Raw genomic sequence first — 144,179 nt, 5'->3', positions numbered from 1 at the left:
ACAAAGAGAAGAAAAGCACACAAACATAACCTCACATCCAAATATGAATATAACAGGAAGCAATAATCACTATTCCTTAATATCTCTCAACATTGATGGCCTCTACTCCCCAATGAAAAGACATAGATGAACAAACTGGATATGCAATGAGGACCCTGCATTCTGCTGCCTACAGGAAACACACCTCACAGACAAAGACAGACACTACCTCAGAGTGAAACGCTGGAAAACAACTTTCCAAGCAAATGGTCGGAAGAAGCAAGCTGGAGTAGCCATTCTAATATCAAATAAAATCAATTTCCAACTAAAAGTCATCAAAAAAGATAAGGAAAGACACTTCATATTCATCAAAGGAAAAATCCACCAAGATGAACTCTCAATCCTAAATATCTATGCCCCAAATACAAGGGCACCTACATATGTAAAAGAAACCTTACTAAAGCTCAAAACACACATTGCACCTCACACAATAATAGTAGATTTCAACACCCCACTCTCATCAATGGACAGATCATGGAAACAGAAATTAAACAGAGATGTAGACAGACTAAGAGAAGTCATGAGCCAAATGGACTTAACAGATATTTATAGAACATTCTATCCTAAAGCAAAAGGATATACCTTCTTCTCAGCTCCTCATGGTACTTTCTCTAAAATTGACCGTATAATTGGTCAGAAAACGTCCTCAGATCTTTTTAGCTCAGTTCTCCTTAGCTTAATTCAGCTCAGTTCTCTTTAGCTCAATTCAGCTCAGTTTTCCTTCATTCAGTCCTGACTCTTTAGCTCAATCCCCTTCAGCTCAGGCCTGACTCTTTGTTCTCAGCACTTAAACATCATTCAAAATACATGATCACATGTTACAAAGTTTATCACAAGTTCACATAAAAAGTCAAATCATAAATTGAAATAGAAGATTACAACAGAGTATGTTTGCATCCATATCCATTAGGCATAATTATCTGGCTAAACATCCATCTCCTGCCACAACTCCACAGGTTCACCAGAGGTTTAAAACCATAACTAATTTATTAGTGAAGTTTATATAGATAAACCCAGTCAATATTTTATCCTCTGTCCTAGCACCTGTAATAAATCATTAGTTCCCTTTTTATGACCTTTGGTTAATTTTTTTACAACCTCTTGGAATGTGCTCTGAGTAGGAGAAAGTTTGGTTACCATCTAAGAGCAATTAACTGGTGACACTTGCAAGACTGGCCGAGTTCTCACTGCAGTTTTGACTATCAGAAAAAGGCTTAATAACAGTCCCTCTATAAAAGAGCTTAATAATCAATGTTATGATTTTAGGAATTCTTATAGAATCATATTAATATTATCATATTTCCTTCTCTATGCAATAAAGATTGGAGCTCATCTTTCATCCCGAGTGAGTGAGTTCTTTCTGCACCTGTACTTGGTCTTTTGCTTCATATGCAAATGTAAGTATGGATGTGTGTGTAAGTATGTAATTGTGAGAATGTATACATGTGTTTGTGTAAGAAAGTAATTGTGAGAATGCATGTAAGTTGGGCCCAATTATTTTGAGTGTAAATGAATAAATATGCATTCATGAACTGTATATGAACTTATATAAGTTTATGTTGATTTGCTTATGTAGAAGTTTTTCCTTCTGCAAGCACAATTCACTTCTCTCGGTTCAATAGAAGTCTATTGCTCCAAACTTCCCCTTAGCCTGACAAGCAAGAGGCATAGGGACAAAAGGGAAAAGGCTTTGGCAATTAATCCTCTAGTTTATTTCTTGCTGTTTCAGAATGAGGTGCTAAATGCCAGAGACTATACAGTTTCTGGCCTCAGAGGAACAGAGGCCAGTCAGTTACAGTAACAGAGCATAGTGACTAGCATAGATAAGAAAATCAGCTACAGTAGCATAGTAACTTAGACTTAGATAAGTCAACTTATTATACAGCAACCCTAAACATCTCATAAGACAAAGTCTTACCTTCTCCTGATGATCTTCCCACTCCACTGTCTCAAGAACTAAGGAGAAAGAAGACTAATGTCATGGTTGGCCCCCCAGCAAGGGATAAAAGGTTTGACTCAGTGAGGGAGTCCCTCCAATTTGGCAGCTGTAGGTGTCATAACAATCACCTTAAAAGGGCCCTGCCATTTAGGATAGAAAAATGAGGGACAATGGTCTGGAGAGGATAGAAGAACCTATTCTCTAATGTTGATGGGCAGATGACAGGAAACAGTGTGTGGCCAAGGTAGATAGTGGTCAGCAAAGTTCTATGAAGGTAGCAAAGCAGTGAGGTGAGTAGATGGTCTAGAAGGGGAGAGCATTTAGGTTAAGGCCGAGGGTTAGGACCTGACATCCATACATGAGTTCAAATGGTCAGTCTTGGAGAGGTTGCATAGGGAGAGCTTGTAGACTGAAGAGAGCCAGAAGAGTTTTACCTAATCTAGATGGAGTTCCTGTGACAGCTTGACAAGAGTAGTTTTTAAAGAACAGTTAGTTCTTTCTATGTTTCCTGACGATTGAGGGTGGTATGGAATGTGGAAATGCCAGAAGATGTCTAGGCCTTAGCCAGAATTTGAGAGATTTGGGAGGCAAACTCAGGACCATTGTCTGACTGGAAGGAGGGTGGGACACCAAATCAGGGGATGAGGTGATCAAAGACTGTCTGAGCCCTTTTGTTAGTTGTGGGAAATGCCTCTACCCACCTGAGAAGGTGTCCACCAATACCAGGAGGTACTTGGCACATTTGATGGTGTGCATGTGGGAGAAGTCAAATTGCCAGTCAGTTCCAGGAAGGAAGCCTCTGGCCTGGTGGGTTGTGAAGGGGGCACAACAATACCTTGAGTTGGAGCCTGACATCTGACAGATTTTGCAAGAAGCAGTGACACATTTTAAGAAATTTAAGTCCTCAGGAGTAGGCTGTAGGTGAGTCCAGTAAGGAAGGTAAAGTTGTCCTCCTACTCCAATAATAGCAAAACAAGAGGGAGAATGGGGGTTCCCATAACTCTGTCAGGATTGAGTAAGTGGCTCGAATGTTTTGTTATAAAATTATATTATTTCTTTTATTTAAAACAGTCTTTTTACTTGCTGTAGGTCCGGCACCGCAGTGTCCCAAGGTATCTGCTAGATATCTTAGTCTCAGTCAGCAAAGCCTCTCACTTGCTCTGCTCCAACCCATATCACACTACTGAAGGCCTCTCTCTGAGCCATCAGCAATCTTTCTTCCTATCTAGTTCCCAAGGCAGGTTTCCATGCCAGAAACACACATCTCAACTCTGTGGTGGCCCATACACTCTTCATTTCTCTGAGTCTCCTTCTCTCTTCCATTCTAGTCTCCTACCCTTCCCTCAAACTTTTCTTCCGCCCATCCTTCCTTCTCATCCAATGACAGGCCTCGTTCTATCCTGTACCTGTCTTCACCTACATAATGAAATCGTCACACACAAGTGTCCAAGAGGTAGGAGAAGGGCCACTCACATACCATGGTGGCTTGTTAGGAGTGATGCCCTTGAAGCCCTCCATTATTGAAGTTAATATTATGGTTAGCATTAAGTGTGACTGAGATCATGGAAAATCCCCAGCCAGCTGCAGAAGACTAATACAAATCTGGTGGTCAGGATGAATAATGATATGATAAAGTTGTGACCTTGCTGAGAAATACATCTGATGTCAAGATACCCAATGCAATGACTTGTAACCTTTCTGAAAAATCAACATCCTTCTGACTAATAGATATGACAAACCTGTGCCCTTTCTGACATCCAGTTGACATCAGCTGACCACACGAATACTGTGTCCTTGGCCTGTGCAAATGTTTCACACTTCCCCCCTCCCTCTGTTACCCATGTTATGGTATAAATTCAGCCTTAGGAAAAAATAAAATTGTCGCCTTGATCAGACTCTTGTCTTGGCGTCCTTCTTTGCATCTCTTGTCCCCCATTCTCTCCCAGGTACCCTCAGCATCCTCATTGACAGTAGCTACGTGGCACCTGCTAGTGGTCTGGTCAAGAGAGTTAGGGCCCCTTCAGTCATTCATAGCCAAGCCTCGAAGATCCACTGGAGGGTTATCTAGACATGATGTCCCCTGTTCTTTGCAACATGAAGGCAATTGGGAGCACAGTGTCCCTCTTGATGGCACCTAGGACATAGCCTCTTTGACCTGAAGAAATTAGGGCAAGCCCTTATTTGCCTCATGACCTCTCTGACCACACTTGTAGCAGGAGCCTGGTGGTCTCTTAGCCTTAGAAGACCAGGAGTCTGGGGTAGTAGCTGGGGCTGGTCGGACAGTCTTTGCCAGCATATGGTATTTTTGTCTGCAGGTTTTCTCATCTTCCTTATGGTATACTTTGAAGGCCAGTGCCAAAACTTCTGCCTGTGGAGTTAGGGTCCCCCACCTCCAGCTTACTAGGTTTGTCTTTTATGCTGGAGTAGGTCTGAGAAAAGAAGTAGGTCATCAGAAGTGGTTTACCTTCTGTGTTTTCAGGGTCCAGATTAGTGTATTGTACTAGAGTCTTTGTAAGGCATTCTAAAAGTTGAGATGGTTTTTCCTGTTTGTCCTGGATTAACTCAGAGTTTTTCAAAATTTACTGGTTTTAAGGCTGCCTTACTAAGACCAGCCAGGAGGCAGCTTATGAATCTTTCTCTGTTTAAAATACCTGTGGAATTATAAATCCATGGAGAATCTTGGTCAAGTACTGTTTCAGTCTGATTGGATATGTTGCATCTGTTTGATGAGTATCATCTGCATGTGTTCTTGCCTGCTCCCAAACTTGCCTGCCTTTGTCAGGAAGTAAATTATTAGGATCACATGTACAGTGTGGAAAGTTAGGCTTTAAGACTGAATAATGTACTGAACCTCTTTAATAAAGGCAGAGGAGTTAGAGGTATAAGAACCCAATCTCCTTTCTACCTGGGAAAGTTTACTCGGAGAGAAAGGACCATGTACTCTGACAAGGTCATCTACCCCTGCAACTTCCCTTAAAGGAAAGACTAGTGCTGGGTCAGGTGTCCTGGGGGTGGAAGGACTTGGGGATTTGGCTGTGGCCTTGGAGCAGGTGATGGGGAGGGGTGAATGTAGGTGCCAATGCAGACCTGAAGCTGTCACAGGAGGAGGGGAGGGGTCTGGAGAGGTAGAACAAGGAGGCTTTTGGGTTGACTTGTGAGAAGGAGAAACTGAGACAGTGGTTGGGTTTTTGGAGGCATGGAAACAGGTCTGTAGCAGCAAGAAGGCAGTTTGTTAGCTGGATCAAAGGTCATAGCTTCATGTGGTGAAGGTTTCATGGCTAAGAGAAGTTGTATAGGGGAACAAGAAGAACAGTCAGAAAGGAGCAAAGATAGGTAAATGCTTGGGCTTAACCTCTTTTCATTTACCAGACTGCTGACAGTATGTATGAAGATCCTATAAAATAATTAGATGACCGTAGCAGCTGAAGAGAACCAGAGAGACAACGAACAAGATGAGGTGCCCACTACATACCGGGAGAGGCTCAACTTCCACAATCTCCTAAATTAATGCCATCTGGCCCCTGCTCTTTCACCCCTGGGCTCAAGTAAGAGGAATGAGAAGATGACCCATTGTAGCTATCCTCAGCAAAGGGGAACTTCCTCTGACCCTTGACCAATCTAAGACAATGGAACCTTGGGGGCGACAAGGTGATCCTATGACGGATAAGGCTGGGGTTCGAGAGGTCGATCCTAAGACAGAGGTGGCTACACCCCGTTTAAACATACGGGCCAGTCAAATGCTCCTCTGCCCAGTTTCTCCCCCAAATAACATACACGTATAGCCCAGAATGGTGTGTTATAGCATAAGTTCATTCCTAGCCATTGGGGTGCAGTCCTAACTGCAAGAGTGGCTCGCCATGGCCGAGCTGGGCACTCTGTGAGGCATGTTTGATCTCTCTCAGACCACTACTTCCACCTAATGGTCTTTTATAAAAGAAAAATGGGGGAGATGCAGGGAGTCATATTGGATTTGGACCTAGCCGCTTTGTGACTGTATGGCCACAGTTAAGATTATTTACGGCACAAAAAGATTACAATCACAGAATGCTTTCAGCCCAAACAAAATCCTTCTGAGTCTCTTGCAGGGTTTGACTCCTGCTGATCCCTGCTGAAGCCTTCTGTTCCTAACAAAGGAGCAGTCTTGCCTGGTACCTCACACCTGGGTGAATCTTTCCTGCCTTTTGTTTTCTCGGTCTTTGTCTTTAAGATTTAGGCTGGTCTTCCTGAATATTTCCCTACTTTATTCAGGCCGAAGTCTCCAGCCAGGGTTTCCCACTGTGCTTCCCAAATATTTTCTCCCTGGTGTACTTGGGGTATATAGTTGGTCAATAAAGTTATAGGAGAGCCTTTTCTCTTCTGGCTTGACACGAATAACCTCTGTGTGTGTGTGTGTTTCTTTAATCCCACAGGCTTTTGCCTGATTCTCGGTACTGTGTCAGTGCTGGCGCCGACAATTAGATGTGTAAGATTCAAACTTAAGGACAAAGGCTGCCTTAGGCAAACACCAGGTAGAATATAGGATAAGACCCTGTTCCAGAAAATGAGTTAACCACCCTTACCACCCCATCCGCATGAATGAGCTAACCACTGTAGGGGCAGGATCCTTCACTACCCCCTCTGAGTGCTGAAGATATTTTCCCACCAAGGGCCTCCAATAAACTCAAAGGACAATAGGTGACAATGAATTCAAAAGGTAATAGGCCCAACCAATGAGAAGTAACTTAAAGTCTATAATCCTGAAATAGTATAAAGGGTGTGTGCTTTTGTTCTTTGAGGTCACCTCTGTCCCGATTACAGGGCCACCTCAGTGCATTGGATCATTAAACCTATTGCTTATTGCATCGTTCTCCATCTCCATGTTTTTGTGACCTCCTAGATGTAAGGCTGTTCGGTCCTACAGATCTAGTGTTCCATACTGAAACCAGACCTTATTGCACAGGTATACTAGTTTTGATACCCTCAAGTCGGGTGTTAACTTCAAAGATTTGTTTTCTTTATCTTTACTATGTAGTGTCTTTTCATGTAAAGTTATTGGGGAACATACTGTTTTTTCATTAGTCATTCACTAGAAAAAAAAACTAGAATGTAATCACATTGTCATTCTATATTGATTGAAAGATTTTGCTGGGATATATAAGTTGTGGTAAAAGACCCCTGGAGTGATGACACCCTCATTCAAGTCTCAGGATGACACGACTCCCCAAGAACTCACACAAGACCATCCTTGTTGTAATCACATGAGGTTTATCGATAGCAACCAGTGCACTGGGGTCGAGACTTGTATCCCACGCAGGGGCAGTGGGGTTCGACCCCTAGAGGCTGGGAGAAGAGCTATTTAAAGGGAGAAACCACAACCCGAGGGGGCAGGGATGGTGTCATTGGAAAGTGTGTAGAATAACAGTGAAAAATCACAAGGAAAAACTCTCTGTCTCCCAAGATTGTCTCGTAGGAGGAGCCGTCTCCTGCTTCTCAGATTGTTTAACTTCATGGTCTGCTCGTTCCTAGGAGAAGTTGCTTCCTGCTTCTCAAGATTTTTCTCTAAGATTTATGGTCAGCTAGTTTCTGGGAGAAAGCTGTTGAGCTGGCCAATGTAATTACCCATTTTATAGCCCTAGGAGAGGCTTCTCGGAACATACAATTCTTATTGTTCTTATTTTTCTTCTGCTCTAAACTTTGTGTCTAGGGGGGCAACTTTAAAACTTTTACCTTTCAGTGGGAGAAAAAAAATAATTTGTTGAAGCCTACTCCATTTACTAAATGTGTATATGTGTAAAATGCTTAGAGTCTGTTTGTTTCAGCTTTGCTTTATCCATTCAGTCTGTGTATGTATTTGTATGTATGTGCATGTGTGAAGTTATTGTAGCCTGCTTTGCTTCATTCACTAAGTCTCTCTCTCTCTCTCTCTCTCTCTCTCTCTCTCTCTCTCTCTCTCTCTTTCTCTCTCTCTCTCTCTCTCCTGGTGTGTGTGTGTGTGTGTGTGTGTGTGTGTGTGTGTGTGTGTGTGTGTGTATGAATTTTCTCTTTCCTTTTCTTGTTGACCTCTAAGAGTTAAAGGAATTGAGAGTTTCTTCCTGGCCACTGGGAGTGTCTAGTCCCAATGAATCAAGGTTTGTTATCTCACAGAAAAGTCTGCTGAGTGATTTCTCTAATCATACCTGCCAGCAGGTTGCTAATCCAGTAGTGATTTCTCTAATCATTGGTTGCTATCAACACTTACTCCGAGCCAGTTGACCCAGCCAGGTCCAATCAGCACTGGCCATGATCACCAACCCCATACCTTGCTACCTGCCTCAGTTTATGCTGTGGTGTCAAAGCTAGTCTTTGACAACCTTAACAGATTTTATACCAGGAGGTTGGGAGTATGGGGGCTTAGAAAAACAGATAATTTTTCTAGGAGAACTGACCAGCATATATGAACAGCATTGGTTGGGACTTCCCTAACATTTACAATAGTCCAGGATGGGCAGTAAGGGTAAGCTGGTTGTTACCAGATCACACACTACATAAACAAACCTTCATTAATTTCTTAATTCCCTCATCAGACATGTTAGGCACTTTACTTTATGCCTGGAGGAACATATATTTCTAATATTTATCTTTCCTTTTACATCCTGGATCTTAGAAAGTGACCCAGAAACTGGTACATAACTTCAATGAACATCTATTGGTTGAATTAAAACCATAGGCAGGCTTTAATTAGTCCCTTAGGTGACTAGCGATTGTACAAGTTTGTATTTACTGACTGTGGTACATATTTCTTGATACCACTAGTTCCCTCTCTTGGGAAAAAGTCATTAGCTGAGTATATTTACTTCAGAAAAGAAGGCTTTCTGTGGATATAGAAGAAGCAGACTTTCAGTAGCTGGAAGGATTAAGTAGATGTACTATGTAATCTTCTTTTTTCTATGGACTAATACATGACAGCAGGTGACAAAAAAGGAAGCAATTATTTCACATCCTGGAATATGTTCCAATATAGAAGGACTCTATTTGAATATAGTCCTTCATGGTGGAGAAGTCTATGTGGTTAAAGAGAGATGTGAAGCTAAGGTTACTAATCTCAGCCTACCAGGGATCATAGTATTTTTATAATAGTCTATATTACAGGTACTGTAAAGTTTGAACAGGTGTGAGGTAGTATTAACATATTTAATAGGTTATTAATAATGAATATAAATTCTGAATTCCAGAAATGAGCCACAACTGGGAAGGTGGCTCACCTGTTGTTTACTAACACCCATTTTTTCTTTGACTTTCCTCCACTCTCAGTTTAATATCTGTGAAAGGTCTCATTCCTGCTATTTGCATTTCTTTTTCTTTTGTCAACAAGGTTTGCCTAGCTCTTTCTTGTTTTGGCTGATGATAATCTGTTGCAATAAAAGACATTGTTTGATAAATGATAAAAAAAAAAAAAAAACCTCTGATCTACTTGTACAAGTTGCAGTCCAAGGCGAATGTCCTTAACACCATCCCCATACATGGCCAGACAAGATTAATCCAATATAGTCCAATCAATCAGCAATGTCCCATTTCTGGAAGTGAGTTAAGAACCTTGCTTGGAATTTAAAGAGAGGTCTGGTAGAATGCTCCTATATCAAGTAAGGTAAACTTTTTAACCTTATATAATTCATTACATAAATAACCTTATAAAATATGATCTTTTTTTCTTTTTTTAACATCCAAAGCTTTTTTATTAATAGTAAGAGCTAGGGTTAGTTTTTGCAGCCTCAGCCGAGGCTGGCCCTTCAGCCTCTGGCACGCTCGAACTTCTGAAAGGAGAATTATACGAATTCTACGTTTAGAAATATAAAATTAAAAGAGTAAGCCCCAAAAGCCACAAACTCAGAGCTAAGCCCTGCCGCCAGGAATAGCAGGCCATGAAGATAAAAAAAAAGGAATACAAAAACCAGCTCAGGCTATCAAGGACTGACCCATAAACCATCCACAGACATCCCCCAGCTTACTCAGAATCATACTTTAACCAGATGTCCTCCAGACCCTGAGAAGCCCCTACTTGTGTTTTCCAGCCATTGTGTCCTGCAGAGAGCACTCCAGGAAACCGGGCAGCCCAAGCCTAACCAGAGGTGTTTCAAATACAAATGCTCCATCAATTTTGACAAACTTTTAAAAATAATGAGGACCTGAAGACCCGACCGTTCTCCTGATTTAGTAGCTCTGTTCCAGGAATCAGGGGGCAATAAAACCTTTTGGTTTTATTTTATTTTATTTTATTTATTTTATTTATTTATTTTATTTATTTATTTTATTTATTTTATTTTAATAAACCCCTTATCTCCTGGAGCCATAAAACAATCCTGTAACTTGTGGTGCCTTCCCCTTTGAAATCCCCCATCCCCTGGGCTCACAGCCTCTGCCTTTAAATATTCTTTCTCCCAGCCTCTCGGGGTCGACACCTCTGACTCCTGCGTGGGATATGTGTCGCCCAGGGATCTCCGTAATAGGTCTCTGTAATAAATCTCACCTTTGCTTATTACATCCAAAATGGTCTCTCTGTGTCTGGGGTCCGCGATTTCCCAAGACTTGAGTAAGGGTCTCTCTGTGTGGGATCTTTCAAACTTGGAGTATATATTCGGTGAATAAAGCTACAGGACCCTCTTCCTTTTCTTGCTTAACACTAATAAACCTGTGTGTGTTCTTTAATCCCACAAGCTTACGCCCAACTCTTGGTGCCGTGTCAGTGCGGGCATCGACACCTTTGTGCTTTATTTATTGCTTCTATTTTTATTTTTAAATCATGGATGGTTTTGTTCAATTCTTTCACCTGGTTGTGTTTTCCTGTCATTCTTTAAGTGATTTTTGTGTTTCCTCTTTAAGGGTTTCTACTTGTTTACTTGTGTTGTCCTGTAATTTTTTTAAGGGACTTATGTCCTTCTTAAAGTTCTCTATCTTCCTCATGAGATGTGATTTTAGATCTTGCTTTTCTGCTGTGTTTGGATGTTCAGTATTTGCTTTGTTGGGAGAACTGGGCTCTGATGATGCCAAGTAGTCTTGGTTTCTGTTGCTTTGGTTCCTGCACTTGCCTCTGGCCATCAGGTTGTCTCTGGTTTTGGCACTCAGAAATCTTGTTTTGGAAGAAGGAGTTAATCAATGGCTATGCTCCAGGAGAGTCTCCCAGAAAGGGTTTGTCAGCTTTTGGTCAGAATAGGAAGAACATTAGCAGAAAGCAAAGTCTGTTCTTCATGACATCAGCACTCCCTTGTCTGGACATTCTATTGTATCCTGGATAGCTCTTAGCATCCTCTGATGTCACCAGTGTTGTAACAACACCCAACTGTTCATTAGGGCTTTCAGCTAGTCCCTAGAGAATTGACCCCTATTATGTTTGCAAGACTGAGGAGTCTACATGAAAGAATCAGGAGCTTAGAGAGTAAAGAGAGAGGCAGAAGGAAGTTGGTTTTCCATCTTGGATAAACCAGAGTTATAAAGAGCTGACTGTTAAGAACTGGTTATCTGATACAGACAGATGCAGACAGCCACAGGTAAACAATGGATGGAGCTTAGGGACTCTTAAGGAAGAACAGAAGGAAGGATTATAGGCCAAAAGGGGATAGAAATTCTACAAGAAGACCAACAGAATCAATTAACCTGGACCCTTGGCTGGCTATAATTATATTTTTTTCATCAGAAACATCAGGTTCCACTTCTTTAATGATACTCCCCCCAGTATTTACACATTTCTATCCATTCTCTGGATACAGTAGGTTAAAGAGTTTCCAGACCTAACCTCATGAACTTGTTCAGTTGCAAAGGCTGCAAGACTGCCTTATGTTTAACTATAAAATGATGTGTACCACCAGTAACTCATCATGAGTAATATGTATATTGCTCATATGATATTGACTACTGTAGCTTATTTTACATAAAGATATCTGTTGTGACTTTTATTCATTGGGAGTATAAACAATGATTTCATTTAAAAGATTAGTGTTAACTTTCTTGTATTATTGAGTGTATGGGAGTTATCAGCCTGACAGTTGGTATGGCAGAACTTCACTAAGCCTATATCATAACTGTCATCATCTCTGAGGTCTGAGAGACTGCAGCATGAACTGGAATTTGTCCCAGCTAAGAAAGAGAACCTACTGCAGAAATAGATGTTATATCAGCAGCTTCATCCCCAGCAAATATAGAATTCCTTGGATGAGTTTCCTTCCTCATATTTTGTTTCCTTAGTCTGAATAGGCCCTAATTTTATATAGCCAATGAATCAGCCAGGTTGCTTCTATTCCCTTTCCTTCTCTGACAACACCCTTTGAGAGAACTGAGGTGACTGCCTTGCTACTAAGTCTCCAGACCAGTCATGGCCTGTAAGACTGTGCTGTTAAATCTGAAGTGAGAGAATAATGCTTAGCAACATTTTTCTGTTTGGCTATGGTTTGGGTTTTCACTTTTTTGTTTTGGGTTTTTAGTTTTTGTTTTTGTTTTTGTTTTATTCTTGGTGTTTTATATATTCTTGTTCTTGTTTTTCAAAGTGTGCTAAGCCTCATCATTCTTTATATTGACAGACCTTTTAAATGTATTTTTATGAATAAAAAATGGTCACTAACCTTTTATACTTAAGAACATCTTCTTTACTAAGTTGTCCTATCTCACTTCTGTAGCCTCAGATCTCAGAGGTAGTAATGAATTTCCAGGCACCCCAAGTCACATAGTGAGTTCCTAGCCAGACAGGGATACACAGAATGTTGGTGTCTTCTGTGTCTATAGTTTGGCTTACTCAGTGGATACACACTTTATGATGTAAGCAGTACCATACTACACCCATGTCATCATGTGTTCAACTATCCGTGAAATATAGTACTTTATATCCCACACTCATTGACTCTGTGGACTAATTTATTATAAATCACAGAAACATTGCTCTAGAGTTTCTGAGGAAATAAAAAAAAGAAATCAGGAGACCCAGGGCTATGCTCCTCATTTTTCTTGCAGTAAATCACCAGTGAGAACCATACAACAGGGATAATGACTTTCCAAGTCATGTAGAGAAATAACTTTTTATAGATGGTGTCAGCCTTCACCATGCATTTGGTGTTCCTCTTTTGGTTTTGTTGTTTACATTTATTTTCATTTATTTTGTGCTAACAAGTGTTTTTTGCCTACTTATGTCTGTGACTCCCACATGCCATTACCTTGAAGACCAGAGAATAAGATCCTCTGATATAGATGTTTGATAAGAACCAGTTGGATACTTTGAGAGATCAGCAAATGTTCATAATTTATGACCCATTACTACAACTCCTGGACTTGGTTTTTGCCTTTACAGCACATGTGCTGTTAGTTGACCTGGATAATCTCCAATTAAATGAAGAACTTTTGAGAGAAATGTAGGTGCAGGTGCATGGGGTTGGCATGCTAAGAGGTTGTCTATGCAGAGCTCGGTAATCACTATTGTTCCCTATGGGTTCAGAACCATAGCTCAGTATCACTTATTTTTAGTTTTGGAGAAGATCTCTGTGTCCTCTCTTCTAGGTACACCAATAAAGTACAGAATTGAGATTATCCTGGAGTCAATGATGGGATAATGAATCCTTTTTGATAACAACAAAAGTATCTTAAACTGAACAGTGTTGGTTGGAAACTTCAGAGTAGCACATTGCATGGAGTGCAGCACATGTAAAATGTTTTTGGAGGACAGCATGCCTGTATAAGCTTGGAACATATGAGGATCAGTATGCTTGCAAACCAGGGCTAATAAATTTCAGCATACAGAGAAGTCGGGTAGAGGTTTTTCTACTCTCTGCCATAGGTCATGTGGTCTTTAGTAACTGACCTTGACACAGAAGGAACCATATACAGACATACTGGAAACTGAGACAATGTTACGGACCCGCTACCAAGTAATTACTGTATTGAATGGGTTTAATTGTCCATGTTAGTACCTGTAAGTAGCCTGATCTTAGCTGTGTCTTACTAACCTTGTGTACTCAATATAGTATGTGGTTGCTTTGGTAAATGTTACTATATGGATAGATTAACCAGTTTCCTCTCCTGGCATATGTGCAGGTAGACAATAACCAAACCCTTCCTATACTACTGTCTGTCCTGCAGTGTGTTCTGAGGCATGTCTTTTCTCTATGAGATAACTAAACATTCCCAGTCATGGACCAGTTTTGGGATGGCAAAATGGACAGTTGAGAGTCTTCCTATAGCTTGCCCTGTAAGTGTTATAGAAAATAAATGGGGTTACAGACATGAAAGTTACAGACAGTGGTAGAGTATTTCTCTAGCATGAACAATGCCCTAGATATAATCCTATTCCTAAGGGGCATTCAGGGAAGAAAAATTAAGAACTCACTTACATCTGAGAGACTACAACAAAAGGCAATTATGTCATTCTAACCTGAAACCTCACCACAGCTCCCTTTGTTGTGTATTTTTATTAAGATCAACATACATTCTTGGGTGGAAAGAATCTGTACTTTATTAATAAGTCACAGATCTGTCAATCTATCTATCTATCTATCTATCTATCTATCTATCTATCATGTATCTTCTTTTGGGGGTGGTGACTTTTTTTCCTCCATCTTTATAAACTTGGGTATTTTTATTTACATTTCAATTGTTATTCCCTTTCCCGGTTTCCGGCAAACATCCCCCTAATCCCTCCCCCTCCCCTTCTTTTTGGCTGTTCCCCTCCCCATCCTCCCCCCATTGCCGCCCTCCCTCCAAAGTCTAGTTCACTGGGGGTTCAGTCTTAGCAGGACCCAGGGCTTCCCCTTCCACTGGGATCTTACTAGGATATTCATTGCTACCTATGAGGTCAGAGTCCAGGGTCAGTCCATGTATAGTCTTTAGGTAGTGGCTTAGTCCCTGGAAGCTCTGGTTGCTTGACATTGTTGTTCATATGGGGTCTCGAGCCCCTTCGAGCTCTTCCAGTCCTTTCTCTGATTCCTTCAACGGGGGACCTATTCTCAGTTCAGTGGTTTGCTGCTGGCATACGCTGATGTATTTGCTGTATTCTGGCTGTGTCTCTCAGGAGCGATCTACATCCGGCTCCTGTCAGTCTGCACTTCTTTGCTTCATCCATCTTGTCTAATTGGGTGGCTGTATATGTATGGGCCACATGTGGGGCAGGCTCTGAATGGGTGTTCCTTCAGTCTCTGTTTTAATCTTTGCCTCTCTCTTCCCTGCCAAGGGTATTCTTGTTCCCCTTTTAAAGAAGGAGTGAAGCATTCACATTTTGATCATCCGTCTTGAGTTTCATTTGTTCTAGGCATCTAGGGTAATTCACGCATTTGGGCTAATAGCCACTTATCAATGAGTGCACACCATGTGTGTTTTTCTGTAATTGTGTTACCTCACTCAGGATGATGTTTTCCAGTTCCAACCATTTGCCTATGAATTTCATAAAGTCATTGTTTTTGATAGCTGAGTAGTATTCCATTGTATAGATGTACCACATTTTCTGTATCCATTCCTGTGTTGAAGGGCATCTGGGTTCTTTCCAGCTTCTGGCTATTATAAATAAGGCTGCTATGAACATAGTGGAGCACGTGTCTTTTTTATATGTTGGGGCATCTTTTGGGTATATGCCCAAGAGAGGTATAGCTGGATCCTCAGGCAGTTCAATGTCCAATTTTCTGAGGAACCTCCAGACTGATTTCCAGAATGGTTGTACCAGTCTGCAATCCCACCAACAATGGAGGAGTGTTCCTCTTTCTCCACATCCTCGCCAGCATCTGCTGTCACCTGAGTTTTTGATCTTAGCCATTCTCACTGGTGTGAGGTGAAATCTCAGGGTTGTTTTGATTTGCATTACCCTTATGACTAAAGATCTGATGATTTTTGGAATTTCCTCTGAACCTGTAGTTATGTCTTCCTTTTCATTTCTGATTTTGTTAATTTGGACACACTCTCTGTGTCCTCTCATTAGTCTGGCTAAGTGTTTATCTATCTTGTTGATTTTCTCAAAGAACCAACTTTTGGTTCTGTTGATTCTTTCTATGGTCCTTTTTGTTTCTGGTTGATTTCTTGGTTGATGTCAGCTCTGAGTTTGATTATTTCCTATCTTCTACTCCTCCTGGGTGTATTTGCTTCTTTTTGTTCTACAGCTTTTAGGTGTGCTGTCAAGCTGCTGACATATGCTCTCTCCTGTTTCTTTCTGCAGGCACTCAGCGCTATGAGTTTTCCTCTTAGCACAGCTTTCATTGTGTCCCATAAGTTTGGGTATGTTGTACCTTCATTTTCATTAAATTCTAAGAAGTCTTTAAGTTCTTTCTTTACTTCTTCCTTGACCAGGTTATCATTGAGTAGAGCATTGTTCAATTTCCACGTATATGTGGGCATTCTTTCCTTATTGTTATTGAAGACCAGCTTTAGGCCCTGGTGGTCTGATAGCACGCATGGGATTATTTCTATCTTTCTGTACCTGTTGAGGCCCGTTTTTTGACCAATTATATGGTCAATTTTAGAGAAAGTACCATGAGGAGCTGAGAAGAAGGTATATCCTTTTGCTTTAGGATAGAATGTTCTATAAATATCTGTTAAATCCATTTGGCTCATGACTTCTCTTAGTCTGTCTACATCTCTGTTTAATTTCTGTTTCCATGATCTGTCCATTGATGAGAGTGGAGTGTTGAAATCTCATACTATTATTGTGTGAGGTGCAATGTGTGTTTTGAGCTTTAGTAAGGTTTCTTTTACATATGTAGGTGTCCTTGTATTTGGGGCATAGATATTTAGGATTGAGAGTTCATCTTGGTGGATTTTTCCTTTGATGAATATGAAGTGTCCTTCCTTATCTTTTTGATGACTTTTAGTTGAAAATTGATTTTATTTGATATTAGAATGGCTACTCCAGCTTGCTTCTTCCAACCATTTGCTTGGAAAGTTGTTTTCCAGCGTTTCACTCTGAGGTAGTGTCTGTCTTTGTCTGTGAGGTGTGTTTCCTGTAGGCAGCAGAATGCAGGGTCTTCATTGCATATCCAGTTTGTTAATCTATGTCTTTTCATTGGGGAGTTGAGGCCATCGATGTTGAGAGATATTAAGGAATAGTGATTATTGCTTCCCGTTATATTCATATTTGGATGTGAGGTTATGTTTGTGTGCTTTTCTTCTCTTTGTTTTGCTCCCAAGACGATTAGTTTCTTGCTTCTTCTAGGGTAATAGGTTGCCTCCTTATGTTGGGCTTTACCATTTATTATCCTTTGTAGTGCTGGATTTGTAGAAAGATATTGTGTAAATTTGGTTTTGTCATGGAATATCTTGGTTTCTCCATCTATGTTAATTGAGAGTTTTGCAGGAAACAGTAACTTGGGCTGGCATTTGTGTTCTCTTAGTGTCTGTATGATATCAGTCCAGGATCTTCTGGCTTTCATAGTCTCTGGCGAGAAGTCTGGTGTGATTCTGATAGGTCTCCATTTATATGTTACTTGACCTTTTTCCCTTACTGCTTTTAATATTCTTTCTTTATTTTGTGCGTTTGGTGTTTTGACTACTATGTGACGGGAGGTGTTTCTTTTCTGGTCCAATCTATTTGGAGTTCTGTAGGCTTCTTGTATGCCTATGGGTATCTCTTTTTTTAGGTTAGGGAAGTTTTCTTCTATGATTTTGTTGAAGATATTTACTGGTCCTTTGAGCTGGGAGTCTTCACTCTCTTCTATACCTATTATCCTTAGGTTTGATCTTCTCATTGAGTCCTGGATTTCCTGTATGTTTTGGACCAGTAGCTTTTTCCACTTTACATTATCTTTGACAGTTGAGTCAATGATTTCTATGGAATCTTCTGCTCCTGAGATTCTCTCTTCCATCTCTTGTATTCTGTTGGTGAAGCTTGTATCTACAGCTCCTTGTCTCTTCTTTTGGTTTTCTATATCCAGGGTTGTTTCCTTGTGTTCTTTCTTGATTGCTTCTTTTTCCATTTTTCATTCCTTCAACTGTTTGATTGTGTTTTCCTGGAATTCTTTCAGGCATTTTTGCGATTCCTCTCTGTAGGCTTCTACTTGTTTATTAATGTTTTCCTGTGTTTCTCTAAGGGAGTTCTTCACATCTTTCTTGAAGTCCTCCAGCATCATGATCAAATATGATTTTGAAACTAGATCTTGCTTTTCTGGTGTGTTTGGATATTCCATGTTTGTTTTGATTGGAGAATTGGGCTCCGATGGTGCCATGTAGTCTTGGTTTCTGTTGCTTGGGTTCCTGCGCTTGCCTCTCGCCATCAGATTATCTCTAGTGTTACTTTGTTCTGCTATTTCTGACAGTGGCTAGACTGTCCTATAAGCCTGTGTGTCAGGAGTGCTGTAGACCTGTTTTCCTCTCTTTCAGTCAGTTATGGGGACAGAGTGTTCTGCTTTCGGGCGTGTAGTTTTTCCTCTCTACAGGTCTTAAGCTGTTCCTGTGGGCCTGTGTCTTGAGTTCACCAGGCACGTCACTTGCAGCAGAAACGTTGGTCTTACCTGTGGTCCCGAGGCTCAAGTTTGCTCGCGGGGTGCTGCCCATGAGCTCTCTGCGGCGGCAGCAACCAGGCAGATCTGCGCCGCTGTTTCCGGGAGCCTCAGTGCACCAGGGTTCCAGATGGCGTTTGGTGTTTTCCTCTGGAGTCAGAGATGTGTGCAGAGTGCAGTCTCTTCTGGTTTCCCAGGCGTGTCTGCCTCTCTGAAGGTTTAGCTCTCCCTCCCACGGGATTTGGGTGCAGAGAACTGTTTATCCGGTCTGTTTCCTTCAGGTTCCGGCGTGTCTCAGGCGCAGCGGTCCTGCCGCTCCTGGGCCCTCCCCCACGGGAACCCAGAGGCCTTATACAGTTTCCTCTTGGGCCAGGGATGTGGGCAGGGGTGGGCAGTGTTGGTGGTCTCCTCCGCTCTGCAGCCTCAGGAGTGCCCACCTGATCAGGCGGTTGGGTCTCTCTCCCTCGGGGTCTGGGAGCAGAGAGCTGCTGCGGGCCGGGGTCCGCGGGTGTGGGACTCCTGGTAAACACAGGACGTGCCCGGTCCTAGAGGAATTCTGCCTCTGTGTGCCCAGAGTTCACCAGGCAGGTCTCTTGCAGCAGAAAAGTTGGTCTTACCTGTGGTCCCGAGGCTCAAGTTTGCTCGTGGGGTGCTGCCCACGGGCGCTCTGCGGCGGCAGCAACCAGGGGTCATGAGGGTTTTTCTCCTTCTGTCCTACTAATAGTGTCTTGCAGAAGTTTTGCACTTTTATTTTATTGGGGTTTTTTTTTGATTTTTAAATTTACATTTCAATGTTATTCCCTTTCTTGGTTTTCCATCCATATGCCCTCTCTCCCTTTCGCCCTTCCCCTTCTTCTATGAGGGTTTTCCCATTCCAAAACCACACGCTCCTTCCTGCCTCCCCTCCCTGACATTCCCCTACACTGGTGTGTCCAGGCTTGGCAGGCCCAAGGGCTTCTCCTCCCATTAGTGCCCAACAAGGTCATTCTCTGCTACATATGCAGCTGGAGCCATGGGTCTGTCCATGTGTTCATTTTGGATAGTGGTTTAATTCCTGGTTTAGTCTTAGCATGATAAGAATGGATCGATTTGCATTCCTCTATGTGCTGACCTGCAGTTGAACCAGCACCATTTGTTGAAAATGCTTTCTTTCTTCCATTTGATGGTTTTAGCTCCTTTGTCAAAAATCAAGTGCCCATAGGTGTGTGGGTTCATTTCTGAGTCTTCAATTAGAACTGAAGACTCCATTGATCTACCTGCCTGTCTCTGTGCCAATACCACACAATTTTCAATCACTATTGTTCTGTAATACAGTTTGAGGTCAGGTTGGTGATTCCCACAGAAGTTTTTTTTTCTTTTTTCTTTTTTTTTTTTTTTTATTGTTGAGGATATTTTTCACTATCATGACTTTTATGTTATTCCAAATGAATTTGAGAATTGCTTCTTCTAAACCTATGAAGAATTGAGTTAAAATTTTGTTGGGGATTGCATTGAATCTGTAGATTGCATTCAGTAAGATGACCATTTTTACTATATTAATTCTGCCATTCCATGAGCATAAGAAATCTTTCCATCTTCTGAGATCTTCTTCAGTTTCTTTCTTCAGACTTGAAGTTCTTGTTATAGAGATCTGCCACATGTTCAGTTAGAGACACACCCAGATATTTTATATTACTTTTCACTATTGTGAAGAGTGTTGTTTCCCTAATTTCTTTCTCAGACCTTTCATCATTGTAGTAGAGTAAGGCTACTGATTCTTTTTAGAGTTGATTTTATAGCCAGCCACTTTGCTACAGATGTTTTCAGCTGAAGGAGCTCTCTGGTAGAATTTTTGGGGTTACTTTTGTATACATGTGGTATGCATAAGTTTAGCTAGAAAGTGTTAGATACCCTGAAACTAGAGTTACAGATAACTGTGAGCCACCATGTGGGTGCTAGGAACTGAATCTAGACCCTCTACAAGAACAAGTGCTCTTAAGTACTGAGCCATCTCTCTAGCCACGTAATTGTTATACATTATGTGTATATGCGCAGAAATACCTACATGTGCGTACAGGTGCTCACCGAGCTATGAAGAGTTTATCAGATTTTCTACAGCTGGATCCTAGCCAATTATGATCAATTCAATGTAGGTTTTGGAGCCAAATTCCAATCTTCTACAATAGTACATGCTTTTAACTGCTAAGCCATATCATAGACCCTACACCCTCAAATCTTAACTCCTATTATAATTAATCTAAACAGTTACTCAACTTAGTTATCAAGCTTTATACACCTTGTTGATCCAGCATGACATTGCCCACTGGTCACTAACTGTCATCTACTATAATGATTCTATCAGGAATTATTAGAGGTTCTTTATTTATATGTCTTCAATTTAAATCACTAACTCCCCCAATAGTCAGCATCCTGGCTATTCATTCAAATATTGTAAAGAATGAAGTCAATTAAGCAAATATCATCTTATGAACGAATGTCTGCTAGGTACCTCTATCTTTTGTTAGGGATGACAGCATTATCACAAACTATCCCTAATGAATAGCAACTAATAAACTTCCCACAGAGGTATGTAGTAGAAGCGACTATATAAGACAGTCTTCTCAGCATTTTTTGATTGAATATGTCAGATTGACTATATTGCCTGCTGATCCTATGTGATTAGTGACAGACTAAAAGACAAGGTTCTGAATACAAATACATTATGACCCCATAATAGAAGGATTTTTTTTCTTGTATAAATAAACTTATCTAAATGACATTCAAAGCTGTGCCCTAGGTATTAGATCTGTGATCTATAGAAATTAAGCTAAGAAGAATTATTGATACAACATCAAGCAATGGAGACATGGGCAGAAAAAAGCCTTTTAATAGCTTGAAAGATTACTTATCTTTAAAGGTATAATATCTTGTGTTTGGATCCCTATAGTCTATTACATGCCTATAACCCAGAATTTGAGTGAACAAAACAAGTGAATTGCTGCAACTTTGAAGATGGCCAGGACACCAAAACAAGATCCTGTCTCAAAATCAAAATGACAGCTGGAGAGACAGCTGAGTAGTTAAGAGAACTTGTTCCTCTTTCAGAGGACTTGAATTTGATTCTCAGCACCCCCACACAGAAGGTCCCAACCACCTATTTAACTCCAGTTCCAGAGGACCTGACACAATTTTCTGGTCTCTGTAGGTACCAGGCATGCATACTCTACACAGATGTAAACTTTAACATTATTTGTTCTCCCTTGTTTGAACTCCAAAACCCCTATTATTCCTCTCATAAGAATCTTATTTGAGGGAAGAAATAATTCACTTTAAGAGGAAAAACACAACACAAAGAGAAATGAACTTTGAAAGAGAGGTCTGTTAGTTGGAAATCATTTATTGCCTCTATAAAACTTTAAGTAAAAAACCCTACAAAAATTCCATTACAACCTGATATGGTTTTAAGGAGATAATATGTTTTAGGGTAGTACTAGTAAAATAGGATGCAGGATTGCTAAAATGGATTACTCAGCAGGCTAATGCAAAATAAATTTCAATGAAGAACAAAATATATCCAGTATACAATTTAATGGAACAATCATAATTACTATCATAATTATCATTAGTATGAAAATACCTCTTTCTTCTCCCAGCACTTGGCAAATTGTTATTAATAAAGGTTTGTTTTTGTCAACTGTAGGTTCATAAGCTAGTAGCGTATTTCATGACAGCCTTACAAAGCTTGGCAAAGGGCATGGCACACTGCTGTCTGTCAAGGTTAACCAACTTCAAAAAGAAATCTAGTTACCACTTAGAAACAGTGGTGCATGCAACATTTCAAAGCACAAAACTTTTTTTTATTAATTGGGGGGATTTGATTAAAAATACATTTTATTAAAAGGTGTGATGGTTTGCATATGCTTGGAGTGGCACTATTAGAAGGTGTGGTCTTCTTAGAGGTAGTGTGTCACTGTGGGGTGGGCTTGGAGACCCTCCTAGCTGCCTGAGGAGGCTCAGTCTGTTCCTGGCTTCCAGTGAAGATGTAGAACTCAGCTACTCATGTACCATGCCTACCTTGTTGCATGCTTCCGTCTTGTACTCATGTTGCCATGCTTCTGCCTTCATGATAATGGAAATTAAGTCAGCCCCAATTAAATGTTGTCCTTTATAAAACTCGTGTTGGTCATGGTGTCTGTTTACAGCAATAAGATAAAAGGACACATTATTCCTGGTATTTCATCCTACCTCATGGATAAAAGGCATCAGTTAATTTTTTTTAGGATTTTGTTCCAGGGTTATTATAAACAATGATGCTTGGCTGAGCATTCCTACACAAAAAGAGTGACAAAGTCATTTTTGTTGGTCAGTGTCTGTTTTATATCTACCACTTAGTATTTCTCTTACAAACTGATAAGGGTCCCTAAAATAAGGGCTCTAAAATTAACTGTTTCTGTATTTGCAGAAATGAGCTCTTGGACATAATTTGAGGTCTGGATATTAACAAGATACTGAACACAGGATGTGCCTGGGCCACAGCATTTTATTCTCCAATACTAACAAACATTTCTAACACTGCTTATTGTTGCTGTATAAAAGTCCTGCTGAAAACCACTGAACTGAGAATAGGACCCCCATTGAAGGAATCAGAGAAAGGACTGGAAGAGCTTGAAGGTGCTCGAGACCCCAAAAGTACAACAATGTCAAGCAACCAGAGCTTCCAGGGACTAAGCCACTACCTAAAGACTATACATGGACTGACCCTGGACTCTGACCCCATAGGTAGCAATGAATATCCTAGTAAGAGCACCAGTGGAAGGGGAAGCCCTGGGTCCTGCTAAGACTGAACCCCCAGTGAACTAGACTATGGGGGGAGGGCGGCAATGGGGGGAGGATGGGGAGGGGAACACCCATAAAGAAGGGGAGGGAGGGATTAGGGGGATGTTTGCCCGGAAACCAGGAAGGGGAATAACACTCGAAATGTAAATAAGAAATACTCAAGTTAATAAAAAAATTTTTTTAAATAATTTCAATAGTCTATGCATATTTAAAGCCCTGAAGTAATAATAGCTGTATTATTTCTCAAAATTTTATGTCTTAACCTCACTTAATAAATATATCCTCTTGTCTATTTTACATTTTGAAATTGTGAGGCAGTTAAGTTATTACACACATATTCATCTGAGGTAAAACAATTTTCTGTTAACTACCTAGAATAAATATTAACACAGTTTAGTTTTGCTTTTGTACAGTCCACAGAAGCCTCACCATTTTAACAAGGAAAGACAGGCATGATATATATTAGTCATTTGAGTAAAAAAGTAATTCAATCAGGATGACGGGAATAAACCCGAAATCCACAAACAAAGCTATCTAGCACAGCATGCCCACAATTTCATGCATGTCCCTTAACTAGTCCCTGCCTTCTCTTTCTCTTACTTTTATTGACCTTTGATATTTTCCACACGTATCATTACTATAAACTGCTCCTAGATTTTTTTTTTAATTTTTTTTCTCCCCTGTGAGGTTGGTTTATGTTCCACAATGTTCTCTGTAAGCAGATGAATTACACCTTTACTACGAATAAAGACTAATAAAAAAAAGCTAGTATCTTGGACTCATGGAGAATATCCTCATTTTTAAGAGTATCTGCATACTCTCTCCTTTTTTATTAATTTGTTTTTATGTTTTAATCATTTCTCAAGGTAAAAGTGGTATGATACACTCCTGGTGAGAGTAATTCAAAGAAGTTTGGCCATATATCCTTTTGAAGGAAGAATAATTGAAAATTATAATGTAGTGTAACAGGATTTACCAGTATATTTGCTTATAAAATGTTTGTTTGACACATAAATAAAATTGTAGTTCAGCAAACAGGAGCAAATTTTTTAAACATGTCATATAGTTTTGAGCTCAGATTTTTTTTAAACAAAAGGAATATAGTCATGTTTTCACTAAAAGAATGTTACTATTATAAAGGGAGAAATCTGAATAATATTAAAGAATGTAAACAAAAACTCTTTGGCTGTGACTATAACTGAAAATTATTTATATTAAAAGGTTATTACAGGCAACATATTTAAATGAAATTCAAACACATGACAGGGTTCATAAAGTGGTACACAAAAAAACAATGTGTTTAAGAAAGTAGAACCATAGGGAGGCCTAGGACAGGACCCTTCTGGTCTCCATCTGCACCCAGTGCTGTCCCACAGTCCTTCAGACCCAAACCTGTCTTCAAAGAGCTGGTTTTCCAGGAGCACTCTCCCTTATAAGCCTACAGTCCATAGGTGGGACCCTATATTCCACTGACTATACCAAGGAGAGACCCACCATCTGCTCCCAGAGCTGGGGCTGTCCCACAGCTTCCTGACCCAAACCCTGCCCTGAGAGAGCTGGTATGCAAGGAGTCCTCTCATTCCTAAGATCACAGCTTGATACGCCCACTGGAGGGACAAGCTCCAGTAGGAGACAGCAAAACCAACTAACATTAGAGATAACCAGATGGTGAAAGGCAAGTGCAAGAACCCAAGCAACAGAAACCAAGACTACTTGGCATCATCAGAACCCAGTTCTCTCACCACAGCAAATATTGGATATCCCAACACACCAGAAAAGAAAGACATGCATTTAAAACCACATCTCATGATAATGAGAGAGGAATTTAAGGGCATAAATAACTCTCTAAACTGAGTACAGGAAAACAAAGTAGAAGCCCTTAAAGAGAAAACACAAAAACTCCATAAAGTATTACAGGGAAACATAATACAAACAGGTGAAGGAACTGAACAAAATCATTCAGGATATACAAATGGAAATAGAAACAATAAACAGCCCTGGAGATAGAAAACCTAGGAAAGAGATGAGAACTCATAGATACAAGCATCACCAACAGAATGCAAGAGATAGAAGAGAGGATCTCAGGTGCAGACGATTCTATAGAAAATAATGACACAATAGTGAAAGAAAATACACAAAGCAAAAAGCTCCAAACCCAAAATATCCAGGAAATCCAGGATAGAATGAGAAGTCCTAAGGAAAGGATGATAAGTATAGAAAGGAATGCAGATTACCAACGTGAAGGGCCGGTAAATATCTTCAAGAAAATTATAGAAGAAAACTTCCCTAACTTCAAGAGATACCCATGAACAGTTGAAATGTAAATACATAAAATAACCAAGAAAAATTTTTTAAAAAGCAGAACTATTGCAACCCAATCAAATTTGGATATTTTCTCATTTAGCCTAACTGTCCTGGTATTTCAAGATGGTTACTTTGTTGAGAATTTAAACAATATACCACTAAAATGCCAGGAATTTTTTGATTGATTTATTATGAATGCATTTCGTTGAAAAATGTTTGTAATAAGATTTTTCATTGTGAGGTTCTTTATGCAATATTATAATTTTTTTGACGTGCACAAATGAGGATGTGAACCATAACAATGATCAGCATGGCAGTATACCCTGTAGATTTCAATGTTGGTAAGCATAGCTTGGTGGTAACTATTCTAAAATTGGACTTAAGGCCCTCTCAATAAGAGGGAATCCATGAACAATTACAATCCTAGCCTGGCAAATACTGGGGAAAAAGGGGGGCGGTTATTAATCAATGAATTATCACTGATAATAAAAACCAGAGAAAACCAGTGTACTAGTATACGTTTGTAAAAGCAATGACAGAAAACAATGTCCGATAAAATAAGAAGTACATTTTGCTGAATATTTTATAAAACTAAGGGCCCACTACAAATAACTTTTGCCTGCAGGTTTTTGGTGTAGTAAGACATGATTTTGGTAGTGGTGACCTAAGAAGCCCGTCTATCTCATAGCAAATAGTGAAAAATAGAAGTGAAGTTACATGCCATTTTCAAATTTATATCACTTAGGTCCTCAAACCTTAAGTATGGTCTTTGCTCTTATACTTAAACATTTTTAGAAGCTTTCATCATGGAGCCCAAGCTAACACCACATTGGTGTTTGAGGTCTTCACAACTGTAAAATTGTATGGAATTATTTATGATCATCTAAAACATTTCATACGACTGTTTCAGAAGAGAAAATGTAACCAGAAGTACTCAGTCTGACTTTTAGCAATGCATTATCTCACAGAATCAGAAAAATAATGTAAGATGGGTTTGAAATGCATTTGTAAATTTTGAGAATATTTCCATCATCTCCAATTTTTTTTATTTGTCCCTATATGGCGAGAGAGTATTTGGATTCACACATCTGATAATGAAGACATTACTTTGTACAGTTTAATTCTAATTTCCAGTGGGTGCTGCTTCTTAATAGTGAACTTCAATACTCCTTTTCTTATTTCTTTATGATATCATGAATGTTTCTGTTTGTAGGTTTAATCTCTGGATGGAGCTACCTGTTCTAAAGGTGTAAGGAAATAGAGGTGTGTTTATCAGGTGCAGTCTTCATGGACCTTGTCACCACTTCTCTTGGGACATGTTTTATGAATATATAAAAGTTAAAAAGATACCCAACAGGGAGTTCAAAGATACCCTATGGTGAAATGATCCTTTCTACACTTGATCTTAGCCAAAAGGCCGAGAAGCGATGAAATGATCCTTTCTGTGAACCAAAAACATTAAAATAAAAATCAGGGAGTGGGGATTTAGCTCAGTGGTAGAGCGCTTCCCTAGCAAGTGCAAGGCCCTGAGTTCGGTCCCCAGCTCCGAAAAAAAGAAAAGAAAAAAAAACTGAAACAAAAAAAAAACCATAAAAATAAAAATCAAAACCAATCAGTTGGTTGATGTTAAAAGAAAAACATTTGTATTTCAGGGAAAACAGAGTAATAGACTTGAAAAATTGCCATAGCTCATTTCATTGTTCCCATTTATATCCATACCTTCCAGCTCTTTATTTATTGATTGGCTTTAATCACACATGCTATTTTATAGTTTAAGAACAACTTTTTGACTTACGGTGGTCTAGAGAACGATTCTAAATCAAAATAAATGCTAGAAACATTGTCCAATGGCATATGTGACTTATTATAGGTGTCATCTTTGCTTCTAGAAATAGTGGTGCACTGAGTTCAAGCTATTCAGTTAATCTTTGCAGTAAGCAATAGGACTTTATAGATTTTGAATATTAAATTAGGAAAATGTATCTGTTGAGTAACAGTCATTGGGCTGCGGGTGTCACATTTATTCCCACATTGCATCATGGCAGACAAAAAGATAAGTCAACATTACGGATCTGAAAATATTTTGTGGTTTTTGTATTTAACATCATCAATTTCATCGTAATCTTCTCCATAAACTAGAAATCTCACTTACCATAAGTAGAATATCAAGCATGTTCCAATATTGAACCACTGAACTGAGAATAGGACTTCCTTGGGGGGATTAGAGGAAGTATTGAAAGAGTTGAAGGAGCTTGCAACCCCATATAAACAACAACGCCAGCCAACCAGAGCTTCCACGGACTAAAACATTACCCAAAGACTACACATGGACTGACCCAGGGCTCCAACTGCATATGTGGCAGGGAATAGCCTTGTTGGGCACCAATGGGAGGAGAAGCACTTGCTCCTGCCAAGGTTGGACCTCCAGTGTAGGGGAATGTCAGGTCGGGGATTCAGGAAAGGGTGGGTTGTTGGCTGTGGGAACACCCTCATACAAAAATGGGGAAGAGTAATAGATGGGGGTTTATGGATAGGAAACTGGGAAGGGGGATAATATTTGAAATGTAAATAAAAACTATCCAATAATAACAAAAGAAATACATTCTAAGTTAAGTCTAAAATTTGATCCTATTTGTATGTGTGCGTGCTTGTGCATGTGTGTGTATGAGTGTTTGCTTGTGAGTGTGCATGTGTGTGTGCACGTGTGCATGTGCGTGTGTATTCTACAGCTATTTAAATCTATGATACTACTGGCATTGTGTTCAATACTATCACTGTATTTAAAAATTCATACTTTAAGTTCTTGAAAATGATCCTTTCTTCTTCTTCTTCTTCTTCTTCTTCTTCTTCTTCTTCTTCTTCTTCTTCTTCTTCTTCTTCTTCTTCTTCTCCTTCTCCTCCTCCTCCTCTTCCTCCTCCTCCTCCTCTTCCTCCTCCTCCTCTTCCTCCTCCTCTTCCTTCTTCTTCTTTAAATTTTGTTAGTTTTAAGGTAACTTTTCAGTTTATAGCCAAGACCGAACTCAAACTCACGGCAGTTCTACTACCTGAGCTTCCTTAGTTCTGGAGTGAGCGTGAGCTTCCATGCCTGTCTTATAAACATGTTTTCAATATTCCATGAAATGTGTATCATGTATAGTGAATCAGTTCATTTAACAGTAGCTCAGGCAACTAAAGGCTTTTGGATTGTGATGTCTATATATGGTCAGTGCCAAAAGAATAAAATTCATGAATCTGAATAAATAATATTCATGCTGGCTTTAGTCCTTTGTGGGGACTCTGATAGCTTAAATCTTGTGTTTCAATATAGCAGTTAAATATAGAAAGATCTCTTTCTTTGAAAGAAAGAAGAATTATGGGATGTTCACACATTACCAGGTTTCCTAGAGATGTCTCGGTGGATATGCATGCATAATCTTCTTTAGGTTTTTGCTTTGTTTTGTGGTATTTTGGAGGTGTATTTTATTTGAGTTCTTACTTTTGACTTTTTTTTATGAATAAAATCTTCTAAGATAGTTTAGTAAATTATAGTTACCTGCATTTCCTACTAATTACACATAACTTTTCTGATAAGGAATCAGTATGGTGATGTGTAACTCAGCAGCAAATTTCACATCATTTATTGTTAAATATAATATTTTGTACAGTCATAAATAGCCTTATTTTATATCATTTTACATTATTTATAGATAATAATGTTGTCTCAACAAAGACCTGAAGGCCAAAATTTGGAATTTGGAAGTATTATAAACAAACATCCATAGTAAAAAATAAAAAGCATTTCAGTTTTCCATGGGAGGACTCAAGCATTTTTACTTACATTGCAAAATGTGATACACTACAGTCACAAAGAATTTCATGAAGTAATTTCATTTACATTCAGAGTAAGAGATTTGAACATTTCAATGGAGATGATGGAGTATCTTTTAGGAACTTTGATCAGCAGAGTGACATGCAAGAGATAACTGACACACTCCAAAATATCAGTTAAGGAGCTACATGGTCAATTCTCTTAAATATTGTGTGTTGATCTGAAGCAGTTCCAAGAGCTCAGATCAAAATTAACAATATCGATAATTGACTAAATACTTATCACTCCCGAAATTGAGTCTATTAAAAGCACAGGATTGAAATATATATGTATATGTGTGTATATATGAGAGATTTAAACAACAATGTACTAGGGAATAATGAATGAAGAAACATAGAGGGAAAGTAAATTTATTTATTTATTTATTTATTTATTTATTTATTTATTTATTTATTTATTTGATGGTGGAAATTGAATGTTGTCCCGGCCCACAGGGCAGTCAGTGGAGGTTGGGAACCACCTAGGAGGGAATGGGGACAAGAGACACGAAGAAGGATGCCAAGACAAGAGTCTGATCAAGGTGACAAATTTATTCTTTTTATTTTTTCCCAAGGCTGAATTTATACTCTAGCAGAGGTAACAGAAGGAATGGGGAAGTGAGAAGCATCTACACAAGCCAGGGACACACTACTCTTGGGGTCAGCTGATGTCAACAGGATGTTGGTTTCTCAGAAAGGTCAAAACTTTGTCATATCACTGCGCATATTGACCACCAGATTTGTATTAGTCTTCTGCAGCAGACTGGGGATTTTCCATGAACTCAGTCATACTAAACTCTAACTATAATATTAACATCAATAATGGAGGGTTTTTAAGGGCCTTGCTCCCAACAGAATGTAGTATAGTGAGGTATGAGCAGCAAACTTGTCAAGAAGTGGAGTCCGTGAATTACCTTGATGAAAACTCAAAGGTACAGATTTATTGGCTTGAAATTATGTTATTTTGAGTAATCTGAATTGGAATGAAATATTAGATATTTATGCACATATATTGATCAGGTTGAAGATGTACACCTCTCGATTTCAAGAAAGTCTAGCTAGAGGAAATTTTGGACATCAGTAGCATACAGGTCGGTTTTAAATTATTGATCTGTATATAAGGAAAAACTAGAAAACCAGGAAAGATAAATGCCAGTGACTGAGAACTGAAGTACCAATGATTGAAAATTATAAAGAGAAGAACATATAGCAAAGTGGGCAAGAAGCAGTCAACGGTGCAGGAGGAAAATGAACAGAGATTTATTTTGTAGGCCGAATGAAGAAAAATACTTAAATTAACAGGGAGGTATAAAGTGCATCAAATGATAGTAGGTAGAAGTTAGAAACTATGTTTTTGCTGATGGGAATAATCCAGGAGGAGAAAAATAGATGATATTGAAAAGAGGAAGAAGAGTTCTGAACTGAGATGGTAAGTAATATAAAAGTGAGACTCAGAACGCAATGGTATGGAGTTAATAACACTCAGTTTTGCCAAGCATGAATTTATTCACTTAAATGGGAGTGACTGAAACACACACACACACACACACACACACACATACACACACATACACACTTTCACAATTCAAAGTCTCATGTTCTCATTCAAAGGTCTCACTGTTGCAGAACCATACTTCTAAAGCTTATTTTTCCTTGGATTTTAAACAGAGTTAGAGGGCATTATTGGCAATTCTTATTTGAAATCACTGCCAACCTCTGTGGCCTTTTTTGGTTTTTGTCCACACCAGATGATGACATAAATTGAAAGAACAGTTCACTGTTCTTCAGTAACACAGCACAACAGCTGTAGATGTAGAAGAGAGGAAGTGGTGCATTATATGTAGTGTGTTAGAAACCTCTCCAAGGTACTGAGCTAATTTTGCCACTGTAGCAACTTCTTTTGAAAGATCCCCGAAGAGAGACCTTTACTCAAGTCTTGGGAAATCGCAGACCCCAGACACAGAGAGACCATTTTGGATGTAATAAGGAAAGGCGAGATTTATTACAGAGACCTATTACGGAGATCTCCGGGCCGAAACGTATCCCAGGCAGGAAACAGAGGTGTCGACCCCGAATGACTGGGAGAAGTACTTTTTTTTTTTTTGTTCTGGAGCTGGGGACCCAACCCAGGGCCTTGCGCTTGCTAGGCAAGCGCTCTACCACTGAGCTAAACCTCCAACCCCGGGAGAAGGACTTTTTAAGGGAAGAAGTCACAAGCTCCAGGAGATGGGGGGATGTCAAAAGGAAATACCAAAAGTGTCACAAGTCACAAGTGTCAAAGTCACAGAATTGTTCTTAAGACTCTAGGGTTTGAATGAGGGGAAAGGTCAAGCATTCTCCTGAGAACAGATCCTGATTGTCCTTTAGGGTAAATGTTTGTCAGAGTTGATGAGGCATCTGCATCTGAAACACATCTGGTTAGGCTTGGCTGTAGGGTTTCCTGGAATACTCTCCGTAGGACACAATGGCTGGAGGGAACAGAGGGGACTTGAACAAACATCACAGCGGCAGAACAAAACCCATTACTCATTTACTCAGTCCGGTGATAAGCAGGAGGGTCAGTGTCTCTGAACCAGTTCTCCTGCATTTTTAACAATCTGTCTTCCTGAGTCAGATCCTGTTGCTGAGTTTTGAGCTATTTAAAACTCTATCTTTCACTTTCAAGCCTCTAAGTGTCAAAAGGTGGAATGACTTTTTTTTTAATTTAAGTATTAAAATGTTTTGCTGAGGGTTTAGATCCTCCTTTCAGTGTGTAACTTAATTTATCTGTTACATTACTAGAGCCAAAGATTAGCAGAGGCTTAAAGCACAAGGTGAAGATTACCGAAGCATTATTGTCACTGCAAATCTTACATTCTCGCGGGAGTCATTTAGTAATTGCTATGGCTAGAGTTGCATATTGGTGTGTGTTGTGTGTGTGTGTGCACTGCATGTGTGTGCGCGTGTGCCTGGATGTGTGTGTGTGCGCGAGTGTGTGCACGAGTATGTGCGCGAGTGTGTGCACGAGTATGCGCGCGCGCGCGTGTTTGTGTGCTTGTGTGTGTGTTTGTGTGTGTGCGTGTGCGCGCGCGCGCGTGTGTTTGTGTGTGTACGCGTGTATGTGCGCGCGCGCGCGTATTTGTGTGTTTGTGTGTGTGCGTTTGTGTGCGTGCGTGTGTGTGCGTGTGCGCGCGCGTGTGTGTGCGTGCGCGCGTGTATGTGTTTGTGTGTGTACGCGTGTATGTGTGCGCACGCGTGTGTTTGTGTGTGTGCCCGCGCGTCTGTGTGTGTGTGTGTGTGTGTTTGTGCGTGCGTGTCTGGTGCACTTGTTTGGGCACATGCAGTAGATTGTGAGTTTGTCAGTAATGTGAGGGCAACCCTCAGGAGCATCTGGAGTGAGACAAACCTAATAGAGTGGGAAGGCGGGGAGCACAGTTCTACTGAGTCCTTTCAAATGCATTATCTGCTGCCTCTAGCTTCTAAATGGCTAACTTGATTGAGTCTTAAAATCCTGCCCTGGTAGTATTTGTTACTAGGTACTGACATGGGCGTGGCGCAGTATGTAAGACACTCGTGTTTTGTTAGGCCCAGTAAGCTGGTCCTTGGGCAGAGTTAGGACTCCTGAAGGTCTCTGCAGAGTCCCTGAGTTACCGCATCCTATTTAGGAATCCTACTGCCAGCCACGCAGTTAGGTACTCTTAGGAGGACCTGCTGAGCATGCGTAAGGAGCACTGCGCATGCTCTGTGGCGTGGTCAGGTTTAGCCAGGACCAGCTCTTTGCTTGCCGACTGTTTGCCCGCCTACCCAGCGCAGAACGCCCCTCCCAGTCTTCCGGACCCTGGGAGTAGCGCTTCCTGCATGCCACATCGCTCCTCACCTCCTACCTCCACCCCCCACCCCTACTTCACTCCAGCACCACTCGGGGCTGGGAAACCTGCATTTACGAGAGTGTGATTCCACAGCGCCTCTGCGGCCGTGGGTTCCTTGCGCCGCACAGGTGACGTGTTGGCATCCGCCATATTGGCTGCGTAGGGAACTAGGAGGGGGCTGGGGAGGTGGAAGGATGGGGCATGGCGTGAGTGGAGCTGGCGGCAGAGGAGTGGCCCGGTAGAACTTGGTGGGGCCGGAGCAAGGGCTGTGTGGCTACCCCAGGTGAGGCAGCACTGAGTTTGTCTTCTCTTTCTGCACCCCAGCAGCGGTCGGGGACCACTGTGGTTTCTCTTTTGAGGTACCTGCTTTTGCCGAGGCCAGCAGAAGTCCAGCGGCAGTCCTGGTCCTACAAGAAGACCAAGCACGAGCCAGCTCACCAGACAAAATGCATGCTGGTGCTGGGGACAAGCAGCTTCTTTTCGAGTGCTCCTGAAGTGGAGGTGCTACCATTCGCTCCTACCGAGACCAAGAAATGGAGGTGGAGGCAGTGTCAGCTTGAGCTTTACCAAGGTTAGTGTGGTGGGCGGGACCGGCTGAAAATCTACAGCCCAGTGTTCAGGGAGATCCTGGACAGTCAGGCTGGAGAGCGGGGTGGCGGCTAGTATCCCACTCCCTTCCTGGGGGCCCAGAGCTAGCTGTGGTAGAATGAGACCAGGAAAGCTGTCAGGACAAGGAGCTCCAGTCTGCAGAGCTGCAGCCTGGCCTCCCGAGGAGCTGCAGCCATGCTAGAGCTTGTTTCTTCACTTGCAACCAGAAGGTGGACTAGGGGACGAGCTGGGTGCCTTGCTTGACTCTGCATTCCTCTTGCCTCTGCTCTCTGAGAATTGGAGTTGAGGACCAGAGCTTGCTGTTGAACTCCAGTGCTTTATGAACTCACCACACCAAAGTGACTAACTCTGGGGACTGTCACCATAGAGGACGACCATTCCTTCATACCAGCCTTCTCATTTCTTTGCAGTCTGCTATATTTCTTCCTCCCTGAAGGGGAGAACAAACAGCCTTTAATCCATGTGCAGGTGAGGGACTGCTGCCTGTTCTCAGTTCCCCTTACTCTCCCTCAGTTTTACTCAACCCTTTACCTTTCCCCAGTCTTCACACCTGACCAGAGACCAAGGGATGCCCAGAGCTTATGAGACCTGAGTTTAGTAAAAGCCTAGCCAAGGTGAACAAAAATACTTTCGTTCTCCTCTTTTCACACCATTGTTCATTCTATTTTTAAAATTTTCTTTTACTGGATATTTTATTTTCATTGCAAATGTTATCCCTTTTCCTGGTTTCCACTCCAGAAAGCCCCAGTCATATTTTCCCACCCCCAGATTCCATGAGGATGGACCCCTCCGCTGCCGCCCCCCCTACTCCCACACACCCATTCCCTTCCACCTCCCATTCCCCTACACTGGGGCATCAAACCTTCACAGGAACAAGGGCTTCTCCTCCCACTGATGCCTCACAGGACCATGGTCTACATATGTGGCTGGAGCCATGGGTTGCTCCATGATGCTCTTTAGTTGGCGGTTTAGTCCCTGGGAGCTCTGGGGTGTCTGGTTGGTTGATACTGTTGTTCTTCCTATGGGGTTGCAACTGTCTTCAGATACCTCAGTTCTTTCTCTAACTCCTCCATTGGTGACCCTGTGCTCAATTGGCTGCCAACCTCTGTATTTGTCAGGCTCTGGCAGAGCCTCTCAGTAGACAGCTATATTAAGCTCCTATAAATATGCACGTCTTGGCACCCCCAATAGTGTCTGGGTTTGGTGACTGCATATTTCATCGTGGGCATATTTTTTCCCTCCTTCTAAGAAGTACTGTTATCTCTCTTCTTCTTGAGCTTCATGTAGTCTGTAAATTGTATCTTGGGTATCCAAGCTTTTGGGCTAATATCCTCTTATCGGTGAGTGCATACCATGTGTGTTTTTCTGTGATTGGGTTAAAACGTCACTCAGGATGATGTTTTCTAGTTCCATCTATTTGCCTACGAATTTCATGAAGTCATTGTTTTTGATAGCTGAGTAGTACTCCATTGTGTAGATGTACCACATTTTCTGTATCCATTCCTCTGTTGAAGGGCATCTGGGTTCTTTCCAGCTTCTGGCTATTATAAATAAGGCTGCTATGAACATAGTGGAGCACGTGTCTTTGTTGTATGTTGGAGCATCTTTTGGGTATATGCCCAAGAGAGGTATAGCTGGGTCCTCAGGCAGTTCAATGTCCAATTGCCTGAGGAACCTCCAGACTGATTTCCAGAGTGGTTGTCTTAGCTAGCAATCCCATGAAGAATGCAGGAGTGTACCTATGTCCCAAAATTTTTGCCAGCATCTGCTGCCACCTGAGCTTTTTATTTTATCTTAGCCATTCTGACTGGTGTGAGGTGGAATCTCAGGGTTGTTTTGATTTGCATTTCCCGGATAACTAAGGATGTTGAATGGATGATTTCTTTAGTGCTTCTCAGACATTCGATATTCCTCAGCTGTGAATTCTTTGTTTACCTCTGTACCCCATTTTTTATAGGGTTATTTGGCTCTCTGGAGTCTAACTTCTTGAGTTCTTTGTATATTTTGGATACTAACCCTCTATCTGTTGTAAGATTGGTCAAGATCTTTTCCCAATCTGTTGGTTGCTGTCCTAATGATGGTGTCCTTGGCCTTACAGAAGCTTTGCAGTTTTATGAGGTCCCATTTGTTGATTCTTGATCTTAGAGCATAAGCCATTGGTGTTTTGTTAAGGAAATTTTCTCCAGTGCCCAAGAGTTCAAGGCTCTTCCCTACTTGCTCTTCAGTTACTCTCAGTGTATCTGGTTTATGTGGCAGTCTTCAATCCTCGTGGACTTGAGCTTCGTACAGGGAGATAAGAATGGATCGATTTGCATTCTTCTGCATGCAGACCTCTAGGTCAACCAGTACCATTTGTTGAAAATGCTGCCCTTTCTCTCCTCCCTACTCTCAACCCCCCACCCCTTTTCTCTTTCTCTCTCTCTCTCTCTCTTTTGTTGGATAGTTCTTTATTTACATTTCAAATGTTACCCCCTTTCCTGATTTCCTGCCCATAAATCCTGTATTCCATTCTTCCTCTCCATAATCACCCACCCCTTCCCTTATCCCTGCCCTGACATTCCCCTACACTGGTGGTCCAACCTTGGCAGGACCAAGGGCTTCTCCTTCTATCGGTGCCCAACACGGCCATCCTCTGCTACATATGCAGCTGGAGCCATGGGTCTGTTCATGTGTAGTCTTTGGATGGTGGTTTGGTCCCTGGGAGCTCTGGTTGGTTGGTATTCTTGTTCTTATGAGGTCACAAACCCCTTTAGTTCCTTCAATACTTTCTCTAACTCCTCCAATGTCTCTCTTTTCATTTCTGATTTTGTTAATTTGGATACTTTCTCTCTGCCCTATAGCTAGTCCAGAGAAGGGTTTATCTATCTTGTTGATTTTCTCAAAGAACCACCTCCTGGTTTACTGATTCTTGGTACAGTACTTTTTGTTTCTGCTTGGTTGATTTCAGCCCTGAGCTTATTTCCTGCCTTCTGCTCCTCTTGCGTGTTTTTGCTTCTTTTTGTTCCAGAGCTTTTAGGTGTCTGTTTAGGTGTGCTGATGTATGGTCTCTCCTGTTTCTTTTTGGAGGCACTCAGAGCTATGAGTTTTCCTCTGAGCACCGCTTTCATTGTGTTCCATAAATTTAGGTGTGTTGTGCCTTCATTTTCATTAAATTCCAAAGAGACTTTAATTTCTTTATTTCTTCCTTGACCAAGTTGTCATTGAATAGAGCATTGTTCAGCTTCCATGTGTATATTGGTTTTCTGCTTTTTTTGTTATTTTGAAGACCAGCTTTAGTCCATGCTGATCTGATAGGATGCGAGAATTATTTCAGTCTCCTTTTAACTATTGAGGTCTGTTTTGTTACCAATGATATGGTCAATTTTGAGAAGGTACCATGAGGTTCTTAGAAGAAGGTATATTCCTTTGTTTTAGGATGTAATGTCCTTTGGATATATGTTAAATCCATTTAGTTGATAACTTCTGTTAATTTCCCTGTGTCTCTGTTTAGTTTCTGTTTCCATGATCTGCTCATTGATGAGAGTGGTGTTGAACTCTCCTACTATTATTGTGTGAAGTGAAATGTATGCTTTGAGCTTCAGTAAAGTTTCTTTCTTTCTTTTTTTTTTTTTATGTCAACCATTTTATTATATCCAGCAAAACCATCTATCGTAGTGCAATGAAGAACATTTCTACAATTAAAACAAGCTAAAGGTCTACAATAGACACTTGAATGGATCCTTTGGATGAAAAGGAAGATAAACACATTCAGAAAAAAACTGAAGCCATCAAAACACTAGCTAAGCGCTTACCTAGGAAGCGTAAGGCCCTGGGTTCAGTCCCCAGCCCCGGAAAAAAAAAAAGAACCAAAACACTAGCTAAGCAAAGAAAGACTAGGAAACAACTCAGAGTAAAATGTCAGCAAAACCACAGGATCCAATACAGGCCTTTTAAAAATGGTCTCCATTCCCCAATCAAACAGTAAAAACCAGCAGCTTGATTTAAAAAGAGGACTTTTCTATTTGTTGCTTCTAAGAAACACAGCAGATATGGCCAGAGACAAGTGGATCTGAGGGTAAGGAATGGAAACTGTCCCCCATGGACATGAAGCTAGAGATCATACAGAGTTTGGTTCTTTGACAAAACACACTAGATATTAAAACTAAAGTCACCCCATATTGATTAAAGATATGATTGTGTATGTTGTGATTCTTAACCTGTACACACTGACCATAGGTTCTCAATTTTTTAAAAGAAATTTCTATTAAAAAAAACTTTTTTTGTCTGCTCAATTCTTTTTTTAATCTTTATTAACTTGAGTATTTCTTATTTACATTTCGATTGTTATTCCCCTTCCCGGTTTCCAGGCCAACATTCCCCTAACCCCCCCTCCCCTTCTCTATTGGTGTTCCCCTCCCCATCCTCCCCCCATTGCCACCCTCCCCCCATAGTCTAGTTCACTGGGGGTTCAGTCTTAGCAGGACCCAGGGCTTCCCCTTCCACTGGTGATCTTACTAGGATATTCATTGCTACCTATGAGGTCAGAGTCCAGGGTCAGTCCATGTATAGTCTTTAGGTAGTGGCTTAGTCCCTGGAAGCTCTGGTTGCTTGGCATTGTTGTTCATATGGGGTCTCGAGCCCCTTCAAGCTCTTCCAGTCCTTTCTCTGATTCCTTCAACGGGGGTCCTATTCTCAGTTCAGTGGTTTGCTGCTGGCATTCGCTTCTGTGTTTGCTGTATTCTGGCTGTGTCTCTCAGGAGCGATCTACATCCGGCTCCTGTCGGTCTGCACTTTTTCCTTCATCCAGCAACATATGGGCCACATGTGGGGCAGGCTCTGAATGGGTGTTCCTTCTGCCTCTGTTCTAAACTTTGCCTCCCTATTCCCTGCCAAGGGTATTCTTGTTCCCCTCTTAAAGAAGGAGTGAAGCACCCGCATTTTGGTCATCCTTCTTGAGTTTCATGTGTTCTGTGCATCTAGGGTAATTCAAGCATTTGGGCTAATAGCCTTCAGTAAAGTTTCTTTTATGAACTTGCATTTGGAGCATCGATGTTAACAAGTGAGAGTTCACTCTGGTAGATTTTTCCTTTGATGTATAAAGCATCTTTCCTTATCTGTTTTGATAACTTATTTGAAAGTCGAGTTTGTTCGATATTAGAATGGCTACTCCAGCTTGTTTCTTTGGACCATTTGTTTGGAAAATTGTTTTCCAGCCTTTTACTCTGAGGTAATGTCAGTCTTTGTCACTGAGGTGTGTTTCCTGTATGCAGCAAAATGCTGGGTCTTCTCTATGTATTCAGTCTTTTAGTCTGGATCTTTTTATTGGGGAATTGAGTCCATTGATGTTAAGGGATTTTTAAGGAATGGTGATTGTTTCCTGTCATTTTTGTTGTTAGAGGTGGAACTGTGTTTGTGTATCTCTTCTTTTGGATTTGTTACAGGAAGATTACTTCTTTGCTTCTCTCGGGTGTAGTTTTCTTCCTTGTGTTGGAGTTTTCTGTCTGTTCTCCTTTGTAGTGCTGGATTTGTAGAAAGATATTGTGTAAGTTTGGTTTTGTCATGGAATATCTTGTTTTTTCCATCTGTGTTAATTCAGAGTTTTGGTGGATACAGTAGGCTGGGCTGGCATTTGTGTTCTCTTAGGGTCTGTATGACATCTGTCCAGGATCTTCTGTCTTTCATAGTCTCTGGTGAGAAGTCTGGTGTGATTCTGATAGGTCTCCCTTTATATGTTACTTGACCCTTTTCCCTTACTGCTTTTAATATTCTTTCTTTGATTTGTGGGTTTGGTGTTTTGACTATTGTGTGACTGGAGGAATTTTATTTCTGGTCCAATGTCTTTGAAGTTCTCTAAGCTTCTTGTATCTTATGGGCATCTCTTTCTTTAGGTTAGGGAAGTTTTCTTGTATAATTTTGTTGAAGATATTTACTGGCCCCTTAAATTGTGATTCTTCATTCTCTTCTATACCTATTATCCTTAGGTTCTATCTTCTCATTGTGTCCTGGATTTCCTGGATGTTTTGGTTTAGAAGCTTTTTGCTTTTTGTATTTTCTTTGACTATTTTGTCAATGTTTTGTATGCTATCTTCTGTCCCTGGAATTCTCTCTTCAATCTCTTGCATTCTGTTGGTAATGTTTGTGTCTATGACTCCTCATCTCTTTCCTAGGTTTTCTGTCTCCAGGGTTTTCTCTCATTGTTTCTATTTCCATCTTTTTAGATCCTGAATCGTTTTGTTCATTTCCTTCACCTGTGTATATGTGTTTTCCTGTAATTCTTTATGGTATTTTTGTGTTGCCTCTTTAAGTGATTCTACTTGTTTACCTGTGTTGTCCTGTATTTCTTCAGGGGACTTATTATGTCCTCTTAAAGTCCTCTATTATCAGCATGAGATGTGATTTTAAATCCAAATCTTGCTTTTCTGGTGTGTTTGGATATCCAGTATTTGGGAAAACTGGGCTCTGATGATGCCAAGTAGTCTTGGTTTCTGTCTGTTGGGATCTTGTCCTTGCCTCTTGCTATCTGGTCATCTCTGATGTTAGTTGACTTTGCTGTGTCTGACTGGAGCTTGTCTTGCGGAACCTGTCCTGGGAGGCTGTGATCTTAGGAGTGAGAGGATTCCTTGCATACCAGCTCTCTCGGCAGGTTTTGGGTCAGAGAGCTATGGGACAGCCCCAGCTCTGGATCCTGATGGAGACTGGAAATGTCCTGTCCTAGATTGCCCTGAGCCTCCTGTCCCATGTGCTCTCTTGTTGTGTCTATCCTTGGACAGTCAGTGGTGAGTAGGTGGGGTCCCACCTGTGGGCCGTGGGCTCTGGGCTTTGGAAGTAGAGTGCTTCTGGCACACCAACTCTCTGAGAGCAGATTTTTTTTTTTTTTTTTTTTTTTTTTTTTTTTTGTCTGAGAGCAGTGGGACAGCCCCAGCTCTGGGCACAGTGGATACTGGAAGGCGAGATATGTTTAATAGACCTATATCATGGCCAATGTGTGATAGTCTCTTGGTGGAATGCACACTGATGGTGGTCCCTTTGTTATGAACACCGTGTGATGGGAACTCTCTTATGGTCACTGTATGAAGACAAGTTAGTGATGAAGACTTTGTGATAACCACCAATTGATATCCACTGTATGATGGACACTTTGTGATAGTCAGGGTTTGGTGGTCACTATATGCTGATGATTGTGGGTTGACAACTGAGTGATGGCTGTCATATGATTGTTACTGTGGGATGGTCGGTGTAATTTGCTCACTTTCTTATGTCCGGACTGTGATAATCCCTCAGTGCTCATCATTGGATGATGGTCACCATATAGAAATCTAAGGTGATAGATAGTACGTATATTGGGAACAATGATTGTCACTGTCAGATGGCCAATATTAGATAACCACTGAGTGATGGCCACCATGTAATGGACATTTCATAATAGTCAATTCTGATGGCCATTCTGTGATGGCTGAATGATGACAGACACTGTATGATGACTATCAAATGATTCCCATGCTGGGTTGAATATGTGTATAGAGGTCACTTTGGGATGGCCACGATGTAATTACTGCTAAATCATGGCCAACACTTTGATGATAACTGTGTAATGATCTGAGGGAGGACTATTGACTTATGCTAATTAAGATAATCTATGTTTGATGGCATCTATGAGATGGCAACTGTGTGATCATCACCGTATAATAATTACTCTGTGACTGCCCAAATTTCATGTGACTTCCCTCTGTATCGTAAGAAACCACTGTAGCATTTCATTTTTCTTAGGTACAAATGCATATTAGTCATACAATAAATAAAGTAGTAGAAGAAAACTGCTAATACCATGGGTTAAAGTACCAGTGGGCTATGGAATACAATAAGGTTTTAAATTTGGAATGAATGGATTAGTTTTCCATTTAATATTTAGAAGCAGACCTGGCCACCAAGTTTCCCCTGATATATGGCTCTCCAGATTGGCATAACCTGCCCCCTAACCTAAATTCTCCAGCCATAGACTTGGGGCTTCTCTTCTCCAACTGCATTTCCATATCTAATTGAAAAATTTGGTTACCTGGATTTTGTCCCGTTCTCTTTGTGCTTCCTAGCTGTTGGAATTGGTTACATTCTCTGCACTCTCCTGTGTTCTACTCTTTTCCCCGTGTGGCTTGGTTGGGTTTCATACCTACTTTATACCTTCTCTCCTGTCCCTGCTTTTGGATATACTCTCCCACATATGTACAACAAACTTTCTCCTTCACCAAACCTAGTACTATCATAGTCTGTTACATACTAAAGACCTCAAAATACATAGACATTATCAAACTAAGCACTTAAAATATTCTAGGTAGGAATAAGAAAACACAGGAGGCTGACTTAGATTGCAAGTTTAATATAAGTCTAAAGTATAAAATGAAACTCCGTCTCAGAGAAATGAGACAGTGTGCTTGAGAAGGCGGATCAGGTCTACGGCCATACCACCCTGAACGCGCCCGATCTCGTCTGATCTCGGAAGCTAAGCAGGGTCGGGCCTGGTTAGTACTTGGATGGGAGACCGCCTGGGAATACCGGAGAAGGTGGATCAGGAGTCTGGAGATTGTACAGATAGACACATGTCCTAATAAGTCACCTATACACACTAATACTTTGTAAAATATTGTTCAAACATAAAGAACAGCAAAAACAAAAACAAAACCCAACAACAAACCAACATTTTATAGAAAAGAGGTCAAAAATCAGAAAAAGTATAGAAATGTGAAGTATTTCATTTCACCATAAAAATAGAATAGTAAACAGTTAAGATCTTCATGGGGTTGTTAGACAGTGAAGGAGAGAAACACATTAGCCTGATAAATTAGCAAAGTTGTTTAGAGAAAATAAACAACTCTCTTTGAAATTAAGTAGTTTTCTCTTAATAACAATGGGCCTAGAAGAGTGCTGATACACCTGAGAGCAGAGGTAAGACCAATACTTATACTCTGAGGGACCTGCCTAGAGGCTACAGGACACACGAACCCAGGAGCCATCTGGGACAGGATTCTTCCGCTCTTTGCCTATACCCAAATCTGACTGGGTCCCACATTTCTCTATGCCAAAATCCTGTGGGGGAGAGAGCTGGACCCTCAGAGGTGCAGACAATCCTGAGAGCACAGGGGACACCCCCACTTCTGCTCACATTCCCGGTCCAAGAGGAATCCCCCAGAGCCCTCTGTACACAGGAACCTAGGAGCAGTCAGGGAGAGGAGGATCCTTCCAGTCTCTGCCTGTGCCTAGGTCGGAAAGCCAGTCCCCAGGCTCACTTACTCACTTGAAAGCAGAGGTAAGACCACCACTTCTGCTGCCAGGGACCTGCATGGAGCCTCAGGACACAACAACCCAGGAGCAGACTGGGATAGAACCCTTCCAGTTTCTGCCTGGGCCTGGAGCTGACCAGGTCCTACAGCTCTCTATACCTAGATCCCTCTGTGAGAAAGCTGGTCTCCAGGAGTGCTGACACACAGGCTTACAGGACTGTCAAACTACTGTCAGAGACAGCAAGACAAGCTAACACCAGGGACAACCAGATGTTAAGAGAAAAGTGCAGGAACCTAAGCAACAGAAACTAAATCTACTTGGCATCATCATAGCCCAGTTATCCCCCAAAGCAAATAGTGGATAACCAAATACTGGAAAAGCAAGATTAGGATTTGAAATCACACCTCATGATGATGGAGGACTTTAAGAAGGATATAAGTAACTAACTCCCTTAAAGAAATACAGGAGAACACAGGTAAACAAGTAGAAACCCTTAAAGAGGAAACACAAAAATTCCTTAAAGAATTACAGGAAATCACAACCAAACAGGTGAAGGAATTGAACAAAAGCATCAAGGATTTAAAAATGGAAATAGAAACAACAAAGAATGCACAAGGGGAGACAACCCTGAAGATAGAAACCCAGGGAAGAGACCAGGAGTCACAAATGTGAGCATCACCAACAGAATACAAGAGATAGACGGGAGAATCTCAGGGGCAGAATAACCATAGAAAACATTGACAAACTTCAAAAAAAAAAAAATGTAAAACCCAAAAGCTCCTAACCCAAAACATTCAGGAAATGCAGCACACAATGAGAAGATAAAACTAAGGATAATAAGTATAGGAGAGAATGAAGAATCCCTACTTAAAGGGCCAGTAAATATCATCAACAAAATTATACAAGAAAACTTCCCTGAGCTAAAGAAAGAGATGCCCATAAACATACAAGAAGTCTACAGAACTCCAAATAGATTGGACCAGAAGAGAAAGTCCTCCCATCACATAATAGTCAAAACAGCAAATGTATTAAAATTAAAATATTAAATATTAAAATATTTTAAATATTTATTAAATAGCAGTAATATTAAAATAGCAGAATATTAAAAGCAGTAAGGGAAAAAGGTCAAGTAACATATAAAGGCAGACCTATCAGAATTACACCAGACTTCTCACCAGAGAGTATGAAAGCCAGAAGATCCTGGACAGATGTCATACAGACCCTAAGAGAACACAAATGCCATCCCAGACAAAACACTCCATTAACATAAGTGGAGAAAACAACATATTCCACGACAAAACCAAATTTACACAATATCTTTCTACAAATCCAGCCCTACAAAGGATAATAGATGGAAAACTCCAACACAAGGAGGGAAACTACACCATAGAAAAAGCAAGAAAGTAATTGCCTTGCAAAGAAACCAGAAGAAGAGACACACAAACATAATTCCACCTCGAACCACAAAAATAACAGGAAGCAACAATCACTATTCCTTAATATCTCTGAACATCAATGGAGTCAGTTCCCAAATAAAAGGCATAGACTAACAGACTAGATAACTAAAGAGGACCTAGGATTTTGCTACATACAGGAAAAACACTTCAGGGACAAAGATAGACGCTACCTCAGAGGAAAAGGGTGTAAAACAGTTTTCCAACCAAACGGTCCCATGAAAGAAGCTGGGGTAGCCATTCTAATATCAAATAAAATTGACTTTCAACAAAAAGTTATCAAAAATGATAAGGAAGGACACTTCATATTCATCCATAGAAAAATTAATCAAGATGAACTCTGAATCCTGAATATCTATGCTCCAAGTGCATGGGCACCTGCATTCATAAAACAGTCCTTACTAAAGCTGAAAGCAAACATTGCACCTCACACAAAAATAGTGGGAGACTTCAACACCCACTCTGATCTTTGGATCATGGAAACAGAAAGTAAACAGAGAAATAAGGAAACTAACAGAAGTTATGAACCAAATGCATTTAACAGATATTTATATAACATTTCATCATAAATGAAAAAATTATTTATATATATTTTTTCCTTCTTCTTCTTAGCACTTCACGGTACCTTATCCAAAAGCGACAATATAATTGGTCACAAACAAGGCCTCAACAGATACAGGAAGAGTGAAATATTCCCATGCATCCTAGCAGATAATCATGGACTAACGGTAATCTATAAAAACAACAAAAACAACAGAAAGTCCACATACAAATGGAAGGTAAACAGCGCTCTATTCAATGATAACTTGGTCAAGGAACAACGAAAGAAATTAAAGACATTTTAAATTTTTGTGAAAATGAAGGCACACGTACCCAAACTTATGGAACACAATGAAAGCAGTACTAAGAGGAAAACTCATACCTTTGAGTGCCTCCAAAGGAGAGCATATACTAGCAGCTTGACAGCACAAAAGCTCTAGAACAAAAAGAAGCAAATACACTCAAGAGGAGTAGGCTCCAGGAAATAATCAAACTCAGGGCTGAAATCAACCAAGTAGAAACAAAAAGAACTCTACAGAGAATTAACCAAACCAGGAGCCTGTTCTTTGAGAAAATCAACAAGATCACTAGACTAATCAGAGGGCACTCAGTGCTTTGAGTTGTCCTTTTGGCACTGCTTTCATTGTGTCCCATAAGTTTTGGTATATTGTGGCTCCATTTTCATTAAATTTTAAAAAGTCAATTTCTTCCTTGAGCTAGTTATTTCTGAGCAGAGGATTGAACTTCCATGTGTATGTGGGATTTCTGTTGTTTTTGTTGTTATTGAAGACCACTCTTAGTCTGTGGTGATCTGATAGGATGCATGGGATTATTTCAGTCTGGTTGTATCTGTTGAGGCCTGTTTTATGACCGATTACATGGTCAGTTTTTGAGAAGTACCATGAGGTGCTGAGACAAATGTATACTCTTTTCTTGTGGGATAAAATGTTCTGTAGATTTTTGTTAAATCCATTTGGTTCATAACTTCTGTTAGTTTCATGGCATCTATTTAGTTTCTCTTTCCACGATCTGTCTATTGATGAGGGTGGAGTGTTGCAGTCTTCTACGATTATAGTACAAAATGCAATGTGTACTTTGAACTTTAGTAAAGTTTCTCTTATGAATGTGAGTGCATTTGCATTTGGAGCATAGATGTTCAGAATTGAGGTTTCATCTTGGTACAGTTTTTTTTTTTTTTTTGGATTTTTTGGTTGGTTGGTTGGTTTGTTTTTTTTTTTTTTTTTTTGATAACTTTTGGCTGAAAGTCAATTTTATTTGTGATTAGAATGGTTACTGAAGCTTGTTTCTTGGGACCATTTACTTGGAATAATTTTTCTTATCCTTTTACTCTTATCTAGTGTCTGTCTTTGTTTCTGAGGTGCGTTTCCTGTATGCTGCAAAATGCTGGGTCCTGTTTACCTATCCAATCAGTTAGTCTATGTCCATTTATGTTGTTAAGGGAGATTAAGGAAACGTAATTTTTGCTTCCTGTTTTGCTTCCTGTTATTTTGTTGTTAGAGGTGAAATTATGCTTTTGTGCCTATCTTCTTTTGGACTTCTTGTTGAAAGATTACTTTCTTGCTGTTTTTTATTCGGTGTTGTTTCCCCACTTTGTTGGAGTTTTCCATCTATTATCCTTTGGAGGGCTGGATTTGTGGAAACATACTGTGTGAATTTGTTTTTTTTTTGTTGTTGTTTTTTGGTTTTTTTTCATGGAATATCTGGTTTTACCAACTTTGGTATGAGAGTTTTGCTGGGTATAGTAGCCTGGGCTGGCATTTATGTCCTCTTAGGGTCTGTATGACATTCACCCAGGACTTCTTGCTTTCATAGTGTCTGTTGAGACATTTGGTATTATTCTGATGTTTGCCTTTATATGTCGCTTGACCTTTTTTCTCTTAGTCCCTTTAATATTGATGTTGTTGTTGTTGTTTGTACATTTGGTGTTTTGATTATTACGTGGTAGAAGGGTTTTCTTTTCTGATCCAGTCTATTTGGAGTTTTGTAGGCTTCTTATATGTTTATGGGCGTCGCTTTCTTTAGGTTATGGAAGTTTTCTTCTATAATTTTGTTGAAGATATTTACTGGCCCTTTAAGTTGGGAATCTTCACTTTCTTCTATACCTATCATCCTTAGGTTTTTGTCTTCTTGTGTCCTTGATTTCCTGAATGTTTTGGGTTACAAGTTTTTTGCTATTTGCATTTTCATTGACTGTTGTGTGAATATTTTCTATGGTATCTTTTGCACCTGAGATTCTCTCTTCTATGTCTTGTATTCTGTTGGTGATGCTTGCGTCTGTGATTCCTGATCTTTTTCTTAGGTTTTCTATCTCCAGGATTGTCTACCATTGTGATTTCCTTTTTTCTATTTCCATGTTTTAGAGCCTATATGGTTTTGTTCAATTCCTTAACCTGTTTGGTTGTGTTTTCCTGTAATTCTTTAAGGAATTTTTGTGTTTCCTCTTTAAGGGCTTCTACTTGTTTCCCTGTGTTGCCCTGTATTTCTTTAAGGGAGTTATTTTTGTGTTTCCTAAAGCTCTCTTTTATCATCTTGAGTTGTGATTTAAATCCAAAGTCTTGCAGTTCTGAGACTTTGCTAGTCTAGTGTGACAGCACTATTCAGGACATGCTGTAGTGGAAGAACTGGATTCTAATGAGGCCTTGGTATTTCTTGCTTGTGTTCTTGAATCTGGTTATCTCTAGTGCTAACTTTGTTCCCTCTGACTGGAGCCTGTCCCTCCTCCTGTGATCCTGGTTGTGTCAGAACTTCTCAGATTACAGCTCTCTGTATGATACTATGATTCTGCAATCCTGTGAATCTGATATGCTGGGTGTTTCAGAGCTCCTGTGAGTATAGCTGCCTCTGGCATCCTGGATTGCTGATGTGATCCAGCTCCTGTGAACCTGTACTGTTAGAACTTCTGGGAGTTGAGCTTTTTCAGGGTGTTGGACCAGTGGGTGGGGAGCCAGAACCCTGGGTTTACTCTGGGCATATGTGCAAGCTAGAAGGAACCATTGCTTCTGGTTGGTGGCGTTTGTTTCACTGATTCCTGTTGTGGTCCCAGTTACTCTGGGTGCTGGGAAAGATGTTGTGGCCTCTCCTGTGATCCTGGAAATTTCAGAGACCCTGGGAGTCAGACTTTCTCTGGGTGTTGTAGGAGTAGTTGCAGAGCCAGGGCCCAAAGTCTGCTCAGGGCACTAGTTCAGACAGGGAGGAACCTGTGCCACTGCCAAGGTGGAGATTCCTGCATCCCTGGATCCTGGGGTCCAAGTTACTCAGGTGTTGGTGCAGTTGTTGTGGCCTCTTCACATGCTCCTCACATCAGCCTATTAGGCTGGGCTTGTTAGAGTCCCTGGGAGTTGGGTTTCCTCTGAGTGTTGTGAGACTGGATGCAGAGCCAGCACCCAAGGTCTGTTCTGGGCACTGGTTCAGAACTAAAAGATGGGTCTTCAGTTATGTTCCATTGATCAATCTGTCTCTGTATCGATACCATGCAGTTTTTAATCACTATTGCTCTGTAGTATAGCTTGAGGTCATAGGTGGTGGTTCATCCAGAAGTTCTCTTATTGTTAACAGTTATTTTCACTATTCTGGGTTTATTGTTTTTCCAGATGAATTTGAGAATTACTCTTTCCAGATCTTTGAAGAATTATGTTGGGATTTTGATGGGGATTGCTTTTGGTAGGATTGCAATTTTTACACTGTGTTAATTCTGCCAAGCCATGAGCATGGAAAATCTGCCCATTTTCTGAGGTCTTTGTCAAGGTCTTTCTTGAGAGACTTGAAGTTCTTGTCATACAGATCTTTCACTGAGATTCCACCGTGAATCAGTCAAAATGGCTAAGATCAAAAACTCGGGTGACAGCACATGTTGGTGAGGATGTGGAGTAAGAGGAACGAACACTCCTACGTTCCTGGTGGGATTGGAAACTGGTACAACAACTCTGGAAATCAATCTAGAGTTTCTCAGAAAATTGGAAATTGTTCTAGGTGAAGTCCTAACTGCACCACTCTTGAGCATATACTCAAAGGATGTCCCAGCATTCCAGGGGAGCATGTGTTTCACTATGTTCATAAGTGGCCTTATTTGTCACAACCAGAAGCTCAAAACAACCCCAATGTCCCACAATGGAGGAATGGGGAAAATGTTGTTCATTTACACAGTGGAATATTATTTTACTATTACAAATGAGCGCCTCCTGAGTTTTGCAGGTAAATAGGTGGAATTAGAAAATATCATCCTGAGTGAGGTAACTCAGAAGCAAAGACATGCATGGTCACTAATAATAAGTGGATGTTAGCAAAAAAAAAAAAAGGAGAGTACCCAGGGCACAACCCAAGGGACTCATGAAGTTTAACAAGCTAAAGGACCCAATTGACAATGCCTCAATCCTACTTCGGGGGTGGGTGTGGGGAGAAGAAAGCTCGAATTACAGGGTTGGGGGTAGGGGTGGAGCTAAGAGGAAGGTAGGACCTGGGTGTGAGAGAAGACAGACAGGGGAGTGGGAGAACCTGATCATGTATTGGGAGGAAAAAGACTGAAGACCTGAGGGCCAGCCGAAAGAATGGAAACAGGCAACCTCAGGAGGTAGAAGGTGGGGGACCCTCCAGAATGTACCTGAGACCCAGTAGGTTAGAGACTCTCAGGACTCAGAGAGACCTTGCATGGAATGTTCTGAAGTGGGAAGGGGAACTTGTCAAGTCCACTTCCAGTGCAGGGAGGGATAGGACATCAAGAGGAGGGATGGGGTTGCTATCCCACTGTAAAAAGCTTTGATTCAGAATTGTTCCTGTTTGAAGGAACTGAAGGGAGAAAAATGGAGTAGAGCATGAGAGAATGGAGGTCCAGTGAGAAGTCCAAATTGGGATCCAACTCAAGGGGAGGCTGGAGGTCCTGAAAATGTTTACTGATGCTGTGGTGTACTTGGAGACAGAAGACTACCATGGCTGATCTCTGAGAGGCTCAACTAGCAACTGAAAGAGTCAGATGCAGATACCAGCACCCAACCAATGGTCTGAAGCTGGGGAGCCCTGTGGTCATCTTAGGGAAAATGTGGAAGAAGCTGTGGAGGAGGGTGGCTCCATGGGAAGACCAGCAGTCTCAACTGCCCTGGAATTCCTAGATCTCTCAGACACTAGCCATCAACCAGGCAGCATACATCAGCTGATAGGAGGCCCTCCAACACCTATATAGCAAAGGACTGCCTGGTCTGGCCTCAGTGAGAGAAGATGCACCTAACACTTGAAAGACTTGAATGCGTAGGAAGTAGGGAGGTCTGGTGGAGTGGGGGTAGGAATGGGCACATCCTCTTGGAGTCAGCGGAGAGAAAGTACATATGGGATGTAGAGCAATTTAGGGACAGACTGGGAGGGGGATGACATCTGGACTGTAAAAAATGATTAAAGAATAAAAAAGTAAAAAGAAAAAGAACTTCAGAGTGATTTCTTCTATGGTCATTGATGCAAAAATACTCAATAAGACTCACAAACTGAATCAAAAACACATCAAAAACATCATCCAACATAATTAATTAAGCAAGCAAGCAAGATGTTTTAATGTACAAAGGATTACCAATATGAACCAACATGTAAATAAAGTGTAAGAAAGAAATCATCTCATTTGATGCTGAAAAAGCCTTTGACAAAATCTAACACTCCTTAAAAGTATTTAGAAAGGTCAGGGATATAAGACTCATGACTAAACATAATCAAAGCAATACTACAGCAAGCCAATAGGTAACATCAAGCTAAATGGAGAGAAATATAAAACAATTCCACTAAAATCGGGGACAAGACAAGGCTGCACTCTCTCTTCCTTTCTACTTTATATAAGACTAAAAGTTCTGGCCAGAGCAATAAGAAAACTAGCCAAGATCAAGGGAATACAAATTGGAAAAGAAGTCAGAAAGTATCACTACTTACAAATGATATACTATACTTGAGTAATCCAGTTTTTTCTTTTTAGCAGAGAACTCCTGCAACTGATGAACACCTTCACCAAAGTGCAAATATGATGCAAAGCCTTTTCAGAAGTAGACTTAAGTAATTGGGTAAAAGAAAAAAAAATCAGTTGTCCTCCTTCATAAATATGATATATGGGATGAGAAATAAATTAGGGAAACAGCACACTTTACAATAGACACAAATAATTAAAAGCTATCTGGGAGTGAATCCAACCAAGCAAGTAAAAGATCTGTATGCTCCCAGAGAAAGAAACTGCAGAAGATATCAAGGAATAGTAGGATTAACATAGTGAAAATAGATGGATGTTTACTAAAAGGAATCTATAGAGTCAATTCAATCCCTGTAAAAAATCCCACAATTTTTTAACCTTAAAATTACAATTCTTAACTTCACATGGAAAAAAATTAAGGATAGCTGAAACAATCCTAAACAATAAAAGAATTTTGGGAGAAATTACTATCCATTACCTCAAGCTGTACTACAGAGAAATAGTGATAAAAACTGCATGACATTTATGCAAAAACAGAAACATTCATAAAGAATTGAATCTACCAAAAACAAAAATCCTACACATCTATCAAAATGTGAGCTGTGACAAAGAAGCCAGAGCCATACAATGGAGAAAAGGAAGCATCTTAAAACAAATGGTGCTGCTCTAACTGGATGTTTACATGTAGAAGAATGAAAATGTATCATAGTTATCACCTTGTACAAAAGTCAAGTCCAAGAGAATCAAGGACCTCAATATAAAATCAGATACTTTGAATCTCATTTAAGTGAAAGTGGGAAATACCCAGGAATTCCACTGATACAAGAGACTTTCCCAAACAGCACAAATGGCTAAGAGGCTAAAGTCAACAATTGTTAAATAGAACCTCATAAATTACAAATCTTCTGTAAGGCAAAAGACTGTTAATGGGACAAAATTGCAGCCTACTGATAAGAAAATGATCTTCATTAACCTTATATTTGACCTAGGGCTAATGTCCAAAAGGTAAAAAGAACTCAAGAATTGTTAGAGCCCAGCTCCAGTGGTTCTTTTTGCTTCTCTGTTAATGGAAGACAAAGGGGGAAAGTCTATCCTGTATTTTGGAGCTCTTTTTGTAGCCATTTAAACTTTACTAACAAATATAGGCTGCAGAATAAAATTATATCATGATCTCTTGATAGATAATGTAAAACATTTCAATTTGTTTTTCCTTTTTTTAAATTTAATTTTTGGTTATTTTATGTATTAAAATTCAAATGTTATCCCCATTACTCCCTCAGCCATGCCCCTTTCAGCCTCCCCCTGCTCCTATGAGGATGCTCGCACCCCTACCTACCCACTCCCACATCAGTGTCCAACATTCCCCTACATTGGGGATATGAGCCTTCAACAGGACCAAGCGTGTTTCCTCCTATTGATGCCTGACAATGCCATCTTCTGCTTCATATGTGGCTGGAGTCATGGGCTCCTCCATGTGTACTCATTAGTCTGTGGCTTATTTCCTGGGAGCAATGGTGGGCTCTGGTCGGTTGATATTGTTGTTCTTCCTATGGGGTTGCAAACCCCTTCAGCTCCTTCAGTCTTTTCTCTATCTCCACCGTTGGGGTCCCTTGTTCAATCCAATAGTTAGCTGGAACCCTCCTCATCTGTGTCAGGAGGCCTCTGGCACAGCCTCTCAGGAGAATCCATATCTGATTCCAGTCAGCAAGCACTTCTTGGCATCAGCAATAGTGACTGCGTTTGGTGGCTGCTTTGGGATGGATGTCAAGGTGGGGCAGTCTCTGGATGACCTTTTCTTCAGACTCTGCTCCACACTTTGTCCCTGTATTTCCTCTTGCATTTCAGAAAAGAAAATGTAACCAGAAGTACTCAGTCTGACTTTTAGCAATGCATTATCTCACAGAATCAGAAAAATAATGTAAGATGGGTTTGAAATGCATTTGTAAATTTTGAGAATATTTCCATCATCTCCAATTTTTTTTTATTTGTCCCTATATGGCGAGAGAGTATTTGGATTCATACATCTGATAATGAAGACATTACTTTGTACAGTTTAATTCTAATTTCCAGTGAGTGCTGCTTCTTAATAGTGAACTTCAATACTCCTTTTCTTATTTCTTTATGATATCATGAATGTTTCTGTTTGTAGGTTTAATCTCTGGATGGAGCTACCTGTTCTAAAGGTGTAAGGAAATAGAGGTGTGTTTATCAGGTGCAGTCTTCATGGACCTTGTCACCACTTCTCTTGGGACATGTTTTATGAATATATAAAAGTTAAAAAGATACCCAACAGGGAGTTCAAAGATACCCTATGGTGAAATGATCCTTTCTGTGAACCAAAAACATTAAAATAAAAATCAGGGAGTGGGGATTTAGCTCAGTGGTAGAGCGCTTGCCTAGCAAGCGCAAGGCCCTGAGTTCGGTCCCCAGCTCCGAAAAAAAGAAAAGAAAAAAAAAAAAAAAGAAACAAAAAAAAAAAACAAAAATAAAAATCAAAACCAATCAGTTGGTTGATGTTAAAAGAAAAACATTTGTATTTCAGGGAAAACAGAGTAATAGACTTGAAAAATTGCCATAGCTCATTTCATTGTTCCCATTTATATCCATACCTTCCAGCTCTTTATTTATTGATTGGCTTTAATCACACATGCTATTTTATAGTTTAAGAACAACTTTTTGACTTACGGTGGTCTAGAGAACGATTCTAAATCAAAATAAATGCTAGAAACATTGTCCAATGGCATATGTGACTTATTATAGGTGTCATCTTTGCTTCTAGAAATAGTGGTGCACTGAGTTCAAGCTATTCAGTTAATCTTTGCAGTAAGCAATAGGACTTTATAGATTTTGAATATTAAATTAGGAAAATGTATCTGTTGAGTAACAGTCATTGGGCTGCGGGTGTCACATTTATTCCCACATTGCATCATGGCAGACAAAAAGATAAGTCAACATTACTGATCTGAAAATATTTTGTGGTTTTTGTATTTAACATCATCAATTTCATCGTAATCTTCTCCATAAACTAGCAATCTCACTTACCATAAGTAGAATATCAAACATGTTCCAATATTGATCTTACTGAGCATCTACTGAAAACACTTAAATTATAGGGATGATGAATGATCATTGTCAATGATTCATGGTCACACAATGAGTATAAATGTGTTCTCACTACAGAGACTATCTGCACTTCTTGAAGTCTGCAGAAGCAGAAACAGAAGGGAGAAGATGAAAGCAATTTTGTCAGCTGCTACAGCCTGTTTGGTTTCTCCTTCTGGGAAGCCCTTAGACTTACCATCAGGATGCTGGCCCAACTTTGGGTGGTAGATGTATGGAAATTGGTCATGTCTACTTACTTCTGTTTGACTCGTAAGTACCTGTGTCTGAGAACATATACTAGCCATACTCAGTAGTTTTCATAATTTCCTGTTTTCACACATTAGTAGTGTTTATATTTTATGACTTGAAGACTCTTCTTTATATGACTTTTTATTTCTAACTTCTTTTTTTTTCCTTTTTTTCTGAGCTGGGGACCAAACCCAGGGCCTTGCGCTTGCTAGGCAAGTGCTCTACCACTGAGCTAAATCCCCAACCCTATTTTTAACTGCTTATTCATTACCGTAATATAGTTCACTCACATATTTGAAAATTAATACTAGTCTAAAATATAATTCACTATCCAAGAAGATTTCAGGTGCAACTTTTAGTAACTCCAACAAGAATTTTGCAATGACTATACACTTCTATATTTTTTTCAATTGTATAGAGACTTGAAAAGAACTATTATGTCTAGAAGTTTGAGGAATTGTTTCGCATAAGTGACTCGTATATTTGCAGCATACATACTGTTTTAGGATTGTTGTTAGCATTCTGTCTAAGTTGAGCCCCCCTCCCCCCCCAGTTACCTGGCAACAGCCAGGTATGCATGATACTATAAAAGGGGCTAATGGCCCCCTCCTCAATCTGTTGCTCTCTTGCTCTTACTCTCTTCCCCCTTTGTCCATCTCTCCACATTCCCCTCTCCCCTACTCTTCAAGTACTCATAGACAGCCTCTACTCTCGCCCCTCCTCTCCCCTCCCCCCTCTTCCCCTCCTCATGTCCCTTCCCCTCCTCTCGCCTCTCCTCCACCTCTCTTCCCCTAATGCCTTCTTAACTCCCCTCCCCGTGCGCTGAATAAACTATTCTATACTATACCTTTGTGTGATTCTTCACTCGGGGAGGGCGCACTAAGGCACCCTCTTCCCCCACATCTTCGTATAACGTATCCCCAGTCTCTTTATCTTTTTATACGTTGATTCAAAACTTCTCATACAATTACAAGAAGACCAAAAAGAGAATTAATGATGTAATAACAAATCAATATTTGAGTTTTATTAGTTGTATTATTGAGTAAATTTTTCTTTCGTTCTATGTTGAACGAAATGGCTAACAGCTTGGGGATTGGTTGCAGGTTGCCTTGGAAAGGGCCTCCCGCGGGTTCTCCTTCCGTTCTTCCTGGCAACTTCCGCTCTCCACCCAGCAACAAGGACGCAGCAACTCCCAGCCCGGCGGCCGCTGAGCAGTCGCTGAAGCTACCCCGTCCACCCCACCTCCACCCCTACCCCTTCCCCCTCAGTGGCCACTGGGCAGCCTCTCAGCCCTCTGGTTCCGCGCTCGCCCGCCCGGCACTACGTGGGTGCGGGTCTCCGCAGTCTGGGCTCAACTTCCTGATATGGGGGGCGGAGGAGCGGCCTGGCGCTAGGCGGCGGCCGCTCTGCCCGCGCTCACCTCTGTGAGGTCATTGAGTCCCGGAAGAGGCTCCAGGGCCGCATCTCAGGCGGTTACCCCGAGCCAGGCTGTGCGCCGCCATGGCTCCAGTGCAGCTGGACAACCACCAGCTCATCCCTCCTGGCCGCGGAGGTGGCAGAGGTGGCGGCGAAGGCAGCAGCAGGGACTTGGTGTCTGCCCCGGCTCCCCCATCGCCCGGAGCCATGGCGGTGGCAGCAGCCTCCGCGACTACCCCTGGATACCGGCTTAGCACACTCATCGAATTTTTGCTGCACAGGGCCTACTCAGAGCTTATGGTGTTGACGGACTTCTTGCCAAGGAAATCTGATGTGGAAAGGAAAATAGAAATTGTACAGTTTGCTAGCCGGACACGTCAACTCTTCGTTCGGTTATTAGCTTTAGTAAAATGGGCCAGTGATGCTGGCAAGGTAGAAAAGTGTGCGATGATCACAAGCTTTTTAGATCATCAAGCCATCTTATTTGTGGATACCGCTGACCGCTTGGCCTCCTTAGCTAGAGATGCCCTGGTCCATGCCTGCCTGCCTAGTTTTGCTATCCCATATGCCATTGATGTACTGACTACTGGCTCTTATCCAAGGCTTTCAACCTGCATCAGGGACAAAATTATTCCTCCAGACCCTATTACCAAGATTGAGAAACAAGCCGCACTTCATCAGCTTAATCAGATTCTTAGACATAGGCTTGTAACAGCAGATCTTCCTCCACAGCTAGCAAATCTTACAGTGGCGAATGGCCGTGTGAAGTTTCGAGTTGAAAGAGAATTTGAAGCAACCTTGACAGTGATGGGTGATGACCCAAAAGTCCCATGGTGTCTTCTCAAGCTAGAAATTCTAGTTGAGGATAAGCAAACGGGAGATGGGCGAGCTTTGGTTCATAGCATGCAAATTGACTTTATCCATCAGCTAGTCCAGTCCAGGCTCTTTGCTGATGAGAAACCTCTTCAGGACATGTACAACTGCCTGCATTTTTTCTGCTTATCGCTTCAATTAGAAGTATTACATTCCCAGACGCTAATGTTAATCAGAGAGAGGTGGGGAGACCTTGTACAGGTGGAAAGATACCGTGCTGGAAAGTGCCTCTCGGTTTGGAGCCAACAGGTTCTAGGGAAAAAAACAGGCACAGCATCTGTTCACAAAGTTACAATTAAAATCGATGAGAATGATGTCTCCAAGCCTTTACAGATTTTCCACGATCCTCCTTTACCAGCTTCTGATTCTAAATTAGTAGAAAGAGCCATGAAGATTGACCACTTATCAATAGAAAAGCTCCTGATTGACAGTGTACACTCACGAGCCCACCAGAAGCTGCAGGAACTGAAGGCCATTCTTAGAAGCTTCAATGCTAATGAAAACTCTTCCATAGAGACTGCACTTCCAGCTCTTATTGTACCCATCTTGGAGCCCTGTGGTAATTCGGAGTGCCTGCACATTTTTGTAGATTTGCATTCTGGAATGTTCCAATTGATGCTTTATGGACTTGACCAGGCCACTCTGGAGGACATGGAAAAATCGCTGAATGATGACATGAAGCGGATCATCCCTTGGATTCAACAACTTAAGTTTTGGCTGGGACAACAGCGTTGCAAACAATCTATAAAACATCTGCCTGCAATAACCACTGAAACGTTGCAGCTCGCCAACTATTCAACACATCCCATTGGTAGGCTTTCTAAGAACAAGTTGTTTATTAAACTTACTCGCCTTCCGCAGTACTACATTGTTGTGGAAATGCTTGAGGTTCCTAATAAGCCCACCCAGCTATCATACAAGTATTACTTTATGTCTGTGAGTACTGCAGATGGCGAGAACACACCTGTCATGGCACTGCTGCTGCAGCAATTCAAGGACAACATCCAGGACTTGATGTCCTATACAAAGATTGGAAAACAGACCATAATTGGTACCAAGCACAACTTATCTGATGACCCATGTCCTGTAGAATGCAAGAAAGCCAAACAATCAGGAGAAATGTGTGCCTTCAATAAAGTTCTAGCTCACTTTGTCGCTATGTGTGACACCAACATGCCATTTGTAGGACTTCGATTGGAGTTGTCCAACCTGGAGATACCACATCAGGGAGTACAAGTGGAAGGTGACGGCTTCAGCTATGCAATTCGCTTACTAAAAATTCCTCCCTGTAAGGGAATAAGTGAGGAAACGCAGAAGGCTCTGGACTGCTCTCTTCTTGATTGCACTTTCCGATTACAAGGTAGAAATAACCGCACATGGGTGGCAGAGTTAGTGTTTGCAAATTGTCCTCTTAATGGCACTTCTATCAGGGAGCAAGGACCATCCAGACATGTTTACCTGACATATGAAAATCTGTTGTCTGAACCTGTTGGTGGTAGAAGAGTAGTTGAAATGTTTCTTAATGACTGGAGTAGCATTTCCCGATTATATGAGTGTGTGTTGGAATTTGCACATTCTCTACCAGAAATACCTGCTCATCTGAATTTTTTCTCAGAAGTTTGTGTTTACAATTATCGAAAACTTATCTTGTGTTATGGAACCACCAGAGGAAGCTCAATCAGTATCCAGTGGAATTCCATTCATCAGAAATTTTACATTTCTTTGGGAACAGTTGGCCCAAACTCAGGTTGCAGTAATTGTCATATTACCATTCTCCATCACCTTCAAGAAATGTTCAACAAAACACCAAATGTGGTCCAGTTATTACAGGTTTTGTTTGATACTCAGGCACCATTAAATGCCATCAACAAACTCCCTACTGTTCCAGTGCTGGGCTTGACTCAGAGAAGTAACACCGCCTACCAGTGTTTCTCCATATTACCACATTCATCCACCCACATCAGATTGGCCTTCAGGAACATGTACTGCATTGATATATACTGCCTTAGTCACGGTGTCGTGGCAGTACGGGACGGTGCCTATAGTCTTTGTGATAACAGCAAGTTAGTTGAAGGCTTCTGTCCTGCACCAGGATTAAAGACTTTCCTGAACATGTTTGTTGATGCTCAGAAAAGAGCTTTAAAGGAGGATGATTACCCTCCTTCTCCTATAGGAGGAGATAGGACGGACTCTTTAATATCACGACTCCAGCCACCTCAGCAACAGCCATTTCCAAAGCAGCCAGGGATATCGGGCGCTTACCCTCTTACTTCATCTCCTACATCCTATCGCAGCCCAGTTAATCAGCCCCCCTCTATGATGCACACACAGCCTCCAGGAGCCCTTGACTCTAGTTCTCCATACACTCTTATGTCATCAAGTGGAGGGTCTCCTCCAGTGTTTGTGTCCAGACTCTCACCAGCAACCCCTTTGCCTGGAATGTCACCAGCTAACCCATCTCTGCATTCAACTGTCCCAGATGTTTTTCATTCCCCTCGAGCTGGCACAAGTTCCCAGACAATGCCAACCAACATGTCTCCACCTCGAAAACTACCTCAGCGCTCCTGTGCAGCATCTGTACCCACCATTCTCACTCACAGTGCCTTGAACATCTTACTGCTACCTTCTCCAATGCCAGGCCTTGTGCCTGGCCTGGCAGGTAGTTACCTTTGTTCCCCACTTGAGAGATTCCTTGGGTCTGTCATCATGAGACGACACCTTCAAAGAATTATCCAACAGGAGACATTGCAGCTGATCAGTTCCAATGAACCTGGTGTAATCATGTTCAAGACAGATGCCCTGAAATGCAGAGTAACCCTTAGTCCCCAAACCAACCAGACCCTTCAGCTAAAAGTGACACCTGAAAATGTAGGACAGTGGAAACCTGATGAGCTTCAAGTTTTGGAGAAATTCTTTGAAACAAGAGTTGCAGGACCACCATTTAAAGCCAACACACTTATAGCCTTCACCAAGCTGTTGGGAGCGCCAACACACATCCTCCGGGACTGTGTGCATATAATGCAGTTGGAGGTGTTCCCAGACCAAGCAACCCAGCTGAAATGGAACGTTCAATTTTGCCTCACCATCCCTCCTAGTGCACCACCAATTGCAGCTCCTGGGACACCAGCCGTGGTCCTGAAATCCAAAATGCTGTTTTTTCTTCAGCTAACCCAGAAAACATCAGTCCCTCCCCAAGAACCTGTTAGTATAATAGTTCCAATTATTTATGATATGGCTTCAGGTATCACCCAGCAGGCAGACATTCCCAGACAGCAGAACTCTTCTGTTGCTGCCCCAATGATGGTCAGCACCATTCTGAAGAGGTTTGCAGAGATGAACCCTCCACGGCAAGGTGAATGTACAATATTTGCAGCTGTTTGTGATTTAATGGCACATCTTACACTGCCCCCTGGTGGGTGTCCATAGACCCAATTGATTTTAAACCAGGAAGGCTGACAAATGAAACAAAACTACAGACACACACACACACACACACACACACACACACACACACACGAGGGAGGGGGAGAGAAACAGAGGCAGAGAGAGAAGGTGAATTCAGCAGTCCTAAAAAGGAAAAGGACCTTTGTTTTATTTTTTATTTTTATTTTTTAATCTTAAGAGCTAAATGTTCTAAACATTTAGCAACATTGGCAACATCTTCAGGGTGCACTTCATCAAAAGAACATCACTTTTTTTTGTTGTTGATGTGTGTATAATGATCTTGTATAGTATGTTTAAATGTGACACATTTCAAACTAGGTTAACAGATCAGTGTCCATGTGCCAGTAATAGAGTTAAATATCTGCTTTATTTTGTAAAGTAATGAAAATGCCAAACATGTTACTTAATTATTTTCCTATGTTTTGGGTGTAATGGTCCATGTTTATTTTTTTTAAGATGATCTGTCAGTTTTGAATATTGTAAAACTGTGACAAACTTTATATTGAAGCTGTATTTTAATATGGCCGCTTTGAATACTTACTCAGAAATGTTTTGGGGAGCTGTTAAACATATCATGGAAAAGCAATATTTAATAAAACTATGATATAAAAGAGAGACTCACTTGTGTGTGTATAAGCTCTTTAGAGTTGTTAGGGCCTCCCTTCATCTTAATCCTAGTGGGGCCCGTCATTTTTTTCATTATATATGTCTGAAATTTGACCAACAAAGATTTTTAAGGTTAGTTTCTTCAAGCATTCCTAACATGAGTGGTGATAACATTTATCATCTCAGTTGTTTTTCAGTGTAGGATTTAGATTAAATGAAACTATTTGTTCTTTGAAATGAGTCCATGATTCATAATAATCAGGGATCCCAAATGATGCAATTCTCATGTGTGAGAAAATGGGAACCCCTTAATAGGAAAACGTCTTTTTATTATAATTTTTTTCCTTTCTTATTGGATATTTTATGTATTTACATTTCAAATACTATCCCCTTTCCCTCCTCTCCCATATTTCCACCCCCCTGATTGTATGAGGATGCTCCCACTCCCACCCACCCACTCCCAACTCAACACCCTGGATTCTCCTACACTGGGAAATGAGCCTTCACAGAACCAAGTGCTTTTTCTCCTATTGATGCCAAAGAAGGCCAACCTCTGCTACATATGCTGCTGGAGCCATGGGTCCCTCCATGTGTACTCCTTGGTTGGTGGTTTAGTCCCTGGAAGCTGTGGCCAGGACTTTATTGAATAGATAAGGGAGAGAATCACCAGTCTTGTCTAGTCCCTGATTTTAGTGGGATTGCTTCAAGTTTCTTTCCATTTAATTTGATGTTGGCTATATGTCTTGTTTTGTGACCGGGTTTCTTCACTCAGGATGTTATTTTTTAGTTCCATTCATCTGCGTAAGAATTTCATGAAGTCATTGTTTTGATTCAGCTGAGTAGTATTCCATCATATAAATGAACCCATTCCTCTGTTGAAGGGCATCTGGTTTCTTTCCAGCTTCTGGCTATTATAAATAAGGCTGCTATGAACATAGTGGAGCACGTGTCTTTGTTATATGTTGGAGCATCTTTTGGGTGGATGGCCAGGTGTTGTAGAGCTGGGTCCCCAGATAGTACTATGTCCAGTTTTCTCAGGAACTGCCAGGCTGGTTTCCAGAGTAGCTGTATGGACTTGCAATCCCACCAACAATGTAGGAGTGTTCCTTTCTCCACATCCTCACCAACATCTCCTGTCCCTGAGGTTGAATCTTAGGGTTTTGATTTGCAATTCCCTAATGACTAAGTATGTAGAACATTTCTTTAGGTGCATCTCAACCATTCTGAATTCCTCAGTTGAGAATTCTTCGTTTAGCTCTGTACCCCATTTTTTATTAGTGCATAAATCTTTTATCTTTACTGTTTATTGGATATTTTTCATTTACAGTTAAAATGTTCTTCCATTTTCTAGATTCCAGTCCATAATACCCCTACACCATTCTTCCTTCACTTGCTTCTGTCCGTGTCTTCACTCACCCACCCACCCACCCATTCCTGCCTCTCTCCCTTGACATTTCCCTACACTGTGGTATCAGGCCTTGGCAGGACCAAAAACTTTTCCTTCCACTGATGCTACATACACAGCTGGAGCCATGGGTCAGTCCATGTATAGTCTTTGGGGAGTGGTTTAGTCCCTGTGATCCCTCGTTGGTTGGCATTTGTTATTCATATGGGGTTGCAAGCCTCTTCAGCTCTTTCAATCCTTTCTCTAACCTCTTCCATTGCGGACCCATTCTCAGTTCAGTGATTCACTGAGAGCATCTTCCTCTGTGTTTGTCATGCTCTGGTAAAGCCTGTCAGTATATAGTATACTAGGCTCCTGACAGCATGCACTATTTGGAATCAGCAATGTTTTCTAGTTTTCATGGCTATATATGTTCTGGGTCCCCAGGTTGTGCAGTTTGTGCATGGCACAGAAGGGAGTCTCAATGGCTGAGATACTTGGAATATCAAACAAATTGTTTCCTGGACAGAATTTTGTTTCCTTTCTTTTCCTCTTTTATTTTTCTTTTTTTTAATTTTCTTTACTTTTTTTTTCCCTAGTGCCATTGTTATCTCCCTCCCAGTCTGCCATCAAACAGTTCCTCATCCCATTCCTCCTTCCCTATCTCCAAGAGGATGTCCATATACCCCAACACCACCAGGCCTCCCCACTCCCTGGAGCCTCAAATCTCATGAAGGTTAGATGCATCTTCTCTCACTAAGGCCTGACTATGCGGTCCTCTGCTGTATATGAGTCGGGGCCACCATATCAGATAGTGTATGCTGCCTGGTTAGTGACTCAGTGTCTGAGAGGTCTCTGGGATCCAGGTTAGTTGAGACTGCTGGTTTTCCTATGGAGTCGCCTTCCTCCTCAGCTTCTTCCAGTCTTTCCCTAATTCAACCGCTTAGTTCCCTGGGTTCTGTCCATTGGGTTCATTTTACTTAATCATCTGCTTCTTGGGCTTCTTGGAGGGCAGCCATCCTACACTTCTGTCTCTAAACACACCATAGACTGAGTAATAGTGATAGGCCTTGGGACCTTCTCCTGAGCTGGATCTCAATTTGGGCCTGTCACTGCACCTTCTTTTCCTTAGATCCTTCTCCATTTCTGTCTCTGCAGTTCTTTCAGATAGGAACAATTCTGGGTGAAAGTTTTGACTGTGGGATGGCAACACCATCACTCCACTTGATGACCTCTCTTTCTACTGGAGGAAGACTGTACATGTTCCCTTTACACACTCCCGGGCTCTTATCTAAGGTCCCTCCCTCTGATTCCTGTGTTTTCCTCACCTACCAGTCTTTGGTATATTATAGAGAGTTCCCCCATTTCCTACCTCCCAAGGTTGCCTGTTTCCATTCATTCTGCTGGCCCTCAGAGCATCACTTCGTCCTCTCCCCAAATTCCTGACCATGTTCTCCTTTTCTCCTTGCTGTCCTCTCCCTAATCAGTGTCCCTTCTCCACCTCCTTGAATGCTTTCTTCTCTCTCACAGGAGCCTACTGTACCAACTCGACCTGAGTCTTAACTTCCAGGAAACTCTTGTGAATGAGACATGAGGGAGAGATCGATGCAAAAGCAAGAGGATAATTATTCCAGCAATTCGGGGTCGGCCTGCATCAGGAAGAGAGGTGACCCCAAACAATCTGTTAGTACAGTTTTATACATTTCGTAGAGGGCAGGTGGGTTACAGCAGTGGTGATTGGGCATACAAGCATTGGTGGGCTCAGTTGACCTTTAGGTTGCCTCAGACTAGGGCAGCAGTGTCAGGATCCTCAATCTATATGCAGGGAGGAAAGGGCTCCCTGACTTCCTGGAGACATCCCGGGAACTGAGCCAGATAAGATTGGGGCACTCCCTCCTGGATGGGAGTGAGAGGGCTGTTTGTCACCCTGAGGCTGTTGGAAAAGTAATAGCCCTTTTCTTTCATTTCCCCTTTTTCTTGTGAGTATTACAATCATGAAATCACCCAGTTTCTTCGGCCATGACACCCTGGTACTGGTGTCTAAGCACGATCACTTGCACTGTATTAACGAAGTCTTTAACAAAGGATTCAAGGCAATTTAAAATGCAGGGCCTGAAGGTCAAAAGCAAGAGTAAAACAATTGACAGGTTCCATCAGGGTAGTTAACCACGGGAGGAATTAAACCATGATTCAAACCAGCTCTGTGTCCCTCTCTTTCCAATGTAGGCGAACCCCAGCTAGCTGGAATAATTATCCTCTTGCTTTTAAATCAATGTTTGGTCTCACGTCTCATTCATGGAAGTTTTCTGGTAGTTGAGACTCAGATTGAGTCTTACACCGCAATGATTGCCCTCTGTAAGACCCAAAGAAGCAGCTGACTAAGGGAAAAGTAGATACTAACACTCAACCAAGTCAAGCACACTTGTGATTGTATCAGGGAAAGGCCGGAAGAAGTTTTTGAGGAGGAGGACCCTGTAGGAGGACCAGCAGTCTCAATTAACCTGGACCCCCGAGATCTCTCAGACCCTGGATCACCAATGAGGTGGTATACACCAGCCGAGATGAGACCTCCGACACATATGTGAGAGTCCTGGGTCTAGGTTCAGTCAGAGAAGATGACCCTCAAGAGACTGGAGGCCCCAGGAAATTTAGAGGTCTGGTGAGCTGGGTGGAATGGGGGTGTGTTGAGAGCCCTTGAGGCCCTCCATTGTTGATGTTATTATTATGGTTAGAATTAAGTATGACTGTGTTTATAGAAAATCCCTAGCCAGCTGCAGAAGACTAATACAAATCTGGTAGTCAAGATAAATAATAATATGATAAAGACATCCTGCTGACTAATAATATGACAAACCTGTGACCTTTCTGACATCCTGTCAACATAGCCTACTCCCTGACCACACGAATACTGTGTCCTTGGCCTGGATAAATGTTTCACACTTCCCCCCTCCCTCTGTTACCCATGTTATGGTATAAATTCAGCCTTGGGGAAAACTGAAGTTGTCGCCTTGGTCTGACTCTTGTCTTGGTGTCCTTCTTCGTGTCCCTTGTCCCCCATTCTCTCCCAGGTACCGTCAGCATCCTTCGCTTACAGGAGTGAGAGAGGTATGGGATGTGGAATAGTCAGGGGGGTGGCCTGGGAGGTAATAAAATCTGGAGTGTAAAAATAAATAAACAAACAAACAGACAAACAAAAGCTTTTTTAAAATTACTAAGAAAAAATGTTCTGGTTTGATAGACATCAGAAAATGTAATTCATAACAACTCTGAGTTTCCATCTTACACTCATAATAGCAAAGATCAAAAACTGTAAAGATAGGAGATGCTGGTGAGGATGTGGAGTAATGAACACTTCTTCATTCATGGTGGGAGTGTAATGTTGTTCAACTACTTTGGCAAACAATGTGGTGGTTTCTTAGAAAACTGGAAATAGTTGTGTCTCAAAACACAGCTATTCCACTCCTGGGCATATACCCAAAAGATGCTCCACTGTCCCACAAAGAACTTGCTCAGTTATGTTCATAACAGCTTTATTCATAATCGCAGAAACTGGAAACCTAAATGTCTCTTAACTAAAGAATGGTTAAAGAAGATGTTTTACATCTAAACAATCAAATTCTTTTCAGCTATTAAAAACAAAGCCATCGCCAATTATGCAGGTGAATGGATGGACCTATGAAGAGCATTCTGAGTAAGGTAACCCAGTCCCAAAATTACATGCATGGTATATACTCCCTTATATTGGATATTAGCCACAACATACAGGCACCATGCTTCACTTCATAGAACTAAAGAAGCTAAACATTTAGGAAGACTCTCACTTAGATGGGAAATTAAATTGTCATAAGAGATGGAGGGAGGGAGGAATGTGGGAGGGAATGAAGACGGTCATCAGGGTTTCAGGATAGCTGTGAGGAAGGACAGGAGAGATAGCTAGTGGTCCATGAAAATCTGCAACTGATGGGAATGAGGAAATGTGTACATTTCCAAGTCAAGACAGAGACCTGGAAATATGGGACACACCTAAGGAGGTAATCTTAGCTGTGATTCATAGCACTGGGAATGTGGAACCTGAAGAGGCCACCTCTTGTAGTCCAGCAGGAAACCCAGTGGAATGACAAAGATATCAAACACTCTCACAAAACTTTTAACCCAAATTTATCCTGTCTACAAGAAATGGGGGGTGGAACAGAGACTGAGGGAATGGCCAACCAATAACCACTTCAACTGGATACACATCTCATAGGCAAGCACCAATCCCTATCACTATTAATAATGTGGTATTATGCTTGAAGACAGGAGCATGCTGCCCTCTGAGAGGGTCCACCCAGCAAGTGACTGAAACAGACGCAGATCCCCATGGCCAAACATTGGTGGACCTTAGAGACTTTTATGGAAGAATAAAAGGAAGGATAGGAATTGCACAGAAAGACCAATGGAATCTACTAACTTGGACTCTTTAGGCTCTCAGAGACTGAAACACCAACCAAAGAACATATACAGGCTTGGTCTAGGCCTCCCTACACATATGCAGGGGATATGTAGGCAGCTTGACTTTCATGGAGGTCCTGAACAATTGGTGTGGGAGCTATCCCAAAAGCTGTTATTCTAGGAAGGCTGCCTTGTCTGGCCTCAGAGGGAAGAAGCACCTAGCCTCACAGAGATTTGAGATGACAGAGTTAGAGGATACCGAGGGGAGCCACAAACTTCTCAAACGAGAAGGGAATAGGGAATGGGGTAAGGATTGTGAGAGTGGGTGATCAGGAAGAGGGAAGTGAGATGTAAAGTGCATAAGTGAAAAACACTAAAATTAAATTTAAAAATAATCTGCTCCCAAACCGCGTGGGAGAGAGTCCTCACTGCCTGGACAGGTGGGCACTCCTGAGACTGCAGAGCGGAAGAGACCACCAACACAGCCCACCCCTGCCCACATCCCTGGCCCAAGAGGAAACTGTATACGGCTTCTGAGTTCCCTTGGATAAGGGCACAGCAGCAGCAGGTCCACTGAGTCTGAGACACGGCCAGAACCTGAAGGGACCGACCGGATAAACAGTTCTCTGCACCCAAATCCCGTGGGAGGGAGAGCTAAACCTTCAGAGAGGCAGACAAGCCTGGGAAACCAGAAGACACTGCTCCCTGCACACACATCTCGGATGCCAGAGGAAAATACCAAACGCCATCTGGAACTCTGGTGCACAGAAGCTCCTGGAAAGGGCAGCTCAGATCTTCCTGGTTGTTACTCCCGAGGAGAGCTCGTAGGCAGCACCCCACGAGCAAACATGAGCCTCAGGACCACAGGTAAGACCAACTTTTCTGCTCCAAGCGAACTGCCTGGAGATCTCAAGACACAGGCCCACAGGAAGAGCTGAAGACCTGTAGAGAGGAAAAACTACATGCCCGAAAGCAGAACACTCTGTTCCCATAACTGGCTGACAGAAAACAGGAAAACAGGTCTACAGCACCCCTGATACACGGGCTTATAGGACAGTCTAGCCACTGTCAGAAATAGCAGAACAAAGTAATCTGATGGCCAGAGGCAAGTGCAGGAACCCAAGCAACAGAAACCAAGACTACATGGCACCATCAGAGCCCAATTCTCCCACCAAAGCAAACATGGAATATCCAAACACACCAGAAAAGCAAGATCTAGTTTCAAAATCATATTTGATCATGATGCTGGAGGACTCCAAGAAAGACGAGAAGAACTCCCTTAGAGAAACACAGGAAAACATAAATAAACAAGTAGAAGCCTACAGAGAGGAATCGCAAAAATCCCTGAAAGAATTCCAGGAAAACATAAATAAACAAGTAGAAGCCCATAGAGAGGAGTCACAAAAATCCCTGAAAGAATTCCAGGAAAACACAATCAAACAGTTGAAGGAATTAAAAATGGAAATAGAAGCGATCAAGAAAGAACACATGTTAACAACCCTGGATATAGAAAACCAAAAGAAAGACAAGGAGCTGTAGATACGAGCTTCACCAACAAAATACAAGAGATGGAAGAGAGAATCTCAGGAGCAGAAGATTCCATAGAAATCATCGACTCAACTGTCAAAGATAATGTAAAGCAGAAAAAGCTACTGGTCCAAAACATACAGGAAATCCAGGACTCAATGAGAAGATCAAACCTAAGGATAATAGGTATAGAAGAGAGTGAAGACTCCCAGCTCAAAGGACCAGTAAATATCTTCAACAGAATTATAGAAGAAAACTTCCCTAACCTAAAGAAAGAGATACCCATAAGCATACAAGAAGCCTACAGAACTCCAAACAGATTGGACCAGAAAAGAAACTCCTCCCGTCACATAATAGTCAAAACACCAAACGCACAAAATAAAGAAAGAATATTAAAAGCAGTAAGGGAAAAAGGTCAAGTAACATATAAAGGCAGACCTATCAGAATCACACAAGACTTTTCGCCAGAGACTATGAAAGCCAGAAGATCCTGGACAGATATCATACAGACCCTAAGAGAACACAAATGCCAGCCCAGGTTACTGTATCCTGCAAAACTCTCAATTAACATAGATGGAGAAACCAAGATATTCCATGACAAAACCATATTTATACAATATCTTTATACAAATCCAGCACTACAAACGATAATAAATGATAAAGCCCAATATAAGGAGGCAAGCTATACCTTAGCAGAAGCAAGAAACTAATCGTCTTGGTAACAAAACAAAGAGAAGAAAAGCACACAAACATAACCTCACATCCAAATATGAGAAGAAATAATTACTATTCCTTATTATCTCTCAACATCAATGACCTCAACTCCCCAATAAAAAGAAATAGAATAACAAACTTGATACACAACAAGGACCCTGCATTCTGCTGCCTACAGGAAACACACCTCAGAGAGAAAGACAGACATTACCTCAGAGTGAAAGGCTGGAAAACAAATTTCCAAGCAAATGGTCGGAAGAAGCAAGCTGGAGTAGCGATTGTAATATCAGATAAAATCAATTTTCAACTAAAAGTCATCAAAAAAGATAAGGAAGGACACTTCATATTCATCAAAGGAAAAATCCACCAAGATGAACTCTCAATCCTAAATATCTATGCCCCAAATACAAGGGCACCTACATACGTAAAAGAAACCTTACTAAAGCTCAACACACACGTTGCACCTCACACAATAATAGTAGGAGATTTCAACACCCCACTCTCATCAATGGACAGATCATGGAACAGAAATTAAACAGAGACATAGACAGACAAAGAGAAGTCATGAGCCCAATGGACTTAGATATTTATAGGACATTCTATCCTAAAGCAAAAGGATATACCTTCTTCTAGGCACCTCATGGTACTTTCTCCAAAATTGACCATATAATTGGTCAAAAAACGGGCCTCAACAGGTACAGAAAGATAGAAATAATCCCATGCGTGCTATCAGACCACCACGGGATAAAGCTTGTCTTCAATGACAATAAGGGAAGAATGCCCACATATACGTGGAAATTGAACAATGCTCTCTACTCAATGATAACCTGGTCAAGGAAGAAATAAAGAAAGAAGTTAAAGACTTCTTAGAATTTAATGAAAATGAAGGTACAACATACCCAAACTTATGGGACACAATGAAAGCTGTGCTAAGAGGAAAACTCATAGTGCCGAGTGCCTGCAGAAAGAAACAGGAGAGAGCATATGTCAGCAGCTTGACAGCACACCTAAAAGCTCTAGAACAAAAAGAAGCAAATACACCCAGGAGGAGTAGAAGGCAGGAAATAATCAAACTCAGAGCTGAAATCAACCAGTAGAAACAAAAAGGACCATAGAAAGAATCAACAGAACCAAAAGTTGGTTCTTTGAGAAAATCAACAAGATAGATAAACCCTTAGCCAGACTAACGAGAGGACACAGAGAGTGTGTCCAAATTAACAAAATCAGAAATGAAAAGGGAGACATAACTACAGATTCAGAGGAAATACAAAAAATCATCAGATCTTACTATAAAAACCTATATTCAACAAAACTTGAAAATCTTCAGGAAATGGACAATTTCCTAGACAGATACCAGGTATCGAAGTTAAATCAGGAACAGATAAACCAGTTAAACAACCCCATAACTCCTAAGGAAATAGAAGCAGTCATTAAAGGTCTCCCAACCAAAAAGAGCCCAGGTCCAGACGGGTTTAGTGCAGAATTCTATCAAACCTTCATAGAAGACCTCATACCAATACTATCCAAACTATTCCACAAAATTGAAACAGATGGAGCACAATTCCTTCTATGAAGCCACAATTACTCTTATACCTAAACCACACAAAGACACAACAAAGAAAGAGAACTTCAGACCAATTTCCCTTATGAATATCGACGCAAAAATACTCAATAAAATTCTGGCAAACCGAATACAAGAGCACATCAAAACAATCATCCACCATGATCAAGTAGGCTTCATCCCAGGCATGCAGGGATGGTTTAATATAAGGAAAACCATCAACGTGATCCATTATATAAACAAACTGAAAGAACAAAACCACATAATCATTTCATTAGATGCTGAGAAAGCATTTGACAAAATTCAACACCCCTTCATGATAAAAGTCCTGGAAAGAATAGGAATTCAAGGCCCATACCTAAACATAGTAAAAGCCATATACAGCAAACCAGTTGCTAACATTAAACTAAATGGAGAGAAACTTGAAGCAATCCCACTAAAATCAGGGACTAGACAAGGCTGCCCACTCTCTCCCTACTTATTCAATATAGTTCTTGAAGTTCTAGCCAGAGCAATCAGACAACAAAAGGAGATCAAAGGGATACAGATCGGAAAAGAAGAGGTCAAAATATCACTATTTGCAGATGACATGATAGTATATTTAAGTGATCCCAAAAGTTCCACCAGAGAACTCCTAAAGCTGATAAACAACTTCAGCAAAGTGGCTGGGTATAAAATTAACTCAAATAAATCAGTAGCCTTCCTCTACACAAAAGAGAAACAAGCCGAGAAAGAAATTAGGGAAACGACACCCTTCATAATAGACCCAAATAATATAAAGTACCTCGGTGTGACTTTAACCAAGCAAGTAAAAGATCTGTACAATAAGAACTTCAACACTCTGAAGAAAGAAATTGAAGAAAACCTCAGAAGATGGAAAGATCTTCCATGCTCATGGATTGGCAGGATTAATATAGTAAAAATGTCCATTTTACCAAAAGCGATCTACAGATTCAATGCAATCCCCATGAAAATACCAATCCAATTCTTCAAAGAGTTAGACAGAACAATTTGCAAATTCATCTGGAATAACAAAAAACCCAGGATAGCTAAAACTATCCTCAACTATAAAAGGACTTCAGGGGGAATCACTATCCCTGAACTCAAGCAGTATTACAGAGCAATAGTGATAAAAACTGCATGGTATTGGTACAGAGACAGACAGATAGACCAATGGAACAGAATTGAAGACCCAGAAATGAACCCACACACCTATGGGCACTTGATTTTTGACAAAGGAGCCAAAACCATCCAATGGAAAAAAGATAGCATTTTCAGCAAATGGTGCTGGTTTAACAGGAGGTCAGCATGTAGAAGAATGCAGATCGATCCATCCTTATCACCCTGTACAAAGCTTAAGTCCAAGTGGATCAAGGACCTCCACATCAAACCAGACACACTCAAACTAATAGAAGAAAAACTAGGGAAGCATCTGGAACACATGGGCACTGGAAAAAATTTCCTGAACGAAACACCAATGGCTAATGCTCTAAGATCAAGAATTGACAAATGGGATCTCATAAAACTGGAAAGCTTCTGTAACTCAAAGGACACTGTTGTTAGGATAAATCGGCAACCAACAGATTGGGAAAAGATCTTTACCAATCCTACAACAGATAGAGGCCTTATATCCAAAATATACAAAGAACTCAAGAAGTTAGACCGCAGGGAAACAAATAACCCTATTAAAAAATGGGGTTCAGAGCTAAACAAAGAATTCACAGCTGAGGAATGCCGAATGGCTGAGAAACACCTAAAGAAATGTTCAACATCTTTAGTCATAAGGGAAATGCAAATCAAAACAACCCTGAGATTTCACCTCACACCAGTGAGAATGGCTAAGATCAAAAACTCAGGTGACAGCAGATGCTGGCGAGGATGTGGAGAAAGAGGAACACTCCTCCATTGTTGGTGGGATTGCAGACTGGTACAACCATTCTGGAAATCAGTCTGGAGGTTCCTCAGAAAATTGGACATTGTACTGCCTGAGGATGATCCAGCTATACCTCTCTTGGGCATATACCCAAAAGATGCCCCAACATATAACAAAGACACGTGCTCCACTATGTTCATAGCAGTCTTATTTATAATAGCCAGAAGCTGGAAAGAACCCAGATGCCCTTCAACAGAGGAATGGATACAGAAAATGTGGTACATCTACACAATGGAATACTACTCAGCTATCAAAAACAATGACTTTATGAAATTCGTAGGCAAATGGTCGGAACTGGAAAACATCATCCTGAGTGAGGTAACACAATTACAGAAAAACACACATGGTATGCACTCATTGATAAGTGGCTATTAGCCCAAATGCGTGAATTACCCTAGATGTCTAGAACAAATGAAACTCAAGATGGATGATCAAAATGTGAATGCTTCACTCCTTCTTTAAAAGGGGAACAAGAATACCCTTGGCAGGGAAGAGAGAGGCAAAGATTAAAACAGAGACTGAAGGAACACCCATTCAGAGCCTGCCCCACATGTGGCCCATACATATACAGCCACCCAATTAGACAAGATGGATGAAGCAAAGAAGTGCAGGCCGACAGGAGTCGGATGTAGATCGCTCCTGAGAGACACAGCCAGAATACAGCAAACACAGAAGCGAATGCCAGCAGCAAACCACTGAACTGAGAACGGGACCCCCGTTGTAGGAATCAGAGAAAGGACTGGAAGAGCTTGAAGGGGCTCGAGACCCCATATGAACAACAATGCCAAGCAACCAGAGCTTCCAGGGACTAAGCCACTACCTAAAGACTATACATGGACTGACCCTGGATCTGACCCCATAGGTAGCAATGAATATCCTAGTAAGATCACCAGTGGAAGGGGAAGCCCTGGGTCCTGCTATGACTGAACCCCCAGTGAATGTGATTGTTGGGTGGAGGGCGGCAATGGGGGGAGGATGGGGAGGGGAACAGACATAGAGAAGGGAGGGGGAGGGGTTAGTGGGTTGTTGGCTTGGAAACCTGGAAAGGGAATAACACTCGAAATGTATATAAGAAATACTCAAGTTAATAAAAAAAAAAGAAAGAAAGAAAGAAAAGAAAACCTCCAAACTAAAAAAAAGTCCAGGACCAGATGGATTTAGTTCAGAATTCCACCAGACCTTCAAAGAAGACCTAATACCAATATCTTCAAACTACTCCATAAAATAGAAACAGAAGGAACATTACCTAATTCATTCTATGAAGCCACAATTACTCTGACAACTAAACCACACTAGGACCCTACCGAAAAAGAGAACTTCAGACCAATCTCACTTATGAATGTCAGTGCAAAAATATTCAATAAAATTCTTGCAAACTGAATACAAGAGCACATTAAAACCATCATTCACCATGATCAAGTAGCCTTCATCCCAGGGAAGCAAGGTCGGTTTAATATACGGAAATCCATTAATATAATCCATATAAACAAACTCAAAGAAAAAAATCACATGGTCATCTTTTTAGATGCAGAAAAAGCATTTGACAAAGTACAACAACACTTCATGTTAAAAGTATTGGAAAGATCAGGAGTTCGAGGCCCATCCCTAAACATAATAAAAGCAATTTTCTGCGAACCAATAACCAATATCAAATTAAATGAAGAGATACTTGAAGCAATCCCACTAAAAATCTGGGACAAGACAAGGATGCCCACTCTCCTCATATCTATTCAATGTAGTACTAGAAGTGCTAGCTAGAAAAATAAGCCAACAAAAAGAAATTAAGGGGATATAAATTGGAAATGAAGAATTAAAGGTATGCCTATTTGCAGATGATATAATACTATACAAAAATGACCCCAAAAATTCTACCATAGAACTTCTCCAGCTGATAAACAACTTCTGCAAAGTGGCTGTATATAAAATTAACACAATTAAATCCGTATCCTTCCTTTATACAAAGGATAAACAGACTAAAAAAGAAATTAGGGAAACAATTCTCTTTTCAATAGCTACAGATAATATAAAATATCTTGGGGTAATTCTAACCAAACAAGTGAAAGACCTTTATGATAAAAACTTCAAGTCTATCAAGAAAGAAATCCAAGAAGATCTCAGAAAATGGAGAGATCTCCCATGCTCATGGATTAGCAGAATTAACAGTAAAAATGGCCATCCTACCGAAGGAAATCTACAGATTCAATGTAATCCCCATCGAAATTCCAACATAATTCTTCAAACATATAGAAAGAGCAAAAATCAAGTTCATCTGGAAAAACCCAGAATAGAGAAAACAATTCTAAACAATAAAAGAATGGCTAGGGGAATCACCTCAAAAATCACCTCAGAGCTTGACCTCAAGCTCTACTACAGAACAATAGTAGTAGATAGAAACTGCATGGTATTGGTACAGAAACAGACTGTTGGTCAATGGAATAGAATTGAAGACCCAAAAATAAAACCACACACTTTGCACACTTGGTCTTTGACAAAGAAGCCAAAAATATACAATGGAAAAAAGAAAGCATCTTCAATAAATGGTGCTGGTCTGACTGAGTGTGTATGTAGAAAAATGAAAATAGACCCATATTTGTCACCATGCACAAAGCTCAAGTCCAAGTGGATCAAGGACCTCAACATAAAACCAGATACAATGAATTTAATACAAGAGAAAGTGGGAAAGAGCCTTGAACTCATTGGCACAGGGGAAATTTCCTAAACAGAACTCCAATGGCTCATGCTCTACTATTAAGAATTGATAATGGAACCTCAGGAAACTGGAAAGCTTCTGTGGGGCAAAGACATAGTCAATAAGACAAATTGGCATCCTACAGATTGAGAAAAAAATCTTCACTAACCCCACATCTGATAGAGGGCTGATATCCAAAATATATAAAGAACTCAAGAAGCTTACTACCAATAAACCAATGACCCAATCAAAAAATGGGGTATAGAACTAAACAGAGTATTCAGAATAGAGGAATCTTAAATGGGTGAGAAGCACCTAAAGTTATGTTCAAAGCCCTTAGTGATCAGAGGAAGTCAAATCACAACAACCCTGAAATTCTACCTTTCAGAATGGCTAAGATCAAAGCCTCAGGTGACAACACATGTTGGCAAGGATGTGGAGCAAGGGGAACACTCCTCCATTGTTGGTGAGATTGCAAACTGATACAACATCTCTGGAAATCAGTCTAGAGGTTCCTCAGAAAATTGGAAGTAGACCTAATTAAGGACCCAGAAATAACACTCTTGGGAATATACCCCAAAGATGTACCACTGTGCCACAGGGGCAGATGTTCTATGTTCACAGCACCCTTATTTGTGATAGCCAGAAGCTGGAAACAATGCAGATGTCCTATGACAGAAAGGATAAAGAAAATGTGGTTCATTTACACAATGGAATACTACTCAGTTATTAAGAACGAGGACATCCTGAGTTTTGCAGGCAAATGGAGGGAACTATAAAATGTCATCCTGAGTGAGGTAACTCAGAACCAAACGGACATGCATAGCGTGGTCTCAATAATACATAGATGTGAACCCCCCACCCAAAAACGTACAGAATACCCAAGATACAATCTGTAGAACTCCAAAAGGTCAACAAGCTGAAGGGCCCAAGTGAGGACTCCTCAATCCCACTTGGGGGGGGGAGAAGAAAGCAACCACAAGGGGAAATGGAGGGAGCACAGTGGAGGGAAAGGAGATGAGGGGAAGGGGAGAGGGGAACATGATCTAATATCAGTGGGGGAAAAGGACTGAAACCCTGCAGAATGAAAGGAAACAGGCAACTTTGGGAAGGAGAAGTTTGGGAAGATCCTCTAGAATGTAGCAGAGACCTTGGAAGTGAGAGACTCTCAGGACTCAAAGGGAGGACCCCAGATGAAAGATTCTACAGTGGGGAGAGGAAACTTATTGAGCCCACCTCCAGCAAAAACACAGGGTACCAAGCGAGGGATGGGGTTACTACTCCATAGCCAAAAACTTTGACCCAATGCAGGGATGAAAATGGAGAAGAGCCTGAGGAAAAGAAGGTCTAGCGACAGGCCCAAAGTGGGCAACAGCTCAACAGGAGTTCCCAGGATCTGACACCATTACTGAAGCTATGTGGCATTAATAAAAAGAGACCTACCGTGACTGCTCTCCAAAGTACTCAACAAGCAGCTGAAAGAGTCAGATACAGATATGTGCACCCAACCAATGAACAGAAGCTGCTGACCCCTCTGGCTGAAATAGGGAAAAACTGGAGGAAGCTGAGGAAGAGGGGGACCCTGTAGCAGAACCAGCAGTCTCAATTAACCTGGACCCCTGTGATCTCTCAGACACTGGATCACCAACCAGGTAGAATACACCAGCTGAGATGAGGTCTCCAACACATATATAGCAGAGGACTCCCAGGACTCTCTGGGTTCAGCCAGAGAAGAAGCATCTAACCTTCAAGAGACTGGAGGCCTCAGGAATTTTAGAAGTTTGGTGAGGTGGGTGGGGCCGGGGAATAGAGACATCCTTGTGGGGATGGAGGGCAGGGGAGAGGAAGGAGAAAGAAAGGGGAGAGGGAAAGGGTAGGGAGGAGGTATGGGATGTGGATCACTTGGGATGGTGAACTGGAAGGGAATTAAATCTGGAGTATAAAAAGAAAGAAAGAAAGAAAGAAAGAAAGAAAGAAAGAAAGAAAGAAAGAAAGAAAGAAAGAAAGAAAGAAGGAAGGAAGGAAAGAATAAATTCAATAAACAAACCGCATTTCTGTTAAGATGTCCTTAGAAAGCAGTATTCAAAAGTCTACAGTGCATAGCTTTGAAGGTTTTAGAGTCTGCCCCTTCTGACTAGTGAAGACCGTTTATTATATTCCATAGTTCACAGCATCAGACTGCCCAATGAGTATATTCTGTTTCCCAGAACAAAAAGCTTCCCACAGACTCCATCTTCCAAGAACACATTGTAACCAGCTGTTTACAGACTACATATCCAAACTGTCCAGACTCAACAATACTCTAAACTGTTCAGTGTCTCTTACGTCTGACTTCCTTAAGCCAGAACATCTTTCTATCTACAGGCCACAGTTTGAGACTTTATAGCTTCCAAAGAATCACAGTGCTAAGATCCTGTGGGGTCTGATTACCTATATGTTCTGACTCTCCACAGTCCATAGATTCTGTCATGTGCTGGAAGCTTCAATCTTTCTGGAGCCTAGATGTTCCAAATGCCTGGAGCACACACTAGATAAGTATTCAAGCTCACACTTTTAAAATATTCAGAGTAATAGCACCCTAGCACCTTACTTTCCCTTGAGACTCTGCAGCTTCCAAAATGCCCACCACACCACTTCTGGTTATCCAGAGGCCACAACATAGTCTTGAACTGAGCAGAGCCCAAAGCATTCAATGTGTACAGACAGCAGAGACTGTCAGTTGAGAACTGAGTGCTTTACTATGCAGATTCCACAGTGTTTGACTGAATAGAGTCAGCAGTGTCTGACTTTTCTGAAACCACAGCATTAAATTGCTCCTAGGTCTACTATGTAGAAAGCATAAGGCTGTTCAGATCACAAGTCTTTGGAAGTTCAGAGATGACAGCTTTAGAGATAGCTCTGGGTTGCAGCCCAGAGGCAGCATCTTCAAAGATACCACAGATTCTAATATCCAGAACTTATAGTATCTGAGTTTCCAGAAGCAATGTCACATGACTCTCTAAAGCTTATATCTTCCCTCTGCCCATAGAAATAAGTGACTAGTGTCCATATACCATAAACATTTGACTTTCACTGTGCCACAATTCAAGTCTTTTCAGGATCTGCATTTCTATAAATTGTACTGATTACCAAAAATTTAGACAGCCTATCGCCTATTTGCATCTGACTATCAAAGTCCCACATAGGTAGATGGTGGTGTATAAAGGGGAAAAAGTTATAAAGTTAGAATGATGTAGGCAGAATGTTATTGTGCACTGTGTAGTTTACCCATCATATGATATTTCAACCAGATATGGCACTGTAATGGTTATTTCAAGAATATGCTGTCTCAAGGTTAAAAAAGAATTCTCAGCTGAGGAATATCAAATGGCTGAGAAGTACCTAAAGAAATGTTCAATATCCTTAGTCATTAGGGAAATGCAAATCAAAACAACCCTGAGATTCTACCTCATACCAGTGAGAATGGCTAAGATAAAAAACTCAGGGGACAGCAGATGCTGGCGAGGATGCGGAGAAAGAGGAACACTCCTCCATTGTTGGTGGGATTGCAGACTGGTACAACCATTCTGGAAATCAGTCTGGGGGTTCCTCAGAAAATTGGAATTCCACTACCTGAGGACCTCTCCTGAGCATATACCCAAAAGATGCTCCAACATACAACAAAGACACGTACTCCACTATGTTCATAGCAGCCTTATTTATAATAGCCAGAAGCTGGAAAGAACCCAGATGTCCTTCAACAGAGGAATGGATACAGAAAATGTGGTACATCTACACAATGGAATATTACTCAGCTATCAAAAACAATGACTTCATGAAATTAACAGGAAAATTAATGGAACTAGAAAATATCTTCCTGAGTGAGGTAACCCAATCAAAAAAACCCACACGTGGTATGCACTCACTGATAAGTGTATGTTAGTCCAAAAGCTCAATTACCCAAGATACTATCCACAGACCACATGTGCTAGAGTCCAGCCTCAACACAGGACTGGAGTTCTCAACTGGAAGCAGGGATATCTGTAAGGCGCATAATAAATATACACAGACTACTCTTTGGGTACAAACTGACAGGAAATTTCAAGACTTAAAGCTCCCCCCTCCCCCCCTCCTTCCCTCACTGCCTCCCTCCTTTGCAGCTTGAGGCTGCACACACTCTGCATTCTCTTGCACACTCTGCTTTTCTCCATTGTGCTTTTCTTTTCTCAAACTCCCACACTCATGCACACCTGTGTTCATTACTCTTTAATTCTCACATACTCGTCATACACACCTCACACATATGTCACACACACCACATGCACTCTCCTTTCTCTCACACACACAATCTTCATATATACCTCACATTCTCGCTTCACTCACTTTTCATACTCTCTTTACATGTTATTCTCATGCTCGCTCATTAGCTCTCACATTTGCTCTCACACTGGCTCTCTCATTTGCTCTTCATATTCTCTCTTCACTCACTCTTCACGTGCTCTCTCACCTTTCTCTTGCCCCAGTCTTTTATTGATATTTCAAAAGCATGTAGAAAAAAGACATTATATATAATCATTGCCAAATCAAATTCAGAAGAATAACCAATTAAGAATTACAGTTGTTCCCCAAAGTTTCAAGCTTTCCCTATTCTCAAGCCTGTGGCCAAAATAATAACAATTGCAAACTTATCATTATTTAAACTTTAGCTTTTAACTTATTATACTTCAGAGCTCAGAGCTCCGAGCTCAGCTTGTTGCATTTTCCTGGGAAGCTCTAATGATAAATGACAGACAAAACTGCCAGGCAGTAGTCAGAAAGAATCAAGTTAACCCTTAATTCAGTAGTTCTGCTAGCTTTCTGTTCCTTGCACACAATGACACTTGTAAGAGTGTCTCAGTATTTTGACTTAGTTTACTAGTATATAATTTTATATATTCCATACTTCCTTATCCAGGAACCACTCTCAAATGTTATAAAAAACTTAATTTCTAACTTTAATAACTTTTTCCTTTCTTAAGATCCCAATATCGGCTCTAATTCATTTTCTAATAATTTCTTTAAAGTTTCTTTGCAAGTCAAACATTAACCTGGAACTACTATTGTGCAGTTATTACATTGTTTCCAAGATGAGAACACATAGCACACACCTGGGCTTTTAGGGCTGTGCTGTACTGTGCCCCTAATGCCTCAATTTCCAATTGTTGAAGAATCATTACATCAAGGAACATCCAGTTTCACAGAAATCACTAGAGCAGAAGGAGAAAGAAGTAGGAAAGTCAGATATAATAGAATAATCATGCACAGCCAGGTCAACTGAAAGGCAGTCACACACAAATGAAATCTATACAGCCGTTGTCCAGGGCCAAGGTTAGGAGAAATAGGAAAAACCAGTTTTTACAAAGAGCTGCTGTGTGTGGGCTTCTGAGATATCTCTATCCCAGCCTTCTGCTGGCAGTCCCTGTCATCGTATGTTGTACCCAGCACACATGAACCTCAAGAAAAAGGATGACCTAAGTGCAGATGCTTCAGTCCTTCTTAAAAGGGGGAACAAAAATATTCATAGGAAAGGATATATAGACAAAGTTTGGACCAGAGATAGAAAGAATGGCCATTCAGAGTCTGCCCCACCTGGGAATACAACCCACATACATACCAGACAATATTTCTGAAATATTTCTGATGCCAAGAAGTGCATACTGACAGGAGCCTGATAGGCTCCTGAAAGGCTCTGCCAAATATCATGACAAATATGGAGGTGAACAACAATTGAACTGTGTTCCCATTGGATAAGTTAGAGAAAGGATTGAAGGAGCTGAAGGAGCTTGTAACCCCATGAGAAAAACAATACCGACCAACCAGAGCTCCCAGGCTAAACCACCATCCAAAGAATACACAAGGATAGACCCATAGTGCCAGCTGAACATTTAGCAGAGGATGGCCCTGTTGGGCACCAATTGAAGGAGAAGACCTTGGCCCTGCCAAGGCTGGATCCCCCATTGTAGGGAGATGTCAGGGCAGGGAGGTGGGAAGGATAGGTAGTTAGGTGGAAGAACAACATCATGGAAGGAGGGGGAGGGGATATAGGATAGACGGTTTGTGGACAGGAAACTGGGAAAGGGGATAACATTTAAAATGTAAATAAAAAGGAATTCAACAAAAAAATGAAATGGACTTATGTGCCAGTGAGAGGGAGGGGGAAGAATGGGCTGTTTCAAAGCCTATCTCCTGAGAGGTTCTGATGAACCCTACTGATACAGATGAGGAGAATTGAAACTAACCATCAGACCGAGAACAGGGACTGCAATGGAGGAGTTAGAGGAAAACCTGAAGGGGTTTGCAACCCCAAGGAAGACCAGAGCCTAGCCTCTGACATCCTAGATCCCACTACTTCTGGTTGTCCTAGGCTGACAGCATCTGGTGGTCCAGAGGAAACAGCGGCTTTCTTTCTGGAGCCCACCATGTAAGTAAGACGGTCAGACAAGTAACAAGTCTGAACAACTAAGTGTGAGGTCAGAGTATGTGACATTCAAGAACCCCAGCTTGCTTGTCTGCTTGTTTTTTCCCTTCCTTCCTTCCTTCCTTCCTTCCTTCCTTCCTTCCTTCCTTCCTTCTTTCCTTCCTTCCTTGCATTTCTTCTTTTCCTTTCTTCCCCCTCTCTCCCTCCCTCTCTCCTACCCTCCCTCCCACGCTCCTCTCTCTCTCTCTCTCTCTCTCTCTCTCTCTCTCTCTCTCTCTCTCTCTCTCTCTCTCTCTTCTAAATCTAGAGCCAGTAATGGTGGTTAAGAGCTCACAGCTTATGACTTTTAAGAGCTGACAAATGAGTTCTATAAAACACAGTGATTCTGCAGACTACATAGCTTCAGGTTTCCTGGCCTCTACCTCATCTTCCTGCTCACAGACCATTGTGTCCCACAGCTCACAGCTTCAGATATTCTGCAGGTCAGAGTTAATTACTATTTAGACTCCTCCCAGTGTCTAACAATGCTTCTCACCCCTACCTCTTATCCTCCCCTTCTCCACCCCACCACTGCACAAAGTTTGAGTACCTAGGTAGGGCCCAAAACAGACTTTCTAGCTTGCACAAGTAACTGACAATCTAGAGCCAATAAAATTTCTCGAAAGGCCATCCTTCTAAAATGCACACTGGTCCAGAGCTCACATCTTGACTCTCAAGTGCACCAGAAGCATCTGACTACCAAAGAGCTTACAAGTGTTTGCAGGGGCACTGTTTACAGGGCAGTGAACGAGGAGGAAGAATTCAGACAAGAGAAGCAAAGATTTTGTAGGACTGAGCAACGCAAGCAGAACTCTCTAGTAACTAGCTAAGCAATATATAAAACACAATGGGGGCACCCAAATTCCATGGGGAAGAGAGCAGACCACCTAGGAGACATCCCAAGACCTCAGGACAGACTGCCACCTCTGCCCACCTCGGCCCATATCCCTGGTCCAAGGGGAAAGTGCACAGTGCCTCTGGACACAGAGATATAGGAACAGATAGCCACTGGTACCCGTGGTTCTGGTCTGCAACCAGGACTGAACTGAACCGTCCAAACAGCTCCCTGCGCCAAAATCCAATGGGGGAGAGAGCTGGAACCTCAGAAGTGTGGATACTCCTGAGAAGTCAGAGGAGAATACCCTCTGCCCACAGTCCAGACCCAAGAGGGAATCGCATTGTGCCAACTGTGCTCACTGGGTGCAAGGAAGTACATAAGCAATCAGGGGCAGAACCTGGAATAGAGCTGGAAGACAGTCTCCAGGAGCACCAACACATCTGAAATCAGAGCACCTGGTATCAGAGACAACCCAATGGCTAGAGGCGAGCCCAAGAGCCTAAGCAACAAAAACCAAGACTACTTGGCATCATCAGAGCCCAGTTCTCTCACCAAAGAAAATACTGGATATCCAACACACCAGAAAAGCAAAATTTAGATTTAAAATCACATTTTTTGATAATGATGGAGGACTTTAAGAAAGACATAAAGAACTCCCTTAAAGAAATGCAGGGGCCTTGCTGATCCTGGCCCACAGCTCCCTGCTCCCAAACCCCATGGGAGAGAGAGCTCTTCGCCCAGACATGTGGGCACTCCCGAGACTGCAGGGCAGGAGAGACCACCAGTACTGCCCACCCTTGCCCACATCCCTGGCCCAAGAGGAAACTGTACAGGGCCTCTAGAAACAGGAAGATAGGGGCACTCAAGCTGCAGGAAAGCTGCGGTCCAGACTCTGCCTGGAACTGAAGGGACCTGGTCAAACAACTTCCTGCACCCAAATCCCGTGGGAGGGAGAGCTAGACCTTCAGAGGGGCAGACACGCAGTAGTCAGCTGATCTGGCTACTCTCTGCCCACATTTCTGACTCTAGAGGAAAATACCTGGTGCCATCTGGGCCCCCTGTGCACAGGGACCCAAGATAAGATGGGGCAGGCCCTTCTGGTTACTGCCCTCACTGAGAGCTGAAACCCAGACCCAAGGAGCGACTTCAGGCCCCAGACCAGAGGTAAGACCAACTTTTCTGCTCCAAGTGACCTGCCTGGTAGACTCAGGACACACTTCCACAGGAACACCTGAAGACCAGTAGACAGAAACAACTACAAGCCTGAAAGCAGAACACTCTGTTCCCATATCTGGCTGAAAGAAAACAGAAAAATAAGTCTACAGCGCTCCTGACACACAGGCCTATAGGACAGTCTAACCACGGTTGGAAATAGCAGAACAAAGTAACACTAGAGATAATCTGATGGCGAGAGGCAAGCGCAGGAACCCAAGCAACAGAAACCAAGACTGCATGGCATCATCAGAGCCCAATTCTTCCACCAAAGCACTGAATATCCAAACACAACAGAAAAGCAAGATTTAGATTTACAATCACATTTGATCATGATGATGGAGGACTTCAAGAAAGACATAAAGAACTCCCTCAGAGAAATGCAGGAAAACACAAATAAAAAAGCAGAAGCCAATAGAGAAGAAATAACAAAATCCCTGAAAGAATTACAGGACAACACAATCAAACAGGTGAAGGAATTAAAAATGGAAATAAAAGCAATAAAGAAAGCACAAAGGGAGACAACCTGGGATATACAAAACCAAAGGAAGAGATCAGGAGCAGTAGATACAAGCATCACCAACAGAATACAAGAGATAGAAGAGAGAATTTCAGGAGCAGAAGATTCCATAGAAATCATCGACTCAACTGTCAAAGATAATGGAAAACAGAAAAAGATACTGGCCCAAAACATACAGGAAATCCAGGACTCAATGAGAAGATCAAACCTAAGGATAATAGGTATAGAAGAGAGTGAAGACTCCCAGCTCAAAGGACCAGTAAATATCTTCAACAAATCATAGAAGAAAACTTCCCTAACCTAAAAAAAGAGATACCAATAGGCATACAAGAAGCCTACAGAACTCCAAATAGATTGGACCAGAAAAGAAACTCCTCCCATCACATAATAGTCAATACACCAAATACACAAGACAAAGAAAGAATATTAAAAGCAGTAAGGGAAAAAGGTCAAGTGACATTCAAAGGCAGACCTATCAGAATTACACCAGACTTCTCATCAGGGACTATGAAAGCCAGAAGATCCTGGACAGATGTCATACAGACCCTAAGAGAACACAAATGCCAGCCCAGGTTACTGTATCCTGCAAAACTCTCAATTAACATAGAAGGAGAAACCAAGATATTCCATGACAAAACCAAATTTACACAATATTTTTCTACAAATAAAGTCCTGAAAGGCATAATAAATGTTAAAGCCCAACACAAGGACACAAGCTACACGCTAGAAAAAGCAAGAAACTAATCATTTTGCAACAAAACAAAGAGAAGACAAGCACACAAACATAATCTCACTTCCAAACATAAATATAACAGGAAGCAACAATCACTATTCCTTAATATCTCTCAGTATCAATGGCCTCAACTCCCTCATAAAAAGACACAGATAACAAATTGGATATGCAATGAGGACCCTGCATTCTGCTGCCTACAGGAAACACACCTCAGAGACAAAGACAGACAGTACCTCTGAGTGACAGTATAAAAACAGCTTTCCAAGCATTGGTCTGAAGAAGCAAGCTGGAGTAGACATTCTAATATCGAATAAAATCGATTTTCAACTAAAATTCATCAAAAAAGATAAGGACACTTCATATTCATCAAAGGAAAAATCCACCAAGATGAACTCTCAATCCTAAATATCTATGCCCCAAATACAAGGGCACCTACATACATAAAAGAAACCTTACTAAAGCTCAAATCACATATGGCACATCACACAATGATAGTAGGAGATTTCAACACCCCACTCTCATCAATGTGTCGACAGATCATGGAAACAGAAATCAAGCTGAGACATAGACAGACTAAGAGAAGTCATGAACCAAATGGATTTAACAAATATTTATAGAACATTCTATCCTAAAACAAAAGGATATACCTTGTTCTCACCACCTCATGGTACTTTCTCCAAAACTGACCACATAATCGGTCATAAAACAGGCCTCAATAGATACAGAAAGATAGAAATAATCCCATGCATCCTATCAGATCACCACTGGGTAAAGCTGGTCTTCAAAAATAATAAGGAAAGAACGCCCACATATACATGGAAGTTGAACAATGCTCTACTCAATGATAACCTGGTCAAGGAAGAAATAAGGAAAGAAATTAAAGACTTCTTAGAATTTAATGAAAATGAAAGCACAACATACCCAAACTTATGGGACACAATGAAAGCTGTGCTAAGAGGAAAACTCATAGCTCTGAGTGCCTGCAGAAAGAAACAGGAAAGAGCATATGTCAGCAGCTTGAGAGCACACCTAAAAGCTCTAGAACAAAAAGAAGCAAATACACTCAGGAGGAGTAGAATGCAGGAAATAATCAAACTCAGAGCTGAAATCAACCAAGTAGAAACAAAAAGGACTATAGAAAGAATCAACAGAACCAAAAGTTGGTTCTTTGAGAAAATCAACAAGATAGATAAAGCTTTAGCCAGACTAACGAGAGGACACAGAGAGTGTGTACAAATTAACAAAATCAGAAATGAAAAGGGAGACATAACTACAGATTCAGAGAAAATTCAAAAAACCATCAGATACTACTACAAAAGCCTATATTCAACTAAACTTGAAAATCTGCAGGAAATGGACAATTTCCTAGACAGATACCAGGTACTGAAGTTAAGTCAGGAACAGATAAACCATTTATTTTTTTTTTTTTTTCTTTTCTTTTTTTTCGGAGCTGGGGACCGAACCCAGGGCCTTGTGCTTCCTAGGCAAGCGCTCTACCACTGAGCTAAATCCCCAACCCCAGATAAACCATTTAAACAAGCCCATAACTCCTAAAGAAATAGAAGCAGTCATTAAAAGTCTCTCAAACGCGCTTATCTAGGAAGCGCAAGGCCCTGGGTTCGGTCCCCGGCTCTGAAAAAAAGAACCAAAAAAAAAAAAAAAAAAGTCTCTCAAACAAAAAGAGCCCAGGTCCAGACGGGTTTAGTGCAGAATTCTATCACACATTCATAGAGGACCTCATACCAATACTATCCAAACTATTCCACAAAATTGAAACAGATGGAGCACTACCGTATTCCTTCTATGAAGCCACAATTACTCTTATACCTAAAACACACAAAGAACTAATAAAGAAAGAGAACATCAGACCAATTTCACTTATGAATATTGATGCAAAAATCCTCAATAAATTTTTGCAAACTGAATTCAAGAGCACATCAAAACAATCATCCACCATGATCAAGTAGGCTTCATTCCAATGATGCAAGGATGGTTTAATATATAGAATACAATCAACATAATCCATTATATAAACAAACTGAAAGATAAAAACCACATGATCATCCCACTAGATGCTGAGAAAGCATTTGAAGAAATTCAACACTCCTTCATGATAAAAATCCTGGAAAGAACAGGAATTCAAGGTCAATATCTGAACATAGTAAAAGCCATGTATGGCCAACAAGTAGGTAATAATAAACTAAATGGAGAGAAACTTGAAGCGATCCCACTAAAATCAGGGACTAGACAAGGCTGCCCATTCTCTCCCTATTTATTCAATATAGTTCTTGAAGTCCTAGCCAGAGCAATCAGACAACAAAAGGAGACAAAAAAGGGGATACAGCTTGGACAGGAAGAAGTCAAAATATCACTATTTGCAGATGATATGATTGTATATTTAAGTGATCCCAAAAGTTCCACCAGAGAACTACTAAAGCTGATAAACACCTTCAGTAACGTGACTCGGTATAAAATTAACTCAAATAAATCAGTTGCCTTCCTCTACACAAAAGAGAAACAAGCCGAGAAAGAAATTAGGGAAATGACACCCTTCATAATAGTCCCAAATAATATAAAGTACCTCGGTGTGACTTTAACCTAGCAAGTAAAAGATCTGTACAATAAGAACTTCAAGACTCTGAAGAAAGAAATTGAAGAAGACCTCAGAAGATGGAAAGATATTCCATGCTCATGGATTGGCAAGATTAATATAGTAAAAATGGCCATTTTACCAAAAGCAATCTACAGATTCAATGCAATCCCCATCAAAATACCGATCCCATTCTTCAAAGAGTTAGACAAAACAATTTGCAAATTCATCTGGAATAACAAAAAACCCAGGATAGCTAAAGTATCCTCAACAATAAAAGGACTTCAGGGGGAATCACTATCCCTGAACTCAAGCAGTATTACAGAGCAATAGTGATAAAAACTGCATGGTATTGGTACAGAGACAGACAGATAGACCAATGGAATAGAATTGAAGACCCAGAAATGAACCCACACACCTATGGTCACTTGATTTTTGACAAAGTAGCTAAACCATCAAATCAAAAAAGATAGCACTTTCAGCAAATGGTGCTGGTTCAATGGCATGCATTCTTATCACCCTGTACAAAGCTTAAGTCCAAGTGGATCAAGGACTTCCACATCAAACCAGATACACTCAAACTAATAGAAGAAAAAGTGGGGGAAAGTCTCAAACACATGGGTAATGGGGAAATTTTCCTGAACAAAACGCCAACGGCTTATGCTCTAAGATCAAGAATCGACAAATGGGATCTCATAAAACTGGAAAGCTTCTGTAAGGCAAAGGACACTATTGTCAGGACAAAACGGCAATCAACAGATTGGAAAACATCTTTACCAATCCTACAACTGAGAGAGAGCTAATATCCAAAATATACAAAGAACTCAAGAAGTTAGACCGCAGGGAGACAAATGACCCTATTAATAAATGGGGTTCAGAGCTAAACAAAGAATTCACTGCTGAATGGCTGAGAAGCACCTAAAGAAATGTTCAACATCCTTAGTCATAAGGGACATGCAAATCAAAACAACCCTGAGATTCTACTTCATACCAGTCAGAATGGCTAAAATCAAAAACTCAGGTGACAGCAGATGCTGGCGAGGATGTGGAGAAAGAGGAACACTCCTCCATTGTTGTTGGGATTGCAAACTGGTACAACCATTCTGGAAATCAGTCTGGAGTTTCCTCAGAAAATTAGGCATTGAACTACCTGAGGACCCACCTATACCTCTCTTGGGCATATACCCAAAAGATGCCCCAACATATAAAAAAGACACATACTCCACTATGTTCATAGCAGTCATAGCATAGTATTCATAATAGCCAGAAGCTGGAAAGAACCCAGATGCTCTTCAACAGAGGAATGGATACAGAAAATGTGGTACATCTACACAATGGAATATTACTCAGCTATCAAAAACAACGGCTTTATGAAATTCATAGGCAAATGGTTGGAACTGGAAAATATCATCCTGAGTGAGGTGACCCAATCACAGAAAAACACACATGGTGTGCACTCATTGATCAGTGAATATTAGTCTAAAAGCTCGAATTACCCAAGATAAAATCCACAGGCCACAGGAAGCTCAAGAAGGAACACCAAAATGCGGATGCTCCCACTCCTTTTTAAAAGTGGAAAAAATATCCATAGGAGGGGATATGGAAGCCACATTTAGAGCAGTGACTCAAGGAATGGTTATTCAGAACCTGACCCACATCTGGCCCATATATATATACAGCCACCAAACTAGTTAGGAATAATGAAGCTAAAGAGTGCATGCTGAAAGGGACCGGATATAGATCTCTCCTGAGCGACACATCCAAAGCATGTCCAATACAGAGGTCATTGCTAGCAGCAAATCATTGAACTGAGAACAGGACCCATTGGGGGAATTAAAGGAAGGATTGAAAGAGCCCAAGGGGCTCGCATCCCACTAAGAACAACAATGCAAACCTGAGTGTCCAGGGACTAAACTACTACTGAAAACCTATACATGAACTGACCCATAGCTCCAACAGCATATGTAGCAGAGAATAGACTTCTTGGGGCAAGGGTGGAATCTGAAGCCTTGGTCCTGCCAAGGTTGGAACCCAAGTGCAGGGGATATGGGGGGGTGTATAAGGGGAGTTTATAGGGGGAATACCCTTATGGGGGGGTCTTGTGGACAGGAAACAGGGAAGGGGATTAATGTTTAAAATGAAAGTAAAGAAATATATCTAATAAGAACATTTTAAAAATTAACATAAAATAGATCAGAATTTGAAAATGTAAAAAGCAAACAAACAAACAACCAAAAGAACCCCACTCGTCCATTGAAAACAGGATTGCAAACTTGTTCAACCACTCTGGAAATCAGTCTGGCAGTTCCCCCAGAAAACTGGAAATTGTTCTACCTGAAGATTCAGCTATACAACTCCTGGGCATATGCCCAAAAGATGCTCCACAATACCACAAGGACACATGCTCCATTATGTTCACAGCAGCCTTATTCATAATACCCAGAAACTGGAAGCAAATCAGATTGTCCCTTGACTGAAAAATGGATATCAGCCAAAATGTACAGAAGACTCATGATACATCCCACAGTCTGAAGAGTTAAACAAGAAGGAACTCCCAAGTGAGGGTGCTTCAATCTCACTTACAAGGGGGAACAAAATAATCATGGGAGGCAGAGGGAGGGAGGGACCTGAGTGGCAGAGGGGAGGGAGAAGGGAAAAGGGAGAACAGGATCAGACATTGGGGGGAAGACAGGAGAGAGAAGCCCAGAGGGCCAGGAGAATGAATAGAAACATGCTGTTCTCAGGGGTGGGTGATGGGAGTTGAGGCACTCGGGGAGAGGGGGGTATGCCATCATGGAAGGTGGTAACCCCTAGAAAGTCCTAGAGATCTGAGATGTGAGAGACCTTGGCCCAAATGCCCACCAGTGAGGAGATGGGACTGGAAGTGCTCACCTCTAGTAGTCAGACAGGGTCACCAGTGGAGGGATGGGGACACCAATCCACCTGCAGATTTTTGACCCACAATTGTTCCTGTGTAAAAGAAATGCAGAGACACAATGGAACACACAGTGAAGGAAAGGCGATCCCATGACTGGTCCAATGTGGATCCATCCCATGAGCAGGCACCAACTCTTACTGACACTGTTACTGATGCTCTGCTGTGCTCTCAGACAGGAGCCTAGCAAGGCTGTCTTCTGAGAGGCTCTGCCAGCAGCTGACTGAGACAGATGCAGATCCTTAAAGCCAACCACTCGACTGAGGTCGGTGGTGCAGTGTGGGAAAGTTAGGAGAAGAATTAAAAGAAGTGAAGGGAAGGGCAACCTCAGAGGAAGAACAACAGTACCAACTAACCTGGACCCCTGGTAGCTCCCAAAGACTCAGTCACCAACCAAAGAGCGTACGTGGGCTGGTTCAAGTGGACCAACTGCCTTGTCTGTCCCCAGTGGCAGAGGACTCAGCTAATCCTGTCAAGACTCGATGCCCCAGGGAAGGGGGATGCCCAGGGATGGGCGCACCATCTCAGAGGTGAAAGGATGGGGAATGGGGTGAAGAGCTCTGGGACGGGAGACTGGGAGGAGGCAACATTTGGGTGTAAATAAAGAAAATAACTAATTTTAAAACTGAAAAACAATAAAAGAAGAAGCTAAAATATTTACCAATGACCTGCTGGGGAAGGGTTTAGGGTTGATTAAAAATCATTAAAAGGGTTTAAAATATGTCTCTCGTGACCTCAGGTCTATTCACGCTAACAGAGATTGATTTAACAATATAAGTCTAGCCTTGCTCTGCTGGCATTACTACGATATAGCTATGTTTTATACACTAACCCATGCAGGAAACTGTTATGTTCTACACTACATAAAGATTAAAAAATTCCCCAGATTCTTTATGAATTATGTTTATAAGTTAAAAACTTATAGCTTCAATTTAAAATAGTTATGTTAAATCTAAACCCAAGAGAGGTTTAACGTAAAGTCCTAGTCTTACAAAAGCTATTAAGTTACTGTAGACGTTTAGCGACAATTTAAAAATGCATGTTCATAGTCACCTTATCAATGACCAAATTGTTGAATATGTTCAGATTGCAAACACACACACACACACACACACACACACACACACACACACACACACACACAAGGATCGCTTAACTGAGATATGCCATGGAGACCACAGGAGCCTGGGATGACTGGTCTGGGTTATGAACTATGGACGAATCTCTGTCTCTCTCTGTCTCTGTCTCTCTGTCTGTCTCTCTGTCTCTGTCTCTCTCTCTGTTTCTCTCTCTGTCTCTCTCTGTCTCTGTCTCTCTCTGTCTCTGTGTCTCTCTGTCTCTGTCTCTCTCTCTCCCTCTCTCTTCTCCTCCTGCTCCTCTTGTTTCTCCTTTACTTTCTTCTTCCTCTTTCTTTCTCTTTTCTCTCCACACACCCTTTCTCTTTTTCTCTTCTCTCTCCTGACTCAGCATGGCAACTCCCCTGACCTCAGACCTTGAGCTCAATGAATTCAACCCAAAGCAGCTTTCCAGAATTATTCCTTTTAATATAATCTAATTGGCTTGAACTGGCTCATTTCACCAGCAGAGAAATAAAGTATCAGTAATCTCTATTCATGTCTCTGATAAATGATTAGATAAAAAAATGTTCTAAGATATGTAGAGGTTTGAAGATAAGTTCTGAGTCTGAGGGTCTCAAAAACTATTAAAGGTGTGTGTGTGTGTGTGTGTGTGTGTTTGTGTGTGTGTGTGTGTGTGTGTGTGTGTGTAATATTTCAGATTTCTTGACCCTCCTATGCTGTTATTGCCCTGGGATCTTGAAGATGCAAGATTTGCTGGAGTAAGACTGCCCACTACTGGGCTGGGGATTTAGCTCAGTGGAAGAGCGCTTACCTAGGAAGCACAAGGCCCTGGGTTCGGTCCCCAGCTCCGAAAAAAAAAAAAAAAAAAAAAAAAAAAAGAACAAAGACTGCCCACTACTCAGTCACAAGCTCAGAATTCTGAGTTTTCTTTAGTTGTCTCCTGACTTACAAATGGTTTTCATTAGGCTAAAACATTTCTGTCCAACCTTTGTACCTAGCTCTCTGGACAAAACACCAAACCAAACCAAACATATCTTTTAATCTAAAGCTATCGTTTTTGCTAAGACTCAAAGGCATGAGTCTGCTCTTGCTATCATACAGACACATGTTAACTGCTTTTTTAAAATATGAATTTTAATATGGTATGCTTATATATCTCCATCTGTGAGCTAAATTTCATATAAACTTCAGGGAGTCAAAGAAATCTCAAGACCTTGATCTACCCGCCACATGTCAAATGACTCTAGATAAGTACATCCAAACTTTCTGCACATGTCTGTCCCTCAAAATGAGATTCCCCCTCTTTCTCCAGGAGATTCCTTACCTTCTCCAATTACTAGGAAATTATACCTTGTGCCCCTGGGAGTCTATGATATCTCAGCAGATTCTCAAGTGGCTGGCAAACTCCATCCAGGGATCACCAGAGGACTGCAAACTGCTGAGCTCTGTCTGCACTTGCTGAAAGTAAAACAGATCAGCTGTTGTGATTGTTTCCTATCTCTTCGACTGGATCAGCTAATCAGCTAATCTTCAAATAAATGCTTACTTGTGAAGAACCCTAGGGCCTTTGGCCAGCCTTACACCCCCTGTCTCCGGGGCAAGACTAGGCCAAGTTCTATTCTCCACCCACAGGAACATTTTTGAGTAGAAAATTCTCAGACTGTACTGACTGATGCTTGATGGCTTTAAAGGTTAATATTCTTAGCCGATAAGCAGTAACCTTGCTGAGGTAACCTGTTCCCATAAAAGGCATAAGAACTGCTTGTAATAGCCATTCGGAGTCACTTTCTAGTCACTCACCTTGAGGGACTAATTGAAGGTTGACCCTGAAGTGATGAAAAATAAACCTCTTGCTTTTCCATTGATCTGCATCTCGGTGTCTCACTCGGGGTTATCTCGAAGTAAGTACCACTGAAAGAGGGTTGTGGGGTGGGAGGGTCGTCCTGAATTTGGGTAGACACCCCTGCCCCCATCCCTGGAGACCTATCAGAGTGCAAAAGGACAAACTCAGCAACAGGCACCTACTGCTGTTTGTCTCTGGTCTTTTGCTTTCACTTTTGACTCCTGAGCATGGTGTTGGCTGGAAAGCCTCTACCCTGGTGTGGGTCAATTGCAGAGGGCAGATGTGGCTTAACTCTGTGACCCTGGGGATTCTGGAGGACACTTCAGGCCCCTGGAGGGAGTCAGGAGGACTCTGCACTATTGAAACTTGCTAAACTCCATACTGGTAGGATCCAAGGGAGTCGCCAGGTTACCTGGTTTCTACACTCACAGCAGGGCCAAAGTGTTTGTGTGTTGTCTTTCTCTGTGTTTGTTGGTGTTAGTTATCTCATTTTGTGTTCTTGGACTTGAAGTCACAATATTTTTGGACATGGGACAGACTGAATCTACCCCATTAAACATCCTAGTTAACCACTGGAGGGAAGGTAGGGAAAGAGGAGAAAACTTGTCAGTAGCGAAAGACCCCCGGAGTGATGACACCCTCACTCAAGTCTTGGGATAACTCGACCCCATAAGAACTCACACAAGACCATCCTTGCTGTAATCACATGAGGTTTATGGATAGCAACCAGTGCACTGGGGTCGAGACTTGTATCCCACGCAGGGGCAGTGGGGTTCGACCCCTAGAGGCTGGGAGAAGAGCTATTTAAAGGGAGAAACCACAACCCGAGGGGGCAGGGATGGTGTCATTGGAAAGTGTGTAGAGTAACAGTGAAAAATCACAAGGAAAAACTCTCTGTCTCCCAAGATTGTCTTGTAGGAGGAGCCATCTCCTGCTTCTCAGATTGTTTAACTTCATGGTCTGCTCGTTCCTAGGAGAAGTTGCTTCCTGCTTCTCAACATTGTTCTCTAAGATTTATGGTCAGCTAGTTTCTGGGAGAAAGCTGTTGAGCTGGCCAATGTAATTACCCATTTTATAGCCCTAGGAGAGGCTTCTTGGAACATACAATTCTGGGGCCTGAAACATATCCCTCCTGCAAGTTAAGCAGCCAGGCACTAATACTTACTACTGAATGCAGGACATAGGAGCGGTAAACCATCCAGTGGCTGACATCCGCCCTACTGTGCCTAACCCCTACACCCTGCTGAGCTTTTAGCCACCGTCCAGAATTTGGTACCTAGTCTCAGACTTGAAAGAAGCTTTCTTTTGCCTGCCTTTGTCACCCCGAAGTCAAGAATACTTCGCCTCTGAGTGGAAAGACCCAGAGGATGGGACCACCAGTCAGCTGACATGGGACTAGATTCTTTACCACTTGGGCTCAATCCAGCTACCTTACTGCCCGATCCCACCTCAAGCCACCACATCACAAATGTCAAGGAAAACTGCAGAATCCCATGGGTGGAGAAAAGAACTCTCCCACTGACCCCTGCTTGGAGACGAGGCTACCTGGTTTAAGGGCAGGAAGCAGGCGACATTTGATTTTAATGTACTGAAGAGAGAGGTGTTTTGGTTTGTTCTTCTTTGATTGGTTGTGGTTTGTTTTTTCCATTTATTTAAAATAGATCTCTTTCTCACTTCATATATCCTGATTATGGTATCTCCTCCTTCTACACTTCCCAATACCTGCATCCATCACTTCTGTCCCTTCTTGATCCCCTTCCTTTCTGTCTCTTATTGTAAAAAACAGGATTTTAATGTTTAATAATAAATTATAACAAGATAAAACATACTAAAAAAATAACAGAAAGAAAAGAAACAAAAAGTAGATACAAGAATCAGAGACCCACTCACAAATACCATACAAACACTAAACTGAAACCCATAATATATACACAGAGGACCTGGTGGAGACCTATGGAGGTCCTGTGCATCCAGCCTCAGTCTCTGTGAGTTCATATGAGCTTTGCTCAGTTAATTTAGAGAGCCTTGTCTTTTCTTTCTGTCCTCCATTCCCTTTGGCTCTTACAATCATTCCAGTTACTCTTTCATGAGGTTCCCTGAGTCCTGACAGGAGGATTTGATGAAGAAATCCCACTTAGGGCTGAGTGTACCAAAGCTTCTCCCTCCCCATGCCCTCTTTCTACCCCCCCCATTCTGTATTTTTTTCCCATCCGCTGCAGGAGGAAGCTTTGATGACTGAACAAAGCTGTATGAGTACAGCGAAATGCCCTTAACAGTAATTTGTTGGGATCTTTTAATTTTATTTTTCTATAGATTGGTAGTATTTGCTTTTAGGTCACTGGGCTCTTTAGTCTCAACTTCTTGGCCACCCAAGCAGTGTCAGATATAGGTCTGATGGAGGGAGCCGTAAGTCAAGTCAAATATTTACTAGTTAGCCCTCAAATATGTGACATAGATACCATAGCATGTCTTGGAGGTAGGATAGCATTATACATCAAAAGATTTGTGGTTGGTACCTTCTGCTGGCCTTCAGGAACAAATAAGCACACATGAGTGAGTGAGCACAGTCTCAGCTACATGAGGCTCACAATACCGCTCTTCCCAGCACATAATTGAACCACAGATGTGGAAATAGATGTAAACACTATTCATTAATGCTGAAACATCAAAATCTTAAGTTTGCTTAATCATCGTAGGAGGCGGAGTCCGATGTCAGAAGACAGAATGAGCCAAGTGAAATAGTTCAGAGAATCATGGGACCCATCCGTAATCAACCAAATTTTTCAGTGAAATATGAAGAGCAACGGTCCAGCAAAAGGGTAAGGAAGGAATCCCATGCACTTGAATCTAAAACACTGACCTTTCTACATCAGCTGCAAGAGCATTACAAGAGGCCAGGGTTAAAAATAGCTGTAAGTTCCCCATATGTGTGTATGTACATGTACCTGTCCTTCAGTCCTTTTGTAAGCATCCATGATTCCAAGAAGAATGATATCCAGATTCAAGTAGCATGTAAATGCAAGGAGTGTTTTATTCTGTAGAAGTTCTGCATGCTGGGGTCTCCCATTATCAAGATAGATACCCGAGTGAGCTTGCAGGTTTGATTTAAAGCACATTGGGGAATTCCCAGGTAGGTGACCTTATCCCGCTCTATCTCTTAGGGAATGTTATTGGAGCATGGAGCCTGGAATCTGTTGTTGAGTAATTCAGGGGTAGGTGGCCTGACCTTGTTCTATCTCTTAAGGACATTCAGAACTATTACCTGGGTGTGAAGGCTGGATACTGTTGCTGAGCCATTGTCCTTACTTTAGGCCAAGTGGTGGGGCAGTTTCTGACTAGTTGCATGAAGCCTCAGTTTTTAGTCCTAATCTCTTGAACTGCCAATTTGAGACCTGTCATGGAGTCAGCCTGTCTCATCATTTCACCCTCAGTTTGGGCCATCTCCAATCCTTGAGAGATTTTAATAAAACTGTTCTGAAACAAACCAAACTAAAGCACTGATTATGCAGAGACAGTAAGTCCAAGCTAACATCAGTAGAATCTGGCATGGATTCTTTGACCACCCCTGAGCAGCCAACATAGAAACATCATTCGTCATCTAAGGCTGCACAGAGTCCTCCCTACTAGAGGAACAGCAAGTCTAGGCCTCTTCTGTTCTCTCAGACCACTTCTGTCAGGGATGCACTATTTCATCTCCTATTTTCCTGTATCTATCTCTATCCGTAGGGCCTTGAAATTTTTATCTAGGAGTATTAGGACTGAGGCACCTACAATAGCAGCTCCAGCCAGCCCTATAGGCCAAGGAGAGAACCTAGAAACACAACAGAAGTGACCTGATTGTGTGGAGGTGCTAGCTGGCTGGAGACATCCTACCCAGAGTAGTAAGTCATTCTGGGTACAAGCTGTACTAGAACATAAAAATCCTCAGTTGCATTTATAGCCAGGCCATAAATGTATGTAGTAAGCCCTGAAGTACGCGTTACAGTGCAGTGGCAGAGGTGGGAATCAGTTGGGGATATCTTCTTTCCAATGCAGAGTCCCTGTCTGGTAACCAACGGTTCTTTGTTAAGTCCAGGGAGAGAGGAGTTAAGAACCAGCAATCTGATCTGCCTTCTTGCCAGCCACTGTGAACTTGATGACAAGGTTTGTAGCATCTCCATTGGGGGAATCCAGATAGTAATGGGGTAGTGGCTGGGGCAGCAAAATGTAGGCAGCAAGCAAGCAGGATCACTGGAGTACTGGAGTCACAGTTTCAGTATCAACAGGGTATGGAGTGACCTTCCATTGTTCCTGTTGCCTGGAAGTCTCCTGTGCTGGACCTTGACTGCTGGATCGTCTCTCCTCGTAGGGTTAACACGAGAGTGATGTATCCACATTCTGATCCTGTCCACCTTATCAGCCCTATGTGTGGTCAGGAACACGATGTAAGGCCCTTTCCAGCAAGGTTCCAGAGTCTTGTGGTTATATCTGTTAATCCAGATTTGTCACATGGTTCAAAGTAATGGGGGCTACGTAGAGGGACAAACTCATAAACCTGGCTGATGGAAGGCCAGAGTTGCGTGTAGATCCTATGGAGGGCTCCCAAGGATTTTTAAAACGTTTGCTGGTCATATTCAGCTAAGATACCGACTGGAGGTAGGGCAGCATGGGAGGGGGCCTCCCATATAGGATCTCAAAAAGCAGAGAAACCTAAAATATAGGCAGTGTTCCTAGCTGTAAATAAGGCATAAAGTAGGAGAGATTCCCAGTCGCTGCCAGTTTCAGGTGTAGATTTGGTAAAGGCCGCCTTCAGGGTCCGATTCATCCCTTCTACTTGCCCTGAACCATGGGGAAGGTATGCATAATATAATTTTCTATTGGTTCCCCAGAATCTCTACCTATGGTAGAGGTGGAGTTACCTAAGAGAGGAATGCTGGTTCATTGTCAGACCGAAGCAGGGTAGGCAAACCATATCTGGGTATGATGTCCTCCAGAAGCTTTTTTTCCCACTATTTTGGCAGACTCCCTCTCTGTGGGGTAGGCTTCAACCCATCCTGAAAAGGTATCCATAACAATTAGCAAATACTTGTGTCCATAAGTTCCTGGTTTTATTTCTGTAGTCTATTTCCCAATTAGCCCCTGGCTGTTGACCCCTGATTCTGGTTCCTGTAGTCTGAGGAGTTCACAGCCTGGCAGATGGCTCAGTCTGAGATTACCTGATCAACCACGTGTCCTAAGTCAAATATTTTGTACCTTGCCCCTCACAAAAATTACTTCAGTTTGCAGTGACCAACAGTGAAGTTTAATGGATCTGATGGATGACTGGCTTAGCAAACTTCTTAGGTAGGATGGTGCAGCCTTCAGAGGTCAGCAACCGTCAGTCTCTTCTGAAAACTCCTTGGCATTTCACCTGATGTCGTTTGTCTTCAGTAGTATACTCAGGGATGGTTAGGAGTGCATTGGGCAGCAAAGCTATCAGGAGTTGGCAGCTTGAGTAGCCTCCCTTTTGGCTTTATCAGCTAGCCTGTTCCCTCAGACAATTTCTGATGTCCCTGTCTGATTGATGCCCAGGGCAATGAACTATAGCCATTTTGAGAGTGTTTTGAATAAAGCAAGTATTCCTTCCTTATTTTTGATGGTTTTTCCTTGGGCAGATATTAGTCCTATCTGCTGTCAGTGTAAATGTTGGCTATGGCTCTTTTTGCCAGTCTTAAAGCCTGGGTAAGAGCCTTTTGCTCAGCTTTCTGAGCTGAAGTTCCCAGCAGCAAATCAGTGGTCCAAATAACAGGTCCAAGTCCACTACCACCACCCCTGCGTCCCTGACTCCATTCTGGATGAAGCTGCTCCTATCCCTGTGGTACATACGTTCCCCATCAGCCTGACACTCTGGATGTGCCCCAGAACTATACAGAGAGCAAACATGCTGCACATCTGTGGCTGGGTCAGAGAGGAGGATGGCTGGGTTTAGGGCAGAAGATGGGTTATATCTTATGTGAGGGGACTCAAAAGTAGAGCCTGAAAGTGCACCAACTGGGGTTCGACAGCCACTGGCTGGGTGGATTCTTGAGGGTCCCCTCAGTAGCATGGGGGAGGGGAGATAGTGATAACAAGTCCCTGACCCATGGTTACGTTGCCAGCATCTTTGACTAGAAGGACAGTGGCAGCTGTGGTCCAGAAGCAGGCTGGCCATTTTTGGCCCACCGGGTCCAGCTTCTTAGATAAATCAGACTCAGGTCTTTTCTATGATCCCAAAGTTTGGGTGAGCACCCCCTTTGCTGTCCCCTCTCTCTGATCCACATACAGGTGAAATGGTTTGTGACTCTCTAGGAGGGCCAATGCTGCCATCTCCAGTAAGGCTCTTCTTAGAGTCTTAAGAGCTACATTCCTCTTAAGGGTCCATCTACTTTGTTTTCTTGGTCCTGGAAGACCTCATAAGGCTTTGGCTAGCTCAAGACCTTTGCACCCAAAGTCTACAAAACCTGTGAGATCCCAGAAATTCCTGTACTTGCTTTAGGGTTGTTGCAACTGGGATGCTGAGGATGGTTTGCTTCCAGGTGTCCAACAGCATGTTGGCTGGCCCCCGTTGACTATGCATCCCAGATAGGGGACCTCAAGATGACAAAGCTGGGCCTGCCTTCTTAGCAGACACTGGGCAGCCAAGTTGTCTCAGTTCCTGTAGGAGTCTCATGAGGCCTCCTGGCATGTCTCCAAGCCGGGAGCCCTGCAATACACACAGGACCACAGTTATTTGGGGGTGGGCCCACAGGTGCTGACCCAAGTACTCAGGCAGTGCCTCCTCCAAGGTGATAGGTTCAGAGACCAGATCTTTTAAATCCAGACTCCATTTTAGAGAACCTGCCCTAAGTTTGAACTCAGGTTCAAACAGGCATTAGTTTCCAAGTTACGCCCCAGCCCCCACCCCCAACAAAACCTGGGCCTCTCTCCAGTCTCTAGGCTCACCCCAGTAAGATCTGCACTCCAGGTTACACCCCCAACAAGACCAGTGGCTCCAGGTTATTACCCCAAGAGATCTGCACCCCCAGGTTACAAGCCCCCAACTCCCTTCCCCATCTCCTCACCCCCACTGCCTAATGAGCACCAATGCAGAGAGAAATAGAAATTGAGTCTACAATTTGATCTCCAGCACCAGCCAGTTAAACTAAAGGCCTTAGTATCTTTCCAATTTAGATGCTTGCACACTTATCTGCTCCCCCCACCCCTTTGCTGCTTGCTGTAAAGCTTAATCCTGGATAGATGCTCAGGGCCCCTTATTCCAACAAAAGAAGTCCTGCCTGCCTGAGGTTAACTGAGGGGCTGAGCTAGCTTAACTAGAATAAACCCTGATGTGAGACTGCATTGGATCAGCTCCTGTCCAGTTTAATACTTTAGTGGCACTAACAGCCTGCAGTCCTGAATCCTTGATGCAGGTGTGTCCATGTCAGTTGTCCCTTGAAGCCTCTCTCCCAGTCTTGCCATTCAAAGACAAATAGAGGCTGGCTTTAGGCCACAAAGCTATTCAGTGTCTGAAGCTTTCAAAAGGATGTCAGGGGCAGTTTGGTTAACAAAAGCCATGTTCACAGCTGACTGTTACTCTCTGGCTTCTGGGTCAAAAGCAGTATAGGTCCTATAGGTTTAAAAAACTCTAGATATTCCCTGGGGTCCTCATTCTTTCCCTGCATAACCTGGCTAACCTTACATAAATTTGTGGGCTATCCGGTGGCCTCTCAGAGCCCCCACCCCGCCCATCAGAATCTGGCACCTGTTCTTTAACAGCATTGCTAAATTCTCAGTCAGGTCCAGTCCAAGGAAAGGCTGCACCTATATCAGCCTGAACTAGAGTAGGCAGCCCATTTGCTCCCAGAACCATTTTCTGGGTGGCTCCCAAGAACCCTCTCTCTCTTTCCTCTGTTGTGTAGTGCAGCTAGAGCTGACACCTGGGTTGACTGACACTCATCCCAGGTAAGTCAACATGACTGAATCTAGAAGACCTGTGAGAGCTCATGGTCTATCTAAAAATGGGAGGGGGGTTTCTGCCAGTTCCTGCAAATGGCACATGTGTCATGAACACATATTCCCCTGAACATCTGGGGGGAGATTCTACCTGGGTTCCATAGCCTGGAGAGGTAAGGCCTTAGTAGACTGCCCTCTGGAGAGTATGGGCCTGAATGTGAGGTGGACTCCAAGTGGGGTCGGGGAGGTCAGGGGCTGCTCTTCCCTCTGCCTGTGCTGGCTGAGGAAGGGTAGTGGCAGAGAGGGCATGATGAGAACATAGGAAGGGGACAGAAATCCTCCTTGGGAGCAGAAAGAGGAAGCAAGGCAAAGGGGCCGAGGCTGATTCTCCTTTAGAAGAAGAAGGGTGGGGAGCAGAGAGGCCCATAACAAAAAAAGACCTCATCCAAACAGGGACTTCTCAACCAGGTATTGCCACGAGGAGATGTATGACAGTTAGTCTGGGTGGCCTCAAAGTCTCATAAACTAAACCTTCACCCTGTAAATGATGGGGAGATGGAAAGTCCCCTCCTCAGTCTATAGGTGGGTCATTCATTCCTGCAGTTATGCCTAGCTTGTAGGGACAAACTGCTAGCATTGGTCTAAGCTCCACCCCTCCCAGTTACCTGGCAACAGCCAGGTATGCATGACACTATAAAAGGGGCTGATGGTCCCCTCCTCATTCTGTTGCTCTCTTGCTCTTACTCTCTTCCCCCTTTGTCCGTCTCTCCACATTCCCCTCTCCCCTACTCTTCCAAGTACTCATAGACAGCCTCTACTTCTCTATTTCTCTACTCTTATTCCCCCACCCCCAGTCTCTCTAGGCTTCTGCCACCCTCCCTGCCTGGTTGCTGACTTTGCAGCCTCTAGTTCTAATGGTGGGCTGGGAGAGCAGAAGCAGGTCTGGCCTAGCCCCTTGAGTCCTGCTGGAGACTGGCTGAGGAGACCTTCTCTTTCCCTGTGTGCAGCCATCTTCCCTCCCAAGTGTTCCAGTGCTCGCTAGCTCTCTGTCTCTCTCTCCCTATCTCTCTCTCTCTCTTTCTCCTTCTGTCTTGCTCTCTTTCTCTTTCCGTGTCTCCATCTGTCTGTCTATGTCTCTGTCTGACTCTATTCTCTCTGTCTCTCTCTTTCTCTGTCTCTCTGTCTCTCTTTCTCCTTCTGTCTCTCCTTCTCTGTGTGTGTGTCTCTCTGTCTCTCTATTTCTCTCTCTGTCTCTCTGTTTCTATTCTCTCTGCCTCTGTCTCTCTCTGCCTCTGTCTCTCATGGTCTCTCTCTGTCTCTTGTTTTCTCTATTTCTCTTTCTCTGTCTCTCTCTTTCTCTCTGTCTTTCTCTGTGTCTCTCTGTCTCTCTCTTTCTCCTTCTGTCTCTCTCTTTCTCTCTGTGTGTCTCCATCTGTCTGTCTCTCTATGTCTCTGTCTCTATTCTCTCTGTTTCTGGCTCTCTCTTGCTTTCTCTGTCTCCCTGTCTTTCTCTTTCTCTGTTACTCTGTCTCTCTCTGTATCTCTCTCTTTCTCTCTCTCTGTCTCCCTCTGTCTCTCTCTCTGTCTTTCTTTGTCTCTCTATTTCTCTGTCTCTCTGTCTGTCTCTATTCTCTCTCTCCGTGTCTCTCTCGGTCTCTGTCTCTCATGGACTTTCTCTGTCTCTTGCTTTCTCTATTTCTCTTTCTCTCTCTCTTTCTCTCTGTCTCTATTTCTCTATCTCTATTTCTCTCTCTGTCTCTCCGTTTGTCTGTCTCTCTGTCCGTCTCTGTCTGTCTCTCTGCCTCTGTCTCTCTGTCTCTCTCTGTCTTTCTCTTTCTCCTCAGTCTCTCTGACTCTCTGTCTGTCTATCTATCTCTGTCACTCTGCCTCTGTCTTTCTGTCTTTCTCTGTTTCTCCTCTGTCTCTCTCTGTCTCTCTTTCTCTCTCTGTCTGCCTCTCTGTCCCTCTGTCTCTCCTCTCTGACTCTCTCTATCTCTCTATCTCTCTATTTCTCTCTCTGTCTCTCTGTCTGTATCTGTCTGTCTCTCTGCCTCTGTGTCTGTCTGTCTCTCTGACTATGTCTCTCTCTGTCTCTGTCTCTCATGGTCTCTGTCTCCCTGTCTTTCTCTTTCTCTGTCTCTCTGTCTCTCTCTGTATCTCTCTCTTTCTCTCTCTGTCTCCCTCTGTCTCTCCCTCTCTGTCTTTCTTTGACTCTCTATTTCTCTGTCTCTCTGTCTGTCTCTATTCTCTCTCTGTCTGTGTCTCTCTCATTCTCTGTCTCTCACGGATTCTCTCTGTCTCTATGTTGCTTTCTCTATTTCTCTTTCTCGCTCTCTCTTTCTCTGTCTCTATCTCTCTATCTCTCTATTTCTCTCTGTCTCTCCGTTTGTCTGTCTCTCTGTCTGTCTCTGTCTGTCTCTCTGTGTCTGTCTCTCTGTCTCTCTCTGTCTTTCTCTTTCTCCTCAGTCTCTCTGACTCTCTGTCTGTCTCTCTCTGTCACTCTGCCTCTGTCTTTCTGTCTTTCTCTGTTTCTCCGCTGTCTATCTCTCTGTCTCTCTTTCTCTCTCTGTCTGCCTCTCTGTCCTTCTGTCTCTCCTCTCTGACTCTCTCTATCTCTCTATCTCTGTCTCCCTCTGACTCTCTCTCTGTCTCTCTCTCTCTCTCTCTCTGTGTCTCTCTCTCTCTGACTCTCAGTCTCTCTGTCTCTCTCCATGACTCTCTCTTTCTGTCTCCCTCTCTGTCTCTCTCTCCCTCTCTCTGTCTCTGTCTGTGTGTCCTGCGTGTGTATGTGTGTTTGGGACTCTGCTCCTGCTCTCTGCCCGCAGCAGGCTCAAAAGAAAAAAAATCCAGCTTTCGCCCTGTCCCCTTTCATAATCTGTTTGTCACCCACCGCAATAATAGCATACTCATTGCTGGGATGGGAAACAGGCTACTTTGAGTCCTCCTTGTCCCCCACCCCAACCAGGGCTGGGCCTGAAACAGTGGTCAGGGGCTTGCAGATGCCAGGTGGAAACTCTGCCCACATGCCAGGTGGAACTAGGAGCGTGCACCGCAGAACCAAAGAACCAACCTCTCGGCTGCCCTCTACCTCAACTATGTGCATGCGTGTATGCATGCATGCGTGTGCCCACTCCTGTCCCTACCTAGCTCCACAGACTAGCCATTACCAAGACTGGCCTGTGTTCAGTTCCATCACTCTCTCCCTCACAGCACAACTTTCTTATTCCTTTTCTCTACCTACAAAACCTGTCAAAGTTCCGTATTATGACTTTCATTCTTATCCTGTCTGATAGGATTTTTGCTACTGCCGTTAAATTATGGTATGCTCTATTCAGATATTACTAGGCAATATAGCCCCCGATCTTGTTAGAAATCTGCTAATTATTAATATATTTAAGTTTATGAGACAGAATCTTCTGAAATCTCTAACAGTTTGCCCCACAAGATTTCAGAAGATATGAACACAGCTTCAAGAGTCTGCTTGGATTGTGATATGATAGCCACTGAGAAACACAGTGTACAAAACTGGATACCCTTAGAGTCAAATGATTTATCTAAATTAAGGTAAGTCAAAAATCTCATGTCACACCTATCCATTACACAGAGAAAAAGCTCTGTGTCTTCTGGGCTCCAAAGCCAGACTGAGTCTGCCCAAGTTGCCATGGAGACCTTAGGGAACTGTTGGGTAGTACACTCTGTCATGTTTTAAATAACATATGACTGCTAGATTATAAGCTATTCCCAGATTTCTGACTACATTGACAGCTAAGGTAGCTGTAGCTTAACAACTAGGACACAGACTCTAAACTCAGTTTCTAGCGACTAGTTCAGCCGTAAGCCTTCACAGATGGAATTGGTTGTTTCCTTATCTAAACCTGGATCCCGTTGATTAAATGTTTCATATCCCCCCCCTTTTTTTGTTTTCAGTTTAAACATTTTTTTTTTTTGGTTCTTTTTTTCGGAGCTGGGGACCGAACCCAGGGCCTTGCGCTTCCTAGGTAAGCGCTCTACCACTGAGCTAAATCCCCAGCCCCCAGTTTAAACATTTTTAAACCAGGGTTGATCACAACAGTCAACAGCACAACAGAGGGGGAGCATAGCTATTGCCAACCCGGTCAGCTGAGGCTCTAGGAAGAGCTTTAGCTTTGTGATACAAGGGACCCCTAGACCCCCAAGGCTGCAGGCTGTCTTCCCTCTCCCCCTGGCCTCCCCCCACCAGCGAGGTGGCATCTATGAGGCCCTGCAGATGGCACTCTCCCTCTTCCAGTCTCTGTGGCTCACAACCAGGCTAAGGGGCAGAGGTAGCTGGGGAGACAAGAGGGTACAGGAGGCCCAGGTGGCAGTGAGGGAGCTTGGAACCCTGAGGAGGGCATGCTGACTCCTTGCTGGAGAAAAGGCACCTAAATAGGGAAGCTGGACTTGTGGGCCTCCCAGGGAGACACGGGTTAAAGGGAGCAGTATGGTGAAAACTCCAATTCTGGTTCCCACTGCCAACATCCTACAGGGAAAGGCAAGGAATCCTGGAGCAGAGCCTTATGCCTGAAACCTGTCTGAGGGAGCCTCATCCTTTCCCACCCTGCTCCCCCAAGCCCAGGTTAGCCTCCTTCCCACTGCCCAGCTGTAGGCCATGTGCTGGGAGAGAATGGATGTTAAAGGGGTCTCAGGCTGTCTTGGTGCCTCAGCCCACCTCCTCGTGGGCCCAGAGCTCCACGTGGTGTTTTGGACCAAACCCCTCATCTTAGTTGCCTTTGCTCTTAAACAGCTGCTGAAAGTGAGGTTTGCAGTAAAATGCACGTGCATTGCAGCATAACTGCCCAGGCTGAATTTGGTGCGGCAGTGTTCGCAACAGAAACTGGAGTTGTGGAAAATGAGCTTGTCTGCCACCAGCCGCTCCATAGGGTACACAGTCTTCTGGCAGGCTGCACAGGTCTCCTTCACCTGAGTCTGCAAGCTAAAGGACTTAGATAGCTGCACCGTGCTGTTGCCACTGCTGCCTTTGGCTTCATGAGACAAGGTGGCCTGGGCGGCTCCAGCAGCCTGGAACATGGCTCTTCAGAGGTGCTTGGCGGCCCTGGAGGAGATGCCAAGCCAAGAAGGCTCGGGCTGGCCTGCGCCGCAGGGCGGGGGTAGGTCGCTGGGGGACCGCTTCCGGTGCAAGAGGCTCGGGCTCTAGCTGCCATAGCTGCCAGTAGTCCCTGAGCAGCAGCCCCGTATTTCCTCTTCTTGTTAAACTTTTCACTACATGGATCTAACTGTATAATCGCAAATTCTTATTCCTTCTGTTCCACAAACAGATTATCTTAAAGAATGTTCATGTCGTTAACTCTTTTTTTTTTTTAAGGATTATTTTATTTATATATGCGATTACACTGTCTCTGTCTTCAGACACACCAGAAGAGGGCATTAGATCTCATTTCAGATGGTTGTGTGCCACCATGTGGTTGCTGGGATTTGAACTCAGGATCTTGGGAAGAACAGTCAGTTCTCTTAACCTCTGGGCCACCTCTCCAGCCCCATGTTGTTAAATTAACTTTTGTTGTTATCTCTTTTGTAAACTTGTAAACTACAGGAAACCCACTCAGATCTATCCCTTATGGACCAAATAGACTCCACCCAGATAATCTGGGTAATCTGTCTATCTGTCTAATGTTCCCACTTACTACCTATTCCAAAGGGTGGGATTCCTCTGGGTTTCAAATGTACATCTAAGAAAAATTTACTTTTCTCCCAAATACACTTAATCTTATTCTCTGCCTATAATATATATATATATATGTGTGTGTGTGTGTGTGTGTGTGTGTGTGTGTGTGTGTGTGTGTGTGTGTGTGTGTGTGTTCCAGCATCTTGCCAAGTCCAGACACTTAGTACATCTAGGACAGCTCCAGAGAAGCAACCTCCAGATGCTGAACTGTCCCCTCACAGACACAGACGCTTCGATTGGACCTGTTCCTTCTCACCTATCCACAGACGGTTCAACAGACCCTGGACAACAAGGAAACAGCCAACTCTAAGACTGGACAAACATCCCCATGCCCACTTTTCTAGGTTCCCTAGAGACATATGGCTGTAAAGCAAACAGGAAGTAGAGATCACAACAATGACAACCCTATTCCTGCTTCACCATCATCTCTTTTGAATTTTTCTTTTTTTATTAAACCCAAACAGGGGAATGTTAGCATTCTGTCTAAGCTCCACCCCATAGGTTACCTGGCAACAAGAGTCAGGTATGCCTGACTATATAAAAGGGGATGCTTCCCCTCCTCACTCTCTTGTTCTCTTCCTCCCTCTTGCTTTCTTACCAACTCTTTCCCTTGTCCCTTCTCCCCCCATTCCCTCCCCTCCACCTCCACATGCTCACAGCTGGCCTCTCTGCCTCTCTACTTCTCTACTCCTCTACTCCTTCTCCCTCCACCTCTCCCCCTCCCTCTCCCTCCCCCTCCCCCTCTCTCTCTCCCTCCCTCCCTCTCCCTCACTCCCTTTGTCCCTCCCTCTCCTCCTCCTCCTCCCCCTCTGTCTCCCTCTCCCTCCCACTCACCCTCTCTCTCCCACTCTCCCTCTCTCCTGTGCCTCTACTACCCTCTTAACTCCTCTCCCCATGCCCTGGATAAACTTTATACTATACTGTATTATCCTGGGTTGGTTCCTCAGGGGAAGGGATGTCTCAGCATGGGCCTGCAGAGGCACCCCTTTCCCCTATACCTCACCACACCTCCATAGAACATATCCCCACTCTTTATCTTTTCATAAACACATCATAAACAACCAGACCCAAGTCTTCTGTGACTCTGTGAGGTCCTAAAATGGTTCAGGATCAGCCCCAGTGGAATGCTTTGTGCCTGCCCCGTCCTAGGAATTAAAGAAAAATTTGTAGGAGAGGACAAAAAGCACAAACAGAATACACACACAGAGTGACATAGAAGGACATTCCCAGAAAAACAAAAACTGAACCAAATGCTGTCTCAGATGGTCTGGGCTGCCGCCACCTGTCCACCCACAAATTGCCACTGGCCACCTCAGGCTCCCTGACCCTGCTCCCCTCACATGCAGTCTGAGCCAGTTCCCTACTTGGCCTCCCACCACCAATACCCTAAGCTGGCTTGGCTATGCCCCTTATGGTTTTCTTTCTCAGCCTTGCTGTATTTGGAAATCAAAGTTTGCCATCAATAACATTTCAGAAATCCTTTATTACTGGCATTTGAACTACTTGTAAAGATGAGTAATTGACAAGAATGACAATCAGAATTTGTGGTTCTGGCTCAGTAGCATTTAGACTTCATTTGGGTGAGTTTTCCCTTACCTTTGTAACAAGCAACTGTTGATGTCTGAAAGCCAGGTGCTAACTAAGCTTGGTTCCTAGAAGAACAGTCTCTCAGGAAATTCTTTTTCTAATGGTGTGTGTGTGTGTGTGTGTGTGTGTGTGTGTGTGTGTGTGTGTGTGTGTGTGTGTGCGTGTGTGTGTGTGTCTGTGCGTGTGTGTGTGTCTGTGTGTGTGTGTCTGTGTGTGTCTGTGTCTGTGTGTGTGTGTGTGTGTGTGTGTGTGTGTGTGTGTGTGTGGTTTGTAATGTTGATTGTCTTTGTTTTGAATTTCAATTATCAGAGAACAAAGGATCTCACAGTCCCTGGTCAGTAGGAAGTTAATATCCAGGGACCAAAAACGGCTTATTTCAGAGATAAAAGAAACTTAAGTTAAACAAAATTAGCTAACAGCAGTTTAATTTTACAGTTTGTGTCATTAAGTGCTTTGAAACCTTGGACATAAAGCCAAAATAATACTTCTTGTCACAATTCCAGAGTTTCAATATACTTTGTGGAAAAACATAACAAAACAAAAAGAACAAGGATACTTGGTATTTACTTATTTATACTTTTGGTATTTATTTATTTATAGTTTTCCCTGTCTAGTTTAGATTTTCAGTGAAATCTCTTGCATGTCAAGCTGTATTGGCTCTAAAGCTGTTTGCTGCCTTTGAGCTGGCAGTACAAATAAATTCATTATGAGTCTAAACCTAGTTTCTTCCATGGATTAAATGCAATAACAATGCGATTAGTACGCTGTTAAAGAAAAAGTATGTAGTAAGCCCTTCTAAGCATTCTCCTTTCTTACACACTACACATCCTTACACACATTTTGGTCTCCTCCTCCAACCACCCCCCCCAAAAAAAGGAGCTGTCCTTTATTACAACAGAGGGAAATCAGTATCCAAACCAAGTAGGAATCTCAAGCTGTAAATTACAGAAGGGGGGAGTGTTGGGATAGGTAGGAGCAGAGCCAGTATCATGAGATTACCTATCACAGGGCTCTGCTGACGTGCTCCTGCTATGGTGTAGGGTCACCAGTGATATCAGTGGACAGTAAGTAGGTTAGCTGCTGCTAGTGGAACTGGTGCTGCTGCTACTGCTGCTGCAGGTGCATGTGCTGCTGCTGCTGCTGCTGCTGCTGTTTCTGCTGTAGTGGGTATCCAGTGGGGATGTCCACAGGCTGTAAATAAATGCTTTTCTGGTTCTTGGAGGACTGGTGTGCAGCTCTAGCCCAGTCCTGTCCGTATATGATAGTGTGTAGGTTGTTGTCCCATTGCAGCAGGTTGTACACTTTTGTTGAGGCAACTTCACGCTGCAAAGTATAACTCCTCTGTGACACTTTAACCCTTCGATGAGGCTGATATTTATAGTTTGGATATTTCTCTCTGTGTAGGGTCTTCAGTCTCTGCGCCTCCTGGAAAAAGGGCCTTTTTTCGGCTTCTGTAAGGCTTTTCCACTGATATCCCAGCTGCTTGCTGATCTCTGAATTCTGCATGCTGGGATTCTGTTGAGCCAACTTGCGCCTCTCTCCACGGGACCACACCATAAATGCATTCATGGGGCGCTTGACATGGCCCTCCATGCTATCTAGACAACTGTCACTGCTCCCAAAGCTCTCCCTTCTCCAGAGATTAATATGTCCTCAGGCTGTAGGGCTGAACACTGAAAGTGAAGATCTGAAATGCTGAATGTAGTGGAAGAATTAGGATTGCAACCAGGAAGTCAGAGATGGGATGAGAGAGACAGAGATAGAGACAGAAACAGAGAGACAGAGACAGACAGAGACAGAAATCAAGATATAAAGTGTAAGGGGTAAAAGCTAGTATCCGAACTGTGTTTGTAACAAAGATTTTAGTATTTAAAGTGTGTAAGAAAATATTCATCCCTCCTCCCTCGGGACCTCCCACGTCCAGCCCAACTAATCTACTTTGAAGCCACCACACAAACCTACATATTGTCAACCAAAACCCCTGTGGATTGTAAATGTAGAGACTGCACTTTTACACTCCTTAAAAACATACAACTTTCTCTTTGGTCATTTCTTCTCAACAAGCATTAAGATACAACAATGAGCATACTAAGCCGTTCTTTTTGCCCTGTAGCATACATGATATTTATGATGGACTAACTGAGAAATAAACAAGCATGTACAAGTGGTAGAGAGGGTCAAAGATAAGTAGGAAAACAATCAATTGTATCCTAGTCCAGTAAGCGAGGTAGCATGAAGAAAAAGAATCAGTCTGTCCAGGGCAATAGCCCACTATAAAGATCTACACCATGGGACAAAGAAAAACCAAAAACAAAAACAGTAGTAATGCTGAGTTTTAGAATTGAAAGCTACAAAACCTAAAACTCAACAAATATCTCAAGGAAGTTTTCTTTCTCTCTTTGTCATATACATGCATCATAAAGCTCGTTTGTACAAATTTCCTATGTAGTAATATTAAAAATATTGTTATTAGGATTATTTCAATACAACCAACAGTTGTTGCTGGCATGTTGCTAAAGTGCATTTGAGACTCAATTATTTACAGATACACACAGACACACACACACTCCACATGCAGGTAATCACACACAGACACTTAGACAAATACAACAGAAACACACTACTGTATTCTCTACTCTGAAAAAATGTGTCCTGAGCCTTGGTGGGCTGCAGAGGGACCCCCATCCAGAAGCTAGAGACATTTGCCTCAGGTCACTGCAGAAGACATCTGTCTGGATATCCAGAAGTACTTCTCTCTCCGACAGAGAAGGCTGGAGGGAGAACACATGCAATCCTGGCTGAGCTGCCTGGTATATGAGAGTTCACAGAGCTGCTGACCTATCTGGATTTGACCACATTGTCCAGAAGATAAGCAGTGTGTACAAGGGATGGTAGGGGGACTCTTAGCACAGGCAGAGACACTTCACAGAGTGCCAGACAAACCATCTCTTAGTTCAGTGGACGGTAGATGGCCTACCAGAGGAGCCAATGTCGGTAAGTAGAGTAATGTGGGGAGCAGAAGATGCAGACCTCCAGGTCAGGGAAAAGCCATTTGCTAGAGGTCCCTCCTGTGAGGCAATAGGACAGGTATTTCTCAACATCCACAGCCAAGCCTATGTCTCTCCCAGTTTGCTTCAAGGACCTACCACATATGTCTGCTTGGCCCAAGAATGACCTACCACATATGTGTGCTTGGCCCAAGAAGGACCTACCACATATGCTGCTTGGCCCAAGAAGGACCTACCACATATGTCTGCTTTGCCCAAGAAGGACCTACCACATATGTCTGCTTTGCCCAAGAAGGACCTACCACATATGTGTGCTTGGTCCAAGAAGGACCTACCACATATGTCTGCTTGGTCCAAGAAGGACCTACCACATATGCTGCTTGGCCCAAGAAGGACCTGCCACATATGTCTGCTTGGCCCAAGAATGACCTACCACATATGTCTGCTTGGCCCAAGATGGACCTACCACATATGTCTGCTTGGTCCAAGAAGGACCTACCACATATGTCTGCTTGGCCCAAGAAGGCACAGAAAGGTTTGTCAGCTCTTGGGCAGGAAGGTATTGTCGGGTGTTCGGGAAATGCTGAGGCAAAGTCCTTTCAGGCAGAGAGTCTGAATGCCAGCTCAATTCAAGTAAGAGTAAAGGAAACACTGTGAGTAATGCCCAGCCAGCCTTCCTCAATTGTGTGCTGGCATTTCATATTCTGTGTATATTCATGCCGGATAGGTCTTGGGCAGACCTTGAAGAAGTAGACCTTGAAGTAGGAAGGGGCCACATCTTCTTGAGAATCAGCAAGGGAAGATCTGGAGAAGCCCCCATGATCCTCAGACTCATCAATCCCTGCTCTGCAGCTGCTGTGTCAATATAAGTCAAGGTGGAGGGGCACCAGACACCCAGGTGAGGCCTAGCAGTTTTCCTGTGTTGTGGACACAATAACAGGAAAAGCTGATACTTGTGGAGAAAGTCAGTTTGAGGGCACTGATGGGATGGAAGCTGGGGAGTTCCATAACCGTGCTGACAATGAAGCTGCACCTTTCCTAACACTGCGGGGATGGGCTTTCTGGGTTACTCTCAGAAACCCAGACTTTACTCTTGAATCCTGTGTCTGAGTCAGTGTGTCTAGTGAGGTCACATCCCAACATTGAGAACTGCACTGGAGGGTGGCACAGGGAATTCTGTCAAGGCCAACATTCTGTGATTTCCCACATGAGGCAGGAGCAATTAGTGTGTCCTCCAGGACTCTGAAGCAGGAGTTAAAGTGCCCCAAATGCCTTGTCTGGTAGCCTGTTATTGCCTGGTTGCTCTTGATGGAGGCATTGATGATCTGTGTGCTGTCTTCCTAAGAGAGTGCATGTAACCTATTAGGAGGAGGAAATACCTTTCTCTCTGACTTCCTCACTCAGCTCCAGAAAGGACCCCCGTCCATTCTGCCAAGCCACTGCCCTTGGCTTTGGCTCTCCATCCACTGGCAAAGGCATGTTTTGGCATCTTGCCACTTTGTATCCTCAAGTACAGCCCTTCTCTACCCCTATTTCCTCACGTGGATAACATCTCATGACTACCAGTTGCTGAGGGAGTAGTGTCACTGAATGGCATGTCAGTCCCAGTCCTGTCTCATTTCTCCAAGCACACGCTGCCAGCCATCCAGATCATAGCATCCAGAGTCCCTTTTCTCCCATCAAGGGCATCAGAGGACTCCCTACCTGAGACTGCCTTCTAACTTTCCTAGCAGAGACCTAAGGTAATGTGTACAGGCTGCACTTGGCCATGGATTCTTTTTGCCTGCTATTTATTCCATGGATAGCCTCTGCCTTTATAATTCTCCTCACGGGACTACCCCAAAACAATATGATAATGGCTTAGAGAACCAGAACCTTGAGTACTTTTGTTCTTCCAGCCTTCTCCAGGTGCTTTCCAATAATGTTTCTTTGTCAGGGTTAGGAGAGGGGCCCTGTCTATTTCCCCCAAGTTTACCAAGTCAAATGTAGTTATCTATTGCTTGTGTCAAACCCATCACACAGGACAAGAGGACTGGGGGTCCTATCATCATCCACAGTCTAGCTTGAAACCTGAGTAGAATGGCCCTACTCCGACCCTGTCTTGTTGACCTGTGTGGTCCTTGGGGTCAGTGACAGGTCTGACATAGAATGTCCCTCAAGGACCAAAACTGTTTCAATTCTTCAGAACAAAGAGGACAAACAAGGGCTGGGGAAGCCAATACAACAACCAAAGGACCTCAAGTGTTTGAGACACTCTATCCTGCATTGACATTCCTGAAGTTGCAGTGACTAAGGCTAGGCGGCCAAGGGAAAAGATCCAGCATTCCACGGAAATCCACACACAGCAAATAGCCAAAATATGTACTAGCCTCTCTTCCAAACCCTTGATTATTCTGGCCTGGAACCCCCTCTATCCTGACATTAGAAGCACCTCTCCTTTTCCTGCCCAACTGCCTTCTTGGTATGGACATCAGCTATAGCTCATCTCAGAATGTACTGAGAAGCACCCTCTGAATGTCTCCTAACACTTCAGGAACAGCACTGCTGGTGTCAGATGCCACTCTCAAATAAATATCTACCTGTTGATGAGCATATCTCTCATTGTTCTTTACACTCAAATGACATATATGTATATAGAAGAAAGTCAACATTATTCACATATGTGCTAACACACACACACACAAGAAAAAGAGGTAGAGAGAGTGGTCTATAGATAGATAGATAGATAGATAGATAGATAGATAGATAGATAGATAGATAGATATAGAGAGACAGACAGAGAAAGACAGACAGAGACAGACTGAGAGAGAGAAACACACAAAGAAAAGCAGGGAGAGAGAGAGATGGAGAGAGAGAGAAACAAACACACACAAACACATACAAAGAAAAACAGGAAGAGAGAGACAGAGACAGAGAGAGACAGGGAGATGGAGAGAGACAGAGAGTGAGAGGGAGATAGAAAAACACACATTTGGGATGATGTCACAGGTGAGGCAGGTACAGGATAGAAGGAGGTCTGTGTTTGAATGAGAAGGAAGGACAGGCAGGAGAAAAGTTTGAAGGAAGATGAGAAGATTGGAACGGAAAAGAAGAAACAGGAGGGGAGGGACAGAAGACGTGACAGAACAATATGACAGGGGATGTTAAGATTCCATGCTGTACCTTTACAGGTTGTTATGGATGTTTTTAAGGGATGGATATGTATTGGGCTTTGTATGTTTAGGTGGGCGATTGTATCTTATTAATTGGGCCAAAGGTTATTGTGTTGTGTGTTCTTTCATGTAGTGATTTTAGTGTAAGAAAGTGGGCACTGGCTGTCTGGCCACCACAGAGTTGGGATGTGTGTTTCTGGCATGGAAACCTGCCTTGGGAACTAAATAGGAAGAAAGATTGCTGATGGCTCACAGAGAGGCCTTCGGTAGTGTGATATGGGTTGGAGCAGAGCAAGTGAGAGGCTTTGCTGACTGACAGTTAAGATATCCAGCAGATATCTTGGGACACTGTGGAATAGACCTAAAGTGGTGATAAATGACCACCATACTTTTTTATTTTTTATATTTTGACAACAACAACAACACACACACACACACACACACACACACACACACACCCCAATAGTCACCTACGTAGGCTGTATATCCATCAAATACTTTACCTTCCTTATCATCAACAACTACTCCACATCACGTGTCCTGCTTGTAGTCCCAATGTCACCTTCTATCCCATATTTGTAGGTACACACTCAGAACTGTAAGATACAGGGTGCCCTGCCAGGAATGACTCCTAAGGTGCTTCTAGGTATTGCAATGCTTATAGGAACATTCATGTAGGTGTCGAGGCTCCCCACCAGTGCCAAGCTAGCAACGGGATCAGACAAGTATGCTAGCCATTTGGTTATAATCATCATAGGAAGGAATTAGGCAAAAGGACCCACCACAGTCCCAGGAAACCATTCACTCTTGCTGGCGCCTAAGGGTATAGAGACTAGGGCCTGACCAGGAAGGTATATGAAGAAGGTATCCATTTCCATGTCATTGCCACATCTTTGAGATCCTCATAAATTCTGAGTGACACACAGATTCATAAATTCTGTGTCTGTGACAGAATATGAAGGAGGTCATGTTAGACATTCTTGCAGGCCACTGGAGTCAGGAAATTGACATGGCCCTGACTCTGTAGGAAGCTGATTAGACAATTTCTGCTTGGTCCTAGGACTTTGGCTGAAGGACTCTAAGAAACACCTCTCAGCTGACAGGAGCCTCCTAAGGAGCTGTCTCCTAAGAGGCTCTGCCAGAGCTTGACAAATGCAGAGGCAGATGCTCTCAGCCAACCATTGAACTGAGAATGGGATCCCCAATGGAGGAGATAGAGAAAAGACTGAAGGAGCTGAAGGGGTTTACAACCCCATAAGAACAACAACAGTATCAGCCAATAGCCCCCCGAGGGCTCCCAGGGACTAAACCAATGTCCCAGGAGTACATAGGGATGGCTCCAGTTGCATATGTAGCAGAGGATGGCTTTGTTGGCCATCAACAGTAAGAGAGGCCCTTGTTTCAAAGCTTGATGTCCCAGTGTAGGTCAATGTTGGGTGGCAGAGGTGGGACGGAGTGGGGGTGTGGGTGAAGGAGCACCCTCATAGAAGCTGAGGGAGGATGGGATAGCGGATTTCTGGAGAAAAAACTGGCAAAGCGAAAACATTTAGAGTGTAAATAATATAATCCAATAACAAGTATTTATATATAAAAAAAAAACCTCTCATGCCCAGAGTGACTATTTTGTTCGTCAGCATGAATTGATTTCCCCTAATGTTCTAATTTTTTTAATAGTTCTCCTTTTTGACTTTGTTGAAATTATATCTGATAATTGAGCTAAATCTGCATAATTGAATTAGTAAAATATGTGTAATGTCTAACCTACAAAGAAAAATAGACTGTCACTTCACTCAGTTAAGGAAGAAAATATAAACAACAGGAGAAAAGGTTGTTTTATTATGGAAGGTAGGTAGACGGGAAGTAGAAAGTTAGGAAGTTCTTCCTCGTATCCTCCCTTTTTTGTTTGTCTTTCTTTTTCTCCTCCTTAACCCAGGTTCTCTCCATCTGCCCTCTTGTCTCTCCTTGCAAAACCACCAAACAATGTATGTGTGTAGAGACATTATATTCTTAAATCCAGCGAAAAGGAAAACTATATTGTATCTTGTGTCTAAGCATGCTCATACATATGAAGAATAAAGGGGGCTTCAGCTCAGAGTCTCTTAATCATTGTTCCAGCACCATAGTTTTAACTGGGTTCCCACAGCTAAATTCTTTTAGATGATGTGAACATAAATGTGATGATGACTCTGATACAAGCCGAACAAAACTAAAAGACTACATGCTATATAAGTCATAAAGACTGGGTTATGCCTTCTACAAGGTTTGCCTGGGTGCTTGCAAGCCTAAAGGTTTTGCAGGTTGTACACAGTTAATATTAATTTGCTTCATTACACTCTGTGTGGAAAGGGATTCAGTCTTCTCTTAATAAGGAGATGTGGCAAAATGTCTTGATAAATTCTGTCTTCAGAACTCTAGTGAGACTGCCTAAAACACAGCTGGACTTGTTAACTGTTCTTATTCCTTCCAAAGGGAGGAGACAGGCAAGATCACTGGGCTTTCAACTGTGTATCTTGTCAATCCTCCCACCTGGTTGTATGAGATTAGGCTCTAGTTATATGAGACCGCAAGGTTTTCTGGGTATACAGGCTAAAAACTCGAAATAGGGAGGATCCCTTCAAAGAAGATATACTGAAGAAAGGCCTCAAATATTGCCTAACATTTCCCCTTGAAAATTTTCTTATAACAAATGATGTCTCTGCCTACTATTTTATATCTCATGGTAGTTTAGATGTTGTATTCAATGTCGTATATACATTAAAATCACATAAATCTCTCTCTCTCTCTCTCTCACACACACACACACACACACACACACACACACACACACACACATTGAAGAGTATTTTCAAATGCATAAAAATAATTATGGGTGTCTACCGCTCTGTCTACTGCCTGCACCTTCTTAGTTCTTGTTAACCCAGCACCTATGACAAAAACTTAATACTTAAATATCCATATAAGGTAATCTTCTCTTGTACAATATGCCAGCATACATTCCCATAATTATCGTAGTCAACACATGTTGACAAGATATGACTGAAAGATGTATGTCTAATCCCTTATATCTTTGTTAACTTTGTTAAGCTTTATCTATTTAGAGTCCCTGAGTCACATAAAAAGCCTTGGTGGTTTGTAGAAGGATTCATAGAAAGAAATGGGGTTCCTACTCTCTCTCTATACTGTAATCGATAGTCCAAAGTTTATTTTCATTGTAAAAGAGCTTCAATTCAAAATGATAATTTCTACGACTCATTAAGATAAAATTATAAAAATCTAGTGTCCTGAACATTAGTAATTGTAAGCTCTTAAAGACATTTAAGCCATACAAATTAATGGTCAGTCTCCTTATAAACGATCACGTTCTTTCATGTACTCAGAACTGTGATTGTAGTCAAGCTAATGCAGATCTATTTCTTTTACCGAGACTAGCTTGGCAGGATGGACAAACTACATCTCCCATCTGTATATGTTGTCAAAGTTAAGTCCGAATCAAGTATCTCGAAGCAAGTAAACTTACTCTCTTTAATGTAAAATAATATTCAAAATTGGAATACTAGAAGCAAAAACAAAACTATTTTTATGAAAAAATAAATGCTTGGGTAAAATAGGTTTCATTTATAATACACTTGCATAGCAGGATTTCCGTAGGCCTATAAGTAGGTCCATTGTATGGAAGACAAGAGTAAGCCCCAGGCTAGCTTTGTTGCAGGAGAAATATGCATAGGAAAATAGGATGTCAAAAGGCTGATGGTGCTGTCTTTGTCTGTTCAGGCCTGACCAGCTCTGACTGTTGTAGACCTGACCAGCTCCTGCCTCATGGAGGATCTTCCAGTCTCACAAGCTTCCTTTATTTCCCAAAGAACAGAGAGTGAAAAATCAACTACTCTGGCCTCACTGTCTCCTACACTGACATGTGAGGATGCTATAAACAGTGGAACCTGGAAAGTAAGCCTATCACTGGACTGGTATGGGACCTGCGTGCTAGTTCAATTGACCATGCCCTCTGCTATGCCTTTCAAGTCTTCATTTTAACAGGAGCTAATTTCATGGTCCACACACTAACCACAAATGATCCATGACTAAAGGGGGCTGCCAAGTTCTCTGCCATCAAACTCATAGTTTAGGGCAATGATTCTGTGTACTGAAGTGGTGCCTTTGGAAACTTAGCTAGACAATTTTGTAAACATAACTCAGAATGGGGTTCTATTTGTCTTGTAAATTGCCGATTAGATGCCGAATTCCATGGAGTTTTTTTTAAAAAAACGCTTCCAGGTGGTCTTTCTTTATCTGGGAGTCCTGATGTAGCACACTGCTATTACAGTTGTTTTTTCCTACAAAACTCTGGTACATCCTCCAGCCAGTTGTACAATGGCATTTGAGGTTACTAAACAAAAGTTATTTTGGACTGTCTCTTAATGTTCCCTACAAAGTTGTACAGTTATTACCTCCTGACTTTTGTCCTGGATCTTTGCCATCTGTTGAGTTTTATTGTGACCCCTTGGATGGACCCTGTCACCGTTGTCTCCTGCTATTCTTCTTGTTGGACCTGACAACCTAGGACCTGAAAGAATGTGATTGACTATGCTGTAATAGTGTACCCACCCTTACTTTAGTTTCGGTGTACTTGTATACATGAAGGTACTTTTGTACACGGATGTGACAAAGAAAGCAATGACCCAAGGACAGTTGTTTGAACTGAGAAAAGCATGTAAATAAACACCAGTAAGAACATACAAAATATTAACAAGAGCAGCAATTTCCCAGATCTCGGTCTGGACAGACCAAAGTTAAACACAACTGCCTGGCATGTACTGTAGATTATATCTGGGAAAGCATGAAAGCAAAGCAGAAGGCCAAGTCTAGATTCAAGTACACCGACCAGATTGGAACCTATAGCTGTGGACTGACATCCAACAAGAATAAAACATGCCTTATGAATTGAATGAAAATGTTTGTCACAGGAGGCACAAAATCACATCCAACAACAATCTAGGGGACAAAGTGGACATGAGGGGGAAAAAATAAGGTCCTCTGCCCTTTTCCGATATCATCTCTCACAGTACCCAAGGCATTGCTCACATTGGACCATTCTTTCAATGTTTCAGCAGACACTATTTTAGTGTGCAACAGCTGCTGCCCTTTCTACACAGTCCCTTTTGCCAGCTCAAAAAGGAATCTGCATGCTAAACTCCTAAAGGCAATTCTGGCAACCTCTGACTCCTGGATCCACCTCTTCACTCTTTTGGCCACACTGAGCACTGTTTTCAGGTCTCAGAGCTAAAACAGGTGAACTATATCCTTTTAATGTCTCTGCTTCACCAGTTCTCAAAAACCTTAGAGAAGTTTCTAGCCCTTCAGAACCATGGCTGCTGCAATATCTACCCCAAGACTAGATCTGACTACTGCTAAAGAGAGGATCGGTGCCCTCTTCATCCAACAATGCTGCTCATGCACCAACAAACCCTAACTGGTTTGAAAGGTGGTTGAAACACACAAGGACAGACAAAAATACAACCACAAGCCTCCTTTTATGCATGGGCCATGAGTTCTCTCTCAGTCTGTCTCTTTCCCTGGATCACTCCTTTCCTCATTATCATCTGCATTTTCACACTTTTACACGGTCTTCACCCTACTGAAATTCACCTCATACCCAAAGAAACCCTCCATGTAAGCAGCTCTCCCAGTGGATCTCACCAGCACGAGGCATTAAGAGGCACCCACGTACGAGCAATTGAGCTCCAAGCGGTACAAGACAGCCAAAGGAAGACCTGACTTTGGTACAGCAAAGTATAGTCACCCTACTGAACCAAATAGATTGCCTGGCTGCAGTGTTCCTCCCAAAATGCAATGCATTACATGTAATGATTGCCGAAAAGGAAGGTGTCTCTGCCTTGCTAGAGGAAGGATGCTGGCTTTCTGTGACCGATCTGGCCAAGTACCAGAGAAAGCTAAGCCATCACTGAACAGAATTAAAAACAGAAAAGGGGCAGACAGCATTTACCTGACTGCCAAGTGATGGTTTTGCTTCCTAGTCAGGTACTAACATTATGATTTGTGCTAACTTCACTCTTTGTTTCCGGTTCTTTCTGCTGTCTCACCAAGTTTCTCCAATGTAGACTTCAAGCTTGCACTGCTCAGAGGGTCACAGAGTCCTTTATGGTCCAAACCTCACAGTCCCTGCCTATCCTACCTGGAAGGGTCTCAGCATGCTCCTTCCACCATTCAGAACATACCCATCTCCTTGACTCCTCTAGATGGATGATGTCCCATCCCCACTTGCCACCCGGCCTTCCCACTCACATGAAACTATGGCCCCTCTCCCATCTTCTTTTTACCCTTCCAGAATTGGGTTATGTTGGATAATGATAATAGCCTCAGGTCATGAGGAATCAAGTCAAGATGTAAGGGTCAACAACCCTCAGTCAAAAAGAGTGACTTAGGTCCATCCTGCCTGCTCATTTCTGTCCACCTGCAGAAACAATATGTCTGGGCCTCAAAAGCAAACTACACAGATTCCACTCAAATCACACACACACACACACACACACACACACACACACACACACACACACACACACACAGAGTACACACAAGCTGGAAGTTCCTGGTAGCTACCCAAGTATGTGTTTATGTATAAAAATATTTTCCTTCACGCCACTAAGTGCACTCAACGTTCATCCCAGGAAAAGGTTGACGCCACTCACTATTGCAACAAAACAGTCTCAGCCTGTTGAGATGGAGTCATTCTGCCTCTCTGCCTTACTTTTCTTACACTCAGGATGGTACAACAAGCACCCTTAAATGTATCTCTGAGTCCCATCTGTCCAGTTCTTCTCCCCATTAAGCCATCAAAATACAAAAGTACACAGGGTAACAATGTTGTGCTCTCTCCCATGTGCACTTAATCTCTGTTGGGAATAAAACAGTAACAAATTCAGAGACTGATGAAAGAAAAAGTCATTCTCAGCACCGAGTTCTGCAGAAAGGGAATGTGTACACACTGTCATGGAGACCAGGGGCAAAAACGTCTCTGGAACATTGGTTTAGGGGCAAGAGAGTGGGTTTTACAGTCCTCCCATGGGGAGAAATGTCTGCCCCCTCTCTCTGTCTGTATGATGGAACCAAACTTCACATCTCATTGGCCAAGTACACATGCCTCATCCAATAAACAATCTTGGGCTAGAGGTTGCTTCCCCCTTTCCTGATATTCCCCTGTAAAATGTGTAACAGAGTGCTGAGTCCAACATGTACCAGACACCAGCTAAGAGAGAGAAGAGGAGGCCTAGCATCTCCTGTAAACCCAGTGAGGCCTATGAGCACCAGTGAGGCAAGTTCTCACTATGCACTGTAGGCTGGCCTCAGACTCACTGTGTGACTCATACTGGCCACAATCAGTATGAGTTTTAGGCGATTGTGGGGTCAATGTTAGGAAAGAAGCTGTGTTTCCTGTGCAGAGATTGGAATGTGACAGGTCCAGACGCTACTTACCTTACCTTGGGCTACATCTAGTTTACTGAAAGAACCATTCCTTGCCTCTCTGTGTACCCATACCTCCAGGAGTCTTCAGGGAGCCAGTGAATTAAAACTTGATAACTACTATTTGGCCTGAACAGAAGGGAAAACTAGGTTTGGATTCCAAGTGTGACACTGAAGCAATAGATGACCATGGACGTTAACCCAAGAGGTACTTAAACTTGGACACCAACTATGTACGCTGTGCAAGCTCTTCACTTTATAAAAAGAATATAAAACCATGTGATTTCACACTACTTATCAAGGGCCTGTTTGTTTGAATTGGAGGCAGGGTCTTGCTATGAATTCCAGGCTAGTCTTAGCCTTCCTCCCCTCCTCTGCCTCACAAGGGCGTGATAAACATTGGTGTGGATGCCAGTTCTGTGGTGAAAGTGTAGTGAGGTGCTCAAAATCCATAACTAGCTTTTGTTATATGGTTATGCAGCACACATTTGCTTTTCTAAAATCATTCATTTGTCCCCTGTCACAATGGCAGGGGGTCAGCCTGTCTAAACAAAGGATATCAGATGACCCTTGACATTCAAAAGAAAAAATCATTTTTGGGCTCAGCCACGGCAGTTGAAAAACCTGGAGAATAGCTCTTTGCATCCGTTGGTTTGGTGTTTTATAGCTTGTTTGCTTTTTGACTTTGTGTGTTTTGCTTCTCTATGCAAGTCCATGATATACTTTGGGGACTGTTGTCACCTGCTGCCAGTGTTATAATCACAAACCTAAGTTCATTTACTCCTTGTCAGCTAGAAAGGGCAAACAGCCAGGGCAGTTGTTGGAGAAAGAAAAAGTTTTATTTAGAAGACTACTAAGAAGGCAGAGAGGCAGACAGTATCACAACAAAGACTGTGTTCTTTTAGAGTAGCAGGACTTTTTAAAAACCTTTAGTCAAGTGCTTAATTGCCTGGCTGTGCATGGTTGGGGCATATGTCTTAGGTGCCAGCATAAGCCAGCAGAGAGTGTTGGGTCCCCTGGAGCTGGAATTCCTACAGGCATTTGTATGCCAAACTCCTGTGTCAGAACACAAATCACTCTTAACCACGAAGCCATCTCTCAAGTCTCTTAACCCATTAGGTGGCTTTTGTCAGACTCACCAGTTGCAGCAAAGCCAGTGGAAAACTTCTAGACTGCACTCTGCCTTCCAAGGATCAGAGATCCATTGTGGAATGGTAGGGGTGGAAAAGACAGAATATGAGAGCCAGAGGATGTGGATGGCTACAGGTCAATGGTATTCCTTCTCATACAGCAGGGCAGCTGCACATATGAACTCACAGAGGTTCTGAAGTCATGCAGAAGACTATTGCAATAGTTACAAGTACGCATGTGACATCTGAAGCCACACTAAATTCCAGTGTCTTTCTTATCCTTGTATTGTCATGAAGTACCCCATGAACAAGGTACCTCAAGAAGCTAAGATTGATTCACTGGGAGCTCACAGTACCAGAGGGCTGGCGTCCTTGACTATGATGGAGATAGGCTGGCAGGCAGGCACACAGAATTGTGCTCAGAGCATTTAGCAACCGTCCAGAGCCAAGTGCAGCTGGCAGTCTCTGACTATTGTCAGGGTCCAGCCTCAATTCTGAATGACAGTTCTCAACTGGAAGCAGGGGAAAAAGTATAAAAGACTACTTTGGAGTACAAACCGACAGGCAATTTTTCAATGCTTAAAGTTTCTTCAATTTCTTCTTCTTCGTTGTCTTCATCATCTTCCTCCTCCTCCCTCCCTCCTCTTCCTCTTCTTCCTTCCATTCTCCTTCTCCTCCTCCATCTCTCTCTCTCCCTCTCTCCCTCTCTGTCTCTCTGTGTCTGTCTGTCTGTCTGTCTCTCTCTCTCATACACACACACACACACACACACACACACACAAACACACACACACCTGCAGCTTGAGGCTGCACACTCTGCACTTTCTTGTGTGCTCTTCTTTTCTCCTCTGTACTTTTCTTTTCTCAAACTCACACACACATACACAGATGTCTTAATTCCTCTTTCACTCTCACACACACTCGTCATACACACCTCACACATATCTCACACACATCACATGCACTTTCCTTTCACTCACACACACATTCTTCATACACACCTCACATTCTCTCTTCATTCACTCTTCACACTCTCTTCACTCACGCTTAGCTTCACATGCTCCTCTCGTTCTCTCTCGCCTCTTTCTTGCCCCACTATTTTAATGTTACTCCAAAAGCAGGTTTAAAGAAAAGACTTTGCACAATCATTGCCAAATCAAATTCAAAAGAATAACCACATTGCACAAAGAATTAAGAATTACAGTTGTTACCCAAGGTTTCAAGCTTTCCCTATTCTCAGGCCTGTGACCAAAATAATAACAATTGCAAACTTATCATTAGTTAAACTTTAACATTCGACCTACTATACTTCAGAGCTCAGAGCTCTGAGCTCAGCTTGTTGCATTTTCCTGGGAAGCTCTAATGATAAATGACAGACAAAACTGCCAGGCAGTAGTCAGAAAGAATCAAGTTAACCCTTAACTCAATAGTTCGGCTAGCTTTCTGCTCCTTTATATTGCACACAAACACTCTCCTAAGAATTCCACTATTTTGACTTAGTTTTTTTTTTTTTTTATTAACTTGAGTATTTCTTATATACATTTCGAGTGTTATTCCCTTTCCCGGTTTCCGGGCAAACATCCCCCTCCCCCCTCCCCTTCCTTATGGGTGTTCCCCTCCCAACCCTCCCCCCGTTGCCGCCCTCCCCCCCATAGACTAGTTCACTGGGGGTTCAGTCTTAGCAGGACCCAGGGCTTCCCCTTCCACTGGTGCTCTTACTAGGATATTCATTGCTACCTATGGGGTCAGAGTCCAGGGTCAGTCCATGTATAGTCTTTGGGTAGTGGCTTAGTCCCTGGAAGCTCTGGTTGCTTGACATTGTTGTACATATGGGGTCTCGAGCCCCTTCAAGCTCTTCCAGTTCTTTCTCTGATTCCTTCAATAGGGGACCTATTCTCAGTTCAGTGGTTTGCTGCTGGCATTCACCTCTGTATTTGCTGTATTCTGGCTGTGTCTCTCAGGAGCGATCTACATCCGGCTCCTGTCGGTCTGCACTTCTTTGCTTCATCCATCTTGTCTAATTGGGTGGCTGTATATGTATGGGACAAATGTGGGGCAGGCTCTGAATGGGTGTTCCTTCAGTCTCTGTTTTAATCTTTGCCTCTCTCTTCCCTGCCAAGGGTATTCTTGTTCCCCTCTTAAAGAAGGAGTGAAGCACCCGCATTTTGGTCATCCTTCTTGAGTTTCATGTGTTCTGTGCATCTAGGGTAATTCAAGCATTTGGGCTAATAGCCTTCAGTAAAGTTTCTTTTATGAACTTGCATTTGGAGCATCGATGTTAACAAGTGAGAGTTCACTCTGGTAGATTTTTCCTTTGATGTATAAAGCATCTTTCCTTATCTGTTTTGATAACTTATTTGAAAGTCGAGTTTGTTCGATATTAGAATGGCTACTCCAGCTTGTTTCTTTGGACCATTTGTTTGGAAAATTGTTTTCCAGCCTTTTACTCTGAGGTAATGTCAGTCTTTGTCACTGAGGTGTGTTTCCTGTATGCAGCAAAATGCTGGGTCTTCTCTATGTATTCAGTCTTTTAGTCTGGATCTTTTTATTGGGGAATTGAGTCCATTGATGTTAAGGGATTTTTAAGGAATGGTGATTGTTTCCTGTCATTTTTGTTGTTAGAGGTGGAACTGTGTTTGTGTATCTCTTCTTTTGGATTTGTTACAGGAAGATTACTTCTTTGCTTCTCTCGGGTGTAGTTTTCTTCCTTGTGTTGGAGTTTTCTGTCTGTTCTCCTTTGTAGTGCTGGATTTGTAGAAAGATATTGTGTAAGTTTGGTTTTGTCATGGAATATCTTGTTTTTTCCATCTGTGTTAATTCAGAGTTTTGGTGGATACAGTAGGCTGGGCTGGCATTTGTGTTCTCTTAGGGTCTGTATGACATCTGTCCAGGATCTTCTGTCTTTCATAGTCTCTGGTGAGAAGTCTGGTGTGATTCTGATAGGTCTGCCTTTGTATGTCACTTGACCTTTTTCCCTTACTGCTTTTAATATTCTTTCTTTGATTTGTGGGTTTGGTGTTTTGACTATTGTGTGACTGGAGGAATTTTATTTCTGGTCCAATGTCTTTGAAGTTCTCTAAGCTTCTTGTATCTTATGGGCATCTCTTTCTTTAGGTTAGGGAAGTTTTCTTGTATAATTTTGTTGAAGATATTTACTGGCCCCTTAAATTGTGATTCTTCATTCTCTTCTATACCTATTATCCTTAGGTTCTATCTTCTCATTGTGTCCTGGATTTCCTGGATGTTTTGGTTTAGGAGCTTTTTGCTTTTTGTATTTTCTTTGATTATTTTGTCAATGTTTTGTATGCTATCTTCTGTCCCTGGAATTCTCTCTTCAATCTCTTGTATTCTGTTGGTAATGTTTGTGTCTATGACTCCTCATCTCTTTCCTAGGTTTTCTGTCTCCAGGGTTTTCTCATGGAGATCTCGTGAGCATACATTCCTATGATCTCAGCTCTTGAGAAGCTTATGCAGGAGGATCTTGAATTCAAGACCATTATGGAGAACAGTAAATTCTAGGTTGGCCAGAGTTACATAGTGAAGCTATGTAAAACAAAATTTAAAAGAACCTAACTGGATGAGGTTTGTGGTTGCACATGTTATACTGATATTTGAGCGACAAAGGCAGGAGGAATTCTTTGAGTTTAAGATCAGTCTGGGATACATAGTGAGTAGCAGACCATTCATGGTTCTGTCTGTCTGTCTGTCTGTCCGTCCCTCCTCCTCTGTCTCCCTTCTTCCCTCCCTTCTTTTCTTCCTTTTCTTTCCCTCTCTCCTTCCCTCTCTCCCTTCCTCTCTTGCCTCTCCTTCCCTCTTTCTCTACTGTTTCTCTGTCTCTTTCAGTCTCTTTTTCTCCACCTGTCAATCTACCAAAAACCCTGTTCCAATCTCCCTGTTCTTCCCTCCACTGCATCCTACCTTCTCTCTCTCACTACTTTCTACCTCTCATTTCCTTTTTTTCTTCTTGAACTCACAAAAACATTTACAGCCCATTATTAGATTTTAACAGTACTACATAATATAATCAAATGTATCATAGGGTAAAGTTTACAGAAAAAGAATTAGAGATATTTATATTTCTACCTCTGCATTGGACCCTTTGTGACCTCCTAAACATGTTCTTTGACCTTTCTTTTCCTGATGCCTTATCAGCAAAATGAAAATCATGATTCTATAATTTTCCTAGATTACTTCCCAGGCACACATTGGAGACTCATTAAATTAAACAATGTATAAAAGCATGTACTATATTGGGTTTTTGGAAAGCTTAAGAACAAAAAGGGTTAAGTTTAATGGAAACTTTTGGAGACTATAAATATAATTCATTCTTTATGATCGCAATATCATCTTACATTTTAATAATTTGTCTTTTAAATTCAACATTAAATTTCAGTAATAGCCATGTTGGCTCTGCTTCTTTGGAGGAAGTGGCTACTGCCCTTGCATCCTCTGTGAATTCCTTTGTACAAGATGTGAATTGGAGATCATTTTTATAGAATGCCACCATTGCTGTTGGACTTTTCTTACTTTGTCTTATTATTTTTCCAGTTGTCATCTCCTCAACTCGACGCTCACTCTCCACTATAACTGTGGATGTCTGCACCATACAACTTTTTAAATAAAAGTGAGAGAGATGCTGGGGACAACATACGATGACAGGGACTGCCAGCAGTAGGCCAGGATGGAGACATCTCAGAAGCCCACAGCAGCTCCTTGTAAGGTAGAGTGGCGTCTGGGACCCCAAGAAGCAGGACACACATCACTCCAGGGGACTGACCATCTGAAATAAGAGGCTGCCTGCAGTAGGCTGGGATGGACACATCTCAGTAACCTGAAGCAGCTCTTTATAAAAAACCAGTTGTTCCCATTTCTCCTAAACTTAGTCCTGCACAACAGCTGTGTAGCTTTCATTTGTGCGTGGCTGTTTTGCAGTTGGCCTTGGTGTGCATAATTATTCCATTACATCTGACCTTCCTACTTCTTTCTCCTTCTGCTCTGGTGAATTTTGTGTAACTAGATGTTCCCTGATGCAATGATTCTTAAACAATTGGAAATTGAGAGATAAGGGCACAGCACAGCACAGTCCTAATGGCCCAGGTGCATGCTGTGTGTGCTCATCTTGGAATCAATGTAGTAACTGCACAATAATAGTTCAGATTAATGCTTGACTTGCAAAGAAACTTTAAAGGATTTATTAGAAAATGAATTAGCACCAACATTGGGACTCCAAGAAAGGAAAAATTTATTGAAGTAACGAAAAACGTTTTATATAACATTTAACAGTGGATCCTAGATAAGGAAGTATAGAATATGTAAAATTACATACTAGTAAAACTAAGTCAAAATAGTGGAATTCTTAGGAGAGTGTTTGTGTGCAATATAAAGGAGCAGAAAGCTAGCAGAACTATTGAGTTAAGGGTTAACTTGATTCTTTCTGACTACTGCCTGGCAGTTTTGTCTGTCATTTATCATTAGAGCTTCCCAGGAAAATGCAACAAGCTGAGCTCGGAGCTCTGAGCTCTGAAGTATAGTAGGTCGAAAGTTAGAGTTTAACTAATGATAAGTTTGCAATTGTTATTATTTTGGTCACAGGCCTGAGAATAGGGAAAGCTTGAAACTTTGGGTAACAACTGTAATTCTTAATTCTTTGTGCAATGTGGTTATTCTTTTGAATTTGATTTGGCAATGATTGTGCAATGTCTTTTCTTTAAACCTGCTTTTGGAGTAACATTAAAATAGTGGGGTAAGAAAGAGGCGAGAGAGAACGAGAGGAGCATGTGAAGCTAAGCGTGAGTGAAGAGAGAGTGTGAAGAGTGAATGAAGAGAGAATGTGAGGTGTGTATGAAGAATGTGTGTGTGAGTGAAAGGAGAGTGCATGTGGTGTGTGTGACATATGTGTGAGGTGTGTATGACGAGTATGTGAGAATTAAAGAGTAATGAACACAGGTGTGCATGAGTGTGGGAGTTTGAGAAAAGAAAAGCACAATGGAGAAAAGCAGAGTGTGCAAGAGAATGCAGAGTGTGTGCAGCCTCAAGCTGCAAAGGAGGGAGGCAGTGAGGGAAGGAGGGGGGGAGGGGGGAGCTTTAAGTCTTGAAATTTCCTGTCAGTTTGTACCCAAAGAGTAGTCTGTGTATATTTATTATGTACCTTCCATATAGCTTTGCCTTCAGTTGAGAACTCTGATCCCTGATCCTGTGTTAAGGCTGGACCCCGGCACCCTCTCCCAATTTCATGTCACCATTTATATATGATAATTCATTAAGTTCAATTAGTGATGCCCATATGAACTTGGATATGTGCATATGCATCAGAATATGGAAAGCGTGCTTAGAAGTCCCCCTCCAACAGCTCATTTGCTCCTCATAAGAGTGGAACATGGAGAACACATCCTGTATTTATGTCTATAATTCTAAATGGCATGTCTTATATGGATATCTAGATAATCACAGTTGCTGTGAGTTCACAGACTCATGTGCAGAAGACAGCATTTAACAACAATAACCATTGTCTATTCCCTCCTCTTCTTTGGTGCTCTTCCATGACATTGTGGTCTCATTTGGGATTTTGCTTTCACTGTCACTTATTCTCTGAATACTGGAAAGTTGTTTATCTTTCCAATGATTGTTGTTCACTTCAAAAGAAGCTTTTCTAACTAAGGTTTCTGACAATGTATGTATATAAAAATAAACATAGAAGCCAATTTTACAACATCACCATGAGCAAAACTACAATAAGTTTTTGTAAATGATGGATCTGTGGGTGTACCTGGAAGAGAAAGAAGGACACCAAGACAAGAGTCAGACCAAGGCGACAACTTCAGTTTTCCCCAAGGCTGAATTTATACCATAACATGGGTAACAGAGGGAGGGGGGAAGTGTGAAACATTTATCCAGGCCAAGGACACAGTATTCGTGTGGTCAGGGAGTAGGCTATGTTGACAGGATGTCAGAAAGGTCACAGGTTTGTCATATTATTAGTCAGCAGGATGTCTTTATCATATTATTATTTATCTTGACTACCAGATTTGTATTAGTCTTCTGCAGCTGGCTAGGGATTTTCTATAAACACAGTCATACTTAATTCTAACCATAATAATAACATCAACAATGGAGGGCCTCAAGGGCATCGCTCCCAACAAGTTCTAACCTATGACCAATGAACTCCCCTTCCATGAGCCTTTAACTATAATTTCAGTACCAAACATTAAATTCCTTCATGTAGGTAAGGTCTCAAACTCACTAACAAAGTAGATGTTTACCTCATAATAGTTGTACAACCATAGCAACCGGGAGAAGATCTTGATTGATCTTGAAAGGCATGTTGATTCCAACACTGGGTAAGACCATGGATGGGTCTCATCTGCTGAAGCGATGGTATATTATATTCTGACAGTGTAAAAGCTAGAAATCTTTAACATTGTTTTCTAGTCACTTTGAGATGGAGTGTTCTGTGTCTTTAGTTAAAGAGTATGGTGCCTTTAGCATTAGGGTTTTCCATGAAGTTGAGGTGGTTAGCAAAGGACATTGACAAAATTGCATTACTTTGGAAACTCTTGGAAACTTCAAGGTGGGGTGTTTTGTTTTTAGCATGGTGATTTTTAGCTAGTAATCAATGTTACTGGGGATTGAAATAATTGATGTCTGCTGCATAATTCAGAACAAACTTTGAACAGAGGGATTTATTTTTATTATGGTATGGATCAGTGTGACCCCAATAGTCCTGTGTTCAGTGGTGGCCAGTGAAAGGAATGTGGTGGGTTGAATATGCTTGCCCTAGGGTGTGACACTATTAGAAGGCCTTGTTGGAAGAAGTGTGTCACTATGGAGATGGGCTTGAGACCTTCTTCCTAGCTTCCTGAAATTAGTCTTCTCCTTTCTGCTTTTGGATGAATATGTAGAACTCTCAGCTACTCGATCTGCCTGAATGCTCCCATGCTTCTGTCTTGAGGATAATGGACTGAACTTCTGAACATGGGGACCGAACCCATCATCCCCCTAATCCCTCCCCCTCCCCTTCCTTATGGGTGTTCCCCTCCCCATCCTCCCCCCATTGCTGCCCTCCCCCCATAGTCTAGTTCACTGGGGGTTCAGCAACAGTAGGTTCACAGCAGTAAAACCCTACAGGTAGGATCTCAAGTATCAAACCACCTTGCATGATCAACAATGGCATGTCCTGTGATGAGTAGAATCTCAGCCATCAATCAGTTCTCCAGTGCCATTTCAGAACACTTACCTCAAAAAAAATTTACCTAAGTCCACACTGATAACCAATTTCCTAGACAGATACCAGGTACTGAATCTGTAGTTATGTCTCCCTTTTCATTTCTGATTTTGTTAATTTGGACACACTCTCTGTGTCCTCTCGTTAGTCTGGCTAAGGGTTTATCTATCTTGTTGATTTTCTCAAAGAACCAACTTTTGGTTCTGTTGATTCTTTCTATGGTCCTTTTTGTTTCTACTTGGTTGATTTCTTGGTTGATTTCAGCTCTGAGTTTGATTATTTCCTATCTTCTACTCCTCCTGGGTGTATTTGCTTCTTTTTGTTCTAGAGCTTTTAGGTGTGCTGTCAAGCTGCTGACATATGCTCTCTCCTGTTTCTTTCTGCAGGCACTCGGCACTATGAGTTTTCCTCTTAGCACAGCTTTCATTGTGTCCCATAAGTTTGGGTATGTTGTATCTTCATTTTCATTAAATTCTAAGAAGTCTTTAACTTCTTTCTTTATTTCTTCCTTGACCAGGTTATCATTGAGTAGAGAGCATTGTTCAATTTCCACGTATATGTGGGCATTCTTCCCTTATTGTCATTGAAGACAAGCTTTATCCCGTGGTGGTCTGATAGCACGCATGGGATTATTTCTATCTTTCTGTACCTGTTGAGGCCCGTTTTTTGACCAATTATATGGTCAATTTTGGAGAAAGTACCATGAGGTGCCTAGAAGAAGGTATATCCTTTTGCTTTAGGATAGAATGTCCTATAAATATCTAAGTCCATTGGGCTCATGACTTCTCTTAGTCTGTCGACATCACTGTTTAATTTCTGTTTCCATGATCTGTCCATTGATGAGAGTGGGGTGTTGAAATCTCCTACTATTATTGTGTGAGGTGCAATGTGTGTTTTGAGCTTTAGTAAGGTTTCTTTTACGTATGTAGGTGCCCTTGTATTTGGGGCATAGATATTTAGGATTGAGAGTTCACCTTGGTGGATTTTTCCTTTGATGAATATGAAGTGTCCTTCCTTATCTTTTTTGATGACTTTTAGTTGAAAATTGATTTTATTTGATATTAGAATGGCTACTCCAGCTTGCTTCTTCCGACCATTTGCTTGGAAAGTTGTTTTCCAGCGTTTCACTCTGAGGTAGTCTCTGTCTTTGTCTCTGAGGTGTGTTTCTCAGTCTCATTCTTAAGATGCCCTACAATGGAGGAATGTTCCCCTTGTTCACATCCTCTCCAACATGTGCTATCACTTGATTTTTTTATCTTAGCCACTCTGATGTAATCTCAGAGTTGTTTTGATTTGCATTTTCCTGATGACAAAGTACATTGAACATTTATTTATAGGCTTAATGACTCTTTGAGATTCTTCTTTTGCAAATTCTCTGTTCAGTTTTATACCCCATTTTTCAACTGGATTGTTTGTTTTTTAGAGATTAATCATAGATATATATTTATATATTTAATATATACTAATATATAAGTATGAGACTATATTATATTTATATATAATTTCAATATATTTATACATATTGTAATGACAGTATATTATATACTTATATTTTTATTATAATATGTTATATATTTACATTTTAATATATATTAATATATAACAATATAATAATAGATATAAATTTATATCATTTAAATATATATTAATATATGTAACACAATAAATATATGTATATCCATCTTAATATATATAAATATATGTATTGATATTATAGTGTATATTAATAAATACACATAGCAATATAATTATACACTATATACATTATTTTAACATAAATTAATACATATATATGACAATATAGTAACATATATATTGCATATTTATATTAACATAAATTAATACATATATATTACACTATAAGAAGGGTTTGTATACACGCATATTCCGGACACCACAGTTTCCCCGACTCTAGATCAGGACCCTTCATCCTCTCTGCAGGAAGCCGGAACCCGAGATGAGGCCGCCGCGGCCCCCGTCACGTCCGACCGGACGCGACCTCAAACCGGAACTGAGGAGGAGAGAGAAGGAAGACGGACGTTACAGCGAGCGGGAAACATGCAGGTGTCCCTTGAAGACGATGAAGACTGACAGTGCGGGCAACGCCCACCCTTTCTAGGCCACGCCCACCCTCCCTAGGCCACGCCCACCCTCCCTAGGCCGCCAAAAGGGTTTGTACAGGGGATGGCGCTGAAGACGGACAGTGCAGGCCACGCCCACAGACAGTAGGGGCCACGCCCACCCGCTCTGTGCTGAACTGGGACAGCGAGGGATCTGCTTCTGCGAGAGGAGAATTTATATTTTTTATTTTTTTATTTTTTATTTATTTTTATTTTATTTTATTTTTCTACTTATTTTTTTATTTTATTTAATTTTTGGTTTATTTTATTTTTTATCTATTTTTTTATTACTTTTTATTTTATCTTATTTACTTATTTTTATTTTATTTAATTTATTTTCTATTTTTTTAATTTTATTTCATTCATTCTTTTGTTGTCCCAAGACAATGAGGAAATAAACTTGGACAGAGGTTGAGATACTTAAGGACTTTGCATATATTTTTTTTAATATATATAGTTTTCTTGAATATGTATATAATAAATGATATATAAATAAATAAAATATATAAATATACAATAAATAAAATATACATATGTATATATTTATATATTTTTTCACGTTTCCCAGCAGGCTCATCGTTCTGCTGACGTCTTGTATCAATTTCCTTATTTTCCTCTCTTTATATTATTTTCTTTCCCCCCTTCCAGTTGATTCTTCCCTTTGAGTTTTTTTAATCCAAATTTATAAATTCTATTCGTCCCTGAACAGCGTGATTTGGAATTTTCTTTTGCATTTTTACTTTTTTTGGGGGGAGGGTGCTATAGCCTGCCCAGCAGTCATGTGCTTGCTTCAGGGACTTATAGAATTTATACATTGAGTGACGTACATCATGGTATATGTGGACTTGAGTAACGGGTTGACAGAAGGAGAGAGATATGAAGCATTGCCTCTTCGCTATAACACGCCTGGCAGTCACATGCTTCAGGGACGTATAGAATTTATACATTTCATGTGTAAAAACTATACGAGTCCATCTCCTTCCCCGAAAAATTGTAAATAAACCCGATCGTGCAAATGTGGAAAAAAACTAAGGAGTAAAAAATAAATAAAATAAATAAATGTGAACATAAGTGACGTCGATGGCGCAGTCCTGACCATGAATTCTAAGTGCCTTGAACTGGCGAGAGCCCAGTGCACTGAACGGCTCTTTTATTTGGAATGAGTTTTTGGGTCCAATGAGTTTTTGGAGGAATCGTAGGCCACAGAAATCTACAAACCAGACGGTGTTTGATGAATGAGAAGGAAACATCAGGTTACGTGTAAAATACAACATGGCGCTGAGATCATCAAACACACACACACACACACACACACACACACATATCATATATATATATTTTGTGGCTTTGCTCCTGAACTGTAATGTAATATATATGTGTGTGAGTGTGAGTGTCTGTGAGTGTGAAAAATATTTATTCATCCGTTTCTCCTTATAACTTCATCTTCTGATCTGCTTCTTATCACACATTAACTTGTACACGTGCACGGACACTGACCTCGACTTTTATTTTTATTTATTTTTTTATTTTTAATTTTTATTTCATTCGATTAAATCATTATCAATTAATAATTAATAATCAATTATCATCCATTGATTATCTTAAAGAATCACAAAGCAGCCAGGTGTGGTGCGGCTTCCTTTACATCTTTAATCCTGGGACCCAGGAGGCAGAGGTGAGAGAATCTCTGAGTTCTAGGACAGCCTGGGCTACACAGTGAAGCCCTGTCTCAGGAGCACAAAAAATTTACATATATAAAAAATTTATTTTACACTTTATATGTATATTTTATATTATTTTTATTTCAGATTTGTGTTTTTTTTAAAGATTTATTTATTTATTATATATAAGTACACTGTAGCTGTCTTCAGACACACCAGAAGAGGGCATCGGATCTCTTTACAGATGGTTGTGAGCCACCATGTGGTTGCTGGGAATTGAACTCATGACCTCTGGAAGAGCAGTCGGGTGCTCTTAACCACTGAGCCATCTCTCCAGCCCAGATTTGTGTTTTTAAGATGGGATCCCACTATTATTTATAATTTTTAAAAGAACACGTGATGACCCCTTCATCTCCTGCCCTGAAACTCCTGCTCACACTCATGACTTCTTTAATCAGGACTGTTAATAAATGCATATGTGTGCACACGCATGTATTTGTGTCTGTCTGTCTGTCTGTAAAACATCTTGAGTCTATTTTTTACTGCAAGTATGTGTGTGTGTGTTGCATGAGTGTGCATGGGCATGTGTGTGTATATGCGTGTGTGTGTGATGTACATGCATGTGTGATGTGCGTGTGTGTGTGTCTATGTGTGTGTGTCTGTGTGTGTGTGTGAGATGTACATACGTGTGCATTGGCATAAGGGGCCTGGTGAGTGTGTGTCGTATTTTCCCCAACCTGTGTTCAATGGTTATCTCTCATACAGATATATATGTATATGTATTTATATAAATACATATTGTATTGTACATGTGTGTGTATATATATGAAACATACAAGTTATGATATATACTATATATATACAATATGTATATGTATGTATATATATTTATATAAATACATACAGTGTATGTATGTGTGTATATATATAAATATGAAACATGCAAGTTACTATATATGCCATGTATACACACACACACACACAATATGATAGCTTGGGCATAGAGTCCGTTCTAAGGAAATGGGGATCACCGATCAGGTAGAAATGGAAGCTCCACTGTAGTGTACATATACATATATAATAGAATATATAATATATGCTATATATACATATATAGAAATATAGACACACGTATATACACATATGGGAGATGAGCACTGCACACAGGTCGGGGAAAACACGACACACACTCCCCAGCCCCTTACGACTCATTTGCACACCGCACACACGGCGTCCGTGACTCGGTTTCCCGTAAACGTATAGAAGAGCGGGAGGCATCTTAGGGCCCCGCTCCCTCCTCGCGTTCTTCACAGAGGCGGCCGCCCTCCGCGCGGACCGTTGCCGGCCACGACGTCCGCGTCGGGTAAGAGAGAGAAACTATTTTCAACGGGAACGGACGTCGCGGCGGGCGGAGGGAAAGGTCGGTGTCCATTAAGGCGGGCACCGGTTTAGACAGCTGGTGACGCTGAAGACCGACAGCGCGGGCCACGCCCATAGACAGTACCGACCACGCCCACCCTCTCTAGGCCACGCCCACACTCCCTAAGCCCAGACAATGGTTTAGACAGCGGGTGACACTGAAGATGGACAGCGCAGACCAAGCCAACAGAAGGCACAGGCTACGCCTACCATCGATGACAGGTCGAGCAGGCCACGCCCACTGGTTGTAGGCCACGCCTACCCTCCCTAGGCCTTGGCAAAGCTTTAGACTGAGGGTGACGCGCAAGACGGACAGCCTGGGGCACGCCCACCTGCTCCAAGACCAACTCACCCTCTTTAGGACACTGCGGGCCACGCCCACCCGCACTACACTTTAGGGCCCTGAAGGCCACGCCCAGGAGCGTTGGCGCCAAAGAGGAACAGCCCAGACCACGCCCACTCCCTACACTTAAGGGAGACTGTACAGGCCCCGCCCACCCGCTCTACACAGAGGGAGGACAGCGCAGGCCCCGCCCACCCGCTACTTGCAGATGGGGGACAGCACAGGCCACGCCCACCCGCTCAAGGCTGATGGCTGGTAGCGCAGGCCACGCCCACCCGCTCAGGGGTGATGGGAGACATCGCAGGCCACGCCCACCCACTCAGGCTATGGGGCCAGCGAAGGCCACGGCCACCTGCTCCAGGCCGAGGGGGGGGGGGGGGGAACAGCGCAGGCCACGCCCACCCGCTGAAGGCGGACAGCGCAGGACACGCCCACCCGCTGAAGGCTGAAGGCAGACAGCGCAGGACACGCCCACCCGCCCCACGCTGATGGCGGGCAGCGAAGGCCATGCCCACCTGCTCCAGTCTGAGGGAGGACAGCGCAGGCCACGCCCACCCGCTCCACGCTGATGGGGGCGAGCGAAGGCTGATGGGGGAGAGCGAAGGCTATGCCCACCCACTCCAACCCGCCGCAACGATCGCTTCTCCATAGCTCCGCTAAGCCGAGCGGTGGCTGTGTGGGGGGCCCGGAGGAGCGCGGGAGAGCGTCCCGGCGCACGTGCGGGCCCCACCCTCTACGCACTTCCGGGCTGCCTTCCTGGCAGCTACTTCCGTTTTGCTGTAGCCGCAGTGGTGTCGGGCGGTAGGAGTCTGCCATTCTCGGCCGTCCCCGCCCCTTGACTTCCGGGCTGCTATTTCCGTTTTCCTGCATCCGGGGCGGTGCGAGCAGCGGTGGGCGTGTCCCGGCGGCGCGTGGTGACTGTTGGCGTGCGCGGTTCTCGGCTCGCGGCGGCGGTTAGCGGCGGTTGGCCGGGTTGTCTGCCTGCGACATGGCGGACGCGGAAGGTAAGGACCGCAGCGCCGAATAGGCACTGCGCGGCGCGATCCGTAACCCGGAGCGAGTTCCAGCGCGGTCGCTCAGTGACCCGGAGGCAGTCGCGCGGCGCTGCGCTTGCGCGACCCGCGTGGCCCGCGCGATTCCCGTCCCGCGGTCTGACCGCTGCGCCGCTGGCCTTTATGTGTGCCGGGGCCGAGCGCGGACCCGCGTGACTACCTTGGCTCTGGGTCCCGGGCCAAACATGACCCGGGTCGCCTCCCGAGTGCGTCATAGAGGCTGGCCAGACTGTGTCGTCATAAGGAGGCGCGGAGAGTCCATGTCGGGGCCACACGCGCGCGTTTTAGACCCGCGTGACTTTCTTAGCTCCCTGCCTCGCGCCAAACACGACTCGAGTCTGGTCCCGAGGGCGTCATAGAGGCGATTTTGTCGTCATAAGAAGTCGCCCGAGGGAAGTTGACGCTGGGACGTTTTAAGAGCCCGGGAGCCGTGACGGGGGGGGGGGGGGGGTGGGCGGCGCTGGTCAGCATCTGTTCTGGGGCCGATTTTCTGCCAGGTTGTGCTTTAGGAACGTGGTTCCCCCTCCGCTGACGTCAGACTTTAAAATGTCTGTTTATTTTTACGTCAGGCCTTAGAATAATTTTTGATGACGTCAGCGACTGGAGTATTACTTTTACGTAAAACATTAAAATTAACTTTTGGTGACATCAGACTTTAAAGTTTTTCGGTGACGTCAGACCTAAGAATAAAGTTTGGGTTACGTCAGAGCTCAAAATATATGGTTTTCTGTGACGTCAGACCTAATTTTGGTGATGTCACACTTTAAAACTTTTGGTGTCGTGAGACTTTCACGTTTTTCAGACTTAAGAATAAACTTTGGGTGACTTCAGAGTTTAAAATGAACGGTTTTCGGTTATGTCAGGCCTAATTTTTGGTGACGCCAGACTTTAGAATACATTTATTTTTTCGGTGACATCAGGCTTTCAAACGAATGGGTTTTCGGTGACATCAGGCTTTCAAACGAATGGGTTTTCGGTGACATCAGGCTTTCTTTGGGCCCCGACATCAGAGCCGACTTTAAACCTCTCAGTCTGAGCAGGCACTGCTCAGGTCCCTGCGTTTGTCTCCCCCGCAGCCGCCATGACGTTCCCGAAGAAGCACAAGAAGAAGAAAGAGCGGAAGCCGCTGCCGGAAGCTGACGTGGCTGTGAGTGGCCGTGGGGTTTTTTTTTTTTTTTTCTTCATTCTTATTTTTCTGACGTGTGACAACACAGCACACGGAGCCATGGCGTCATCCCCGACCCTGTGACCCGTCCCACGTATGATGTCAATGAAGTGTGCGATGACATCATCCCCGACCTTTCTGGACTATATGTCGCGTGTGTGATGTCACAGTGAACGGCCGATGACGTCATCCCGAGATTCCACTTCGGGCCCCAGGCTTTATTAGGACATTAATATTAATATATGCTAAAATATTTAAATATTTGGGTCCAGCCTGACATGGCCGAAGTTAACGGACCCGACGCCCCCCCCCATGGCTCGTCCTTTCCTGTCACCCCTCACTTCCTGTCATCCCCCCACTTCCTGTCACCCCCCCCCCCGCAGGAGATCCAGCACGCGGAAGATTTCCTGATCAAACCGGAGTCCAAGGCGGCTCAGTTGGACACCTCCCAGTGGCCCCTGCTGCTCAAGGTAGGTCCCGCCCCACCCACGTCACGGGATGCGTGGATTCCATACCAGTTCCCATCTAAAACCCTAATCGTAAAGGTCGCTGACCACTGGGAGGCCATGTCCTGCTCCACCCCTTCGACACCAGTGGGCTTGGCTAGCCTCGCCTAGGTAGAGAGAGACCCTTCCTCAAAACTGGGCTGGGGAGGAACCGTAGAGGTGGGTGAGTGGTTAGAGCGCCATCTTCAAGGTGGGCGGCCTGAGCGAAGAGAGTTGGTAGCCATCTTTGATTTGGGCGGCGTGGGTGAGTCAGCTTGGTGGCCATCTTTACTGTGGGTGACCTTTGACACCCCCCACCCCCCACCCCGCCATCGCCTCCCCAGAACTTTGACAGACTGAACGTGCGGACGACCCACTACACGCCCATCCCGTGCGGCTCCAACCCGCTGAAGAGGGAGATCGGGGAGTACGTCAGGTAGGCGGGACGGGGAGACCCGGACGTTTAACCTATATATTTATATGTATGTATATCATAGTATCTACATCCTAATCTATGTGTATATATGTGATCTGAGTACGTGACCTGTAGGTACACACTTGTATACTGTATGACCTGTATATACATATATATATATATACACATACATACATACACATGGTTGGGTGAGCATATAATGTATATAGCCTACATATATATATAGGTTATATATATATCACCATATCATATCCTATGTGTATGTAATTTGCTCCAATTATCACCTGTATGTATACATATAGGCGATCTGCTGCATATGTAACCTATGTATAATGTGTATACATAGGATATGTAGCATATATAAAACACACAACCTATATATAGCGTGTATATATACACCGTATAACGAATGTACCTCCCGCCTCCCCAGGACCAGCTTCATCTGTACACATGATGTATATAGAACATATAACCTATGCATCATGTGTACATAATGTATCTGTGACATATGTGTGTCACATATATGATGTATGGCCTATCTGTTATGTATACATGATGTATATATAATACATATATGATGTGTAGCCCATACATAACATATATATGACGTATATATGACAGGTGGGTGATGTATGGCCTACACATGACTTATCCATCCCTCCCCCGCCCCAGGACCAACTTTGTCTGAACACATGACATATATAGAACACATAACCTATGCATAGTGTGTTTATAATGTATGTGTGACGTGTGTGATGCATCTTCTTTTCGGAGCTGGGGACCGAACCCACGGCCTTGCGCTTGCTAGGCAAGCGCTCTACCGCTGAGCTAAATCCCCCAACCCTGGCCTTTATGTTATGTATACATGATGTATATGTCATGCATATATGATGTATATGTGACGTGTGTGACATGTGTGACGTATAGAGTACATGTGTCGTATACATATCCCCCCCAGGACCGGCTGCATCTGCACACATGATGTATATAGAACATATAACCTATACACGATGTATATATAATGTATATGTGACACGTGTATGATGCATATATGACGTATGTTCTATATGTTACGTACACATGGTATATATATGGTATGTATATGACGTGTAGCCTATATGTAGCATATATGTTATATAAGTGACATGTGTGACATTGGCCTACACGTGATGTATATATCCCCCCCCCCCCCCAGGACCGGCTTCATCAACCTGGACAAGCCATCCAACCCCTCTTCGCACGAGGTCGTGGCCTGGATCCGCCGCATCCTGCGCGTGGAGAAGACGGGGCACAGCGGGACACTTGACCCCAAGGTCACCGGGTGCCTCATCGTCTGCATCGAGCGCGCCACGCGCCTGGTCAAGTCACAGCAGAGCGCGGGTGAGGGGGGGTGTACGGGGGGAGGGGAGGGGCAGTGAAAGAGGGAGGGGTGCGTGAGCAAGGGGTGGGAGCGATGGGTAGTGCGGGGGAGGGGGTAGGGGAAGGTGGAAGGAGGGGCAGGAGGGAGGGTTGGGTAGTGCAGGTGAGGGGTAGAGTGGGTAGTGGGGGAGGGGTGGAGGGGCAGAATGGAGGGGTGGGTAGTTCAGGTGAGGGGGGTAGAGGGGGTAGTGGGGGAAGGGAGGGGGGAAGGGGTAGGGAGGAGGGGCAGGAAGGAGGGTGCGTATGGAGGACACGGGGCAGTTGCAACGGGGGGGGGGTGCGCAGGGGGGAGGGGGCTTCTGTGAGTGAGGCAGGGGCTGGGACAGATGGAGGACGGGGAGGGGCAGGAGGGAGGGGCGCGGGACAGGACTTATTTCACACAGAAGATCTCAGCCTCCACACTTCCAGTTCGGGGTGATGTCATTGCGCCGTTCACTATGACATAGCCCTTCTTAGACACAAAGCGTCCTCAGTTCCCGAACCCCCTTCCTGAGGTCACTAATGTAGAGCCTACCACCCCCTCGCGTCCCTGCCCTGACCGCCCCTGTGTGTCCTCCCTGCAGGCAAAGAGTATGTCGGGGTCGTGCGGCTGCACAATGCTATCGAGGGGACCGCCCAGCTCTCCAGGGTGAGTTGGGGTCACTTAAGCAGGTGGCCTCACAGCCTGGGTCACCCGGGAGTTATTGGGGATATTACGGTGGTGCCGAGTGCGCGGTTTTATGGAGATGACAGTACACATTGCTGCTCGCTGTCAGGGAGATCACGGTACCGAGTGCGCGCCTTTAAGGAGATTACGGATCAGAGTGAGCGGCTTTACAGGAATTACGGTACCGTACGCGGTATTAGAGAGATTACGGTAATGAGTGCGAGTCTTTAAGGAGAGTACGACAGTTAGCGGCTTTGGAGGAATTACGGTACCGTCCATTGCATTAGAGAGATTACAGGACAGTACGGTTTTTTAAGGGGGATTACGGTACGCAGTGCTGCAGGGTTTTAGACAGACTATGGGACAGGGCGCGCTGTCAGGGAGATTACAGTACGCAGTACTGCGCGGTGTTAGGGAGATTACGGGAAAACTGCGCGATTTTACAGATATTACGGTACAGAGTGCGGGGGTTTTAAAGAGATTACGGGACTCAGTGATGCGCAGTTTCAGGGAGATTACGGTTTCAGGCGCGGCTTTAGGGGCGATTACGGGACCAAACGTTAAGTTTGAATTAATATTAATTTTACGGGTTTGAATGTTAATTTTTATGGCTTTGAATATTAACTATGAATTTGCATATGCATAGTAATTTCCCGAATTTTGCCCTGAGTTGATTTTATGGATATTTATGACTTCTATGCATTTACATATTAATTTCACAGGTTTGAATATTAATTTTAATGGAATTGTGTATTCATTTTACACATTTGAATATTAATTTTACGAATCAGGATTCTTTTCTGGATCTTGGATTAATTTGGCGAACTTGAGTTGGGATGAAATTTTATGGACTCGAATATACATTTAGTTAAATTTATGAATTTGCATACTACATTATTCATAAACCTGACTATTGATTTTGGTAATTTAAATATTAGATTTTATGGATTTGAATATTAAATTAAGAATTGGAATTAATTTCTTGAATTTGAATTAACTTTACAAGCTCGAGTTTGAATTAATTTTTGGATTTGAATATGTAAATATATAAGTTTGCATATTGAAACATTAACGCGTAAATTTGAATATTAACTTGCATGTTTAAATATTAGATCTTATGAATTTCAATTATGTGAACTTTATAACTGGTATGAATTTGCATGTTAATTACATTGTTTTATAAATCTGAATATTGATTTTTGGGGATTTAAATATTAAATTTTATGGATTTGAATACTAAGTTTACGGATTGGAATTGATTTCTTTAATTTGCATTAAGTTTACAAGCTTGAGTTTGAATTAATTTTTTGGATTTGAATATACGTTATATATATAAATGTATGCTTGCATATTAAACATATTAATTGGTAAATTTGAATATAACTGCAGATTTAAATATTAGACTTTGTGAATATTAAGTTAATAAGTTTTATTTTGAGTTAATTTTATGGATCTTATAACCTCTGTGAAGCTGCATATTAATTTTGAGAATTTAAATATTAATTTATTGGATTTGCATAGTCATTTCACATATTGGAATTAATTTCTGGAATCTGCATATTAATTACATTGCCTCATAAATTTGAATATTTCACGGATTCGAATGTTAATTTCTCCCCCCCCCCGCCCCCGTTACCTCATGTGACCCTGGCCGCCATCTTTCCCTGCCCCTGCCCCCAGGCCCTGGAGACCCTGACAGGCGCCCTGTTCCAGCGTCCCCCGCTCATCGCAGCAGTGAAGCGGCAGCTGCGCGTGCGCACAATCTATGAGAGCCGTGTTGTCGAGTACGACCCTGAGCGCAGGCTGGGTGAGGCCGGGGTCACGGTGGGGTCATGGGCGAGAGGGAGGGTGTGTTCCCGGGGATCCCCTGTTGGGGGGGGTCGTGGTCTGGGAACCTTGACCTTTCTGGGAAGTGTGACCTTTTCAACCCGTGTCTGTGAGCTCTGACCGTTCCGTATGTAGCTATGGCTGCCGTCGGGGTTGCAGTGTGACCTCTGACCTCACGCCCCATATCTGTGAACTGTGACCTCCCCATATTTTATCTGTCCGTCCCAAGAACTCTGATCTCTC

At 42.5% G+C, this 144,179-nt stretch overlaps 3 protein-coding genes, 2 long non-coding RNA genes and 2 pseudogenes across 10 annotated transcripts in view; 4 read left to right on the top strand and 3 right to left on the bottom strand.

The window, feature by feature from the left end:
* The first annotated feature begins 33,111 nt into the window (after positions 1 to 33,111).
* LOC103694537 (mediator of RNA polymerase II transcription subunit 14-like) lies at positions 33,112 to 60,702 on the top strand. Of its 3 annotated transcripts, none has more exon segments than NM_001429386.1 (4): positions 33,112 to 33,325; positions 33,525 to 33,768; positions 54,186 to 54,377; positions 55,460 to 60,702. In NM_001429386.1, a coding segment is annotated over 1 exon segment (4,215 nt). In that variant the 5' UTR covers positions 33,112 to 33,325; positions 33,525 to 33,768; positions 54,186 to 54,377; positions 55,460 to 55,856; the 3' UTR covers positions 60,072 to 60,702.
* LOC120099635 (5S ribosomal RNA) lies at positions 42,229 to 42,347 on the top strand (annotated as a pseudogene).
* Positions 60,703 to 64,058: 3,356 nt separating the features above from the next.
* LOC108353311 (uncharacterized) lies at positions 64,059 to 93,355 on the bottom strand. The gene is made up of 4 exons (XR_015647336.1): positions 93,117 to 93,355; positions 92,641 to 92,774; positions 90,195 to 90,272; positions 64,059 to 65,232 (listed from the first exon to the last, which is right to left on the bottom strand). It is a non-coding gene; the product is annotated as an uncharacterized LOC108353311 (long non-coding RNA).
* On the top strand, positions 93,128 to 129,855 carry LOC147997928 (uncharacterized). Of its 3 annotated transcripts, XR_015647335.1 has the most exons (5): positions 93,128 to 93,217; positions 95,856 to 95,978; positions 104,521 to 104,652; positions 118,308 to 118,481; positions 127,691 to 129,855. It is a non-coding gene; the product is annotated as an uncharacterized LOC147997928 (long non-coding RNA). The 3 variants fall into 3 exon arrangements; XR_015647334.1 differs by lacking the exon at positions 127,691 to 129,855 and having other exon boundaries at positions 118,308 to 121,717; XR_015647333.1 differs by lacking the exons at positions 104,521 to 104,652; positions 127,691 to 129,855 and having other exon boundaries at positions 118,308 to 118,792.
* Positions 105,749 to 106,208, bottom strand: LOC147997929 (LIM domain-containing protein 2 pseudogene; annotated as a pseudogene).
* On the bottom strand, positions 109,481 to 109,969 carry Sry4 (sex-determining region Y protein 4). Its single transcript, NM_001416755.1, has one exon. The coding sequence runs from the start codon at positions 109,967 to 109,969 to the stop codon at positions 109,481 to 109,483; it is 489 nt and encodes a 162-aa protein (NP_001403684.1).
* Positions 129,856 to 137,792: 7,937 nt separating the features above from the next.
* The window catches only part of LOC134484494 (H/ACA ribonucleoprotein complex subunit DKC1-like), a 15,794-nt gene continuing 9,407 nt past the window's right edge, over positions 137,793 to 144,179 (top strand). The window contains exons 1-7 of one of the 2 annotated variants that reach the window (XM_087601378.1): positions 137,793 to 137,910; positions 139,035 to 139,105; positions 139,507 to 139,593; positions 139,953 to 140,044; positions 141,240 to 141,424; positions 142,027 to 142,091; positions 143,790 to 143,916. In XM_087601378.1, the coding sequence (XP_087457504.1) occupies positions 137,895 to 137,910; positions 139,035 to 139,105; positions 139,507 to 139,593; positions 139,953 to 140,044; positions 141,240 to 141,424; positions 142,027 to 142,091; positions 143,790 to 143,916 (643 nt within the window). In that variant the 5' untranslated portion in view covers positions 137,793 to 137,894. Of the gene's footprint in view, positions 137,911 to 138,014; positions 138,355 to 139,034; positions 139,106 to 139,506; positions 139,594 to 139,952; positions 140,045 to 141,239; positions 141,425 to 142,026; positions 142,092 to 143,789; positions 143,917 to 144,179 lie in introns of those variants that run through there. The other variant, XM_087601379.1, reaches the window with a different exon arrangement.

The sequence above is a fragment of the Rattus norvegicus genome, chromosome Y (genome assembly GCF_021556685.1).
Source record: "Rattus norvegicus strain SHRSP/BbbUtx chromosome Y, alternate assembly SHRSP_T2T, whole genome shotgun sequence".
NCBI classification, from domain to species: Eukaryota; Metazoa; Chordata; class Mammalia; order Rodentia; family Muridae; genus Rattus; species Rattus norvegicus.
Note: the sequence above shows the minus strand (reverse complement) of the source record. Positions and strands in the feature narration are given on the sequence as shown.

Bases quoted from the DNA above. Each gene is read 5' to 3' on its own strand.
- Sry4 (NM_001416755.1), bottom strand. From the start codon at position 109,969: ATGGAGGGCCATGTCAAGCGCCCCATGAATGCATTTATGGTGTGGTCC.
- LOC103694537 (XM_087601282.1), top strand. From the start codon at position 55,857: ATGGCTCCAGTGCAGCTGGACAACCACCAGCTCATCCCTCCTGGCCGC.